This window comes from Xenopus laevis, chromosome 5L, assembly GCF_017654675.1.
Source record: "Xenopus laevis strain J_2021 chromosome 5L, Xenopus_laevis_v10.1, whole genome shotgun sequence".
NCBI lineage: Eukaryota > Metazoa > Chordata > Amphibia > Anura > Pipidae > Xenopus > Xenopus laevis.
Genome location: NC_054379.1, coordinates 16,955,087 through 17,099,265, shown reverse-complemented (window position 1 = coordinate 17,099,265; position 144,179 = coordinate 16,955,087). Strand labels below are relative to the sequence as shown.

Genomic DNA, 144,179 nt, shown 5'->3' with positions numbered 1-144,179 from the left:
CAATTTTAATTGCTTTCAAGCTTGGAATTCAAAAATGAGCACCTGCTTTGAGGACCCTGAGAGCAACATGTTGCTTACAAGCTACTGTTTGAGGATCACTGTACTAAGGCCATCCTCTTCTCTTCGGTAATCTTCTGAATGAGAGTGGTGTATCGGCGCATGCACAGTTGGAGCAATCTTCCTTTCACGAACTGCACATGCGCCAAAAGTCGTGGAAATTGTCAAAGTGAAGGAAGAAGACCCGAAAATGAGTGAAGTCCCAGAAGATGGTGCCTGTGAACTCCGATGCCCTGGATCTGCACCGAGGGGTAAGTAAAGAGTTAGGGGCATTTACTGGGGGTAGCAGCTAGGCTGGGGAGCAGGGAGAGGGATCTATGTAGGGTAGGGGGAAGGGTTTTTTTCATTAAGGTTTTAGTTCTCCTTTAAATATCTATATCCAGCTAATCTCTACACAGCACAGGCATCAAAACAGCCTTTGACCATATATAGGGAATAATGTGCGTAGAAGCTTCTGGACCAAAGAGACACAGATTTTAGGTTCTACTTCTGAGCGCAGAAGAGGATCGTTCTTTTTCCTGCACCTCGGCCAATGGCCGGCAGAACAACTGGCTCCTGGGATGTAATCCCCATGGGGGGGGGTAGATATTAAGACAAAATAAAAATGTATAGGTTTTGATTCTCAAACCTCTATTGCCACTTCTGTGAATTTGCCTTTTAAACAGTTAATGGCTTGTTCATGGCAATTTTAGCCTTGCAGTTCATAGTTTGCTGATTAGTGGGTGGTGTGCTATGAAAAGGTGATTGTGTAATTGGAGTGTTTGATCCATATAAGTCAGAAATCTCCCTAGAATGATACATGTTCAGTATTCGCAATGGGGCTTTCCACTTCCCTTGTATATTTCATTGTATAATGAAGAATATGTTACATTGTTATAGAAGTAGAATCACACAAACAAACCTGAATTTCTGCAGAATGAGGAGTGGGGAGATGGTGATTTCCATTCTATCAGACAATAATACAAGTGATGCACCTGCTGAACCGCAGATCAGTTGAGGGAGTAGAGGGCTGGCACCCCTGTTTGGATCCCCCTAGTTTTATAGAAGAGACTTCACTTTTGCAGTGGACTGAGGCCCCAGATGTGAAGGACCTTTTTTCATCTTATAGTGCCAGTAACACCTTCCCTTACACCCACTCCCCATTTAGATAACATACACCAGTATCCGCAGTCAGGTTTGTATTTGCTTTCCTGGATCTGGTGGGTCCCAACACACCTGGGCCACTACCCAGCAAGGGTCTGTGGGGCGAGGGGTTTGTCCACTGGCAGATGTTTGCAACACTTGAGGTATGTGGTGGGGATTAGGAAGGTACAGGGGAGAGGAGCCTTGTTGTAAGGTTTCGAGTGGGCCCCAAATACCCCAGTCCAACACTTTCTTCAGCTGCATTGTGATTTGTATCAATGGACAGATAAGAGGTTTCACAACTTTTCTGTGGGGCCATTAGGTGTATCTGCCATGCCCTGGGCCCTGTTTAAATGACAACTAAAGCCTAACAAAAGAAGTAGTTAGAAAGGTTGTACATTATGTTTTGGGCTTCTGTACCAGCCCAAGGCAACCACAACCCTTTAGCAGTAAAGATCTGTGTATCCAAAGATGCCCCAGTAGCTCCCCATCTTCTTTTCTGCTGATTCACTGCACATGCTCTGTGCTGCTGTCACTTACTGAGCTTAGGGACTCACTCACAATATACAGTACACATAGAATAGAAATGTCACAATATAAGGCTGATTAGTAATTAATATAGATAATTACTACATGGCAGCACAGAAACCAGTGCAATTAGCATCAGAATTGAATAATCAGCAAACCTGTAGCATCAGTTTTATATTACAGACCAACCTCATTTTCTGCTGGATAATTAGTGACGAGCCCTAAGCTTAGCTTCTCAACAGCTGCTCAGAGCCCACTGAGCATGTGAGTGTCACAGACACTTTCCAAGATGGTGACCCCCTGTGACAAGTTTGAAGTCCTGGATCACTGCAAGTTTAGGCTGATGCAATAAGTTCAGTATATAAAATATTTTAGCCACATTCATTTTTAGGGTTTAGTTCTCCTTTAACCCCAGCAGGACTGTTCCTTTCCTCCACATACAGTCCTTTGTGCCGGGTGATTTAAAGTGATAAAGAGGAACATCTCTGTTGCTTTGAACAGAATTGTTCTTGCTCCTTCCAGTACTTGGAGTTATGAGCCACCCAGGGGTGTAACTACAGATGAAGCAGACCCTGTGGTTGCAGGAATTTTAATATATCTTGGTCGGCTAAGCCAATTTATCAATATTTTGGGGCCCTAAATAAAATTTGCTGTGAGGCCCAGTAACATCTAGTTACACCATTGGAGGCACCATATTCCTCTGTGCATCCAATGCTGATCCACATCGCTTTCCCATTGACTTCAGTTTAAACAAGAAGTCAGGCTAGAGAGGAAGGGGACGATCATGCAGAGCTCAACAAAGGCAAATGTTCCCTATCGTCCTATTTTAGGTAGAAGACACCGATTAAATGCTAACAATGCTGGCCTTTTATTGGAGGAACTCAGTCTGCATTTTATATACTTCTAGTGTTACGGTTTCTTTAATTCATCTCTGGGGCCCCCATAGCTTCTTATTAAGCCCCCCGTCCTGTCTGTCATCTCAGGGCAACAAATCCAATACAGAATAACAACAAATGGACACTTGCATAGATATTTATTCAATCATCGGGTATCCACTCTAATGCCAAACAGCCCCCTTACATCATGCATGGATTGCCTTCATATAAATGGAGAATATTCCATATGAAAGGGGAAATGGGGGCTCTTTAAAGGCTAAACACAATTATCACTTAAAATGTCCATAACCAGTTAAAATTGCATATTTCTAAAATATTCCTTGAAGAAAGCCTTTTATATGTATAGAACATTGCTGCTTTGTGCATTTGCCTTTATACAAGTGGAGGCCGCCATATTGTTAGGTATGGGCGGGGCTTTCTTCTTAGACCGCTCCCTGTAGGGGTGTATAATAGACTGTGCCATCACACTGTACTGCATCAATATGACAATGTTCTGTGCATATAATAAGCTAAATCCACACTTTGTACTGCCTATGGCAGCTCCTACCTACAGTTTAATTAATTATACTTAAAGGGCATGTAAATGCAAAAAAATAAAATCCCATTTTTACTTTCTTTAATGAAAAAAAAACCTATCTCCAATATACTTTAATAAAAAAATGTGTACCGTTTTTATAAGAAACCTGACTGTATGCAGTGAAATTCTCCCTTCATTTACTGCTGTGGATAGGAATTGTCAGACGGTCCCTAACTGCTGAGCAGGGAAACAATCAGACTTATGAACAGCAGGGGGAGCCCCCGTCTTACTTCCCAGCCATGCAGAACTCAAGCAGCTTTGTTTATGACGATCCCTAAGCAGCCCAGACCACACTGAGCATGTGCACAGTCTTAGTCTTGCAAAGTTACAAGATGGTGACCCCCTGTGGCCAACTTTGAAAGCATAAATTATTTGTTTGATTAGGCTTGTGGTGCAGTAAGTTCATGTTTATTTTTAGTATACAAAATACAGCATTTCTAGCCTTATTCTATTTTAGACTGTACATGCCCTTTAACACAAGATCTCGTCTCACCCGCAGTCCCACCAGGTTAGTGATTCACAGGGCATCGTTTATCATTCACCTCTGTACGATAGATAAAGGCAAAATCTTCCCCCGTGGATCTAAAAATCATCCCTCTTTATATTAAATGCATTTATATATTTCCTGAATAAAAATATCTATAGGGAACCGTGGTCCAAAAGCTCATTTCATTGTGTGTATTTACATTCCCTGAATAAGAATATCCAACCATTTGTCCAACAGTCACAAGCTCAAGGCATTCTGGGTAAAGTCCATTCATGGATCTCACAGTTTACTATATAAGCACCTGTAACTAGGACTCCCTGCAATTCACTGCCGAGGATGCTGGGAAATGACAGCCAGAAACCCATATATCTTACATATTTTGTACAGGAGAACTGCCAGTGATTAACTGCAAAACACTAGGGTCCTGGCTTGTCTGCTAAAGCTCTTCCCCCTATTTTACAAGGATATTAGAAGTCACTTAAGAGTTTGATGACTATATAAAGGCTCACAGTTGAGAATTACAGATCTGGGAACTTATAAGGATTAATAAAATCCCCTACTGTAAATGATAAGGATATTAGTTCTGTGACCATACAAAAGCACCAAGCCAAGTTATACAGGGGACTCTGAGTATCACTCATGTATTATAAGCGATAATGTACCCCCTACTGTAAAAGATAAGGATATTAGAAGTCACTGAGGGGTTCTGTGACCATATAAAGGCACAAGGCTGCAGGCTGAGTTATACAGGGAACTCTGAGTATCACTCATGTATTATAAGGGATAATGTACCCCTACTGTAATTTATAAGGATATTAGAAGTCACTGAGGGGTTCTGTGACCATATAAAGGCACAAGGCTGCAGGCTGAGTTATACAGGGAACTCTGAGTATCACTCATGTATTATAAGGGATAATGTACCCCCTGCTGTAAATTATAAGGATATTAGAAGTCACTGAGGGGTTCTGTGACCATATAAAGGCACAAGGCTGAGTTATACAGGGAACTCTGAGTATCGCTCGTGTATTATAAAGGATAATGTACATTGTACCCCCTACTGTATATTAAAAGGATATTAGAAGTCAGTTATGAAATGGTTTCATTGTGCTTCTATTTTAAAATAGGGGTTATCTTGCTTGTTACACTACAGAAGTTTATATGGCTTAAGTGACATGGAGAAGCACTGATGACTATTAAGCACCTTAGATCAGGATCTATATCAATCTGCGTTTTAATGGCTTCTGAATATTATAGTAGAAGAATCTCTTTATGGAAACTTAATAGGATGTCTCTGGTCCCCAAATGATAAAGGGGCATTTTTTTTGTTTTTTATTTTTTTCAGATAAGGCACCAGATTCCCAATAATAAGATATTTCAGAAATGTTCATCATCAGTCGGGGTAATTCCTTGGTGGACAGTAGTTCTCTGCCTCCTCGGTGTGATGACGGTATCTCAGATCACAGTCAGGGAAAGCCACTGAGAAAGAAAAATAAATCATTTCATTAAAGGGATCATTGCATTAAAGGGATAATCTCTTGTCCAACTCTGGTTTATTCAGCAATACACATGGTCAGAGTTAGACCACAGATTACGTTTTAAATGTCTTGTTCACCTTTGAGTTCACTTTTAGAGGGATATTCTGAGACAATTTGCAATTGGTTTTCATTTTGATTTTTTATTATTTGTGGTTTTGAGTTATTTTGCTTTTTATTCAGCAGCTCTTCAGTTCCAATCTACTCTAGCAACCATACGCTAATTTGAATAAGGGACTGGGATATGAACAGGAGAGGCCTGAATAGAAAGAGGAGTAATCAATACTAACATTTACAATACATTTGTCGATTTAAAGGTAATTTGTTTTTTATATGGGGTCAGTGACCCCCATTCAAAAGCTGGAAAGTGTCAGAAGAAGAAGGCAAATAATGCAAAAACTATAAAAATCAATAATGAAGACCAATTGAAAAGTTGCTTAGAATTACGGGTGCACCGAATCCAGGATTTGGTTCGATATTGGCCAGGATTCAGCCTTTTTCAGAAGGATTTGGCCGAAACCTAACCGAATCCAAATTTGCATATGCAAAACAAAACAAGGAAGTAAATTTTTTTTACCACTTTTTCCTTTCACGCCCCTAATTTGCATATGCAAAGTAGGATTCTCAAATAGTGGATTTGACACACCCCTACCTAGAACTGACTAGGGATGCACCGAATCCAGGATTCGGTTCGGGATTCGGCCAGGATTCGGCTTTTTTCAGCAGGATTCGGATTCGGCCGAATCCTTCTGCCCAGCCGAACCAAATCCTAATTTGCATATGCAGATTAGGGGTGGGGAGGGAAATCGCATGACTTTTTGTCACAAAATAAGGAAGTAAAAAATGTTTTTCCCTTCCCACCCCTAATTTGCAAGTGACTTGAGGGGGGGGGGCACATGGATCATAACTGTTGCTTTTGAATCTGAGCTGAATGCTGAGGATCAATTGCAAACTCACTGAACAGTTATGTCCCATGTGCCCCCCCTCAAGTCTCTGATTGGTTACTGCCTGGTAACCAATCAGTGGAAACCAAGAGAGCTGAAAAAATCAGGAAGTAGAGTTCTGGCTATTATGTTACACATCCAGTCACTCCAGCCTTTATATTTTTGGCTAACTAATTATATTAGAAACTATTTTAGACTTTTGTCATAGCCCGAAGAATTCAGTCCCATGCATTATATTTAGGAGACCGGAGTGCCCTACAGACAGTACTCACAGTGTCCATCTTGAGCGGCACGACTCCAGTCTTCTCCGTGTCCAGCTTATTGAAGATCTCTGCAGAAAGATAAAAATGACTGAATAAGTTAAGTGGGCAGGTAATTATGAGAGTATGCAAGTGCTCCCTCCTCTTGTCTTGTCAAAAGTCTCCTCTTGGTGCCCACCCAAGACTATCTGTTGGTCCCTATCTGTTAGTCTGGACTGGGACACAGAGGCCCAATCAGCTCCCCACCAGCCCACTAAATAGTGACTTTCTATGGCATCTTATGGCAGCCCCTCTGGCATTGTCTGGTCCTGGTCCCCAGGACTGATGTCCTAGAACCCGATGCTTAAACCATGTGTTGTCTGAGCACAGAAGGGCTTAACATATTCTCTTTTAGAAATACAACCATTGCCCATTTTCCCTTTAACAGTAGGTACACCACTTGCAATTAGCAATGTGTCTTGTTTTTCACTACTATATGAGAGATAAAGCACAACCCTAGTGTTTGATGATAATACTGCTTCGAGTGGATCCAGGGCTACTCACTGAACATGGTCTCCAGGCGCAGGAGGCATCTCACAAAGTTATCAAAGTCAATGTTTTGGTCTTCATCTGCGAAGCGAGCCACCAGCAGCTCAATAATCTTGGCGTTCACCTTAAACCCTGAGGATGGAAGTAGAATGCTCAAAGGGGTGGTTCGCCTTTAAGTGAACTTTTATTATGTTATGAAATGGCTAATACTAAGCAACTTTTCAGTTGGTTGTCATGCCTTGTTCCTCTCACTGTCATACTTTCAAATGGGGTCACTGACCCCATCTTAAAAAAAAACACTCTCTGTAAGGCTACACATTTATTTCTAATTCTACTTTTTATTACTCATCTTTCTATATAGTTCCTCTCCTAGTCATATTCCAATCTCCTAGTCAAATCAATGGATGGTTGCTAGGGTAATTAGGACCCTAGCAACCAGACTGCTGAAACTGCAAATTGGAGAGCAGCTGAATAAAAAGCTAAATAACTCAAAAACCACAAATAATAAAAAATTAAAACCAATTACAAATTGTCTCAGAATATCACTCTCTACATTGTACTAAAAGGTAAACAGACATCAAACATTCAGTATAACCACTGAACTAATAATGTCAGTGCTATAAGTTAAACGCTATAAGTTCCTCCATGCAAACAGAACAGGAGAATCTAAGGTAATAGAGAGGGCACTTCATCTCGGGCAGTGATCCCCAATCAGTGGCTCATGAACAACATGTTGCTCATCAACCATTGGATGTTACTCCCAGTGGTCTCAAAGCAGGTGCTTATTTTTGAATTCCAGGCTTGGAGGCAAGTTTTGGCAGGGGTGCTTCACCAATGAGGCAAGTTGAGGCTGTCGCCTCAGGCGGCAGCACCCCACTAGGTGCCAGGGGCAGCAAAAATGCTGCTCCTGGTACTTTAAGAGCAAATTTCCAGGGGAGGGGGGGCAGCAGCAACTGCTGCTGCTTCACGCGCTGGAGGGGCCAGGATCGCCCCTGAGTTTTGGTTGTATAAAAACCAGATGTACTGCCAAACAGAACCTCCTGTAGTCTGTAAGTCTGTAGTCTGTAAAGTCTACACAGAGGCTACCAAATGTCCAATCACAGTACTTTTTTTGCACCACCGAGGAACATCTTTCAACGAAAAAAAAAAAAAAGATTGGGGACCCCACGATCTAGGGTGTCCAGCTGTTGTTGAACCACCCAAGAATAATGGGCAAAAGAATAGAAACAGGAAGCTTCTGATTGGTTGCCATAGGTTACTAGACCTGGAACAGCGGTTCCCTCTTTCATCTAAGTATCCTGTTTCTGCACTCTTGCTTCCTTGTCTGTTCTGCTAAATGACAATGCTGAAAACACTCTTGTAGCACTAGTTAGTGCAAATGCCCCCTATAGGCAGGCAAGCTAACCCTGTAACACAAGGAGCAAGCCAATTGTGATGTGTGGGCTAACCCAATATCCGCGGGTCGGTCTGGTTCGGGCTAACCTCCACCCCCATTAGCGGGTGGGTCCAGGTCTAGCTCTTCTTCCTGCTCTCCCCGGCCGCCATCTTACACTGCGGGCTTCTGACTTACGGTTTTATAGCCACCCGCCTGCTCGCCCCGCCTATTTTGTGACCCAAATCCCACTCATTTTCTGTTAAACGTTAACATTTATAAATCACGCAAAGCAGCAAATGTCTGCGAATGTAGTCTGACCTGCGCCTTCCAGGGCTCCCCGCATCTCATATGAATTAATGGTACCCGAACGGTCCTTATCCACGCTACTGTATATTTTCTGAAAGAGAGAGACAGACAGTATATGAGGACTTTATTTATGTATATAGCACTGACATCATTCATCAGTTCTTTACATCATCATTCAGTCCCTGCCCAGTGGAGCTTACAGGCTAACTATAAAATTCACTATGGTCAGGAGCCAGTTAACCTTATTGTATGCTTTCGAGAGGAAACCCACGCAGACAAGAGAACATGGAAACTCCTTGCAGATAAGAGCCCTGGCTGGAATCAAACTCAGGACTGGGTTCCTAGGTTCAATTCCAGTCAGGGCATGTTGTATGTTTTCTGTGTGCTGTGTTCTGTGAGCCTACAATAAATCTATACCCCCTTACTATGTAAGGAAAACAAGATATGTATAATATGCTATATGAACAATAAGTAACTCCTCGTTTGTTATATTGTCTATTCAAGGGCTACGAATCACAGACAAGATTTTTTTTTATAAATGCTACATTGACAGAATGTTTTGTTTGGGCAATTGGTCTGATAACTCACTCTGTGCAATGATACTGAATGCAGGACCTACCTGGTACTTGAGTATTTTTGTCCAGAGGATATTGAACTCCTTGAGGCCAAGTTTCCCTGAACCATCAGACTGGGGAAGAGTAAAAGGAAATACACAAACAGCCAATGTAACAGCAACATCACTGTTACTTGTCCCTGCAGAAAATTCTTTTTTATGACCCCCCACATGAGAACTTAAAGAAGACAAGTTATTTTGCATACATATGTTAAAATGACATATGAGATTGGGGCCCTTAATCAGCCAAGACATGCGTTCCCATCCTCCCATGGCCCTAAATGTAAATACAGAATATTATATTGGCTACTTCATAGCCAAAACCAATGTCAGCTTCACAATTTTTCAAGCTAAAACCTCAGACTTTATTAAGTGCAGCTGCTGCCTCAGGTCTGAAGGTGGCCATCCATACCAGCTGAGATATGGTGGGGCAATATGGCTGATTGCAGTCTTAATGCCATGGTGCACTTTGGCTCTGGTTAAAAGAAATTTAAAGGCACGGTCCTGGGCCCATTCAATCATGGTCCCAAAGAAGCTATTCTGCCAACGTCTCTTTGAAGAGCTCCTATAATAAACATAAGACGGACTCCAGGTAAAGTCCCCTATACCCCTCTGCAAGTTATATAAGCTGCCACCAATCAGACATTGGCGTTGCCCTGTGGCAGCCTAATAGGAAACAGGCTGAAACTGTAATTAACATTTTTTATCTGCAGCCAGTCCAGACATTTCCAGGCAGCAGTGCAGTAAATGTAAAAGAGTCTTTCAGACGATGGCTAGTTGATGTGGAGTGACAGTTTATATCTAAAATCCCTGCCGTAAAGCAACACAGGACTGCTATATTACACCAGAACGGAAGTAGAAGGGATAGACAGTGCACACTGCCATTTAATTTCCCCAAAAGAACAGTGTTCGACTATTCAGCAGCACAAGGATACATCCAGCAGGTCAACAATGGTCCTACAGGTCTCCATGCTGAACCCATCGGACTTTATGTCTTCTCCTGAAAGGACACAACAGACAGTAGGTCATTACATGGACAGATTAAGCGCATTAAGACAGGGGAAACACGGGCAACCCACCAGTCTGACCTTGGGAACAAGGGTTGCTGCTTGTTATTCCCTTATTTGTTATTTGACCAACCTGAGATCCCATAGAGTAACTGGCAGTTAATACTTACAACAAAATGCCAGTTCAGACTAATGAGGAGACACTTACGTTTTGATATGACTTTCTGTAGGATGTTAAAGAGTTCATGCGGAGAGATCTCTTTGTCCTAGGGGGGCAGAGAAACACAGATCAGGAAACAATATGGCACCTCCTACCCATATGTATCAAATGAAATATACAAAGGACCAGCGTCAGACTGGAGGGTCTGAGGCTGGGGGAGATCAGGGGGCAGCTCAGGGTCTCAAGGGGTGTGGGTCGGTGGGGCCCACTGGGTTTTCACCAGTGTCAATCTGGCCCAATCCGACCCTGCAAAGGACTGTTCTGGGAAAACAATATGGCAGCACCTACCCATATGTAAAATGAAAACAGAGAATGTGGAGAGCAAAAAGAGTTGCACAATTGTAAGGAGACAAATCATTACCATATATACAGCATATAGGCTACATTTCTAGCATGCTTTAAAATATTTAAGAGAGCATATTTGACATCCTGGGGAGAGATGTTATCGTTCTGAGCAGTGACTGGAAGCCCCATTTGTTCAGTCCCTGGCGTGTGTCTAAGAATAACTCACAGAGCCTGTAACTTCCCAAGGGATTTAGAAATAAAATAAAGTGAGTAGTAGTTACAGGGCACAAGGAAACAGCAGCAGTGCAATATGTACTTACCTGGCCAGATACATCTAAATAGGCACATTTCTTTTACTATGCTGCAGTGAGTAATAATCTGAAATTATTTGGTTCTCTGTTTTCCCCAGGCAACCAGAACTGATCCTTGGGTTTCTGTCATGTTTTTTATGATGTTGTTTTTATTTCTAAATTTCACTGTTTCCGCTGCAAATAATTCACTCTACAATATAATATAAATGTAATTCCTGAACCAACAAGTGTATTTTTTAGTTGTAATATTGGTGTGTAGGTGCATCTCAGGTCATTTTGCCTGGTCATGTGATTTCAGAAATAGCCAGCACTTTAGGATAGAACTGCTTTCTGGCAGGCTGTTGTTTCTCCTACTGTACAGTAACTGAATGTGTCACAGTGGGACTTGGATTTTACTATTGAGTGTTGCTCTTATATCTACCAGGGAGCTGTAATCTGGTTACCTTCCCATTGTTCTGTTAGGCTGCTGGGTGGGAAGAGAGGGGTGATATTACTCTAACTTGCAGTGCAGCAGTAAAAAGTGACTGAAGTTTATCAGAGCACAAGTCACATGATTGGGGGAACCTGGGAATCTGACAACAGTCTAGCCCCATATCAGATTTCACAATTAAATATAAAAAAATCTGTTTGCTCTTTTGGAAAATGGAATACAGCGAAGAAGTCTGCTGGAGCAGCATTATTAGCTAATGCTTTTTGTTGAAAAAAAAAGTTTTCCCATGACATTATCCCTTGAAAATAATGATGTGTACCATAAGTGCTTAATGGGTCGGCTGAATAGAGCATTTTCAGCATCCTACTCATTTATTTAAACAGCAACAATCACTTTTAATGATTCCCAGAATCGTATCTATGTAACTAGGGATCTGACTCCCATAGAGCTGCAGCACATGCTCAACGGGTAAATGCAGCGACTTTAAGCCTCGATACACACAAGTCTTACTTGCTTTTTTTTTCCAAGTCGCCCGTGTGTATGGAGTCAGATGCTTTTATATGCCAAGCAAATAAATTAAATGCCATGGGGTCACCCTGCCTCCATTGCCGCTGGTGTGAAATAATATATAGCAGTGCATATACATTCCCATTGTTATGTTATTAATTAAGGCATATGGCGCATGGGGCTCATTGCAGTCCTCAGAGAAGCGCTCAGTCTTGGATGCTTGGCTTTCATTTTAATAGAATCCGCTGCCCATACAACATGGCAGGACTTTTATGAGCACCGCCGAGACTGGAACGGAGGCTTTGCGAGAGGAGCAACGGGGATTCAGAACTCTAGGACAGGGACAGCGTAAAGAGAACGAGGAAGCAGTAAAAGAATGAAATGCCACACACGATATCAATGTCAAACCAAGAGATGCGTCCTACCTCCAGCGAATGTGCGTCATTAAATGAAATGGGAAAAACGGAGGCTGATTAGTAACGACCGCAATTTTACACAAATGGAAAAAGAACTGACCGCAATCTCTGCAAATGAGAAATTCTCCCCCAAAATGCTTTTTGATTTTGGGGCTGAGCAGGGAACAACATGCTGAACATCTACTAAGTGTAGTGTGTATAAGAACTCATTGGGTTCATACTAAGGCTTGAAAATGGCCAATAGATTCCTATGTTAATACTGAAAATATTTAGCTTGTGCTTTTAAAGGAAAGGTAAACGCTTAAAAAAAGTTTAATTGCTCAGATGGCTCTCTCTGCTAAACACCTTTTCAATTTGCATTATTTGTTTTAGTTTAGTTTTTATGATATTAGATATTTGTAATATACAGGTTAGGGATGCACCGAATCCTCTATTTTGGATTCGGCCGAACCCCCAAATCCTTCACGAAAGAACCAAACCGAATCCTAATTTGCATATGCAAATTTGGGGTGGGAAAACCTTTTTTACTTCCTTGTTATGTGACAAAAAGTCACAGGATTTCCCTTCCCCGCCCCTAATTTGTTTATGCAAATTTGGATTGGGATTCGGTTCGGCCGGGCAGAAGGATTCGTCCCAATCTGAATCCTGCAGAAAAACGCTGAATCCCGAACTGAATCTTGGATTCGGTGCATCCCTAATACAGGTATGCTTGGGACCTGGGGCTTTCTGGATAAAGGATCTTTCTGTAATTTGGATCATCATACCTTAAGTCTGCTAGAAAATCATGTTAAAATTAAATAAACCCAATGGGCCTATTTTTTGTGTCCAATAAAGATTAATTATATTTTAGTTGGGTTCAAGTACAAGCTACTGTTCTATTATTACAGAGAAAAGGGAAATACATTTTAAAAACTTTGATTATTTGGATAAAATGAAGTCTATGGGAGAAGGCCTTTCTGTAATTAGGAGCTTTCCAGATAACGGGTTTATGGATAACGGATCCCAAACCTGTAATACATTTCCAAAACCAGTGTCACTGTTCATTTTGGCCAATTGGACACAGTAAGCAAAAATTGAAGTTAGTGAAAAAATAAAGTCCCGTGATGATGCCCTGTGTAAAACTGACCAGATAAACAGACCAATCTCTGCTCACTAACTTCATTTTCTAATCACAAGACTGACCAGATGCCTAAAATGACCAGCAGGTGGCACTGTATCTTTAGAACTAGGAAAAAAATAATTGATAAAAATGGCAAAAGTGCCCAGAAGAGTGTTCCGAGCAATTTTACATTCATTTATTTCAAGGGTTTACATTACCTTTAATTGCCATAATCCATAGTTTACATTATAATGCAACAATGAATCATTTTTGAGTTTTAACCTTATAATCTCCCACTCTTGCCTTTTTTATTTAAAAAAAAAAAAAAAGAGACAATTAGCTATGTATAATCAAGCCCTTTCCCTAATTGCTTCCTGTGTCTCAAACTTACAGATAAGGTGGAGTTCAGTAAGCACACACTGTAACTTAGAATAATCACTGGACTAGCTAGTAAGCAGTGAGTAAAAACAACAAGTCATATGAATATTTAGGCATGTGTTAAGCACAAAGCCTAGTGAGGGAGTGAGTGAGTAGCTTGAAGACGGCCGTTAGTGAATATGATATGGTTAGTGAGTGTTGGTGAGTCACTAGATAAAGTCTTATTACAGGCTACTGAGTCTAGTGACTAGTTAGTGATTATAAAAATAGGTACAAATAAGTTCAATGAACTCACATCTCCTGCCAACGCCAGGAACATTCTTTTGAAGGTGGGATCGATGGCATTCTCATTAACCTCCTGGAAAAGACATAAAGAATGTGAGAGGGGTATTAGCAGGGTAATAAATGCAGCAGGGACACAAGGATGGAAACCAGACCTATTGGGGGGCTATTCTATAAGGATTTCTTTGATCCCCACTTCAAGCAGAGGCATTTAATATGGCCACTGTTTCCATAGATAGTTTTCTACTGAGGTTAAAAGAAGGAGGTTATTATCGCCTGTAGCACCAATAAGAACACACCATCTGATATAGCACTGTAAAGGTGGCCATAGACACACAGGTCCTATGGTACGAATCAAGGATTCGTACGATTTTCGGATCGTGTGTGGCGTGTGCCGACATCTTTCGTCCGGCGGAGATTGGTCGATCGGTCAGGTTTGATTTTGACCCAACCGATCCCGCCGGAGCCCATGGCACATCGTAATCGGAACGTTCGGCCATATGGCGATGTTGCCAAACGAGCGGATCTTTGCGTCTATGGCCACCTTAAGACTTGAGCCCTCTGGCATCTATTTGTGAGCCCAGGTACTAGGCTCGGGGAAATTCGGGAGGGCGGGTGTGGCTGGAGTAAAGGCTGAAATGTGAATATCGTGCTCACATGCTCAAATCGATGCTGAGGAATCAGGGTCCATATTTAAAAAAAATTTCCATTTATCCTGTCTGACTCCAAGATGGAAAATTAAATCTCTGGAATAACTTTGTACTATCTAATGTATCTGCCAGTACAACCATTGCAGGGAGAGAATCCCACAACGTCCCAACCTAAACAAGTCCTTTTGTTATTTGAGATGGAACCTCCTTTCTCCGAATTTCATTTTCAGACCAGCTCATAATTGAAGGACAAAGAAAGTAACAAACACGCTGTCTCATCTGAAATCACTAACTATAAGATGTTAGTAAGTGCTCCTCAATTACATTAAACCTTATTGATTTTCATGCAGCAGAAGCTTCTTTCCATAAAAAATAGCGCTGACTCATGAATTCTCAAATACACATTCAGCAGTGGTCCCAGCAGACCAAGGCCCCAATTCTGCACAGTCTTTTCTAGCAGGGAAGTGGAGCATGTGCTGAATCACCCATCTAGAGGGAGCTTTCCATTCTACGTCTAATTATTGACCTTCCGATTGCCCAAAAGCAAATTAGCCAATCACCAGGGCCGGATTTCACACTGAAACACCCCTAGGCCGTTCGCACAACCCATTTCAAGAAGAAAATTAAGTGATCCCGCAGCGATGGAGATGTGGGTTAGCGGGGTGGGTAATTGTGGAGCATGTCCAATAACAACCCATCAGAGATATTAATGACAAGAAAACATGGCGTTTAGTACAGGAGCATCAAACGAGTGAAGGAGGGAGAGTAAATCAGTGACGGAGTACAGCCAAGGGGTATGTGTATTATGGGGCAACTATGAAATAAAGGATTTCCTTGTCCTTTAATGAAATGATTAAACACAGACACATTCTGAGAACATTGCACGTTGTGACAAATGACATCACCTCATCGATGTCAGCCTTGATTTCATCATCAGGAACTCTGAAAACAGCAAACAAATCAATCAGATAAAAAGCAGAATAAAATGGGCAGTGATATAAAAACACGTAATAATAACATAAATAAGCAAAAGTTAATACCATGTCATGGTTTTGTGACAAAGATGGACGCCTTATATCTCTATATGACTGATAAACTGCCCTTCTTTAACAAGTGTTATTTTAAACTAGTCAACGAAGCAACAACCACCAATCTGAGAATTGCTGATATTATGCCAACTGCATCACATGATCTAAACAAGACTGTTTACTGCGGAGTTGCCATGTGACAAGCATACCAGCTGTAGAAAAGCAGCCTTTTGCTCATTACAATTATTATATATTAGAAAAAATCAGATTTAGAAAAGGCGATGCGTTCCTGTCCTAGTACTTACTTTGTCTCAGCATTCTTTTCAGAGAACACCCGCAGACAAAAGTCGCCTACTTTGTGGGGATCGAACGTGGACGGCACAATGACATACTCCCCTGCGGGCAGCCGAAATCTGTTCAGAACCTCACGCAGGTTTATGTAGGTCTCTGATTTTTCCCGAATCTTGTTCCTTAGAATGTAATCTCGGCTCAGGCGAACGTCTTTCTGGCCAGTAAGCTGAAATGCAAAACAACAAAAGCCTTTATCTAAAAACCTGAATAATGCTCATAACTCCTGTCATTAACATCAATAGTAACCTCTTATCGCTGCTCATGACAGGTGGTTTTTTGGGCTGACAGTGGCCGACATTTATGGAGAGGGTACACTGGTTGTATGGCCTGCTTCTCTCCCCTGTTTTGTAGACAGGTGGAGAGAAGCAGATCCACTCCTATATGCTTCATGACCCAAATATTTATGCATGCCCCCCCTTAGGGGCCTGTCACTTGGGGCACTTTATTGCCCCGTGGAAAATCTTCTCTACCATGAGCAATAAAGCATCGGACAATACCAGCCCCTTTGCATTAGTTGAAATCATCCCTTGTATAACACGTCACATGCAGTGATCCTGGGTAATCACCCGAAAATGTGGAAGGAGGCATTTATAAGCGATTACCCGGGATCACCGCATACATGGGGTGATTCCAACTAATTCAAAGGGACAAGTGTTGTCAGGAGCTTCATTGCCTACAGGAGAGGATATTTTTGCCAGGAGATGAAGCTTCTTGTGTGTCCCAAAGCTTCCCTTGTGATGACATGAGGTTTCCATTCTTGTCAATGATAGGCTTCAAAAAGGCCAGAAATACACCAGAAAAGAAATGATTATGTGCCATTACCCTTAAGAATTAAGAATATTAGAATGTTGACAGGGTTAGAACCATCCACCAAGAAAGAATCGAATTGGAATGTTGAGAGAGCTGGTACCTGTATAAACAATTAAGACTTAGGACTTTCCCATTTCCAGTTATTGCAGTAGCAGTGGTTGTTACCCTGTGCCGGAGAATCACTTCTATCATCTTCCAGATTCTCCCTACTCCCAAAGCCATCCTGTTTGTCTTTCATGTGCCATAATCCTCTCATCTTCTCCCCATAAACACTTGGGATATGGTATGTCCTTTCTAATCTTACATTTGGTCTCTGGCATAATCAACTCCAGTTGTTCCAAAACTGTGGGCTGGGGGCTTGGAGCAGGCCAGTTGGGGTGAGATTTGGGAAGAATGGCCATTTTCTCTCCTTGATACACCTGAAAGCTCACCTTGAAGGTCATTAAGGGTTAGCTTTGGGATGAATATGTACTTGCTGACCTAGATATTAATGAAACTGATACTATCCTACATATAAACTAAGGGGGCCCTGACCCAAAGCCTGGACCTTCAAGGGGGACTTTGGACAAAAGTTGGCCCTTTAAGTGGAGCTTGAACTGAAAATGTTTGACCACTGCTCTAATCTAAAGAACTCTTTAATGCAAACCTATTATCCTTAAAATGAGAATGGATCAATATTGTGAGCTTGGAAATTCTTGCACAATTCACATACCTGTGGCGGCACCTGGTGAAAAAAAAAAACGAAGAGTGGAAATCCATATAAAAACAAGTTACAGAATATAGTGGGAGCATTATCATTTTGTAAAGTATTCAAAACTGCATATGATAAAACTTCCAAACCAGTACTGCAAATCTGCTGAGCAAGTGGAAAGATTGACCAATTTGTTTTTAATTCCAACACAACTTGCTTTTCAACTTGTTTATTAATGACCTGGAGGTGGGCATTGAAAGTACTGTTTCTATTTTTGCAGATGATACTAAATTGTGCAGAACTATAGGTTCCATGCAGGATGCTGCCACTTTGCAAAGTGATCTGTCTAAACTGGAAAACTGGGCAGCAAACTGGAAAATGAGGTTCAATGTTGATAAATGCAGGTTATGCACTTTGGCAAAAATAATATAAATGCAAGTTATACACTAAATGGCAGTGTGTTGGGAGTTTCCTTAAATGAGAAGGATCTAAGGGTCTTTGTGGATAACACGTTGTCTAATTCTGGGCAGTGTCATTCTGTGACTACTAAAGCAAATAAAGTTCTGTCTTGTATAAAAAAGGGCATTAACTCAAGGGATGAAAACATAATTATGCCTCTTTATAGGTCCCTGGTAAGGCGTCATCTGGAGTATGCAGTGCAGTGTTGGACTCCAGTCCTTAAGAGGGATATAAATGAGCTGGAGAGAGTGCAGAGACTAAGTGAAACTAAATTGGTTAGTGGGATGGAAGACTTAAATTATGAGGGGAGACTGTCAAGGTTGGGGTTGTTTTCTCTGGAAAAAAGGCGCCTGTGAGGGGACATGATTACACTTTAAAAGTACATTAGAGGACATTATAGACAAATGGCAGGGGACCTTTTTACCCATAAAGTGGATCACCGTACCAGAGGCCTCCCCTTTAGACTAGAAGAAAAGAACTTTCATTTGAAGCAACGTAGGGGGTTCTTCACAGTCAGGACAGTGAGGTTGGGGAATGCACTGCCGGGTGATGTTGTGATGCTGATTCAGTTAATGACTATAAGAGGGACTTGGATGATTTTTTGGACAGACATAATATCAAAGGCTATTGTGATACTAAGCTCTATAGTTAGTATAGGTATGGGTATATAGAATTTAATTAAAAGTAGAGAGGGGTGTATGTATGGATGCTGGGTTTTCATTTGGAGGGGTTGAACTTGATGGACTTTGTCTTTTTTCAACCCAATTTAACTATGTAACTATGTAACAACTGGTTAGCCGTGGCACCCATTACTGCTTGTAGGGGTATCACTGGAAAACCTGGTGTCACTCTTTATAATCACATAGGTTTTTACCAAGAGCAACCAATCAGTTACTTCCATTATTGCAAAGCTGGGCATCTCGTTTGGCAAAAACACCCAATGAATAGACTTTTGTTTGGTGGGCCGTATCAGGTTGATCCAATCGCAAGGCTTCTGGGCCAATGAAAAACAGGACTATGCAGATCTTTCAAGAGAGGACTGTGTCAAAGGGCTGATATGCTCCATACCTAACAGGATTGACTGGCCAATTTTTGGCCAGATATTGGTCAGGTAGGTTGTGAAGCTCCCCTACCTCGTACATGGCAAAGCCAATGGTGTGCATGTCTTCTCCCATCTTTCTCTGATTCCTGCGGTTCTTTTGTATCAGACCAACAATGAAGGTGCAGCCTTCCTCATTATCATCGGGATCATCATCTGCCTCATCCAGCTTAATCATGTACTGGGGGTTCATCCAGAAGGTTTCTGTAAGCCAACACAACACATTCATGGCCAGTTATGTATCAGTGCGTGTGGGGTTCATGCAGAACAGAGACAGGTCATTACATTTCTATAGACAACATACTCCACTAGCCTCTATGAAGGACACACAATTATCCAGAACCTACCTGTTCACCAGTTGGCTGATAGAATGACTTTCAACGTGAATGTATTATTTGCGTAATTTTTTTTTTTTTTAAATGAAGACACTTAACCTGAGACATTAGCCTCAGGTTAAGTGGAAATCTGCACTCTTTTGGTCACTACCAAATGGACTAGTGTAACCAAGTTTAAAATCTTGTTTCTTGTCAATGAGTCCAATTTTAGCTAATTCAATGGACTCTAGAGTGAAAGCAAAATCTCGCCTGGGCTACAGTGTTGAAGAGAACACAGAGAACATTAATAAAGGTAGCTTGGAACTTAAAAACCTAAGGTAACACAAGAAACACAAGTTCCTTTTCATCTCTGAGCTCAGCCCCACCTGGGAAATTCCTGCATCCACCGGCTGTAGAGCCTCGCCTCCATGAGCCGTCCATCTTGGTCAGGCTCCATTTACTGTATTTGTCAGAGGCCAGAGTGTCCGGGGTCAGATTGCAGATCTCCAGTCTTGAATAGTTTCTCAAGAAGTCATTAAAGGACATCCTATAAAGTCAAAACAGATTGATTTTAGCTTACCTTTAGTTGCTGCCATATCATACTATAGCAATCAATTAGTGGCTTAATGAAACCCCCACAGGCACAACAATTAATGGATGTCTATGGCATCTTAGAGTGGCCCTTCTGGCATTTGCCAGAATCTACAGATTTTCATTCTGGGCCTGTTAGTCTTTGAGGAACTTCAGCCTGCAAATAGTGCCTGGTGTCTCTATAGAATTCCCAGTTCCATATAGTTCATATTGGTTTGCACAGGGGCAACTTCTTTACCAAAACTCTCCATCGTCACATCTCTTGATCAGCTTGTCTCGCACCTCCGGATCCACAGAATTCCACTCACTGGAACTAGAAAAGTACACAAACAGCATAAATGCCTTGAGATGATCCAGAGAGCATGCACCAACAATGATTTCTCTTTTTAAAAGTGGTTCTGATACTAGTGATCAGACCTGAAAAATGGCAATGGCTCGTAGGTTCCCATTACTTACTTGTCACTCCAGGCTCCAGTCCATTCCACCTCCCCCCAAGGATTTCTGATTCGGATCAGCTTTTCCAGGCTCCCTCGATATTGCACCTTGGAAAGGACATTTACTTATAGTCAACTGCATCTTTAGGTTAAATATATCTACTATCTCGGTGGGTCAGTTACAGCTGAATGATAAGTTATTTGACCGAAACATGCAAACTGGGCTGGACATACATTTATTTCAATATCTGAAAGTTATAATGGAAATTAAATTGGTCTATTGATAACAAAAAATATTTTATCAACAGGAACAAAGTTTAAATCATCTCCAAAGTACTTAGAAGATGGGGGATTGAGAAGATGGGGGATTAAGAAGTGGGTTAAGCCCAACCCAATAGCTAGGGTTGTCACCTGGCCAGTATTTTACCGGCCTGGCCGGTAAAAATGATGGCTGATCCCAAGGTTTTTAATAGGGAAAAAAGATAAATATATAGGAAGGCGGTATTTTTTTCCCGAAAAGGTGGCAACTCTACCAATAGCTAGTCACCATGACAGATATTAAGGCCACAAACAACAATGACCATGTGACTGTTGGTCAATGCCAATGGAATGCTATCGCTATACATACCCTCCATAAAATACTAAGTTTTGGGTGGGTAAAGCCTATGTACACAGCAACTACCTAAATGTACTCATAGTTTATGGCGGGCCATCTGAATACCAACCTCTTCTGCAGCGGTCACAGAGTAGGCGTGACCCTTCACAAGCTTCTGGAAAGTGATGGCCTCTGTCTCGGCTGCACTGGTGATCTAAAAAAAAGGTGGATTTGTAATAAAACATTTTTTTTCAACATTTGTAAATTTTCATAATGAATTGGAATTCTCTGGGTATTTCTATAACTTTTGGGGGGAATCTTGCTATTAAATCTATCTTTGAGGGAGTAGTAAATATGGACTCCAAGTCACTCCTATGCTGAGCATCAGTTACAAACAGTAAGAGGAGAGGCTGATAGCAGGCCTTTCAGAGTAACCACATGGAAATATGGTGACAGTAAAACGTTATCGTTTCGGTTGTCCAGCTGAATGACTAGGGACCCAAGAGGCTTTACAGATTTTTAGGCAGTCATCTTTTGGTACATTACTGTCAAACCACAAACCACAAAGAGTGAGACCTGTGACACATACATCTATAGAGCAGCCCAGGAGAGATCCAGATTTCAGAGCTTTCTGGATAATCTTGAACAGATTAGACGGGGCCTTCTTCAGTTCATACCACTCTGCAAGTCCACCTGTGAAATCTTCAAATCCTTCAGTGGTGGTCCCACCTGAGAGAGCTTCATAGGATCCGTTCAGTCTGTGACAGCAAATACAAGATGAATGACTGTAGCTGGTTGACTTGCCCACTGCATCCCACAATATCCACACAAATATTTACTTTCATTACTGTAATTGCTCTAGAAAAGTTCATGCTCATTTATAATTGCTTGTTATACACTACTGCAGTTTAAGCCATTCTAGATCTAAACCTACTAAAACATATTCATCTATAGGAAAGAACTGCTGTATTGGCTGTTCAGTTGTTGTTGAAAGCATATCTATATCTACATCAAATTTTATCATCACTTAAAGGGATACTGTCATGGGAATATATTTTTTTCAAAATGAATCAGTTAATAGTGCTGCTCCAGCAGAATTCTGCACTGAAATCCATTTCTCAAAAGAGCAAACAGATTTCTTTATATTAAATTTTGAAATCTGACATGGGGCTAGACATATTGTCAATTTCCCAGCTGCCCCAAGTCATGTGACTTGTGCTCTGATGAACTTCAATCACTCTTTACTGCTGTACTGCAAGTTGGAGTGATATCACCCCCTCCCTTTCCCCCCCAGCAGTCAAACAAAAGAACAATGGGAAGGTAACCAGATAGCAGCTCCCTAACACAAGATAACAGCTGCCTGGTAGATCTAAGAACAACACTCAATAGTAAAAACCCATGTCCCACTGAGGCACATTCATTTACATTGAGAAGGAAAAACAGCAGCCTGCCAGAAAGCATTTCTCTCCTAAAGTGCAGGCACAAGTCACATGACATGGGGCAGCTGGGAAATTGACAAAATGTCTAGCCCCATGTCAGATTTCAAAATTGAATATAAAAAAATCTATTTGCTCTTTTGAGAAATGGATTTCAGTGCAGAATTCTGCTGGAGTAGCACTATTAACTGATGTAATTTGAAAAAAACATGTTTTCTGATGACAGGATCCCTTTAAAGCGGACCTGTCACACAGACGTAAAAAGTTGTATAATAAAAGTTATTTTCTTCTTTTATTAAAAAATCTCAGCTGTCAATCAAATATTGCCTGCCCCTCCAGGGCAGGCAGTTACTGTCACTTTCCATTCAGCACTTACTAGATATCACTGCTCTCCCCACATTCCCCAGTTCTCATTTAATTGTGTAACCAGGGCATGGGGATGGACATCAGGTCCCCCCATTCTGGTGCACAAACAAGATTCTGAGATGATACAAGGCTTGTCTTAATAACAATGTCCACAAAATGGCTCCTGCCTGCTTGTTATAATTATGAATTCCCAGACTGAAGGAAACAAGATTCAAATAATTTATATAGTGTAATTAAAGTTTATTTTGCTTGACTAACTTGATAAAATAGGATTTGGAATATTTTTGTTGGGCGACATGTCCCCATTAACTTCAGGCTGGACTTCCAGGAGAACCTTAGAAAGCAAAAGTCCTTCTTCTAAAATATCACCCTAACTATTCCCCCAGCCAATGAATGGATGAATGGAATGGCATGCAGTTTGCCCATGTTTCTGCATATCCCATGTCTGTATTGTTCTTACTTGGCATAAGCCTTCTCCATGAGCGCGCTCCAGAATTCAGTCCCCTCGGCTGAGTGTACAAAAAGCAGCTTCCCATCTTTGGTTGGCAAACGGTCATCAATGACAACGTCCACCCACTCGCCATATTGCCAGAACTGCAAATAAATGAAGTGTAATGATATTTAGTATAGGGAACTACAATGTTCCAGGAGGGCATACAGTGTTATTTTACCCCCATGTCTGTGTCTCAATAATCTCAATAAAGAATTTGTTTTTAGCATATGTATTCATCCAATCCTGGGCTTCCTTTCTGCTAGAGCTGCTATTGTTTCATAGTGTTTATTATTGGCTTCAGGACTCACTGTATTGGTTGAATAGCAACCAATCAAGTATTTTCTTTAATTTTATTAAGATGGACACACACGAACCTATGAGTTTTGGTATGAGTATTAGGGATGCATTAAATCCACTATTTTGGATTCGGCCGAACCCCCGAATCGTTCGTAAAAGATTCGGCTAAATACCGAGCCGAATCCTAATTTGAATATGCAAATTAGGGATGGGAAGGGGAAAACATTTTTACTTCCTTGTTTTGTGATAAAAAGTAACGCGATTTCCCTCCTGGCCTGGCCGGTAAAAATGATGGTTGATCCCAATGTTATTAATAGGGAAAAAGCTAAATATATAGGCAGGCCAGTATTTTTTTCGAGAAAAGGGGGTAACCCTACTTTCTGCTGATCCAGTCATTCACCCAGAAGAATGGAGCAATCAAAGGTGGCTAGATCACGCATACCCCCTTGTAGGTTATCTGTCTATTGGGCCTGATTCCTGACTGGCCAGACACTGTATAGAATTGTCAAGTTAACTTGCAGTCATACATTGTTCAAAACCTGACCCTCTCGGCAGCTACTTGGTCCGTGTATGGGGCTTATGCGACCAATTTTTGCTTAATATCGGCCAGATATGAATAGGATAGCTTTGAAAATTTCATTGGGCAAGAACCATATGGACACATTGATGTGATCCTTATCTTAAAGGTTTGGTCCCATGTATGATACAATTGTTGACCCTACAGCCAACAATCTGCCAACTTTTCATAAAATTTCCACCGGCGAGAGGTGGTGGCAGGAACAAAAAGGGGTGGACTGTGACGTAAAAGGGGCAGGCCATTATGTAAAAGGGTGTGGAGCTTTGGCATGCTATGGCCAGACGGCTGAGAAAAGGTATATTTTGAGAGGATTGGGGGCGGGCCAAGGGCTTTTGCAAATTTACTGGCAGCTACATTGCCAGTAAATTTGTAGTACCGGCCTTTTACCGGCTAGACCGGGTGGCAACCCTATCTGTATGAGACTGGCCAAATTGGGAGCAAATGCACTTGTCGGGCAACCTTGAGGTGGCAGTGTATGGTCTGCAATTTAGTACCTAGAATGACCAGTTATGGGTAAAAAAAAAACCAAAAAAAACCCTGTTCAGTGAGGCTTTCCCTGCTGTGTGCACAAAACAAGTCTAAGAGGTGATTTATTATAGAAAACCCACTATCCCTTTATTTTAATGACAATCTATTCACAAACAAGCACATGACAATGGAGACCTAAAAGTGAGTGCAGTCGCCCTATTGTTCTGATCACCCCACACACCCTGCACAGCCTGCACCTCTTTGCATTAAACAACAATAAACTGATTTCCCTGCAGAATTTCCATTGCAAATAATTGGGTGCAGCGGGCAGAACCCACACAGATATGGGTCTTAAAGGCAGAACAATTACCTGGAAGTGGAATATTCCTGCATATTTCTCCTGAAAGCTCTGGTCCATTGGAACGACCCGGGAAAGAATCTGTTCATTGAGGGTGAGGGAGGCGATGGCTGCAAGAAGCCAGCAGTCACCTACAAGCAAAGGGGGAGTAAGTGTCTATAGGGCTGTTTGTGTACTTATTCCGCTTGGTAAGAGACTCAGCAATGGGTTGGGAGGTATGGCATCATAATATTTTCTTGTATACAGTTACAACATGAAGAAATACTCTCAGGTAGTTTCCCATAAAGCAAATCTTAAGTCTGAATAATTTTCTATGATGTTGGGTGATGCAAATGTTTTTGTTCTGCAATATTGTGGAAATAAACAATTATACAGGCAACTCAAATAAAGTTTTAGCTCTTACAGTGCATTTCTGCCATAGGGCAACTATACACAAAATGATTCACAGCAGTCTTGTGATAAGCCCAAATCTGCAGCTACACAGTGAAACAACGTCTGACTGTATTTATTCAGATGCAGCATTTTTATTTATTCAACAGCAGCACCCTGTTGCACCCAGAACTGGAACATAGGGCTTAAGTGCTCAAAGTGAATCGTTGCGGCTTCTGATTGAAGGAGGAAAGTATTACAGCACTAGTACTGACACTGGTGCTGTCAAGCAAGGAGGCAGGGGTAGATTTCAGCAGGTTGAAGAGCACCCAATGGTAGAGAGGTCGCCCACCTTGATCTGACTGAGCCTGAAGTCTATTGCTGATACCAAGAAGAAGCAATGGGGTTATTAATGTAATCCCAGCAGTCACATTCAGGTCAAACCACTATCTAGTCACTAGGGTAAGTAGAACCCTGCTTTAGGCACCAGTAATGAGCAAAGCTCTATAGTTCCATTATCTCCTTTTCTGGCTAAGGCAAACAAGCCGTCGATTATTAAAGGCATACTGTCATGGGAAAAATTTTTTTTTTTCAAAATGATTCAGTTAATAGTGCTGCTCCAGCAGAATTCTGCACTGAAATCCATTTCTCAAAATAGCAAACAGATTTTTTTATATTCAATTTTGAAATCTGACATGGGGCTAGACATATTGTCAATTTCCCAGCTGCCCCAAGTCATGTGATTTGTGCTCTGATAAACTTCAGTCACTCTTTACTGCTGTACTGCAAGTTCGAGTGATATGACCCCCTCCCTTTTCCCCCCAAGCAGCCAAACAAAAGAACAATGGGAAGGTAACAAGATAACACTCAATAGTAAAAACCCATGTCTCACTGAGACACATTCAGTTACATTGAGATGGAAAAACAGCAGCCTGCCAGAAAGCATTTCTCTCCTAAAGTGCAGGCACAAGTCACATGACCAGGGGCAGCTGGGAAATTGACGAAATGTCTAGCCCCATGTCAGATTTCAAAATTGAATATAAAAAAATCTGTTTGCTCTTTTGAGAAATGGATTTCAGTGCAGAATTCTGCTGGAGTAGCACTATTAACTGGTTCATTTTGAAAAATTTTTTTTTTCCCAAGACAGTATCCCTTTAAGGAGTAACAGCTTTATGCTATTACTTGTATTCAATTATGCTCATTGGCCCAGAATGCTTTATACTAGGGATTCGGTACGGGATTCGGCCAGTGTTCAGCCTTTTTCAGCAGGATACGAATTCGGCCTGGCCAAACCGAATAAGAATTTGCATATGCAAATTAGGGCGGGATGGAAATCCCATGAGTTTTTGTCACAAAACAAGGAAGTAAAAAATGTTTTCCCCTTCCCACCCCTAATTTGCATTTGCAAATTAGGATTCGCTTCGGTATTCGGCCGAATCTATCGCGAAGGATTCGGGGGTTCGGACGAATCCAAAATAGAGGATTCAGTGCATCCCTACTTTATACACACTGGGGGGGGGCTGCATTGATGGAACCAGGTAAGTAAGTTTGGTTCACCTGGGAGGGGAGGCTCTAAATTAAAGGGCACAACAACCTACCCCCTGAGAATTTGTGCAATTTTTAGTTACAGCATTGAAGAAGCCTCGGGACACTGCTCTGCCCCAGAACAGTAAAATGGGTTGGTGTCATCCTCTGGAGTAATTAACCCCTGAAATCCTTCAGTGTATCCTCAGAAGCTGCAGAGAAAAAGTCTTGAAACTGTGATGCATTTTGGCCAGCTGAACGCGCCAGATACTGCATTCTACAGCTGCTATTCAGGTGATGCCTGAAACTTTCAGACTAGAAGTGTTTTATTTCTCTCTCACTTGTGTACAAACATACACACGGTTTGTTCCCATCCAAAGCCGACTCACCTACCTGTGGTTTTTGGAGTGGGAAAAGAAACCAGAGCCCCCAAGGGACGGGATAAACTGTAACTGAATACTTTAACTAAAGAGGACTACAGAGGAGTGACTTGGGGCCTACAATTACCAGGTTGCTTCACATTACATGTATAATAATGACATTATTGCCCTGCACTAAAGTAACAAAGGCCAATTATACCTCCTGCATTGCTCCCTTTTAAAGGATCAATAGACTGCGGGAATGTTTAGCCGTCAACATGGATTTATGCAGCTGTTACCCTTGAGTACGAGGTAACCTCTTATTCTGACAGAGAAAAGGAAATTGGTCATAAATAGAGACAGGTTGTTTGTTTGAGTAATGTAGAATCTATGGACTGGCACAATGGTACTAGTTGGTGCTGAAGATTCTACTGCAGGTGGCACGCAAAGGGTTAAACAGAACATTATACGTAAAGGCGCTGCTGTATTTTGGATAAGAGATTTCCAAATCATATATCCTATATCTGTAGTACAAAGGAAATGTCAAAATAATGTATATTCAAAACGAGTCCAATAAATACATACATTGTGATTGACTCAGTCAGTCTGTCTGTCTCTTATTATTATTATTACACAGTAAACATAGAGCATGGCAGCAAAATCATTTCTGGGGCCCAGGAAACTAAAATCATAACCTATGACTAAGGGATAACTCCCGAAACGCGTTAGGTTTTTCCAGCAGGAACTCCAATAAACCCCATTTTCAGAAGTGCCGTCTGCCTTTCGAGTTTTGTTGTGTTTACAGTGGGGACACTGTCTGACTGAGCACCTGGCTTGAGGGGAGAGCGGTGAGCAGTTTGCGGTCCTTTTTTGCTCTTTTATCTATAAAATCATATATTGTTCCCTAGCGGCTCAATGGGCAATAAAAGCTTATAGCCTATATATATATTTGTTCAACATGACCTTATTAGACGTATAGAACTTGTCTTGTGTTCTATTATCAAGCACTGATGGACATTTGTCATCATTTGATATCTGCCTCCCCCTCTAACTAGGCTACTACATTTAAATAAAGATAATGTGCTCTGTATAAACAAACCCCTTCCTATTCTAAACTGCAGTCTGTCTTCGATTTTGCGATAAGGAGGGGTTCATTATACAGAGGGATTACCTATGAATTGATTATTTAATTAACTGCCTTCTCCTACTCTTAAAAGGATTCTGTCGTGATTTTATGGTGTCGTTTTTATTTCTAAATTACACTGTTTAGAGTGTAAATAATTCACTCTACAATATAACATTTCATTCCTATTTTTTTTAGTTGTAATATTGGTTTGTAGGCAGCCATCTTAGTTCATTTTGCCTGGTCATGTACTTTCAGAAAGAGCCAGCACTTTAGGATAGAACTGCTTTCTGGCAGGCTGTTGTTTCTCCTACTCAATGTAACTGAATGTGTCTCAGTGAGACCTAGCTTTTACTATTGAGTGCTGTTCTTAGATCTACCAGGCAGCTGTTATCTGGTTACCTTCCCATTGTTCTGCTCATGGGCTTTTGGGGGGAAAGGGAGGGGGTGATATCACTCTAACTTGCAGTATAGCAGTAAAGAGTGACTGACGTTTATCAAAGTACAAGTCACATGACTAGGGGCACCTGGAAAACTGACAATATGTCTAGCTCCATGTCAGATTTCAAAAAAAATCTGTTTGCTCTTTAGAAAAACGGATTTCAGTGCAGAAGACTGTGGAGCAGCACTATTAACGGATGTGTTTTGAAAAAAACAGGTTTTCCCGTGACAGTATCACTTTAAGAACCATGTAAGTTAAAAATTAAAACTGTTTTCAGTTTCAGTCTTTGTCCTGCATAGTGCTTGAAATAACACAAACCAAATATATGTTTTACATAAAAACAACAGGCAGAATAGGGGGGAGGGGGTGTTTCTCCTTTAAAGGGGTGGTTCACCTTTAAGGTAACTTTTATTATGTTATAGAACGGCCAATTCTAAGCAACTTTTCATTTTTTATAGTTTTATAGTTATTTGCCTTCTTCTTCTGACTCTTTGCATCTCTCAAATGGGCGTCTCTGATTCCCTTCTAAAAAACAAATGCCGTGTAAAGGTGGCCATAGACGCAAAGATCTGCTCATTTGGGACATCGCCAAACGAGCCAATCTTTCCCCGATATGCCACTAACTGGCATGGCTATATCGGGGGTAATCTGAACGTCCGGCCCTATGGCCGAACGATCAGATTGCGATGAGAGCACAATGGGCTCTGGCGGGACGGTCGGGACAAAATCAAACCTGTCCGATCGGCCAAACGACCGATGTCCGCCGGACGAAAAATGTCGGGAATCTCCACACACGGTCTGAAAATCGTACGAATCCTCGATTCGTACGATAGGATCTTTGCGTCTATGGCCACCTTAAGGCTAGAAATGTATTGTTATTGTTACTTTTTATTACTGATCCTTCTATTCAGGCCTCTCCTATTCATATTCCAGTCTCTTATTCAAATCAGTGCATGGTTGCTAGGGGAATTTGGACCCAAGTTACCAGTTTGCTTAAGATGCAAACTGGAGAGCTGCTGAATAAAAAGCTCAATAACTCAAAAACCTTCAATAATAAAAAATGAAAATAAATTGCAAATTGTTTTAGAATTTCGCTCTCTACATCATACTAAAAGTTATCTCAACCCCTTTAAACACCACATCACTACCAGTCTCCATGTTCTTCATGTAACAAGGGTTAACCCCATACAATGCAACAATGAACATAAGGATATTTTGCTTGTGTCTTCAGCTATTCTACTTCCATACAGAAATCCACAGTGTTCTTTAATCTGTGTCTCTGTGAATAAGAAATGATCAGGGTTGCGCTACCATCCATCATTATATAATTACACTAATTGGTACGAGGGAGACACATTGCAAAGTTTCCTCTTGGTGTCCTGCCAAAGTCAGCTGATTGGCACCGGACTACTAAACGGCGCAGCACTGGGAAAGGGGAAGTAGTAACCTCAGAGGAATGTGAATGAAAACAAAACAGGCGCTGATGTATTGTGATGGTGCAACACTAAGGGGCAAATTCACTAAACGCCGAAGCGCCTAATGCCAGCGTGAATGCGCCAGAGTAGCGCATTTTCGTTAATTCGCCGATTCACTAACGGGCACTGGAGTAAATTCGCGAGTGTTACTTCGCACCCTTACGCCTGGCGAATTTGCAAAACGGACGTAACTACGCAAATTCACTGACGCGCGAATTATTCTGAACGCTACCTTTTACGCCAGACTTCCTTTGCCACCTCAGACCAGGCGAAGTGCAATAGAGTAGATAGGGATTGCTTCAAAAAAAGTTAAACATTTTTCTAAGTCACAAAAACGCTGGCGTCTTTTAATTTTTTATGGATGATAGGCTGAAAAAGATCGAAAATTTTTTTGGGGCTCCCCTCCTTCCCCCCTACATTTCCTAACTCATGGCAACTTAACTATACAGTGGGCACATGTGTAGGGCAAAATAAACATTTTATTTGCTGTTTTGAAGGTTTCCCAGGCTTGTGTGCTGCTCCTACTTATACCTCCATTGTAACTTCAATTTGTCGCCATATGCAAATTAACCATCGCTAGCGTAACTTTGCTTGGCAAATTAACGCTAGCGCAACTTCGCAACCGTACGCAACAACGATTCTTAGTGAATTTCCCACTAAGACTCCCACAGAGAAGGTAAGAATGAAGACTGCAATTTAGGAACACTGATGGGTGTGATGTACAAGTAGTTGTCATGGAATCTTCTATTTATACACTCAGCAGAGCATGGAGCGTTGGCTGCCATAATCCAGACGGTGCAAGTGGTCATTTCTCCTTCTGCGGAATTGTAGGCAACCCTGGAGATTCATTACTTGAACCAAAGCCATGAATCAATGCGCAGAAACAGGATTGATCTTTCTGCCAAGTTACCTGTATATACAGACATCCAGAGAATATACAGTGACATCCAGAGAAGAGCTCTGTATTGGTTTATCCTGCCTCAATGAAAGGGAAACTGAAGTCCAACAACAATTATGCTATAAATGCTGCATTTTATATCCTGAATGTACTGTACCAGCCCAGAGGTACAGCAATGATCCAGCCCTTCAAAGTTGTCCCCAGCAGATAGAGTTGCCACCTTCCTGGTATTTTACCGACCGGGCCATAAACATGATGGTTGATCCCAATGTTATTAATAGGGAAAAAAGAAAAGGTGGCAACCCTACCAGCAGCTCCCCATCTTCTGATCTTGATAGGCCATCTTTTGTGTGTCAGTGGCACTGCACATGCTCAGTGAGCTCTGGGCTGCTGAGGAGAAGCTAAGCTTAGGGGTCAGGGGAAATCATCAAGCTGAAAGTGTGGTCTCATCTGTCATAGAAGCTGATGCTGCAGGGCGAATCTATGCACTGGGTTATACGGTGCCATGTAATTTGAATCTGAATAATTAATCAGCCTTGTATTGTGACTATTATATTGTATATTGTGAGTGGGTCCCTAAGCTCAGTAAGTGACAGCAGCACAGAGCATGTGCAGTGAATCAGCAGAAAAGAAGACGGGGAGCTACTGGGGCATCTTTGGAGACACAGATCTTTACTGCTAAAGGGCTGTGGTACAGAAACCCAAAACATATTATGCAACATGATTATTTCATTTTTATTTTAGAAAACAGGAAATTTAGTTCTCCTTTAAATCTGACCCCCTAGAAAACCAAATACAGACTGATGTGGTTACTGCGTTGCCATAGAGAACAGCACACTCTTTGCTTTCAGCTTCCTACTTGATCTACTCTCGTCCTACTGAACTACATCGCCAGGGGACGTTTGTGGTCTGGACAAAGAGCAGCGCATGGTTCCATTATTGTAGAATATTTGGCCCTTGCTGCTCTCTGTGTCCAACCCACTAATGAGTTAGTGCTCCTCTAGGTCTGTTATGTGTTGTCTGGTACAGAAGTGATTGCTATCACTGATGCTCATATTTCTACTCTCACACCAAGATTCTATAAGCCCCCAAATGATAAGACTGCTCCCATCTAACACGCAGTAACATAGTTACCCTGGTCCATTGCTCTCATTCTTACCCAGGGCTCCCTGGCAGATATCAGTCCGAGTTGCTCCACCTGCGATGAACTGAGGGCTTGAGCACAGGTCCTGCAATAAAAAAACAGAAAAATTCCATTAGGTTCTCAGCAAGGTGATAGTTTGCATCTGGGTAACATACAAAGTAACTGGGATCATATGAAGCACATTGAGTGACTGAGAAATGAATGAGTAGCTTAGGGGGTTCCAGTAGCAACATTTTCATGGAGTAACTTATAGACCAGTTTCTTAACCTTAGATTGACTACAATTCCCAGAATGCTCTAACTTTTAATAATATTTTAAAGAATGACCATCAACTACAGGGGACGTTCCGACGGGTCATATCAGGCCACAAATTGGCCAGGTATCGATCAGGCAGGTTTGATTTTTCCTGGTGACCGCATCACCTAGTTGATGTGGTCCTCGTCCTGTCGACGTCATTTCCTTTGTTGTAATCCGATTGTTTGGCCCTAGGGCCGAACCATCAGATTAACGCAATATTGCCTTGCCTTTGGTGGGCATATCGGGTTAAGATCCACTCGTTTTATGACCTTGACAAAGCAGTGGATCTTATTGTGTATGACCTTAAAGGGATACTGTCATGGGAAAAAACATTTTTTTCAAAATGAATCAGTTAAAGGAAAACTATACCCCCAAAATGAATACTTAAGCAACAGATAGTTTATATCAAATTGAATGACATATTAAAGAATCTTACCAAACTGGAATATATATTTACATAAATATTGCCCTTTTACATCTCTTGCCTTGAACCACCATTTCGTGACTCTATCTGTGCTGCCTCAGAGATCACCTGACCAGAAATACTACAACACTAACTGTAACAGGAAGAAGTGAGGAAGCAAAAGGCAGAACTCTGTCTGTTAATTGGCTCATGTGACCTTACATGTGGTCTGTATGTGTACACAGTGAATCCTACGATCTCAGGGGGAGGCCCTTATTTTTTAAAATGGCAATTTTCTATTTATGATTACCCAATGGCACATACTACTAAAAAAGTATATTATTATGATAATGGTTCCTTTACATGAAGCAGGGTTTTACACATGAGCTGTTTTACTCAGTATCTTTTAATAGAGACCTACATTGTTTGGGGGGTATAGTTTTCCTTTAATAGTGCTGCTCCAGCAGAATTCTGCACTGAAATACTTTTCTCAAAAGAGCAAACATATTTTTTTATATTCAATTTTGAAATCTGACATGGGGCTAGACATATTGGCAACTTCCCAGCTGCCCCAAGTCATGTGACTTGTGCTCTGATAAACTTCAATCACTCTTTACTGCTGTACTGCAAGTTGGAGTGAGATCACCCCCTCCTTTTCCCCCCCCAGCAGCCAAAACAAAGGAACAATGGGAAGGTAACCAGATAGCAGCTCCCTAACACAAGATAACAGCTTCCTGGTAGATCTAAGAACAGCAATCAATAGTAAAATCCAGGTCCCACTGAGACACATTCAGTTACATTGAGAAGGAAAAACAGCAGCTTGCCAGAAAGCATTTCTCTCCTAAAGTGCAGGCACAAGTCACATGACTGGGGGCAGCTGGGAAATTGACAAAATGTCTAGCCCCATGTCAGATTTCAAAATTGAATATAAAAAATCTGTTTGCTCTTTTGAGAAATGGATTTCAGTGCAGAATTCTGCTGGAGTAGCACTTTTAACTGATGCGTTTTGAAAAAAACATGTTTTCTGATGACAGGATCCCTTTAAGTTGGAGAATGAGGAGCTAAGGTTGTAGGGAACAGACAGAGGAGTTAAGGTTGTTGGAAAGGTACAGAATAGCTGAGGTTGTAGGGAAGGGACAGAGTAGCTCAGACTGTAAGTAGCAGATTGAGTAGCTAAGGCTGTAGGGAGGAGAGTAGTAGAAGAGGTTGGGTGAGAGACAGTCTGAGGTACAAAGGTTATGAGTAACATAATACAAAAAAGCACCATTATATCTAATCAATCCACAGCCATAAAATCTATTGACTGTACTGTTCTCATTTATTATTGCATCTGATATCTACACAATGGCTTTGCTACCGGATATGACACAAACTGGACCCTCTTGCTGAAAGCTATTTAAAGGGAAAGTTCACCTTAAAATAAACTTTATGAATATCTCATAGATTAACCTATTCTAAGCAACTTTTTTAATTATCATGAAATATGGGGAACATGAAAAAAAAATAACCATTTAGACACGAGACGTAAAACATATCTGGTTTATTGCGGTTTGTGGGAGCAATGGAATGAGCCCCTGGGAAGCAGTGGGCACAGAAGCCTCAGGACAGAGGTAAGACCTATCAGCTTGGGGCAGGGGGAGTTATATACGGTATATAGTACAAAGGCACAGTAGCAACAGTAAAACTGAAGAAGTATAAAATAAGGAATTTAATGCAGTTTGCCTCATTATATTTGCAGTCAGAAGAAATCATTTAATTAGAGTTTAATTTCCTTGGTAATTGGCTAATTATACCGCTGGGAATAGGGAATAACATTACTGGGCTCATTAGCTGAGCAATAGACAGGGTTCCCTATAAACTTCCATCAGTGTCGAGTTTTACTGCTCCCAATTTGGCCCCAGGTGCAAAATCTATCACGACACTTATTTATATCAGGAGGATCCCAGTGATGTCACAATTACACATAACCTATGGGGCAGTGTTGCATTATGTGAATGTATATATCATTTGCTGTATTTGGTTTACTGTGTGCGGGTGCATGGGCCGTCATCTTAGGAAACTTCATGCACCTATAACATAATATCATTTACATGCATTTTTTGGTTTGATTTAACCCCAACCCGACGTTGGCTCTCTCAGCATTGCACCAATGTTTTATAGAGACGAGGATTTCTGCTCCAGTACAAGAGCATCTGCCATAACCTCCCCTGGGATTAGCAGGAATAAACCTATTATCACTAAGTAGTTTAGTAACTCAATTAACCAGTATTCTGTATTGGCAGCGCTAGTCATTTACATTTACTGTAACACCACAAATCAGGAGAGCTGGACGGGGCAATATCATTAGTGGACAGGTATTAACATGTGGGTAAATATAAACAAAGTGCTGCAAACTTCACCTTATTATTATTCTAAGGTGAAGTTTGCAGCACTTTGTTTACGTTTATGTAACATGGTCAGCAAAACCCCTACTTCTATATCACCATAGTAGCCAAAGTGAGTTTATCGAGGTTGACAGATTAAAAAGGTAAACCTGCTAATATCAGTTAAGTAAATAATTGTGATGTTTCAGTCCACTCCCAAAATCTGCCCCAACCTCTACTCATTATTGGGTAAGCTCAACCCTTTGAGAAGTCTTGCCTAAACCATAATAAATGAAAAGAATGAAAAAATGGGAGAAGCAGAAAAGCCTGTTCCACAAAGTAGGAAGAACGGAATTAGCAGGGGAAAATTTATTTCTCGAAATGTAAAAAAAAAAAAAAAAAATTCCCATATGGGAATCCGTGGGCTACCCCTTTAAAGCTGCTGCTCTAGGCACAGGCCCTCGAGTGCCTATATGGTAATTTTTAACAGCCTCTCGCAAAAAAAAAAAAAAAATCTTTTGACAGCAACCATGGCCTGCTGGTGTTTTGCATGCCTGCTGCCGCTAGTTTGCTACAGGTGGTGAAGTTTGAGGTTGGAGAGGGGGACCTACTATACAGCAGACCCCAAGGTCTAGGCCCCCATGTCTCCCCATGACGGAGGGTCTACTGTATTATTATTATTTCTCCTCTACTTTACATTTTCAGGTTATGTTCTCCTGCTACCTGCCAAACCCAGACGTTTCATTCAGATTGTCAGATGGCAAAATGACATTTATTTCTCTAGAACAGGGGTCCCCGACTTTTTAACCACATTCAAAAGTAAAAAGAAGGGGGAGCAATTTCAGTATGTAAAAAGTTCCTGGGAGTGCCAAATAATCGCTGTGATTGTGTATTTGGTAGCCTCTATGTGGACTGGCAGAAAGCTCTTTTTGGCCATAACCCTGTTTTTTATGCACTTAAAACTTGCCTGGAATCCAAAAATAAGCACCTGCTTTGAGGCCACTGGGAGCAATATCTAAGGAGTTGGCGTTGGGGAGCGACATGTTGATCGTGAGCCACTGGTTGGAGACCACTGTTCTACAAAATGCATTTCCTTGTTTCCAGAGGCCAATAGCAGTGCCTTAAATCAGTGCCGGCAAGCTTAGCATGCCCAACCAACTGCCCCGTGATCGCCCTGCCCAACAGTAAAGTGATTCTGCACTGTAATGCTGCTCCGTCTGTAAGCCAAACTATGGGAACATAGGCAGGAAGAATAGCTATGTGCCTTGCACCCCCTTTCTGTTGTGCCATAAGCACGTGACTCTTTTGCCTACCCCTAGTTCCTTCCTTGCTTTATACTAATCCAGCCAACCCCTGGCATTGCCCATGGTGATGTTATGCTTGCTAGCCTTTGATCCCCCATAAAAGGCCCACATTCCCTACAAATAGTTCCTATGCTGACATTGCTCAGCAGTGACATTGGGCTCAGCAGAGAGTGTTCCATCCAGGACATGGCAATTGAATTGGACAGTCTCAATACATTTGGTCATATACATATTGATATAGGCGAGTGGGAGACACACATGAAGCCAAGCCTGCTGTGCTAAAGTCGCCCGAGGGGAGTAACGTGATAGGATTCCCAGCTGAGGGTGGTGCTGAGGAGTGAGTCACGGGTTAAGCTCTGATAACTGGTCGGATGATTTTCTAACAAGGAAAAAACAACATTTTGCCTTTCTCTGACGTGTGAGGTTAAGCCAACAGCTTCCAGCCATACAAAATAATCTGCAGCTTTAAACATCTGAATTTGTCGCATAAACACTGTATAAATATTTCGAAAAAAAAGCCATAAGCGTGAGATGCTCATATTCCTATCAGAAAAGAATAAAGGCACAACGTTATATAAAGAACAATATTAATACTGATGTTTGCACCCAGAATGAGTTATCCAAATACAATAAGGCACGAAAAGCCCAAATCTCCACCCAAAAAGAAAACCATCAAAAGACCAGGGAAGCAGAATAGGGTGTGTTTCACTAAAGGAACTGCACAGAGTTGATACATTAAATAAAGGGCAAATATAATAACAATACAACATGGGAGGGGAGTAGAGGGAAATCCTTTCGGTTATGGCTTAGAGTCTTTTCTCAGCCTTTATGTACATAGAAGTTTGGGTTGGTCATTATGTTCCAGTGTTCTACGGGGTTTTGCCCAATTATGGGATAAGAAAACAAAACCGGTTGAGCAAGACTTTTTGTCAACGGATCAATAAAGACATTTTTGTCTTCAAAATGCACTTTTTTCAGCAACACTGGCTAACAACTCACCTGAACCTGCAACTCCAGCCTCTTGTCAGCTGATCTGGGCCAGCGCCTGTGCAATCGGACTACTGGTCCCCGGGCCAGGTAATAGCTTCAGTTAGGGTTGCCACCTTTTCTGGAAAAAAATACTGGCCTTCCTATATATTTATATTTTATTCCTATTAATAACATTGGGATCAACCATCATTTTTACCGGCCAGGCCAGTAAAATACCAGCCAGGTGGCAACCCTAGGTTCAATCCAATCAGGGCAAGTAATTGGGTATCTTATCCATTTAAAGCAACACCTTACAATATCTGAGAATTAAAATTTTCACCCCCACTCCCAGTCTGCCCCTTCCTTATTTCCAGACCACCCACTTCCTTGTGGCCCTTTATAAATGCTTGTTAGTATTAAGAATAACAATTTAGATTGTTGTTGGAAGGTTGGGAGTTAAAGGGATGGTTATTAGTATTTATTTAGTATGTTATAGAATGGCTTATTCTAAGCAACTTTTCAATTGGACTTCGCTTTTTCTTTTTTTTTTTATTATTTTTGAATTATTTGTCTTCTTCTTCTGACTCTTTCCAGGTTTCAAATGGGGGTCACTGACCCCATCTAGAAAATGAATGCTCTGTAAAGCTAAACATTTATTGGTATTGCTACTTTTTATTACTCATCTTTCTATACAGGTCTACCCTATTCATATTCCCATCTCTTAGTCTTATCAGTGCATGGTTGCTAGGGTAATCTGGTTTCAGCAACCAGACTGCTGAAACTGCACACTAGAGAGGCACTGAATAAAAAGCTAAATAACTCAAAAACCACAAATAATAAAAAATTAAAACCAATTACAAATTGTCTCAGAATATCACTCTCTACATGATACTAACAGTTAATTTAAAGGTGGACAACCCCATTAAACTGCAGGAGCCTGGGAGTATTGACTGTGGTGTGATCCTGTTGTATTAGTTAAATGAGAATGGCGGGCTGGATGTGTAGATAAAATGGTCATATAAACTAAATCCTTCGTGTCAATATTGGGGTGTGGCCTGTGCTCTTGTAGACAAATATCTATATCACTTGCCTCAAACTTCTTCCAACCCATAGGCCAGCACTGTGGCAGGATTAACCCACTGCAGACTGCAATAAAAGCAAACACAGGCCAAGAAATCCCAGACATGCATCGATTGGCTGCAGCATTGTGAGTTCAAGGCGACCAACTGCACTTCAGGCTTTTGGAATAATAAGGCCGAGGTCACACATGGCGTTTTTACGGTTCGTTTTTAAAAACGTGCGTTCGAGCATAATAACGCCAAAGAAACCACACACGCATGCCTGCAGTTTTCTTTTCCCAGCATGCATTTCTGTTTTTCCTCATTCCCCACAAGTCCACTCGGAAGAGTTTTAGTAAACTTTAGTGAAAATAAAGCCAAACTGAAAACCAATTTACATGCAAAATGTAGCCGGGCTGATTGTCAATACCGCAGATACGTATATACAATCCACCTCGAGAGAGTTAAGCCGCCATATTGAAAATAGGGGGCGTATTTCAGTAGGGTATTTACGCTCGGCTCCACGTTTTAAAAAACACACTTAGGGCCCTTACACACGGGCGTTTTTTTGCTGCACTCCCCTGCGCTCTGCTTGCTTCCGTTCAGCCACAGGGGAGCGCAGGAGTAAACGCACTCAATTATTGTGAAGGGGGCTGTACTCACACAGACGCATGTAAGCGCCAAACTAGGGATGCACCGAATCCACTATTTCGGATTCGGCCAAATCCTTGAATCCTTGGTGAAAGATTCGGCCAAGTACCGAACCAAATCCTAATCCTAATTTGCATTTGCAAATTAGGGGCAGGAAAGGAAAAAGTGGAAAAAATTCTTCTTTTGTGACGAAAAGTCACGTGATTTCCCTACCCGCCCCTAATTTACATATGCAAATTCAGATTCGGTTCGGCCAGGCACAAGGATTCGGCCGAATCCTGCTGAAAAAGCCCGAATCCTGGACGAATCCCAGATTCGGTGAATCCCTACGCCAAACGCAGGTGGGACGAAGCATGAATGCAGGGGAGCGCAGCAAAAAACGATGTGTGTAAGAGCCCTTAGAGTAAGGGACCATAGCCTCACCTCGTGAGCCTCTCTGGCATTTGCCAGAATCCACAGATTGCCAGTCCAGGTGTGGTTTTCACTTCACAAGAACCTTTCTATTGTTGCGTCTGTTTGGGCCAACATCTTAATTGCACACAGCCAGCTTTAGTTTCATCAAATACTAACGGGGGAATGTAATAAAAATCGCAAACGGAAAAACTATTCGCAATGCGAAAAGTTATGCCTTTGCGCGAACAAATTTTGCTTTGTGCGAATTTAATATAGCTTTTACAAGCCCGGAAACTGTTTAGCGACCACTTCCGACAGTGAAAGACTGTTTGCGAATTTTATAGTTTGCGCCAATGCGCAGTCAATGTAATAAAACTCCTTACTGAAAAAGTCGTTATGTTTGCTCCAAAAGATTACGACACCTTCAAGCACTTCTTATGAGTGCGCAATTAAAATTCGCAATGCGCAATTAAAATTCGCAATGCAATAACAGTTTAAGGAACAATATTACATTGTGAGATGTGGATTTTTAGTCTTATTGGTGCGAATTGTTTTGCTCTTTGCGACTTTTATTACATTCCCCTGTAAGTGTTTTCTCATTATTGCACAGAAGACAGAAATCTGGCAAACGTTGCTTGTTTAAATGGGACACTATGGGAAATAACAATGCTATGAGGCTTGCTGCATGAAAGGTTTACGCATGACAGATCCAATACCTGGATTTCTGTTTTTATAGAAGGTCTATCAGGTTTCCTAGGGCTAAACAGTTTTACAGTATGCGTAAATAATACACACGTGCTACAATTTACATGCGATACATATGGAGAAGATTTGGTGCAAGGAGACTATCTACTATTATATATATATATATATATATATATATACATATATACATATATATACACACTGTGTATTTCTGCTACAAAGCTCACAACTGTCAATTGAATACCTGTGGCCCTGCTGCTTTGCTTACCCTATACTTGCTCTAATACAGCACTGTCCAACTGGAGGCCTGCAGGTCTCACCCAATCCCCGACCCCCGCTTGTGTGGCCCCCACATGAAAGTCTGGCTGCTGTGATTAACTGGTCCCTGCATTGTTCACACCTGAAATTCAGACTGTAAAATCCTGCATTGTTCACACCTGTAAGACCTGTACTGTTCACACCTGTAAGACCTGTACTGTTCACACCTGTAAGACCTGTACTGTTCACACCTTATACCTAGACTGTTCACACCTCATAAAAACTGTCGGTAGAGCTCCGGCATTGTGTCTATGTATGTAGTACAGTATGAACTGTTCAAATTGTTCATCTTAAGGTGGCCATACACGGGCAGATGAAAGTTGCCGACAGACCAAGTCAGCAGCTTATTGGCCAGGGTATTGGGGACCTCCGACAAGCTTCCCCAACCGATATATGGTCAAAAATCTGGCGATCAGGCAGTTTAAAAAATCTGTTTGTTGATACAATCCTTGCGCTGACCGACTGCATTCCTCTCGTTGTGATCGGATTGTCGGGCCCTAGGCCCTGCAACAGGATCCGCAACAATATTGCCCACCTCAAGGTGGATCTGCACATGTATGGCCAACTTTAGAGTGGTCCTGATAGGTTTCCCTGTCTCCTGCCCTATTGTGCCTGTGTGGTATATTCTGTCTGCTCTATGCTCCCAGTGTGTGTCATACTCAGCCTACAAATGAGTGCCCTGCTCTGTCTATAGGAGATGAGCCTGGTATGGATTTGTTTTGTGGGTCTGTTTGGAAATTTTTGTTAGGGGGCCATAAGGTGTTTAATAATGTGCTGATGGTTGCTGTGTTATCCACAGGTGGGCGACATGGATGTCTTAATATGACTTAATTTACTTTAATCACATATGAGTGATGAGTGAGATCCCTGCAGTAATAACCAACCATTGGCTTTAGTGTGCTGCTACCACCATTAATGTACATATGATCTTAAACGTTATTGGGGAACATGGGTGTGGGTTAAAAAAGGGAGTGGTCAACACTGGCTTCATTATCATCCCTTGACCACATAGGCCAGGAAAATTCTGGCCCTCGGTACCGCGGAGCTTGGACAGCAACTGTTGGTATTAAATTAGTGGTGCGTGGTACTATAAGGCTCATATAAAGTATAAATATAAATACTCTAGTGTAATATACAGTACAGAAGTGATACAGTGAGTGTATATAGGAAAGCAGTGGAACTATACTATAGTGTAATATACAGTACAGCAGTGATACAGTGAGTGTATATAGGAAAGCGGTGGGACTATACTATAGTGTAATATACAGTACAGCAGTGATACAGTGAGTGTATATAGGAAAGCAGTGGGACTATACTATAGTGTAATATACAGTACAGCAGTGATACAGTGAGTGTATATAGGAAAGCAGTGGGACTATAATAGTGTAATATACAGTACAGCAGTGATACAGTGAGTGTATATAGGAAAGCAGTGGGACTATAATAGTGTAATATACAGTACAGCAGTAATACAGTGAGCGTATACAGTATAGGAAAGCGGTGGGACTATACTATAGTGTAATATACAGTACAGCAGTGATACAGTGAGTGTAAATAGGAAAGCAGTGGGACTATTCTATAGTGTAATATACAGTACAGCAGTGATACAGTGAGTGTATATAGGAAAGCGGTGGGACTATACTATAGTGTAATATACAGTACAGCAGTGATACAGTGAGTGTAAATAGGAAAGCAGTGGGACTATACTATAGTGTAATATACAGTACAGCAGTGATACAGTGAGTGTATATAGGAAAGCGGTGGGACTATACTATAGTGTAATATACAGTACAGCAGTGATACAGTGAGTGTATATAGGAAAGTGTTGGGACTATACTATAGTGTAATATACAGTACAGCAGTGATACAGTGAGTGTATATAGGAAAGTGTTGGGACTATACTATAGTGTAATATACAGTACAGCAGTGATACAGTGAGTGTATATAGGAAAGTGGTGGGACTGTCAGATTCCAGTACAGCAGAGAAGCAGTGACAGTAGACAGTGAAACAATGATAAGAGCAACTTTAGTGAGTGATACAGAGATGATAGACAGGCACAGCTGCACTTACCGTGGGTCTTTTCCACACCACCCCTTGGGTTTTGCTTGAGTACTGACCCAGCTCTTTGAATCCCAAGGAGGAGTGGATGGCGGGGAAGCTGGGGTCCTTAAACAGGGAGCCGGACTGGAGACACTCATTGCGCAGAGCCTCGAAGTCCTGGTTGAGGTAGGGCAGAGCCTTTTCATTGGTACCAAAGCCACTGGCCCTTGCCCGCTCCTTAGCAAGTCTGTCGGCGACCCCGCTCATGTCGGTGCAGGGCAAGGACACAGAGGAGGCTCTTGTACAGCTGCAGACTCACTCAGTCTCAATCACAATGCCCTGGCACAGACTGCAGAGTAGTAGTAGTAGTAGTAGCAGTAGTAGTAGTAGTAGTAGCAGTAGTAGTAATAGCAGCAGCAGCAGCAGGACTCAGAGGCTGAGGGAGCAGCAGGGAGGGGCCAGAGGAAGAGCAGCAGATACTTCAGACTCCTCCTCCTCACAGGCACCTCGGCTTTACATCACCTCCAGGGTGTGTCTGCCTCCTGCTGCTGCACAAATATATGTGTCACACACCCACTCTCTCCGACCCCTCTTCCCCCGGCACTCTGCATGAGCCACACGCACCTACAGCTCCCGATGCCCTCCCTGTCCTTACTCACAGCACAAACTCTCCAAAAGCCCAATAATGTGTATCATGTGACACGAGGAAATAGAGAGGTTGTTCACCTTTAAATTAACCTTTAGTATGACGTAGAGAGTGATATTCGGAGACAATTTGTAATTGGTTTTCATTTTTTATTATTTTTGGTTTTTGAGTTATTTAGCTTTTTTTTCGTCAGCTCTCCAGTTTGAAGTTTCAGCAATCTGGTTGCTAGGCTCCACATTACCCTAGCAACCATGCATTGATTTGAATAAGAGACTGGAATATAAATAGGAGAGGCCTGAATAGAAAGAGGAGTAATAAAAAGTAACAATAATAATACATTTGTAGCCTTACAGAGCACTTGTTTTTAGATGGGCTCAGTGCAGGGCTAGAACTAGGCACAGAAGGCATGTGCCTCGGGCGCAAAGCGGCGGGTTTGGGGGGCACCAGGCAGGTACCTTTTCTGTCGCCTACCCCCAGTCCGTTCCTCTCTCTCCCCCTGACTCTGTGTTATTTCTCCCTCTTTTTGAGCTTCTGCGCACGTGTGCAATGATTCGCTTGCGTAAGCGCCAATTTGTGTATGCGCACGCTCATCCAGTGCCGCGAATGGCAAGGCTGCCTAGGGACCGGCCCTGCTCTGGGTCAGTGACCCCCATTTGAAAGATGGAAATAGTCAGCAGAAGACAAATAATTGAAACAACTTAAAAAAATTAATAAATAAGGACAACCAATTGAAAAGTTGTATAATGTTCAGAGGGGGTAACAGGGGGTACATCTGCCACTACAGTTTATCTTTTCTGGGTGTGACTGGTGATTCTAAATGACCTATGTGCTTTTAGCCCAATGTATATACATAAGAACCTGGATATGTGTTTAAGGGTTATTTCACCTTTATTTGATATACACCTCCTGACAGGTACAGAATCTTTGTCTAAAACTGGAACCCTAACGGCACCCTAAAAATAAGACTTTATGTGAGTATATAAATAATGTAGCGCATAGACATTATTATATATATCCAGAGCCCAATCACAGGCTGCTGTTATTTCCTGGTGTGAGAGAGGAATACATTAGAGCCCTCGGCCTTTAGTAACTTGCAGAACGGGTTTGGTTTATTTTCACTGGTATTTGTGAGGCTTTAGATCCGACCATTAGAATCCATCATTAAAGATCCACTCAGCTCACATTAAACCACATTTATTCATTACAGCTTTCAGACGTCAGCTTGAGGATATTCATCCAATTTACTGTCACTTCCCCTTGTTATGAGATTGCAGTTAATTGGCCTCCATATAAGCTTCCCTTTTGGGAATTTTCCGCTCCTGCTTTGTGTCCCTTCAGTTTCTATTAAAGGGATGGTTCACCTTTTAAGTTAACTGTTTGTATGTTATAGAATGGCTAATTCTAGACAACTTTTCAGTTGGTCTTCATTGTTTTTTTTTTTTAATAGTTTTTCAATTATTTGCCTTCCTCTCAATCTTTCAAACTTTACAGACCCCATCTAAAAAACAAATACTCTGTAAGGCTTCAAATGTATTGTTACTGCTACTTTTTATGACTCCTCTTTCTATTCAGGCCCCTCCTATTCATATTTCAGTCTCTTATTCAAATCAATGCATGGTTGCTAGGGGAATTTGGAGAATAGCGACCAGATTGCTGAAATTGCAAACTGGAGAGCTGCTGAATAAAAAGTTAAATAACCAGGGCTGGATTTACATAGCGGGCGCCCCAAGACCCACTGCCGTTCGTCGCCCCTGTCCCCTCTTTATTTATGCAAATTTTCATCATTGGGACAGGAGCAATGGGGATTGGCGCACGGGAAATTTAAAAAAAACGATTGTATCTCCTGCACATTCCTAGTGTTCTTGAACAAATGTGGGTGTAGTTGGGCAGCACGCCGCCCCCTAAAATCCTGCCGCCCTAGGCCCGGGCCTTGGTGGCATTTCCACAAATCTGGGCCTGTAAATAATTGAAAAAACAACAATAATAAAAAATAATAACCAATTGCAAATTGTTTCAGAATATCACTTTCTAAATCATAATAAAGGTTAACTTAAAGATGAAAACAAGCTCTGAAAGGTATTTCCGGCTCAGCGTCCAGCTTCAGCCTCACCTTGCCATACATTTCTTAATTTTCTCTTCCCAAGGGCAAAAGTGCTATTCCCCACTTCTGCCCCAAAAGAAGGGACCACTGTAGTCAATGGGGCAGCTGTAGGTCTTAATGGAGCACACAGACCCGGCACAATTCAGGAACTCAGGAAGGTTGAGTGCAAAGTGCAGAAAAATGGTCAATTGCAGATTTTGACATAAACCCCTAAAAAGAAAACAGAAGGAGCATGACCTAGTGCTGAAGTGGACATGGATGGTATGATGTCTCTAGGGCGTGGCCAATGGGAATCAGACAACAAAGTATGATATAGAATTGGAATAAAGCATGCCTCCAAGATGTGTCAAAGCATATAATGTTCTGAGATACTACAGAATTGTAGATATTCTCCAGTACTATGTACAATTCAGCAGGAAGAGTCTCTAGGTTTGCTTGTAGCCTGTACAGAGAGATACCATAAAACTATGGCAGCATAGGTATTCCCCTGTACTAAGCACAATTCAGCAGGAACAGCCCCCTAAATTTGCTCATAGTCTGTACAGAGAGATCCCATAAAACTATGGCAGCATAGGTATTCCCTGTACAAAGCACAATTCAGCAGGAACAGTCCCTAAGTTTGCTCATAGCCTGTACAGAGAGATACCATAAAACTATGACAGCATAGGTATTCTCCTGTACTAAGCATAATTCAGCAGTAACAGTCCCTTAGTTGCTTGTAGTCTGTACAGAGAGATACCATAAAATGATGGCAGCATACAGGGACGGACTGGAGCATTGGGGGCCCACCGGAGCTGCAAGCGAAGGGCCGTCCTGGCAGTCCCCGGTGGCCCAATCCCGACCTTCAATTCCTCGGCCCTCAGCGCACGTATGCGCACACAGAGTGGCGCTAGTTAATTTTTTTATGGGCAAGGGGAGCAGGTCTGGGCCAGTGGGGGCCCACCAAGTTTTTTCCTGGTAGTCTTTGTGTCTATGCTCCCAGTCCGAAACTGGCAGCATAGGTATTCCCCTGTACTAAGCACAATTCAGCAGGAACAGACCCTAAGTTTGATCATAGTCTGTACAAAGAGATGCCATAAAACTATGGCAGCATAGGTATTCCCCTGTACTAAGCACAATTCAGCAGGAACAGCCTCCAAAGCTGGCCATAGACACAAAGATATAGACGTACAAAACAAAGATTTGAACGATTTTTGGAGCGTGTGGATTGACATTTTTCGTGCCATGATGATTGGTTGTTCAGTTGATCAGACAAGTTAAAAGATTTAACGACAAGGCTAGCAACAAGTTCTCTGCATTTATTGCTGTCAATCAATTAAGGCCAGAGCATCATGTGATTTGTTCTCTTTACTACTTTATTTTAATCTGAATGGTTAGTTGCAAGATTGGAACGTACGTTCGTTCATCTGATATAACCTAATAATCTGCACGTCTATGGCCAGTTTAAGTGTGTTCATAGCCTGTACAAAGAGATACCCTAAAGTTATGGCAGCATGGCTATGCCTTGTACCAAACCTAATTCCATCCACCAAGTTATCTCTTAGCCTGTACAGAGAGATACCATACATCTATTTGCTAAATTAGTATACAGTGGCGTAACTACCGGGGGAGCAGGGGCTGCGATTGGGCCAGGGCCAGCACCCCCTAAGAGTCCCCCGGCAGCTCGCATGCCACTGACTTTGGGTGATTCTGGCGGATATCAGGCATACGGAGGGGGACGGGGGGCCCGGCTGCACGCCCCCCGCCCCCCTCTAGTTACGTTCCTGTTAGTATCCCTCCTATACCAAGTATGATCCTGCTGGATACTGTACATAGAGGCACTTTAGCTAAACCAGAGGTGTAACTATAGAGGAAGCAGACTGCCCAGGAGGAATAGGGGCCCCATTAGTCCTAATTCATATACATTTTGGGGGCCTGAAAAATAATTTGCTGTGGGACCCATTAATATCTAGTTATGCCACTGAGCTGCACAGTAAGGGTTGGGGCACACGGGCAGATTCAGGGAGATTAGTCACCTGGTGACAAATCTCCTCTTCTTCGGGGCGACTAATCTCCCCGATCTGCCTTTCCCTGCCTTCTGCCGGCTAAAATGAAAATCGCCTGGAGGCAGGCACTCGGAACGCTTCGTTTTCCAAAGTTGCCTGAAGTTTCCTCGTGAGACAATTACCGGCGACTTCGGAAAACAAAGCGATCCGAGTGCCTCGGGAGATTAGTCGCCCCGAAGAAGAGGAGATTTGTTGTCTGCTGAGTAATCTCCCCGGAACTGCCCATGTGCCCCGACCCTAATGTAGCAAATACTGACAAACTAGAAAGAAATTGGGACTGTTACAGCTTTTTTTTTTGCTGACTAAATGTTACCAGACAAACCCTTTACACACACCTCCCCAGGCAAATTTTGTGAAGACGCCATGCCAAACCCTTGCACAGCCTTGAGGCCATTTGCATGGGAGACGGAGATGTAATTGCAGCTTTATTTTTCCAAATCTACACAACCCTTTCACACCAATCCTAAACAATAATGCACCTCCGCCTCCCTGGGATTCTCTGGAAACTCATAGAAATGTATCAGGTCAGAATAATGTCAGTGACGTTGATATAATCATCTAGTGACTTGTCATGCCCAAGCTGTGGCCAGGGGTACCCCATTAAATCAATGTACCCACAGTTGTGCATGGGCTTTAGCAGAGCCTCAGTTATAAACAAGGCACAGAATCTGCCACAATTCTTCTCTCTTCTAATTTTCATTATTTTGTGCCAACACCTTTTATTCCCTCCAGCCTTTTTTATTGGAAAAATAAAGGTGTGGCTTTGTCCATTCTCCTTCGTTGTGTATTTTGTGTGCAGTGGGTTCTTGTGCAAATAGTGAGTGTGTAAATGTCATGGGTGTTTCTGTGCAGTGTTAGTGGCAGGTTACTAAACAGGGCTCCCAGTGCAGCATTTACACTACAGACGTGTCCTGACACTAGTGGAATGTGGTCAGACCCCTCTAGGCTCCATTCCTCAGCTGCTCTGTACAGTTTGCCTCTGGCTCTGGTGGTTATTCATTATTTGTCTTTGTACTGACTGAGCTCAGGCTGCATCTGACACTCCTGCAAACTATTGTGCCAAATCTGCACCTGAGCAGGCCGAGGCCAAGCAATACATCCCATGGGTGTGGGAAAGAGGAGCAGAAGTTGACTGATTCGGGCACTTTTTTCTGGGGTTAACTCATTATATTGTTCACCTTTCAGTTCACTCAGTGGCTTAACTAGATATTACTGGGCCCCACAGCAAATTATTTTTCAGGCCCCCAAAATGTTTAGAGGTTGACTTGTTTCTCCAATATTTATTGAAATTGTATATGAATTAGGGGATCATGGGGCCCCTATACCTCCTGAGCCCCCCTGCAGCCGCAGGGTCTGCTTCCTCTATAGTTACGCCCCTGAGTTCACTTTTTTAGTATGTTATTGAATGGCTAAGCAACTTTTTAATTGGTCTTCATTTTTCCATTTTTTTTATAGTTTTTCAATTATTTGCCTTCTTCTATTGACTTTTTCCAGCTTTCAAATGGGGTCACTGACCCAATCTAAAAAAACAAATGCTCTGTAAGGCTACACATGTATTGTTATTGCTACTTTTTTATTACTCATCTTTTTATTCAGACCCTCTCATATTAATATTCCAGTCTCTTATTCAAATCAGTGCTTGGTTGTAAGGGTAATTTGGACTGTAGCAACCAGATTGCAATTTGGACCGTAGCAATCAGCTAACTGCTGAATAAAAAACTAAATAATTAAAAAAAAACACAAATAATAAAAAATGAAAACCATTGGCAATGTCAATCGCTACATCTGTGATCCTCACCCAGTGGCTTGTGAGCAACCCCATTGGATGTGGCTCTCAGTGGCCCCAAAGCAGGTGCTTATTTTTGAATTCCATGCTTGGAGGCCATTTTTTAATACATAAAAACCAGGTGCACTGCCAAAAACAAAGCCATCTGTAGGCTGCCAGTTCATAAAGTGTCTACCAAATTCCTAATCACAGTCCTTATTTGGAATCCCCAGGGACTTGTGTTGCTCCCCAACTCTTTTTACATTTGAATGTGGGTCACGTGTAAAAAAGATTGGGGACTCCTGCTCTACATTATACTAAAAATTATCTCAGAAGCAAGCAACCCCTTTAAAGGTGAGAATAACAAGGCTTTTCTGCTCATTCAGCCCCTCAGTCTAATGATATTTTATATTATTTAGTAACTCTCCCTTATATTACCGTAATGGCCTGCTCCCCAAATTATGTGTGCCAAGGGTTTGGAGCTTACAAGCTTATGGGTGTTGCAGATAAGGGCCACCCCCATTTACCCCTGAAAGTTTATGCAGTATTATTAGCAATTGACAACACAAATTCATCATTAGCTACAAGGTAACACAGAGGCCAGACCTGTCACTCTGGGTATTTTAGGGGGAAGGTTTGGGGATCCTCTGTTATTTAGTGCCTTTTTCCTCAACGTGATTTACAGCTGATAAAGCTAATAACCGGAAATACAAGAAGCTTAGTGTTAATGGCGCATTCCAGTTCTGCTTTACATTCATTTTTGGCTTCCCAGAGACAAGTAGAACAGTCATTATGTCTCTTCCTTTTATTACAAATCACTTGAACTACTGTATATCCTCTAATTAGCGACGAGCCAAAGTTTTCGACTGAAAGTTTTGCCCCAAAGATGAAAAAAAAAATTGTGCTATAGATTTCACTGTGCTCAAGACTTATACTGTGCATACTTTCTATACAGCTTGTGGTCTTAGAGTTGCTTACTGTTGTGTAATGGCTGCATGAGTCTGCTAATAAAGCAATGTAATAAAAGTACCTGTGCGGCAGGGTCGCCCGGCGCACCATCGGCGGGGACGCCTGCCGCATGGTCCTTAAGCGTCGGCGCCATGTTTGTTCTAGGGCGTGCGCGGCGCGCCAGCGCGCCTCTTAAAGGCGCAGGCGCGCTGGCGTGTTTGAGCCAGCACGTTTTGGAGCGAATTTTGAACGCCATTTATGAGCCATTAATTGTACAGCCCTTTGCCCATGATAGAACTTTGTTCTGTGGTTCCTGTGCCTTGTGCCATTTCCAGTTATTCTGATTCTGATCCTGATTCTACGTGTTTGACCCAGCCTGTTCCTGATTACTCTCCAATCTGTATCCTGACCCTTGCCTGCCTACGACAACTCTTCTAGCTTAACCCCTTGATTGACAACCCGGTTTTTGACCCTTGCCTGCCTGACGATTCTGATATCCGCCTGCCTCGACCCAGCCTGTCTGACCATCCTCCTGCCTAATCCTTTTGTACCGTGACCTTCGGCCCAAAAGACTCTGCTAACAGCCGTGCCCCTTTGCCAGCCAGAACATCTCGCCTTGCACCCCTCGTTAAGTCCAGGTGGCACCCAAGTAAGCTGAGGGCTCCTCCTGAAGCCCAAAGGTGGTCACACTACTGGTGAAGCCGAGACCAGGGTACTTGGCACTTGTTCTGGTATTGGGTGCCGGTCGTGACAGTTATACTCTACTCATCCTCGGCTACCAAAACATAACAAAATTGTCAAGCAACAAAAAAAGTTCACACCTATACACTTCCATGCATTTTGGTGAAATTTCAACGTTTTGCTACTTTTTGGTGAAACAAAATGGCCCAGAGTTGCGCATCACTAACTCTAATAGCATTGGCCTGTGTGGCGGGGTATTCCTAAATACCACATATCAGTCTAAAGGCAACTCTCCCACCTTTAATTACCACTCACCCCTTTCATGCCTCCATTCCATGCCACACTCCTCTCTGGTACCTACCCGAGAACACTGCCTATACACAGCCATTGTGCAGTGAACAACTACTTTATGCCAAATGCAAAAATGTGAATTTATTGATAGTTTCCTGTGTAGTGGTTTCCTATGCAGGGCCGCCATTAGAAATCACAGGGCCCCATACACCAAAATGTTCTGGGCCCCTTGGGCCCTGACCGTCCAAGCCCCAGATCCCGCCCACCCCACAACTCAGTAAAAAGGCCACACAGTCATCAGCAGCATTTTGCGGCTTTGAGTCTTTTCACGGCTTCCGGACTTCAACTTCGGCTCCTTTCGTGGCTATGGCTCTTTTCGCAGCTTCATGACCTCAACCTTGGATCTTATAGACGATTCAGCTCAGTTCGCTGCTTTGGGGCTTCAGCACTTCACTCTTGGGCTATTCAGGACTTCAGCGGTTCGGCATGACTTTGGCGATATCAAGGGACCGGGCCCAGTAGAACTGAACCACCTGTGCCCCCCTGATAGTGGCCCTTTTCCTATATGATGTGCCCCTGCTGTAGTATTACACAGTATGAACTCCACCCTTGGTGTCCCCCCAGTAATGCAGAGAGACCATTTTTATAATGACTTTTATTATGATTCGGCTCTCAGATTTATCGTTTAGTGCAGCTCACACTAAGCAAAATAGTGGTGAGGCTGCAGGACAAAGTTGGTAAAATTAAAGAGATATTGTTGCCTTTTTTTTAAACTCCTACATAAATGCACCTTATTTCACCAGTTTAAGAACCAGAGCCATTTCCGTGTTCTTGTTCTGGTTGAATTTCAGTCCCCACGTGTAGCTGAACAGCAGCTGGATGGAATTAATTTTTCTGCCAGTGATAGAGAAGTAACAGTCAGTACCTGTGAATATTATTGCAGTTGAGATTATGTAGCAGAAGCCAACTAACAGACCTGTGAAGAAGCATGCAAGGCTTGCTGGGAATTGGGAGTCTTACTTGGAGGAGAGTTTCTTATCCATTGTTCCCTTCCCTGGTAACATCAACACCATCACCATAATCTTTAAGGGCTGGTTCACCTTTAAATTTTAACTATTAACCAATTCTAAGCAACTTTGCAATTGGTCTTCATTATATATATATTTTTTTTAAATAGTTTTTTAATTATTTGCCTTCTTACTCTTTCCAGCAGTGGCATAACTATATGTTACTGGGCCCCACAGCAAATTCAAGTTTGGGCCCCAAAACTTTGTTAAGTTGACCAATTCTACCCAAATATATTTAAGTTGCCGCTTAATTATGGTCTTTCTGGGCCCCCTACACTCCTACCCCCCCACAACTGCAGGGTCTGCTTCCTCTGTAGTTAAGCCCCTGCTTTCTAGCTTTCAGATGGGGGTCACTGACCCCATCTACAAACAAATACTCTGTAAGGCTACATATTTATTGTTATTGCTACTTTTTATTACATGTCTTTCTGTTCAGGCCTCCCCTATTCATATTCCAGTCTATTATTTAAATCAATGCATGGTTGATAGAGTCATTTCAACCCTAGCGAACAGATTGCAGAAATTGCAAACTGGAGAGCTGCTGAATAAAAAGCGAAATAACTTAAAAAAAAACACAAATAATAAAAAAATGAAAACCAATTGCAAATTGACTCTGAATATCACTCTTACATCATCCTAATAGTTAACTGAAAGGTGAACCACTGCTTTCCAGTATTTCCAAGAATTTCCATGTGAATAAATTGCTGGACTCATCCTTTCCCACTGAGACTCCTGCCACCTGCTACTGACCGGCCCCCAGGCTCCTACCCATGCCTCTTCATTCTACACTACATTGTGCTTCTATTCTCACCTAAGAGAGTATCAGCCTTCCCTCTGCAGCACCTCACTGAACCTCATCACTAATGACTTCATAGCAGAGCAGCCCTGGCCTGGTCCCACTCCCACGCTCACTACTGCCTGTTGTTCTTTCCCCTTGCATTCCATGCCTGAATTCCTACATTAAGGGCCCTCCTAAACCTTCTTCAAGAATAACTCCAAGCAAATTCTCCATCATAGAGCTGAGGCCTAGCTTACTGGGCTCCATAGCAAAATCATTTTAGAACCATTACAAACTTTGGCAATAACATACTTTTAAGTGTAGGACTACACAGGCGTTTTCTGTGCGATGCGCAAAAATGCAGGCGTAAAGTCAGATGCGACGGAAGTAAGGTAAGATATACAAATGTCGGATGGTGTCGCAGTGTTGATCCGACGCAACACGACTGTCGGATGCAGAGACAGTCGTGTCGGATCAACGCATCGGATTGCACAGAAAACGCAGATGTAGTTCTATCCTTATTAACATGTAACATGGTGCCCAATAACTTTTACTAATCATTGTCCTATTTAACCCCGTCGGGTACGCAACAATACTGCATTTATTAGGGTAGGACTACACGGGCATTTTCTGCGTGATCCGACACACTGCGCAAAAACACAGGCGTCAAGTCGGAAATAAGGTAAGATATACAAATGTCGGATGAAGTCGCAGCATTGATCCGACGTGACACGACTGTCGGATGCAGAAGCAGCGCGCAGAGTCTGCGTCCAACAGTCGTGTCGGATCAACACTGCAACACCATCCAACAATGCTATTACTTACCTTATTTCCATCGCATCCAACTTGACGCCTGTGTTTTTGCGCAGCGCGTCGGATCGCGCAGAAACACCTGTGTAGTCCTACCCTAAATGAGCCTCTATAGATCTGTTAAAGGGGTGGGTCACCTTTGAGTTGACTTTTTGTATGTTATAGAATGGCCAATTCTAAGTAACTTTCCAATTAGTTTTCACTTTTTCTTTTTTTTTTATAGTTTTTGAATTATTTGCTTTCCTCTTCTGACTCTTTCCAGCTTTCAAATGGTGGTCACTGACCCCATCTAAAAACAGATACTCTGTAAGGCTACACATTAATTGTTATTGCTTCTTTTTATTACTCATTTTTCTTTTCAGGCCTCTCCTATTGAAATTCCAGTTTCTTTTTCAAATCAAGGCATGGTTGCTAGGGCAATTTGGACCCTAACAACCAGAATTCTGAGATTGCAAACTGGAGAGCAGCTTAATACAAAGAAAAATAATTCAAAAACCACAAATAATACAAAATGAAAGGCAATTGCCAATTGTTTTAGAATACTACTATACTTAAAGTTAATTTAAAGGTGAACAACCACTTTAAAGAGAAAATATTAATTAAGAGACCACAGCGACACCTGCTGGTAGATAGGGATACTGCTTTTATTTTGAAGGCACAGAGAGTTTGGTACAGATTTTTCCTGAAACATCTTAAAATGATGCAATCTTGCATGCTTATTCTCCACAATCTTCTATTTTTACATATATAAATTTTATATGAAATATGTATTAACTTTGTACCGCTGCAAATAGTTGTGCCAGTCAATACGAGCAAACTGTGTGCCATCAATTCCATTCTGCTTTAAATAAGCTACAGACTTTATGAGTGTCACTGGGGAGATTAATTGGCTCCTGATAAAACAGACCCTAGTGTGTGTGACTGTGATAGGGACCTTAGATTGTAAGCTCCACTGGGGCAGTGACTGATATAAAATGAAATCTCTGTAAGGGCAGAGACACACGCTCAGATTTGGGGAGATTTGGGCAATAAATCACCTCTTCTTCGAGGCGACTAATCTCCCCGAACTGCCTCCCCCCATCTAGAATGTAAATCACCAGCGGGATGGCACTCGGAGAGCTTCGTTTTCTGAAGTCGCTCCGAGTAAGCCAACTTCGGCGACTTTGGAAAACGAAACGCTCCCAGTGCCATCCCGCTGTCGATTTACATTCCGGCCGGCGGGAAGCAGTTCGGGGAGATTAGTCGCCCCGAAGAAGAGGCGAATCTGAGCGTGTCTCTGCCCTGAATGGCTGTGCAATTTGTCAGTGCTGTATAAAGGATAATAATAGGTGGTCTCCCATTTCATTTGTGGGTAAGACATAGTTACAAATTGTAGTTCACATAGAGAATTTGCCTGAAGCAGATAATGATGCACAAACCCCATTCGTACATGATACTACAACCTGGACACCAGTGCTGAAGATTTAATGAACCAATTATGGCTTAAGGTATATTAGGTAAAGGAAATAGTATAATGTCAGTGATTAGTCCTCAAATATCTTAATCCCCATGAGCAGGATATTTCCTATACAGAATTCTGTCTGGCAGTTACTGGATCAGAGCCGCATACAGGCAGTTTATTAGGACGACTGAGATTTCAGCTTTTTAGCAATTAAATCCCATTAAGAATGCAAAGATAGGATAAGGATAAGAGGGGAATCCAGAAACAGGATTGGGGATTAAAGGGGAAACACCCTGATACACCAACAGCTTTAAGCTTGAAAGCATTTAGTCATTATATCATTTTCCTTTCTATAATCCTGTTTTATTGGTTACACAGGCGGAAGTGGGGAGGAGCAGTTTTCTGTTGCATAAAACATTATAATATAATGTACTTCCATTTACTTTACCTGAACCTTAGTTTTATCTGACAATTTCAGCTTGTCTTTCAACATTTTAAATTTTAAACTCGCATTGAAATTTTCATCTACCTTCTATCATCCTCCTCTATATTTAGGGTGAACAGGCAGTGTCACTCTGCTCATGCACTTTGCGAGAGACATAATCTATGGGAAAAGGGCAAACATGAACAAAGAAGGGCAACTGTAGTTTAGGGTTTACTTGCCCTTTACCCAAATGACATCTTTGTCCCTCTGCCATAGATTCTTCACTCTACAAATAATCATTTCAGATATACAATGTCTACTGCCTTTAGTCCATGGCCCTTGAATTCTGAGTAACAACTTGAGTAGGTCTTAGGTCATTCAAGCTCCAAGAGGGGCAACATTTTGTCTGGGCCGCCATGTGTGATAACACTATCAAACATATATATATATATATAATCAATATATCTGTCATTCAGCCCCAGTTCCACTAATAACAAATAATTACATGTAACCCTTTCTTTGCCCAAAACTGAATTTGGCTGCTCTTAAAGAGAACTAAACCCTAAAAATGAATATGGTTTAAAATACCATATTTTATATAGTGAACTTATTGCACGAGGCTAAAGTTTCAGCTTGTCAATAGCAGCAATGATCCAGGACTTCAAACTTGTCACAGGGGGTCACCATCTTGGAAAGTGTCTGTGACACTCACATGCTCAGTGGGCTCTGATTGGCTGTTGAGAAGCTAAGCTTAGGGCTCGTCACTAATTATCCAGCAGAAAATGAGCTTCCCCTGTAATATAAGCTGATGCTACAGGTTTGCTGATTATTAAATTCTGATGCTAATTGCACTGGTTTCTGTGCTGCTATGTAGTGATTATCTGTATTAATTACTAATCAGCCTTATATTGTGACATTTCTATTCTATGTGTACTGTATATTGTGAGTGGGTCCCTAAGCTCAGTAAGTGACAGTAGCACAGAGCATGTGCAGTGAATCAGCAGAAAAGAAGATGGGGAGCTACTGGGGCATCTTTGGAGACGAAGATCTTTACTGCTAAATGGTGGTTGCCTTGGGCTGGTACTGAAACAAAGTAAAACATTTCTAGCTACTTCTTGAGTTAGGCTTTAGTTCTCCTTTAATATAGAGTGTGGTTATATTACGACCTTCTCGCTCAGCTGGTCCCAGCTGTAGGGGGAGGGAAAGGTCTCGTTGAACTACAGTTGTTGCAAAAAAAAGGTGTTATGGATGCCAGGGGTTCTTAACCATAAACACAGGTTTTATTTGACATCATAATGGAAGCACAATGTAGTAACAGAGGTAGAACTGATGCAATGATGTTTATTAGCTGAGCATATACACTGGTGCTGCCGTGGAGATGGCTGTGGGCAATTTAGGTTCATCTTGTGGAAATACAATTTATGAACCACATTCCCTGCAGTGGAAACTTCAGGGAGTTCCTTTCCCCCCTGGAGTCCCATTACTTTCAGACAATATGTTACCCGGGAGAGATACTCCAATCTGTCAATCCCACATTGGAGCTCATTGACACATGTATGGGGCCCGCTGACGACCCAATAATCAACCAGATATCATTCAGGCAGGTTCGAATTTACTGTCATGGGGTCCTCTCCAAACGGCACGACTCCGTTATGATTCCATCATTGACCTGAGAGCCAAATAACTGGACCAGCCCAGTATTTCTAACTTCAAGGTGGCCATATTGGGGAAAGAATTGCTTGTCTACACCAAACAAGCAGATCTTCAGGCTTATTGCCAGTTTTCCTCCATACTGTGATCTCCATCCATGCCTCTGGGCCCACAGCTTAAGAACCACTGATCTAAGGCTTTATACTTTGCAAAGCTTTTGTGTAGCACAGGAAACAAACATTTCCAGAGAATAATCTATGTCCCTATAGAAACTCAGTCCCTATAGAAACTCAGTCCCCACACAATGCACTCAGACACCTGTATTCATATGTAGAGCAAACACAAGCCTACTGTATATATGGCCCCATGTGTTTCAACAAAGTACAAAATGGGATGACTATTTCTGGACGGTGCTTTATGCCCAGTGACAAATCAATTCTTCTTGGGGCAACTAATCTCCCCGAACTGCTATATAAATTCTAGCGGGATGGCACTTGGAACGCTTCGTTTTCCAAAGTTGCCCGAAGTTGCCTCACAAGGAAACTTTGGGCGTCTTTGGAAAGCAATCCGAGTTCCATCCTGCCGGCAATTTACATTCTAGCCAGCAGGAAGGCAGTTCGGGGAAATTAGTCGCCCGAAGAAGAAGCGATTTGTCGCTGGGTGACTAATCTCCTGAAATTGCAGCACGTGTCTCTGCCCTTAAGGTATTGTAAATCAAAACACAATTTTTGGCTGCAAGTTATGCTATTGTTGTTGGGAAATATCTTTATTTGGAAGTGAAACTGCAACTGACAGAAGGATTCTGAACCTCCATGATCATTCGCAGAATAGGGGGAATGGGCTACTCTCAGGCCCAGACTGGCAATCAGTGGGTTCTGGCAAATGTTAGAGGGGCTGCTGTAAGAAGCCATAGACAGACACTATTTAGTGGGCTGGTAAGGAGCTGTTTGGGCCTCTATGTACTTGAAATGCCAGGGTCTATTTTGATTCCAAGTCCAGACTTGGCTACTCTACAACATGCACACTCTTATAACAAGTTCTTCTTAAATTGAGTCATTCCTAATCTCCATCCAGAAGGAGAAAACACCAACCCCCACCAAATGAACTGTCCAACAGATCTCAAGGCATAAGCTACATTAATGACGACTATTTGTTTCATATACAGGCATGGGACCTGTTATCCAGAATTCTCGGGATCTGTTTAAGGAGTCTTTCCGTAATTTGGATCTTCATACTCTCTGTGCTAAAAACCATTTAACCATTAAATAAACCGAATAGGATTGTTTTTACAATAATAAGGATTAATTATATCTTAGTTGGGATCAAGTACAAGCTACTGTTTTTTATTGCAGAGAAAAACAAAATATTTTTAAAATTCAGAATTATTTGATTAAAATTGAGTTTATGGAAGATGACCTTCCCGTAATTCAGAGCTTTCTGGATAACAGGTTTCTGGATAACGGATCCTATACCTGTATTATAATTCTATATTCCATGTTGTGCTACAAAAAAGTATACCCCAGGCTTCCTTCACACAATAATGGGTTCCAGGGGTTATTATCAGCATGGACATGGACAGTACAGGGGCCACAGTAGAATTAAATAACCCACACAGTTACACTGAAGCATTACACTTCCAGCCAAAATGTAACAGAGCCCTTACAGGAACAGTAACACCAAAAAAATTCAAGCGTTAAAGAAATTGTTAAAGAAAATAATACTAAAGAAAATAATACTATGGCTACATGGCAGCTTGTTTATGTAAACTATAGTAGTATTTCTGAAGCAAACACACCAGTGCAGAGCAACAGTACATTATATTTTAATTACTTTGGAACACTTTTTGTGTAGATTCACTAAAGGGCGAATTGTTGGCAGCGATCGCTTTGCCATACCTTGCACAACTTCGCCAGGCGTAAATGCGCTACGAATACGGCAATTTACTAATATGTGAAGTCCCGGTCGTCGAATGCTGTCTACTAGCGTTTCTTTGGCTGTGTGAGCAATTCATAGTGAAGATGCGCTAGTGTTCATTTGTGCCTAGTGAAAATTCTCTAGTGATCTTGCGCTTAGGTCAATTTGCATATGGCTGGTAATTTAAAGTTGTGTGAAGGTCTTTATTATAAATGGTGCAAATGCTTGAAGTTACCGGTTTTTCAAATACACGTCTGGGGATGTGAGAGTTAATATAATGCCCTACACATGAGCCCATTGTAAAATCACATAATAAACATGCAGGGCTTGATCCTTCATGCATATTCTCTGTTGTATCAATATTGTACTTTCTAATAGTATTGGGAGGGTGCTGGTCCTCCTTATTCAGCACAGAAGTGGAAGAGGCAAGGGGTGTTCTGGGGATTCATTCCTTATTGCAGCCAATGAAAAGTGTAAAGGTGGCCAAACGAGTGGATCGTAACTTGATATGCCCACCAAAGGCAGGGCAATATCGGGTTAATCCAATTGTTTGGCCATATGATTGCATCACAATTAAGGAAATGGGTGCCAATGGGACGAGGACTGCATCAACTAGCCGATGTGGTCCTCGATGACCAAAAAAAATAAAACCTGTCTGATCAATATCTGCCCGATTTTTGGCCTGATATTGAGCGGGGAGACCTGTCGGAACGCCCCATGCTGAATTGGTCTTGACTGATATTGGCAACTTTAATCTGACCGTGTATGCAGGGCCGGATTTACATATTGGGCGCCCCTAGGCCCACTGCCTTTCATCGCCCCTGTCCCCTCCCCTTTATTTATGTCAATTTTCATCATCTGGACTGGAGCAATGGGAATTGCTCACAGGAAATTTAAAAAATGATTGTATCTCCAGCGCATATCCAGTATTTTTGAATCAATGTGGGTGTGGTTGGGGGGCGGCATGCTGCCCGGGCCTAGGTGGCCTTTCCACAAATCCGGGCCTGCGTGTATGGCTATCCTAAGTCATTACTATGAAGCAAATATCTCTGTTTTCCATTTCCAGCTAATTTCTAGCCACTCTCACTAGTATTTCCTGTTCCTTGTTATTTTACCAGAACCTGAGGAGCAGGATTTAAATGTTGCTTGTTACACAAATATGAACTCAGAGAGATATCCGCATGGCACAGCTTATCAATAGGGTAATATCTGGTCTGAGGGTTATTACAATACATCCTGTGTGTCGTAATTATGATGTAATTGGTATCACTGAGACCTGGTGGGATGAAACATGTGACATATCATTGGTGTATGCTATAAACTACCTCGTATAAGTGTCGAGTATGAAGCCCAGCTACTCTTGCAGATACAAGCGGCTTCACAGCTGAGTCAAGTTGTTGCTATGGGTGACTTCAATTATCCAGACATTGACTGGGGTAATGGGGTTGCTAAAACAGAAAAAGCTAGTAGGTTTGTAAATATGCTGAATGACAACTTTTTATTCCAGCTCGTTCAAGAACCTACTAGGAATAACTCTCTTTTGGACCTTGTAATAACTAATAATACTGAACTCATGTCTAACATTTGTGTGGGTGAGGGGCATTTAGGGAATAGTGATCATAACATGGTCTCCTTTGAGATTCTTTTGCAGAAGCAATTCTATAAGGGAGTAACTAAAACACTAAATTTCAGACGTGCAAACTTTGACAGTATAAGGGCATCTCTGCAACATATTAAGCGGGAAATGCTTTTCACAGGGTTAAACACAGAACAAAAATGGGAAGTCTTTAAAATGCTGCTTAATAAATATATTTGTCAGTATATTCCACTTGTAAGCAAGGAACATCGTTGCAAAGCAAAACCTTTTTGGTTCAATAGAAGCGTTGGTGTTGAGGTGGGTAAGAAATGACGTGCTTTTAAGGCTTTCAAGTTAGCTGGTACAGCCGAAACATTTATAAGGTACAAGGAGGCCAATAAATCATGCAAAGAAGCTATAAGGCAAGCTAAAATTGCTATAGAAAAGGATAATGCAGCAAGCAGTAAAAAAAATCCAAAATTATTTTTTAAATATGTTAATAGTAAAAAAATGAAGCAGGAAGGGGTGGGACCCTTACTATCAGAGGGGGGTCAGCTGGTTGATGAAAACAAAATAAAAGCGCAGATTCTGAACCCATATTTTTCATCTGTCTACACAAATGAGGAACCAGTAAGTGAAGTTTTCCTTCTTAACAGTCCCAATTCTAGTAAAACAACTAATGATGCATGGTTCACACATGAAGAAATTCAAAAGAGACTAGAACATGTTAAGATTAACAAAGGTCCGGGGCCAGATGGTATTCATCCCAGGGTAATTAGCGAGCTTAGCTCTGTGATTGCCAAACCTCTTTACTTAATTTTTCAGGATTCATTGGGTCTGGCATAGTGCCGAGAGACTGGAGAATTGCTAATGTGGTGCCTCTATTCAAAAAAGGATCCCGTTCTCAGCCTCAAAACTATAGGCCGGTTAGTCTGACGTCAGTGGTAGGAAAGCTTTTTGAAGGGTTAATAAAGGATAAGATACTGGACTTCAAAGCAAATCATAATACTATGAGTTTGTGCCAGCATGGTTTTATGCGTAATAGATCTTGCCAGACTAACTTAAAGGGGACCCGTCACCCAAAAAAATTATTAAAAATCCTATTTTATCACATTAGTCAAGCAAAATTAACTTAAATTACACTATATAAATTATCTGAATCTTGTTTCCTTCAGTCTGGGAATTCAAAATGATAGCAAACAGGCAGCAGCCATTTTGTGCACACTGTTATTAAGGCAAGCCTTGCATCATCTCAGAATCTTGTTTGTGCACCAGAAAGAGGGACCAGATGTCCATTCCCATGCACTGGCTACACAATTAAATGGTAAAGAGAACGGGGGAATGTGTGGGGAGCAGTGACATCTAGGAAGTGCTGAATGGAAAGTGAAAGTAATTGTCTGCCCCGCCTCTATGCCCGTGGCATAGAGGAGGGGCAGACAATATTTTATTGACAGCTGAGATTTTTAAATGAGTTTACAACAGCTATGAATTCTTTAATAAAAAATAGAAATTGGATTTCATGTTTAATTTGAAAAGGACTTTTATTATACAGATTTTTGTGTCTGGGTGACAGGTCCACTTTAATTTCTTTTTATGAGAAGGTAAGCAGAGACCTCGATTCTGGGATGGCAGTGGATGTGATTTACTTAGACTTTGCTAAAGCATTTGATACAGTGCCACACAAAAGGTTACTGGTTAAATTAAGGAATGTTGGCCTGGAACATAGTATTTGTACCTGGATAGAGAACTGGCTAAAAGATAGACTACAAAGAGTGGTGGTAAATGGAACATTTTTTAATTGGACCAGTGTTGTTAGTGGAGTACCGCAGGGCTCTGTACTAGGTCTTGAAAAAGGGTTTCACCCAAAACATGTAGTGTGTTGCACTGCTAATAAAACACATGCAGTTTGAAAATACTGCTTTGAAGCTGTTTATTCCAATAATTTGACTTTATCTCTGTACTAGGTCCCTTGCTTTTTAACTTGTTTATTAATGACCTGGAGGTGGGCATTGAAAGTACTGTTTCTATTTCTGCAGATGATACTAAATTGTGCAGAACTATAGGTTCCATGCAGGATGCTGCCACTTTGCAGAGTAATTTGTCTAAATTGGAAAACTGGGCAGCAAACTGGAAAATGAGGTTCAATGTTGATAAATGCAGATTATGCACTTTGGCAAAAATAATATAAATGCAAGTTATACACTAAATGGCAGTGTGTTGGGAGTTTCCTTAAATGAGAAGGATCTAGGGGTCTTGTAGATCACACGTTGTCTAATTCTGGGCAGTGTCATTCTGTGGCTACTAAAGCAAATAAAGTTCTGTCTTGCATAAAAAAGGGCATTAACTCAAGGGATGAAAACATAATTATGTCTCTTTATAGGTCCCTGGTAAGGCCTCATCTGGAGTATGGGGGCAGTTTTGGACTCCAGTCCTTAAGAGGGATATAAATGAGCTGGAGAGAGTGCAGAGACTAAGTGCAACTAAACTGGTTAGAGGGAGGGAAGAGTTAAATTATGAGGGGAGACTGTCAAGGTTGGGGTTGTTTTCTCTGGAAAAAAGGCGCTTGTGAGGGGACATGATTACACTTTACAAGTACATTAGAGGACATTATAGACAAATAGCAGGGGACCTTTTTACCCATAAAGTGGATCACCGTACCAGAGGCCTCCCCTTTAGACTAGAAGAAAAGAACTTTCATTTGAAGCAACGTAGGGAGTTCTTCACAGTCAGGACAGTGAGGTTGTGGAATGCACTGCCTGGTGATGTTGTGATGCTGATTCAGTTAATGACTATAAGAATCACTTGGATGATTTTATGGACAGACATAATATCAAAGGCTATTGTGATACTAAACTCTATAGTTAGTATAGGTATGGGTATATAGAATTTAATTAAAAGTAGGGAGGGGTGTGTGTATGGATGCTGGGTTTTCATTTGGAGGGGTTGAACTTGATGGACTTTGTCTTTTTTCAACCCAATTTAACTATGTAACTATGTTAGTATAAGAGCAAATAAATAATTTCTAATTGGGTTTATTTTCACTTTATTTTCCCATAACAGTAAATATCAGTTTAGGATTATTCTGCTCTGTAGAACCACGTGGATCTACACATTGAAGTTAATGTCTCTTTAGGTACGTCTATGAAATGAGCATTGTGCGTTGATAAGGATTTTGCATAGGAACCGTATTCATGCAAAGCAATCACCTGAGTCAGACAGAGGGTTTGTTCTCTCTGTGCATCATTTCAGCACATTTTTTTTTACCAAAAAGCATGACAGCAAGCTCAGTAGGCAGGATATGACAATATGGCTCTCACGGGTCACAGACATTCCGCTGACTGAGGTGCAACATTTTCTCTGCATCTAGTAACCCATAGCAACCAATCAGTTGGCAGCTGTCCCCGTGTGCTGTTGGAAAGCAGAAACCTGATTGGGTTACTAAAATTGCCCCTGATTACAGTGTTTGATAAGCAGGTTTGAAATCTAACACCTCTGAGCCCTTTGATCGTATTGGCCAATGACCCTGGTTGTCTTGAGGAGCAACGTGTAACTCCTGATATGGACACAGGTGAAAGGTCAAAGTATCAGCCAATTCACTGAAGTTAAATTCCGCTCCAAGGCAAGGGTAGCAGTGTCTACATATACAGGGGGCTGCTGATCCGAAAACCAGGTATTGACAGTCATAGGGCACAATGTAATAAAAGTGGAAAGATGCTCTAGGCCTAGCAAACAGCCAACTGGTTGCTATGGGCTTCTACACCTGGACAGACTTTGCACCTTCTATTATTTTCCCCCTGGTAGCATCTCAGAACCACTAAAAATAGAGAATGAATATATACTGCATAAGTGCTCAGAGGAGCATCAGAGTAAAGGTGGCCATACATGTGGCTTGGATGATTTCTTGGACAGACATAATATCAAAGGCTATTGTGATACTAAACTCCATAGTTAGTATAGATATGGGTATATATAATGTATGTGAAAGTATGGAGGGGTGTGTGTATGGATGCTGGGTTTCATTTGGAGGGGTTGAACAGAACAATGGGAAGGTAACCAGATAGCAGCTCCCTAACACAAGATAACAGCTGCCTGGTAGATCTGAGAACAACACTCAATGTAAAATCCAGGTCCCACTGAGACACATTCAGTTACATTGAGTAGGAGAAACAACAGCCTGCCAGAAAGCAGTTCCATCCTAAAGTGCTGGCTCTTTCTGAAATCACATGACCAGGCAAAATGACCTGAGATGCACCTACACACCAATATTACAACTAAAAAAAATACACTTGCTGGTTCAGGAATGAAATTTTATATTGTAGAGTGAATTATTTGCAGTGTAAACAGCGTAATTTAGAAATAAACACGACATCATAAAAATCACGACAGAATCCCTTTAAGTTGACATTAGTTTAGGTTTAGATCCCCTTGTACTCAGGATAAGCATAGCTATCCTGGAGTAACCTTGTATCTAACATCAAAAATAATAGTGTAGTGATTTGTTAAAAAAACACAACAAATTTTTAGACACTACTGATGGTGTTTTTATTTGCTTGTTGTGCCAGTAAGAGCAAAGTAGGTTGGAAAAAAGAAAAGTATGTGACGTGTCTGTATTTCTCTGAGGGATCAGGTGAGTGTGCATTTGTGTAAAGCCCTGATACACTCAGCCCTTTGGTGTGTAAATTGATAGCAGGGAACTGGTTAGGCCTCCCATCTGACTCCCCCTTGTAGAGTTCATTGTCTACTGTACATATTTACTTTAAATGGTTAAAGTGACAGATTCAGTGTCCCCTCCCCTTGAAACTCCCAACCTCCTCATCTGCACTTGTATATTTAAACCTCTCACCTTTCCCTGTGCATCTAATCTGACTCTGCAAAGTCTGGGACACCAAAAGGCCCATCATGTCGAGAAGTGCTGCTGTGATAGCCAAGGACAGGACATTGGCTGATGGTGGTGGAACGAAGAGGAACCCAGAAAAATATTTGGATCAAGACTTTGAGAAGCTGAGGGCACAATGCTTGGCATCTGGTACTCTGTATAAAGATGAAGAATTCCCAGCATGCCCATCTGCACTGGGTTACAATGAACTAAGACCCGGCTCATACAAAACCAGTGGGGTCATATGGAAGAGACCTACGGTAAGAAAATATAGCACCAAACTCTGCATAATGAACAACTGATTTATTTGGGTGTCTAAGCAGAGGTGGAATAAGCATATATTAGCTGTATGTAGGAATTGCATGGAGAAACGTAGTCACATGGAGAGATGGTGTCTATAGTAGCAGTGGGATAATAGTCTCTGGGAAGGGAGTGTGGCTGTGGGATAGCAGGTATAGTAGGGAGAGATGGTGCCTATAGTAACAGTGGGATAATAGTCTCTGGGAAGGAGTGTGACTGTGGGATAGCAGGTATAGTAGGGAGAGATGGTGCCTATAGTAACAGTGGGATAATAGTCTCTGGAAAGGGAGTGTGACTGTGGGATAGCAGGTATAGTAGGGAGAGATGGTGCCTATAGTAACAGTGGGATAATAGTCTCTGGGAAATGACTGTGACTGTGGGATAGCAGGTGTAGTAGGGAGCAGGTCTGGACTGGGAATCAAAATAGGCCCTGGCGTTTTAGGTACACAGAGGCCCAAGCAGCCTGGGAAGGGAGTGTGACTGTGGGATAGCAGGTATAGTAGGGAGAGATGGTGCCTATAGTAACAGTGGGATAATAGTCTCTGGGAAGGGAGTGTGACTGTGGGATAGCAGGTATAGTAGGGAGAGATGGTGCCTATAGTAACAGTGGATAATAGTCTCTGGGAAGGGAATGTGACTGTGGGATAGCAGGTATAGTAGGGAGAGATGGTGACTATAGAAACAGTGGGATAATAGTCTCTGGGAAGGGAATGTGACTGTGGGATAGCAGGTATAGTAGGGAGAGATGGTGTCTAAAGTAACAGTGGATAATAGTCTCTGGGAAGGGAGTGTGACTGTGGGATAGCAGGTATAGTAGGGAGAGATGGTGTCTATAGTAACAGTGGATAATAGTCTCTGGGAAGTGGCTGTGGGTTAACAGGTATAGTAGGGGGAGATGGTGCCTATAGTAACAGTGGGGATAATAGTCTCTGGGTAGGAACTGTGACTGTGGGATTGAAGTTATAGTATATGGCAAAATGTTGCTCACCAAGCCATGGGGGGATGATGGTCCCAGTGGCCTCAAATTGGGTGCTTATTACTCTATTCCTAACTAGAAGGCAAGTTTAATTGCTTAAAAAATATGTGTACTGGCAAAATGTCCTGTAGGCTGCTAGTCCACATAAAAGCAACCAATAGCCAATCACAGCCCATATTTGGCACCCCCAGGAACCTTTTGCACCCTTATGTTGCTCTCCAACCTTTTTTTACATTTGAATGTGGCTCAAGGGGAAAAATATCTAAATTCACAACTGAACATAGTGAAGCAGAGAGAGCAATTAGCAAGTAAACTAATTTAAAACAATATTAGGGGTCTTGCTTTTTTCTTTCAGTAAACTGTCTTATAGTATGTTAATCTCATCCTCACAAAGTAGGCACTGCCCAGTAACTAATGTTATAAGCTCAGCTAATGTGAAACAGGACATGAGCAAATAGACTGCTACATACAATTTATCTCCAAGTTGTGTCATTGTCTGTGTGTTTGGCTGCTAATGAGTATTAGTGATTAAATCTCGGGTGCACCAATACTGTCTGACCAAAACAAGGATGCTAGCTACATATAAAAATGATATTTGTGATTAGGGGGCTGATTAGTAATCATGCTACAAACTGCATTGGTTTCTACACTGTCATGCCCCATTCCCAACCAAAATGCAGCAAGTGGAGCTCAGAAGTGACAGGTATTAAGTGGATGATGTGGCGCATTCACTCAGCCGTAATTACCTAGGCGGCACCTCTCCACAGGGATCTGATGAATCTCCCTCATGTCCTGAAGGGTCATGGCACACGCTCAGATTCAGGGAGATTAGTCGCCAAGCTACAAATCTCCTCATTTTCGGGCGACTCATCTCCCCGAACTGACTCCCCTGCCTGCCCGCCCGGCAATTTACATTCTAGGCGGTGGGAAGGCGGGGGAGTCAGTTCGGGGAGACTTGGCAGGATTCATTTTTCGAAGTCGCGGAAGAAAAAAGCAGAGCTACTTTAATCAGCATTGCCCTGTAGATGTGCTGATAATAATCACAGCGGAGAGCAGTGGAGCCAACTCTACATGTGATCAAGTCCTCAGGTGTTACTGGCTCCCAGGGTCACAGACAGAGACAACAGGCAGGATTCGGGTCAGGGGCCCAGTCCAAATGGACTGATGTGATTGGAGAAGTGTATGTCAGGCAGGGGCTGGGGCCCTTGATTCATAGTGGCAACCCTGGGCACCTGACATATGTACCCTGAATGAAGCACATATTACAGCTGTTCCAGGACTGCTAGGTGATGCCATTCATTAACTGCTGCAGGAAGAAGCAAAGAGCTTTCTACCTCTCCCCCCGGCTGTAAATGAGCCCATATTTGTGTGCATCCAAATTCTTTGTTGTGCACTCCACAATTGTTGGGGGCATTGGTGCTGTATCCTGTATGTGTGCAACCATGGATATATCTAAGAGAAAACACTGGCTGCAGACTCATCTTACACATTTTACTCTGCAATTATAAGAGAATGAAGGGAAAGTACAATTTTGTTCCTGTAACCTGGATACAGTTTACCTTTAAGCAGCAGTTTGTGTCCTAGTGCGCACAAAGGTAAGGCCTGTCCTGCAACCTATCTCTCATCTGAAGCCCAAATACACGAGGTTGCATTTTCCATAAAGGGCACGTAAAGGCAAAAAAAAAAAAATCCCATTTTTATTTTCATTAATGAAAAATAAAACGTATCTCCAATATACTTTAATTAAAAAATGTGTACCGTTTTTATAAGAAACCTGACTGTATGCAGTGAAATTCTCCCTTCATTTACTGCTGTGGATAGGAATTGTCAGACGGTCCCTAACTGCTGAGCAGGGAAACAATCATACTTATGAACAGCAAGGGAGCCCCCCCTTTCTTCCCAGCCATGCAGGACTCAAGCAGCTTTGTTTGTTTCCCTGTAGAGCAGTCAGCGACTGTGTAGAGATTTGTATTGGATTTTGTTTTTGCCTTTACATCCCCTTTACTGTTTCCAACTCCAGCTGCAGGGACAAAGATCAGGATTATTTTGCTGCAGCCACTGGTTCTGCAGAGTTGGAGAAAGTTTGTATTAAACAATACAAAAACTATAAAATCCACATTAGATTACATGACAACACAGGACCCAGGGGAGTCTGTATATTCTGATTATTAATCAGTCTTGCTGTATCGGCTTCTGGCAGATATTATTTGACTTGTGCCGTTTTGTGATTTATAACGATCCGTAAGCAGCCCAGACCACACTGAGCATGTGCACAGTCTTGGTCTTGCAAAGATGTTTAACAAAGTTACAAGATGGTGACCCCCTGTGGCCAACTTTGAAAGCATAAATCATTTGTTTGATTAGGCTTGTGGTGCAGTAAGTTCATGTTTATGTTGAGTATACAAAATACAGCATTTCTAGCCTTATTCTATTTTAGAATTTAACCAAATGCCTAGAAAACCCCTGCTTTCTTTTAGCACAGCTTGATAAATAGGCCCCTATGTGAATAGCACAAAGTAAGTAAATCCCTTCTGTTGTAGGAAACCTTCTACTGTATTTAATGTGAAGTAGGGTAGTTTCAGCTCCTTTTAGCACCCCCCCCCACCATGACTTTGTTACTTCTTCCATTAAAAAGGAACAAGATGATTAGTCCAGTGAAAGAAAAGGGGTAACATAAATGCAGCACCAAAATTCTTGTGTTTACGGCATCACTTTTTACGAGCCACCAGTAAATTGGAACCCAATCTATCCACAGAGAAGGCACAGGGGCCACAACTAATATGGCAGCATTGTTCTTCGCATTGGATACCATCATCAGGGTTGCTTTTAGGGTAGGGCAGTAAGGGCATGTACCCAAAGTCAGAGTATTATACCCAGACCCCAATATGTCTGTAGCAGCTCTTCCCTTATTCCAGTTGATCTGTTGGGGAGCTCATCTATATATTAATCATACAAAGTAGAACAGAGACCTTTGCCTGAAGCAGCCTTCCTGTAGGGCCAGCACAGATCTATTCCAGAAATCTAATTCTCCAGTTCATGGTAATAATAGAGTAACAATATCATACCAACTTCATATATGAAACAGCAGTGCAGCCAGTAATAGAAGAGCCCAATGCCAATTGCTTATGATCAGTACAATAGCTGAGCAAATGTATAAAAAACAATAACGGCACAGGGTGTGTAAAACTCTAATCAGTGAATGGATTTGCCTTTCTTTTCTGATTCCCTTGTATAGTTCATTGCCTACTGTACATATTTGCTTTAGAATAAATAAGCTGACAGATTTGGTGTCCCCTCCCATAGGCACAATACACTCACAACCTCCCCACCTGCACATGTGTTTCCTTATTTAAACCTCCCCATCTTCCTGCACAACTGACTCTCCCTCTGCTGTGGGATTCAGGTATCATGGCTGGTGTCGCTGCTCGGTTGGTCAAGAACAGGGCTGTAGCTGATGGTCTCGGTACCAATAAGAACCCAGTGAAATATTTAAATCAAGACTTTGAGCAGCTGAGGGCACAATGCTTGGCATCTGGCACTCTGTTTAAAGATGAAGAATTCCCAGCATGCCCATCTGCACTGGGTTACAATGAACTGGGACCCAGCTCCCCTAAAACCCAAGGAGTTATGTGGAAGAGACCTTCGGTAAGAAAATACCCCTATAGGTAATAGAGCTGACTGGGAGTTTAATTCAACACATGCTGGGGAGATGGATTTACCATATGTATTGAAAGGGTGTTCACCTATAAGTTAACTTTTAGTTAGAACAGCCAGTTATAAACAGCTTTTTAACTGGCCTTCCTTATTTATTTTTTATATCTTTTGAATTATTTGCTGTCTTCTTCTGACACTTTCCGGCTCTCAAATAGGTGTCACTGACCCCATCTAAAAACATTTATTCTTATTGCTACTTTTTATTACTCATCTCTCTAGTCAGGCCTCTCCTATTCAAATTCCAGTCTCCAAATCAACGCATGGTTGCTAGGGTAATCTGGACTCTAGCAACAGGATTTCTGAAACTGGAGAGCTGCTCACTAAAAAGCTAAATAACTCAAAAGCCACAAATAATCAAAAATGAAACCCAATTGCAAATTGTTTGTTTATCACTTTCCACATCATACTTGGGGGCCGATTCACTAACTTCGAGTGAAGGATTCGAAGTAAAAAAACTTCGAATTTCGAAGTGTTTTTTGGGCCACTTCGACCATCGAATGGGCTACTACGACCTTCGACTACGACTTCGAATCGAACTATTCGAACTAAAAATCGTTCGACTATTCGACCATTCGATAGTCGAAGTACTGTCTATTTAAGAAAAAACTTTGACCCCCTAGTTCGCCATCTAAAAGATACCGAACTCAATGTTAGCCTATGGGGAAGGTCCCCATAGGCTTGCCTAAGTTTTTTTGATCGAATGATATTCCTTCGATTGTTGGATTAAAATCCTTCAAAGCGTTTGTTTAGAAGGATTTTATCATTCGATCGAAGAAATAATCCTTCGATCGTTCGATCGCACTATTTGCGCTAAAATCCTACGACTTCGATATTCGAAGTCGAAGGATTTTAATTCCCAGTCGAATATCGAGGGTTAATTAACCCTTGATATTCGACCCTTTGTGAATCGGCCCCTTAATGTTAGTTTAAAGCTGAAAAGCTGCTTTGATGTAGATATATATATAGTGAATAAAGTACCCCCTCTTGTAAATTATAAGGATATCATAAGTTAATATCCTCATATTTTGCAACAGGGGGTACTTTATTCACTATATATATATCTACATCAAAGCAGCTTTTCACACGGCAAAGCGGTTTCCATAGTCGATTGAAGTTGCCTCCGTGAGGCAACTTTGGGCGACTATGGAAAACGCTTAGCCGCGTGTGCATTAGCGCAGGCGACTTTTCATTATAGCCTATGGGAAAACACGCTGAGGCAGTTTGGGGAGATTGTCACTCAGAAGACGTGGCGATTAGTCGCCAGGCGACAAAATCTCCCCGAATCTCCTCGTGTGAACTAAGCCTAATAGTGCAATAAATGAATAGTGCAAACTTGCTTAGAACACTTTTTTAGTGGCTAGAATCCCCTTAGCGTGGCATATTCAAGGAGACAGGTCTCTGACCTATAGAGCTTACAGTCATATTGGATTGCACATATGTTTGTATATATGCTGCTATATGTATGTATGTAGACAGTTTATATAAAGTATATACCGTATGTGTGTATATTATATGGGTATATGCAATGTGAAATATAGATAAGAGCACAGCTGATAAGGTTGGTGTTTCTTTATGGGGGTTATACAATTAATTTAATGAGTGTAACCAGGTAATTATGTACTGTAAGCTGTTTCCCCTTGTTGCCTCCGAGCTACTTACTTTGTTCTTGTAATAAAAGTGCTAATCTAGTCCTGGTGTAGACAGAGACAACCCCTGTACCTTTATCAATAAAGAGACAGTCTGGCTTTATCCTAGTGTTTTGTTCTCTGTTATACAAATGTGTTTATAGTTCCTGTTATACAAATACACACGGCCCCGGGCCTTAATTGGTGGCAGACACTTACACAGGTACAGTAGATAATGGAAGGGAGGGTTGGGGAACTATTTGCATAGCAAATAAAATAGGCCCTGGGGAAAGGCCTCATTGTTGGGCCCCTTACCTGATATTGTTTAGGCACATGTAGGATGTACTCATTATACACCCCCAGCAAAAGCTTTAGTAGGGGGGCTGTTCACACTTTTTTCACTTTCGTGGTTTGAGATAGTCCCCCAGAAAAAAATACTTTTTCCAGTTACTTTCTATGTGTGACCATTTTTCTTATATTGAAATGTAAAATTTCCACTTTCTTTTGTCTTTCTAAAGAAGGATGGGGAGGGGGGGGGGGGTCACTGTAAACTGTTTTGAATTGGTACATTTATTTGATACATTTCTTATCTTTGTCCCTGCTGAGCAGAATCTCTGGGTTTCATTACAGGCAGCTGTTAGAATTGATACAATAGTTGCTAATACTCCAGAGATGCTGCTGAGAAATGGATCAACTAAATGTTGCAAAATTGTAACAGTTCAGAATCTGAACCTGAATTACTGAGCTGCCAGGCTTAAAGGGGTTGTTCACCTTCCAAACACTTTTTACACTTCAGTTGTTTTCAGATTGTTCCCCAGAAATAAAGACTTTTTTCAATTACTTTATCTATTGTATCAATTCTAACAGCTGCCTGTAATGAAACTCAGGGATTCTGCTCAGCAGGGACAAAGAAAAGAAATGTATTAACTAAATGTATCAATTTAGAACAGTTTACAGGGTCGACGACCCCCCTCTCCCAGAGCTGCTTTAGCCTAAGGGCACACGCTAAGATTCGGGGAGATTTAGTCGCCCAGTGACAAATCACCTCTTCTTTGGGCGACTAATCTCCCCGAAATCGCCGGCGGGATGATACTCGGAGCACTTGCCTCACAATGAAACTTTGGGCAATTTTGGAAAACAAAGTGCTCCGAGTGCCATCCCGCCGGCGATTTAGATTGTAGCTGACGGGAAGGCTTTTCGGGTAGATTAGTCGCCGGGCGACTAAATCTCACGAATCTTAGCATGTACCCTTACCCCTAGAAGGTGAAAAATTACATTTTACACTTCAATATTAGAAAAATGGTCACACATAGAAAATAGAAAGTAATTGGAAAAAGTTATTATTTCTGGTGATATATCTGAAAACAACTAGTTCTTTGAAGGTGAACAACCCCATAGATGATATTGTTTGAAACAAAATTTTGTACGGTATTCAGTGTGTTAAGCCTAGAATGCACTCTGCTTTTCTCATGCTAACTGACCCACTCTTTGGATTTTAAAAAGTATAATAAGACAAGTAGTGGAACAGTAGAGGAACAGTAACTTCAAAAAATGAAAGTGTTTCAAAGTTATTCAAATATAATGTACTGTTGCCCTGAACTGGGAAAACTGTTGTGTTTGCTTCAGAAGCACTCTTATAGTTGTACAGTATACCTCCCAACATTTTAAAAATAGAAAGAGGGACAAAAAGATCTGTTGCGAGGACATTTCTGACCATGACCATTTTGTTCATTTGGGTATATATTTACAAACTCACTTTTCATTTTTGCTTTCAGGAAATTTGTCCCAACCCCCAGTTCATTGTGGATGGAGCAACACGCGGAGACATCCGTCAAGGGGCCCTCGGTAAGTACAAACAATGGATCTCTAGGCAATGCAGAACCAGCAAGAACAGTTAATAAAGCATGGAAATCCCTGCAACAGGAATGGCAGTTTTATTTTTACATTAACCAGACTTGGCCAGCAAAGGAACACATCCCCCACTTGGCACAGTCTGTGCCATACAGCATTTACCTGCTTTCCCACCTTGGGACCATCTTTCCATTCCCAGGGATCCCTTGCATAGGCTTGTGTGTGGGCAGTAACTAAAATTTTCCTATTCTGGTATACGGTGCAGGTGCATATTAAAGCCATTGCTTGCAAAGAAAAATATTTTTGGATATCTTGTTGTCCACAGGAAAGTACAATTTCCCACGGGCAACAAGTTACCTTGTGTGTCATTACCTTTAAGTGCAAGATATAGCAGATCTCGGCCACTGTAGAAACGCAGGCAGATATTACGTATCTGCTAATCAATGTGCCTGCACCTGTATACTTTGCCAGTTCGGGTGCACAGGGCCAGATTTACATAACGGGCTTTAAGCTGGCCATAGACGCAAAGATCCGATCGTACGAATCGTGGATTCGTACGATTTTCGGGCCGTGTGTGGAGTCCCGACATTTTTCGTCCGTTGGAGATCGGTCGTTTGGTCGAACGGACAGGTTAGAAAATTTCTGTCGCCTGCCGATAATATCTCTGCGTGTATTGCCGATCGTACGATTTTCAGTGGGAGACTGTCACTAGTGTTGTCAGACATAAGTATCGTATGATTGCTGTCAGGGGCAGAACATTGGGTGATCTGTTCTTATTTGATCGGAATGGTAAAGACTTTGATCTGAATGGTTAGTGGAAGGTCGGGAGATGGGAAAGTCCGATCGTACGTTGATTCGTACGATCGGATCTTTGCGTCTATGGCCAGCTTTAGAGCCAGGCCTAGCTGGCCAGTTTGCCTAGGACACCTCGCTCCCTCCCTTGTGTGTGCTCCTTAGTGCACCAACATTGTGTTTGCACCCGCTCCATTGCACGCTGATGTCAGGAGGGATGCAGAGAGCGCACATAGAGTGTGGAAGAGTTCCCAGACGAGGGGTAAGCGTTTGGAAGAGGTATGTCCCCGGCACCCCCTTCAACTTTGCGTCCTAGGCACGTGCCTCTTTTACAATATAAAGAATAAACTCTGGAGAACCAATTGCTGATTAGTGATTCATTCATTCAAAACCAGTGCACGACATGTTTCGGGCCCAGTGGCCCTTCCTCAGGTGCTAGGAAGGGCCACTGGGCCCGAAACATGTCGTGCACTGGTTTTGAATAAATGAATCACTAATCAGCAATTGGTTCTCCAGAGTTTATTTTTTATATTGTGAAAGTCACTAGGTCTGGCGGTGCCTAACTCTGAAGTTGGACCAAACTAAACAACGAAAGGACTACATCATCCAACAATTCATATCTTTGCACGTGCCTCTTTTGCCTACCCCTAGTTCCGGCCCTGATGGCTCCCCGAGGCCAGCCAGCTGTCATGCATCTCCCCACCCCTCTCCTTCATTTATGCACTTTAGGCAAATTTTCATCATTTGGTCCGGAGCATCGGGGATTGCCACGCGTGAAAATATAACATATCATATCACCTATGTGTCCCTAGTGCTTCGGAACAAATGTGGATGCACCTGGGTGGCTCTTAAAATCCTGCTGCCCAGGACTTTGCAGCTTTTCTACAAATCCAGGCCTGGAGGTGCAGGAGCTGAAATGCAAACTCCCGCTATATCCGGCACTAGCCTTAACAGCTAAGTTACCTTGCTCATCAAGATGCAATTATCCCAAATCCCCTTCTCCAATATTGTTTCTTTCAGTAGAACCTGCTTTTTTATCTCTGCTCTGGTGAGCTCCCAGCAGAACCAGGACTGCATTGTGCGGTTCTACTATATGAGAATAGGCAGTAAACCATTTCTTCTCTTTTATTTCTCCACAAGAAGCTTTTCTTTGGAGAACAAAGCATTTCCCCTTATTAGGCCTGTGAGTAAATAAAGGCAATGTTAGCTCAGTGGAAAAGCAGCCAGTAATGTGTTCAGTGTTCAGAGTTTTTAGGAAAGGGAAAAGCTTTAAGTTTCCTTTCCTCTTTGTCTCAATTCAGTTGTACTTCTTGAGACTTTATATGCACAAAAGACATACAAATGCCATATTTACATCCATTATTTTTAAATGTACTATCAATAAAACATGTTGGCACAGCTTATTTTACTTCTTTACGGGCATATTTGGGTTTAGTCTTATTGGTGGGAACAACAGGGAGCCCCATCCAAAAACTTCAATAAAACACTGCCTCCTAGTGGCCAAATCATCAGGAAAGATGCTTGTTGAGCACCTTTATTCACATATCGGGTGTTCTCCCCAGGCTGTTTTGGTCAAGCGCATCAAAAAACAGTTATTTTAATGTAGGTGGGGTTAGGGAGCAAAACTTTATTTCTATATTTCCGCTCACCTGACCCAATTTTTTTCTGCCCGGCATTATTTTTCCTGGGAAGACCACCGACATATTGTTTGCTTAATTCCTAAGTGGTCATAAACATTGCAAGGGGCAAGTTGGTGACACAAGTCCACAACCATGTGCCAGCCATTGGCTACCAGGGCTAGAATACCTGAGTGACCAGGTGAGGCTGCCATTCAAATTTAAGGGAAGTGCCAATGAAATGCTGTGCCATAGGCGTTAAACTTGTGTAAGTAATAAAACATTATTTTTATGTGACAAGGATAAAGTCCATTTAAACATAAGAAGAAATGAGTAGGAATTCCTGAGATGTCACAGAGCAAATGCAACGTCCTCTTCAAGGAAGCTGGAAAAACATAGTTGCTGGGCACCTTACCATTGGCAGGGAGACAGGCTATTGTGTAGCTTTATAGCTGCTGAGCTATACTGCAGGCTCTCTATGGTTAAAAACACATTCATAACACTTTTTTACCTCCAGGGTTTTCTCAGTGTTTTAATGCAAAGCATAACTCTTCTCAAATGTGGCCCCATACTCTGCTTACTGATGCACCAAAGTGAAGCAGCTTTGGCTTCAAGCTTCTGTGCTTGGGTAAAACTGTCGGTCTCAATGGTCCGTTCTTGGCTAATACTATAGACCAATTTTGTCTTTTTTCACCACTCTCCAGTCTGCATAACATGACCGTATCCTGATTTCTCTCTTACCCACTGCTCTTTCAATGATTTTTTGCTGAAACCAGTTTCTTGGGTTGTGCCTTGTCCCCTTTGACTCCCAAAGCTCCCCAGTGTCTGTCTGTGCCCCCTTTTCTGATCCATACAATGCCACAAATGAATGCCGCCAGTGGGCAACTCATAATGGAAAAGGTCAGAATAATGTAATTTCACAATAATTATATTAAAGGATAAGTAAACCTTTAAAATAAGTGAATGTAAAATTGATGAGAGTACTAATCTAAGCATCTATGTAATTTACATTCACTGTTTATTTTGCTTTCATTCCAAGATATTAAGTGATACATGTACTGTTAATATGAATGAATTTTGATACAACAGCGCCACCTGCTGGTCAGTTTCCGACCATTCAGACCACCAAGTAGTCAAGGAAGTTGTCAGGGGAAAGAAAGAGGCTGCTCTGATGTTCTTCTGCTTAGGAAAGATTTCAGAGAGGTTTCTAATTTTTTTCCTAAGCAGAAGAACATCAGAGCAGCCTCTTTCTTTCTCCTGACAACTTCCTTGACTACTTGGTGGTCTGAATGGTCGGAAACTGACCAGCAGGTGGCGCTGTTGTAACGAAATTCATTCGCATTAACAGTACATGTATCCCTTAATATCTTGGAATTAAAACAAAATAAATAATGAATGTACATTACAAAAGTTCTTAGAATATCCCCCTCATCAATTTTACATTCACTTATTTTAAAGGTTTACTTATCCTTTAATGTCTTTCCTTGCTACGCCAATCACACAACTGTCATGTTACTGACTGGTTAGCACAGCTGCAGGGGACAGATTCTGAACCCACAGCATAGTGGTGGGGTGTTCGAAAGATTGTCCTTTTACAGATGAGTTTTTTTATTTAGACTTATATATTCCATCCTGATGGGAGGTGATATAGAATTTGGGACAATGAGTGTGCTCTAATCACAAACCAGACGCTGAGATTGGAGTCATTCTTGTTGAATAAAGGTGTAACTTTAGGCAGAGGTTCAGTGTATTGTGTGACTCTATCATAGAGATTAGGTGACTGGAAGGAGATCTTGTGCATGCACTCAGCAGAACAAACAGCACAAAAAAATTAAATAAAGTCATTTTCTAATACATGATATGATTCTATTCTGATTTTATGCATTTGGGAATTGTCATTGCACCTGTTCCAAAAGCAAAACTCGTGCCATTAGCTGATTGTTGGACAGTATTCCATTGTAATTTAGGGCTAGTATGTGTATTGCCAAATGATCACATCCAAGATGGGTGTGCAGGGCTGACACATGGTGCCAAAACAAACAGTCACTGAAAATTCCTTGGCCTGCTTTAGATTTACCAAAATTACCAACACCAAGAATTACATAATGAGCACAAGCGATAGCCTTTTCATTCCCCACCTCCAGCCTGCCTATTACAGGGGTCCCCAACTGTTTTCTACCCACGAGCCACATTGAAATGTAAAAGAAGTTGTGGAGCAACACAAGCATCAAAAATACTCCTGGGGTTCCAAATAAGGGTTGTGATTGGCCCCTGTGTGGACTAGCAGCCAACAGAAGACAGTATACCTGGTTTTTATGCAGCAATACATGTCCCCAAACTGGGAATTCAAAAATAAGCTCCTGTTTTGAGGCCACTGTGAGCAACATCCAAGGGGTTGGTGAGCAATATGTTGCTGCAACTGGTTGGGGGACAACTGGTCTATTACATGCACGGTGTCAGCACTGGTATAGGAATTAGCCCATCTTAGTAGGTTTTTTAATAGACTGTGACTAAACAAATCTTAATTCCTAAGAAACATTACTTAATAAAGATATTTAAATATACTGATATTTGTTGTCACTCCTGCCTGGGATCATGGATTTGCTTGTGTGCTGAGCACTCACATCAAGCAGTCTCTGTGTTGCCTTCCTTTGGGTACTTATTTCTCCCTCCCTAACTTCATATACAAACACAGTACAGTACTGGGAAATATTTCCCCTTAGGGTTGGGGCAGACGAGCAGATTTGGGGAGATTTAGTCGACTGGCGACTGGCCTCTTCTGCGTGGCGACAATCTGCCCGAACTGCCTTCCGTCTGCCTTCCATCTGCTTGAATGAAGAATCGCCTGCGCTTATACACTCGTGGCGCTTTGGTTTCTGAAGTCGCCCGAAGTTTCCAGATTGAAGGTAGTTCCGGGAGATTGTCGCCACGCAGAAGAGGCGATTAGTCACCAGGCGACTAAATCTCCCTGAATCTGCTCGTCTGTCCCAACCCTTATATAAAAAAATTATCTCTAAGCAGATTTTTAAATGGCCTTCCAAAAATCCTCTCTGCAGATATTGGCATAAGTGATTAGCTGCTTTTGATCCAGGCTGTAGCAGCCAGTGGCCCTAAGGCTAAAAATCAGCCCCTACCGCAAGCAGTATCCTCCTTCTTCATTTGCCCCCAGAACCCTTGCTTTGGCTCTGGCGCAAACACACAAGGCGGATTAAGGTGAAGAAACGAGTAACTTTGCATTTTGTGCCCTATATTCATTGAGTGCGTTTGTGCTGGAGCCAACGAAAATATTCTGGACGTGAATGAATAAGGGGAATACTGCTCGCATTAGGGGCTGAAATGGCCTGTGGATTTCTGCAGGCTGATTTCAGCCCTGCCTGGCCCTAGCGTACGCTTATCTAGGATTTCAGCATTTCATTATTGCTGCTCTTATGTTAAACAAAAATGCCTTCCACTATACTGATATCTTCAGAGCCGGCAGGGGGCACATTGCCAGCAAGTAGTGTGTATCACATTCTCAGGGTGCCACACACTTAACTCAGCTCCTACTTCATGTAACAGGCCAATGGAACATGACAGCTCCTTCCCCTCTCCCCAACATGCTAACTATGTACACCTTAGCTTCCAGCTAATTGGCAACCACTGGAAAAGACTGGTGACATTAATCATAAAGGAGTTACATGCATTGGTTTATAACTCTTGGCATCATTTCTTGGCAAATTTAGTTACAGGTTTCCAAACCGCAGACATTAGGGCAACATACTAGAGCTGATGTTTGTCTGCTAGTGAAATTACAGATTTGCAGTGCTCTTGAAACGATGCCAGCCAACTTCCCTGCAACTGTATCCGATTTGCGACAATTTGTGCACACAGTTGCAGTAATTTTGTAGAATCTGGTGCAATTGTAGTAGGTTCAGGGCAACTGTGCCAAATGACTTGTACCCTTGCTATGTCGCTGGAATTTTGGGAAAAAAACATGGCAATTGCGCATGAATTTGCACTTTGCTCACTGCACCTGCAGCCTTTCTTGTGCCCCACTGAGTATTGCAGTGTTGCATTTTCTTAGCACTACACTGACACCAGCAGGCAGACAACAGCACTGCATTATGCGAAAGCAACAGATGTTTTGACAACAATGTCTATTTTTTTTCTTTTAATCAAATGTCCTTATAACTGTGACTGACAGGTTTAGATTTGGTCTGACTATGAATGTGACTATGAATGAATAGAGATGTCGCGAACTGTTCGCCGGCGAACTTGTTCGCGCGAACATCGGGTGTTCGCGCTCGCCGGAAGTTCGCGAACGTCGCGCGACGTTCGCCATTTTGGGTTCGCCATTGTTGGCGCTTTTTTTTGCCCTCTCACCCCAGACCAGCAGGTACATGGCAGCCAATCAGGAAGCTCTCCCCTGGACCACTCCCCTTCCCTATAAAAACCGAAGCCCTGCAGCGTTTTTTCACTCTGCCTGTGTGTGCTGAAGAGATAGTGTAGGGAGAGAGCTGCTGCCTGTTAGTGATTTCAGGGACAGTTGAAAGTTTGCTGGCTAGTAATCGTTTTGATACTGCTCTGTTATTGGAGGGACAGAAGTCTGCAGGGGTTTGAGGGACATTTAAGCTTAGGTAGCTTTGCTGGCTAGTAATCTACCTTCTACTGCAGTGCTCTGTATGTAGCTGCAGTGGGCAGCTGTCCTGCTTCTGATCTCATCTGCTGACTGCTGCAATAACAGTAGTCCTTGTAAGGACTGCTTTTATTTATTTTTTTGTTGTTTTACTACTACTACTACTACTACTACTATAAGAGCCCAGTGCTATTAGTCTAGCAGTGTTGGGGAGTGGGACTGGTGTGCTAATCTGCTGCTCCTAGTAGTTCAGCAGCACCAACTTTAATTTTTTTTTTTAATATTCATTTTTTTTTTATTTTACTTTTTTTATTTTACTACCGCTGTAGTAGTGTATAAGTTGACCTTTTAGGCATTATTTGCCCTGTAGGCATTATTTGCACACTGTTTTCTTCAACCCGCCATCGAGCTGTGTGACCTTGTTCACATTCTGTCTAAATATCCATAATATTACCGTCTCCAGAAAAAACACCGGAGTCACTTTTTTCAAGCAGCCATAATATATTTTACGTAATCCGTATCCACCGCTGTAGTAGTGTATACGTTGGCCTTGTAGGCATTATTTGCACACTGTTTTCTTCAACCCGCCATCGAGCTGTGTGACCTTGTTCCCATTCTGTCTAAATATCCATAATATTACCGTCTCCAGAAAAAACACCGGAGTCACTTTTTTCAAGCAGCATTCATATATTTTACGTAATCCGTATCCACCGCTGTAGTAGTGTATACGTTGGCCTTGTAGGCATTATTTGCACACTGTTTTCTTCAACCCGCCATCGAGCTGTGTGACCTTGTTCCCATTCTGTCTAAATATCCATAATATTACCGTCTCCAGAAAAACACCGGAGTCACTTTTTTCAAGCAGCATTCATATATTTTACGTAATCCGTATCCACCGCTGTAGTAGTGTATACGTTGGCCTTGTAGGCATTATTTGCACACTGTTTTCTTCAACCCGCCATCGAGCTGTGTGACCTTGTTCCCATTCTGTCTAAATATCCATAATATTACCGTCTCCAGAAAAACACCGGAGTCACTTTTTTCAAGCAGCATTCATATATTTTACGTAATCCGTATCCACCGCTGTAGTAGTGTATACGTTGGCCTTGTAGGCATTATTTGCACAGTGTTTTCTTCAACCCGCCATCGAGCTGTGTGAGCTTGTTCACATTTTGTCTAAATATTGATAATATTATCGTCTCTAGAAAAACCACTTGAGTTACTTTTTTTCAAGCAGCATTCATATATTTTACGTAATCCGTATCCACCGCTGTAGGTAGTGTATACGTTGACCTTGTAGGCATTATTTGCACACTGTTTTCTTCAACCCGCCATCGAGCTGTGTGAGCTTGTTCACATTTTGTCTAAATATTGATAATATTATCGTCTCTAGAAAAACCACTTGAGTTACTTTTTTTCAAGCAGCATTCATATATTTTACGTAATCCGTATCCACCGCTGTAGTAGTGTATACGTTGACCTTGTAGGCATTATTTGCACACTGTTTTCTTCAACCCGCCATCGAGCTGTGTGAGCTTGTTCACATTTTGTCTAAATATTGATAATATTATCGTCTCTAGAAAAACCACTTGAGTTACTTTTTTTCAAGCAGCATTCATATATTTTACGTAATCCGTATCCACCGCTGTAGTAGTGTATACGTTGACCTTGTAGGCATTATTTGCACACTGTTTTCTTCAACCCGCCATCGAGCTGTGTGAGCTTGTTCACATTTTGTCTAAATATTGATAATATTATCGTCTCTAGAAAAACCACTTGAGTTACTTTTTTTCAAGCAGCATTCATATATTTACGTAATCCGTATCCACCGCTGTAGTAGTGTATACGTTGACCTTGTAGGCATTATTTGCACAGTGTTTTCTTCAACCCGCCATCGAGCTGTGTGAGCTTGTTCACATTTTGTCTAAATATTGATAATATTATCGTCTCTAGAAAAACCACTTGAGTTACTTTTTTTCAAGCAGCATTCATATATTTTACGTAATCCGTATCCACCGCTGTAGTAGTGTATACGTTGACCTTGTAGGCATTATTTACACACTGTTTTCTTCAACCCGCCATCGAGCTGTGTGAGCTTGTTCACATTTTGTCTAAATATTGATAATATTATCGTCTCTAGAAAAACCACTTGAGTTACTTTTTTCAAGCAGCATTCATATATTTTACGTAATCCGTATCCACCGCTGTAGTAGTGTATACGTTGACCTTGTAGGCATTATTTGCACACTGTTTTCTTCAACCCGCCATCGAGCTGTGTGACCTTGTTCACATTTTGTCTAAATATTGATAATATTATCGTCTCTAGAAAAACCACTTGAGTTACTTTTTTTCAAGCAGCATTCATATATTTTACGTAATCCGTATCCACCGCTGTAGTAGTGTATACGTTGACTTTGTAGGCATTATTTGCACAGTGTTTTCTTCAACCCGCCATCTAGCTGTGTGTATTATCGTTTCCAGAAAAACCAACTGAGTTTTTGTTGTTGTTGTTGTTTTTTTAAAAATAATGCCAGGCAAAGGCAGGCCGCCACGCAGAGGCCGTGCTAGGGGCCGTGCTGCTATGCAATCCTGTGGCCCTAGCAAATTTCCCAGTTTTAAAAAGCCAATGACCCTGAACTCCCAAAATGCTGAAGAGGTAGTTGACTGGCTTACACAGCACACCCATCCTCTACCGTTTCTAACTTTACCACAACATCCTCCTCATCCTCCACTGCTATGGCCACCCCACGTAACACTTCCTCCACCACCGGTGCCCCTTCTTCACTGGGTCAGAGGAGTTATTTTCCAATGAGTTTCTTGAACTGAGTAATGCGCAACCATTATTGCCAGAAGAAGATGAAGGAGATGAGGACCTTACACCAGATTTAATTCTGGCAGAGAACACGATAGAGATGGACATAATGAGTGATGAGGAGGAGGTCCCCGCTGCTGCTTCCTTCTGTGATGTGTCAGAAGAAATTGATGCATCTGAGGAGAATGATGATGAGGAGATTGATGTTTTGTGGGTGCCTAGTAGAAGAGAGCAAGAGGAGGGTAGTTCAGATGGAGAGACGGAGAGTCAGAGAGGCAGTAGGAGAATAAGACTTAGAAGAAGCAGGGAGGACAGCCCGCAGGGATCAGCAGGGCAACAACATGTATCGGCACCTGTGTTCAGCCGGCCAACGCACCCGCCATTGCCGCCAATACCGCCAACTCCGCCAACTTCTACTGTTACCGCCAGATCGCACACTTCCAAAAAGTCAGCAGTGTGGGATTTTTTAATGTGTGTGCCTCTGACAAAAGCATTGTAATTTGCAATGAGTGCAGTCAGAAACTGAGCCTTGGTAAGCCCAACAGCCACATAGGTACAACTTCTATGCGAAGGCACATGAGCGGCAAGCACAAAGCACTTTGGGAGCAACACCTCAAAGGCAACAGGCAAACTAAAAGCCACACTCCTTCTGGTCCAGCATCTTACTGCTCTACCTCTGCTCTCCTTGACCCGTCTGAACCACCCTCCACTCCGCCTTCCACCTTGACCACCTGTTCCCATTCCCAGTCATCTGCCACCAGCCAAGTTTCTGTGAAGGCCATGTTTGAGCGTAAGAAGCCAATGTCTGACTGTCACCCCCTTGCCCGGCGTCTGACAGCTGGCTTGTCTGCACTCTTAGCCCGCCAGCTTTTACCATACCAGCTGGTGGACTCTGAGGCCTTCCGCAAATTTGTAGCAATTGGGACACCGCAGTGGAAGGTACCCAGCCGCAATTTTTTTTCTAAAAAGGGAATACCACACCTGTACCAACATGTGCAGAGCCAAGTTACCGCATCTCTGTCACTTAGTGTTGGGCCAAAGGTCCATATGACTACTGACGCATGGTCTCCAAGCATGGTCAGGGCAGGTATGTCACCTACACTGCCCACTGGGTGAACTTGGTAATGGCTGGGAAGCAGGGAATGGGTAGCTCAACAACAACAGTGGAGTTGGTGTCACCGCCACGGATTGCACGCGGTTCTGCCACCACCTCTACTCCTCCATCGCTCTCTACCTCGTCTTCTTCTTCTTCTTACTCTGCTGCTGGGTCCTCCTTCTCCTCCTCCACACCTGTGCACCCCAGCTCCCCCTAGGCTATTCGACGTGCCAGGTACGCCGTTGTCACGCTGTCTTGGGGATGACGTGCCTGGAAAGCAAAAACCATACCGGATCTGTACTCCTGTCATCTCTGCAGTCACAGGCCGATCGGTGGCTGACCCACACCAACTGCAGATCGGAAAAGTGGTGTGTGACAATGGAAGCAATCTGTTGGCAGCGTTGAGACTAGGCAATTTAACACATGTGCCCTGCATGGCACATGTGTTAAATTTAATAGTCCAACGTTTTGTCTCCAAGTACCCAGGATTCCAGGACGTTCTCACCCAGTCCAGAAAGGTGTCGGCCCATTTCAGACGTTCCTACACAGCCATGGCACGCCTTGCTGACATTCAGCAGCGCTACAACATGCCAGTCAGGCGTTTGATTTCTGACAGCCAGACTCGCTGGAATTCAACGCTCCTTATGTTGGAACGTCTGCTGCAACAACAAAGGGCCGTCAACGAGTACCTTTTTGAACTGGGTGGTAGGACTGGATCTGCACAGCTGGGGATTTTTTTCCCCCGTTACTGGGTGCTTATGCGCGATGCCTGCAGGCTCATGCGACCTTTTGAAGAGGTGACAAATATGGTCAGTCGCACCGAAGGCACCATCAGCGACCTAATACCCTTCGCTTTCTTCCTGGAGCGTGCCGTGCGACGAGTGACAGATGAGGCTGTAGACCAGCGTGACGAGGAGCTGGAAGCGCACGATTTCTGGTCGGAATCACCAGAACGAACCCAGGCACCTGCTGCAACGCAGGGAGAGGTGCCAGAAGTGGAGTCAGAGGAGGAAGGTGGCTTTGTGGAGGAGGAGGAGGAGGACCAACAGGAGCAGGCTTCCCAGGGGGCTAGTGGTGACCTTTTGGGACCCCTGGTCTTGTACGTGGCTGGGGGGAGGAGACCGTGGATGATGCAGTCCTTGATAATGAGGAAGCGGAGATGGATAGCTCTGCATCCAACCTTGTGAGAATGGGGTCTTTCATGCTGTCATGCCTGTTGAAGGACCCGTATCAAGAGGCTTAAGGAGAAGGACCTGTACTGGGTCGCAACGCTACTAGACCCTCGGTACAAGCATAAAGTGTCAGAAATGTTACCAACATACCACAAGTCCGAAAAGATGCGGCATTTACAAACCAGCCTGCAAAACATGTTGTACAATGCTTTTAAGGGTGATGTCACTTCAGGAACTCATCAACATTCCAGGGGCAGAGGTGCCAGTAATCCTGCCACGAGCACACCTGCAAGGACAAAGCCCTTTGGCCAGTCTGTAACGTCAGACATGCAAATGTTTTTCTGTCCAAGGCAGCGCCACAACCCTTCTGGATCCACCCTCAAAGAACGCCTCGACCGGCAGGTAGCGGACTACCTGGCATTAACTGCAGATATCGACACTCTGAGGAGCGATGAACCCCTGGACTACTGGGTGCGCAGGCTTGATCTGTGGCCAGAGCTGTCACAATTTGCCATGAACCTCTTGTCTTGCCCAGCCTCAAGTGTGCTCTCAGAAAGGACCTTCAGTGCAGCAGGAGGGATTGTAACTGAGAAGAGAACTCGCCTAGGTCACAAAAGTGTCGATTACCTGACCTTTATTAAAATGAATGAGGGGTGGATCTCGGAGGGTTACTGCACGCCGGAAGACTTGTTCTGACTTCTATGCAGCTGTCCTTCTCTTCAAGCCTCATGACTCCACACAGCTGTCCTTTAGCGTCCTCCTCCTCCCTCCGCCACCGTTACAAACTAGGGTGCAAACCCTACTGGTTTAATTTTTTCTGGCCTCTGTGCTTCAGTGGCTGCAACCAAAAAAACTGGGCAAACAATGTCTACAAGGTCAACGTATGGCAAAAAATGACTATTTTCAGCATTTATATGGCATATTTTTTCTGGCAACTGTGCTTCAGTGGCTGCGTCCAAAAAAATGCATATTTTCTGCATTTATATGGCATAATTTTTCTGGCAACTGTGCTTCAGTGGCTGCGACCAAAAAAATGCATATTTTCTGCATTTATATGGCATAATTTTTCTGGCCTCTGTGCTTCAGTGGCTGCAACCAAAAAAATTTATATTTTCAGCATTTATATGGCATAATTTTTCTGGCCTCTGTGCTTCAGTGGCTGCAACCAAAAAAATTTATATTTTCAGCATTTATATGGCATAATTTTTCTGGCAACTGTGCTTCAGTGGCTGCGACCAAAAAAATTACTATTTTCAGCATTTATATGGCATATTTTTTCTGGCCTCTGTGCTTCAGTGGCTGCGGCCAAAAAAACTGGGCAAACAATGCCTACAAGGTCAACGACGTTGACCTTGTAGGCATTGTTTGCCCAGTTTTTTTGGCCGCAGCCACTGAAGCACAGAGGCCAGAAAAAATATGCCATATAAATGCTGAAAATAGTAATTTTTTGCCATACGTTGACTCAACGTATATGGCAAAAAATGACTATTTTCAGCATTTATATGGCATATTTTTTCTGGCAACTGTGCTTCAGTGGCTGCGACCAAAAAAATGCATATTTTCTGCATTTATATGGCATAATTTTTCTGGCCTCTGTGCTTCAGTGGCTGCAACCAAAAAAATTTATATTTTCAGCATTTATATGGCATAATTATTCTGGCAACTGTGCTTCAGTGGCTGCGACCAAAAAAATGCATATTTTCTGCATTTATATGGCATAATTTTTCTGGCCTCTGTGCTTCAGTGGCTGCAACCAAAAAAATTTATATTTTCAGCATTTATATGGCATAATTTTTCTGGCAACTGTGCTTCAGTGGCTGCGTCCAAAAAACTGGGCAAACAATGTCTACAAGGTCAACGTATGGCGAAAAATTACTATTTTCAGCATTTATATGGCATATTTTTTCTGGCAACTGTGCTTCAGTGGCTGCGTCCAAAAAAACTGGGCAAACAATGCCTACAAGGTCAACGTATGGCAGTTGTTTAAAGAGAACAGTAGATTACTAGCCAGCAAAGCTACCTAAGCTAAAATGTCCCTCAAATCCCTGCAGACTTCTGTCCTCCAATACAGAGCAGTATCAAGCAGATTACTAGCCAGCAAGCTTACTATCATCTGTCCCTGAAATCACTAACAGCTCTCCCCCTACACTATCTCTTCCAAGCACACACAGGCAGATTTTTCAGATACATTTTTGCCCTTGATCCCCTCTGGCATGCCACTGTCCAGGTCGTTGCACCCTTTAAACAACTTTAAAATCATTTTTCTGGCCAGAAATGTCTTTTCTAGATGTTAAAGTTCGCCTTCCCATTGAAGTCTATGGGGTTCGCGAACCGTTCGCGAACCGCTCGCATTTTTGCGCAAGTTCGCGAATATGTTCGCGAACTTTTTTTCCGACGTTCGCTACATCCCTATGAATGAATGGTGACCTGGTGTTCAAGGGGCAGGTTGTGGGTGGGATGTAGGTGTGGACACCGCTTATCTGTGTATAGTCACAAGGTGGTCACACAAGTCCCTAGGGAAAGTGCTAAGTACAGGATTCCACTGAGCACAAGTTGCTTTCTGTTATTGCTTCTCTGGATGAAATATAAACTGGAATCTGGTCCTTAGGGTGCCAAAGGTCCAAAAATAAACCATATAGACAGTGTGCCACTTAAACAAGCTCATATACAGAGATAAATGTCCTCAGCACCATCAAAGTGTCTTTTATTATAATTAATTTTTTTATGTGCAGGGGATTGCTGGCTTCTGGCTGCCATCGCATCTCTTACACTGGAGCCGGATCTTGTAGCTCAGGTGGTTCCAGAGAATCAAAGTTTCCAGAAAGACTACGCTGGAATCTTCCACTTCCGGGTAAAGGAATGACCCTGGTCCTTCGATAATATTATATAAGGAAGGGAACATTGCACGTCTTAGATATTATAGGAAAATATTTTGGGTTTGACAGAAAAGGCAACTGGCTTTGTTTCTCAGCATCACAGGGGCCACGTGCATATTTCCCAACATCTGAATATAAAAAAGCAACCAAATTTATGCCACACTCTCAATAATAATACCCCACTCTCAATAATAATACCCCAGGAGCACAAATCAATTGAGCTTCCTTCAGTATTGAGGTCTGAAACTGTATATTCTGTTTCCCCCAGTTCTGGCAGTATGGAGAGTGGGTGGATGTGGTGGTGGATGACCGGCTGCCGACAAAGAATGGGAAACTGGTTTTTGTCCACTCAGCAGAAGGGGATGAGTTCTGGAGTGCTCTGCTCGAAAAGGCCTACGCAAAGTAAGTACCACCATCCAGATCCAACTGGAATCCCACTAAGGGAGAACCCTACAGTTTATACAAAACAAAGAATGGGGTATATTTGATTTTCTGTCTTGCCTACTCCCTTGAATCACTTTCTATTAAGTATGCATACAGCTTTAATCAACCTCAGGACAGTAAACAGTATCTCTTCTCAATCTCAACCACTATGTTCTTCTGCATCCAGGTTACTTCCTTTCCATCTCATAGTAACAGCTTCATAGAGGACGGGCAGTAACTAAAAGGGACAAAAATGAGTTGATTATGTGCTGTGTGAAAGAAGTGACATATATTTTGTTGATACGTTAAAGGGTCTGTCATGGGAAAACATGTTTTTCCCCAAAACTCATTAGTTAATAATGCTGCTCCAGTAAAATTCTGCACTGAAATCCAAGAACAAACAGATTTGGTTATATTTAATTTTGAAATTTGGCATGGGGCTAGACACATTGTCAGTTTCCCAAGTGCCCTCAGGTCATGTGATTTAGCTTTGATAAACTTCAGTCACTCTTTAGGGCAGAGACACATGGAAAGATTCGGGGAGATTTTATCGCCCATTGACTAATCACCTCTTCTGCGACGACTAATCCTCCTGAAAAGCCTTCCCACCGGCTAGAATCTAAATCTGAAGTGACGAGGAAATTTCGGGAGACTTCGGAAAACAAAGCTCTCAGAGTGCAATACCGCCGGCTTTTCGGGGGGATTAGTCGTCCGGAAGAAGAGGCGATTAGTCACCGGGCAACTAAATCTCCCCGAATCTTCCAGTGTGTCTCTGCCCTTGCTACACTGCAAGTTGAGTGATATCACCCACCTCCTTTCCCTCCCCTCTGCTGAAGGATTTGTTTGCTTCTCCCCTTCCCATTGTATCATACCACAACCTAGGTCGTTGGAGCATTGCTAAAAGTGTTTCCTAGCCCCACCTAGTGGTAGACATGAGAATAGCACAAAAGCAGGGAACACTTTTAGCAATGCTCCCTTGACCCAGGTTGTGGTATAATACAATTGTAAGGGGAGAAGCAATAGCTGTCTCAAAGCAGTTCCATCCTGAAGTGCTGGCTCCTTCTCAGAGCTCAGAATCGGGCACAATGCACTGAGATGGCTCCTCTATACCAACATTACACTTGTTGGTGCAAGAATACAATTTTAAATGGCAGAGTGAATTATTTGCAATGTAAACAGTGTAATTAAGAAATAAAAATTAAACCATAAAAATCATGACAGAATCCCTTTAAAGTCTAAATTGCAGAGCGGACTTGAAGCTGATCATTGCCATTGTCCCATTCATGTCTTTCCATTATACACAGGGTATGGTTTGGCTTTTATTTGTGTCCATTCTGATGTACAGGTTGAACGGCTCCTACGAGGCTCTGACTGGCGGTTCTACCATAGAGGGATTTGAAGACTTTACCGGAGGTATCGCTGAGGTGTATGAACTGAACCAGGCTCCACCTAATTTATTCCAGATCATCCAGAAAGCCCTTAAGGCTGAATCACTGCTTGGCTGCTCTATTGATGTGAGTTGGTCTTAACTATGGTCACTGGTCAGTAGGCCTCAAGTATTTTATTGTGCGGGGATAATTATACATGGATGAAGCTGTCAGGAAGGCTCCTCATGGCAGAGGTTTCCAAGATATTGAAGTTCAAACTCCATTTTGTGACCCAATGTGAGTCCAGCACTCCCTCGGCAAAAATCAGTGTTAAAACTGTAGAAGCTCGGATGAGCAGTTAAATGTCTTCAATAATTACTCGGCAAGCCCAACTGCTCTAGTTTTACTTCTATTAGAAATATTATGACATGGCCATGACCTGGATGAATGAAAACGTTCATAGACATCAAGGTAAAAAATCATGCAGAATATGAAGAACCCTGCCCTTGTGTGTTTGATTGAATTGTAGGTTGCAGATCTGTTATATGGCAGTTGCACGCAAGTCACATTGGTCTGTGATTATTCTGCGATCAGAATGTGATTTTATATCATTTCTTGCCATTGGGTGGGTTTTTAAAAAGAAAAGTGCACCCGGCTGCATTGCACAATTCACAGCACACTCCAAACCCAAGTATACATAAAAGTGCTTAATGTTAAGACAAGCTACCTTTTAAACTCTCTCACTGTCCTTCCATGAGCTTTCCTGCTTTTCTTTACGCTACTTTCTCCTGTTTATCATGTAGATTACAAACGCCTATGATACTGAAGCCATCACAAGCAGAAAGCTGGTTAAAGGGCACGCCTATTCTGTCACTGGTGCTGAGGAGGTAAGCTCAATGGGTAACATTGTCCTTTCATCAGATGGCTGGTTCTTATTGGTCAGAATGCTAAAAAACCCAAATGTCATTGGCTCACAGGTGTTGTACAGAGGTCGCCAGGAGAAGTTGATCCGAGTGAGAAATCCCTGGGGTGAGGTAGAATGGACTGGACCTTGGAGTGATGAGTGAGTATAGCACAGTGGTCTGGACAGAGGTTCCATGGTGATGCCTCATTTTGGTGCATATTTTGCCACTGGGGAAGGTGGAAGTGACAGGGGCTACACCTTTCTCCTGCGTCTGTTTTGATTCCCTCATCCCATCTATTGGTCAGGAGAGTGAATCTGTGCAACTGGCTATTAAAGTGCATGGCCAACTCATATAATACAGTTCAGTAGGATATCCCGAAATTTGTCTTGTTTCAGCTGCCATATAACCATCATTGTCATATGTATCAGTTGCTTCCAATCCTTGACTTTATTCACAGGGCTCCAGAATGGAATTATGTTGATCCAAAAGTAAAAGCTGTTCTGGATAAAAAATCTGAGGATGGGGAATTTTGGTAAGTACAGGCAACAACCTCCTATATAGTAATGGTGTTATCTTTTGTGACGTCACTCAGAGGTAGTGTTGGTGCCAAGTCCCGTTGCTCTGAATACTCTGTCTTTGTGCGCAGGATGGCGTTTTCAGACTTTCTCAGAGAGTATTCCCGTCTGGAGATCTGTAACCTGTCTCCTGACACCCTCACCAGCAACGACCAACATAAATGGAACATAACATTGTACACCGGGAGCTGGGCACGGGGGTCTACTGCCGGAGGCTGCCAAAATTACCCAGGTAATTCGATGCACGGCAATTACTCTTATTGGTTAAATACTAACAACCCTCATCTGGAACGATGATTCTAGCTAGAATTCACCATTTTAGATGTTTCAAAAATTCATACAGAGGTAATGAGGCATGATCGACCTTTGGTTGCTGCTGATGAAACCGAGGTGCAACAGATGCAGCAGATACTATTTCAAGTGTGAACTGTGCTACAGGTCATCAGGTTTGGAGACAGAAGTAATTTCCATAATAGAGGAAATGAACAACATTAATGTTCCTTGACTTAGCTCCTACAACATCAACTACCTCACAGGGCAAGAATTTCCATGGCTGAGGAAAAGTGGTCTCCAGCTGATGATGACTTTCCCATACATTCCATGATCAAAAATGGGGCAATGTTTAGGCAGGTTTCCATCTGACATGAGATCAGATATCTTGTTTACAGTTGCACAAGTGCACTCGCAGGTTGGTTACTGACCTGGACATGTCGCAGTGGGGAAAACTGGTCAAACCGTCTTTTTTTAAAGGTTTTTATTTTGCGTTTTGAAACAAACAACATATTAATTACAGACAATGTAGGCATTGAAGATGAAAAGTGCAGTTGGTCACGCAGGACCACAACATATCAGATTAAGACATTCAGGTTCACATTTGGAGCATAGGGTCTGCTAAGTAGTAGGCTGATGAGAGTAGTACCTGTTACTTCTAATTTTCACAGGATTTGAGCGTGCTTATAAAGGATTTAAATGACTGAAAAAGCAATAGTTATAGTACATATATATTCTTGCATTTATTGAGATTCTGGGTCTACTTCGGGACAGAGCTCTAACCAGGGTTCCCAGATTTTCCCAAACTTTTCCGGGCACTGTCTGGCTATGTATGTTAGTTTTATCATCGGGAGCCTGTTATTGACCAGTTTGACCCATTGCTTTACTGTGGGGGGTTGTGGGCTCATCCATGTCATGGCAATCTGCTTTTTGGCGTAAAATAGAAGGGTTTTTAGTAAATACCTTGTTTTATTCAGAGGTGCCAATTCTTCCACCAGTCCCAGTAGGCACACCTCTGGTGTTAGTGCTCCAGGAAGCAGAATTTCATTAGTCAGGTAGGCTATTACCTTGGCCCAAAATCTTTGTAGCAGGGGGCACGACCAAAGCAAGTGAAAAAAATCAGCGTCCGGGTGCTGGCATTTGGGACAGTTTCCATTGGGACTTTTGCCCATGGCTTTGAGCCTGATTGGAGTAATATACGTACAATGTATGATACGGAATTGTACCATCCTATCTTTTGTAGAGATTAAAAAGTTGTATAGTTCCCCCATTGCATCTTCCCACATATCATCATCTAGAGCAGGAATAAGGTCATTCCACTTGGTTTTTGCTTTGTTAAATGGACTATTGATGGTGGATATCAGTGTAAACCGTCTTTTTTAATGTTGTTCAAGTTGTTAATGTTAAAGTACTAATATAGTTGGAGCTGAAACCAGACCAGAGGTTCTTGTTTCTCATCTGTAGCATCTTACAATGAAAGCCTCTCTGTTCTTCTACATACACAGCAACATTTTGGACCAACCCGCAATTTCGCATTAAACTGGACGAGCCAGATGATGATCATCAGGGGACGAACAATGAGCCGTGCTGTACCGTCATTGTGGGATTGATGCAGAAGAACCGCAGAAGAAAGAAGAAGATGGGGGAGGACTTGCTCAGCATTGGCTACTCACTCTTTAAGGTTAGTACTTTTTTATTTTAATGCTCAGCATTTGTATTATATATATATTAGGGATGCACCGAATCCAGGTTTCGGTCCGGGATTCGGACAGAATTTGTCCGAATCCTTGTGCCTGGCTGAACCGAATCCTAATTTGCATATGTAAATTAGGGGCTGGTAGGGAAATCATGTGACTTTTCGTTGCAAAAGAAGATTTTTTTCCACTTTCTCCTTCTCTGCCCCTAATTTGCATATGCAAATTAGTATTCAGATTCGGTTCGGTATTTGGCCGAATCTTTCATCTAGGATTCGGGGATTTGGCCGATTTGGCTGCATCCCTAATATATATATACAGTATATATATATGCAGCATAAGCAACGCATCATCTAGTCAGAATCTGCTTGTTTCTCTGGAGTAGTGGGGTTTGGCTGATTCTGTTAATTGTTGATGTTTTTCTGTTTTTCAGATCCCTGATCAGGTACTGCCTTCTTGATGTCACATGGGAAGAACACACCATTCACTGTCATTTAAGGAGACATATAGCATAAATGAAAAAACACAAATTTTGTATACAATAATGAGTAATATATGGTGTTGCTTTTACATGGTGTTAAAAAAATTAATATTATTTAAAAGTAGCCCCTTTATTAGAGCTCCATATAGATATTCTCTGGTCCCTATCTATGTTTCAAATGAGGGGTGGGCATATCCTAATGGTCCCTGCCAGAATCACAGTAGGAGGGGGACAGCCAATCACAGCCCTGCAGTCACACAAGCACAGACAGGCTTCAGTTCCCTATCAGGTCCTGCTAGCTGCTGATTGGTTCCTGTCCTACAGTGCAGTGAGCTGCTGGTTCCCCTGCACAGCCTGGGAATTGAGGAAACAGGAAGTGGAAGAGAAGTGAGGGAATATTAGGGTGTTTTGCAGAAATATTCAATAAATCAGCCTGAAACACTACTTTTTTAAGCACAATTCTTCTATATCTAAATGAGTATAACGCTGTACATTCTTTTTTTATACAAATTGTCTCCTTTAAAAGTTCATATTTACATAGACCTTGGCCAAGCAAAGGATTTTTTAATACCTGCATTTCACATTATTTAAAGTAACATCAAATATTAATCCATAAGAAACCATTCCTTGAGTTAAAATGTTATTTTTGTATAAGTTTTTATACTCTTCACATGCCTTTGTTTGTGTTTTATATCAATACAGCTTCAGGACCATACAGATGCCCACCTCGGCAGGGACTTCTTGCAAAAGACTCCAACGGCCGCTCGATCTGACACCTATATCAACGTACGGGAGGTGTCCAACCGCTTACACCTACCGGTCGGGGATTATCTGATTGTGCCATCCACCTTTGAGCCCTTTAAAAATGGCGACTTCTGCCTTCGTGTCTTCTCAGAAAAGGAGGCCAAATCGCTGTAAGTATCAGAAATGAGTGCTCCCTAAAAGAGATAAAGATTGATAAATGAAAGTGAATTACATGCAGTAATTATACTTTACAGAATAGATTTAGGAAAAAGGACTGGAACTGTACTCCTTTAACTTTCGCACAGACAATAACGCTATTACAATGTGAAGTCAGCCTTAAAGGGTTTGTTCACCTTTCAGATAACTTTAAGTATGATGTAGAGAATGATATTCTGAGATAATTTGCAATTGTTTTTTTTTTTTATTGAAGGTTTTTGAGTTATTAAGCTTTTTATTCAACAGCTCTTCAATTTGCATTTTAAGCAGTCTGGTAACTAGGGCCCAAATTACCCTAGCAACCATGCATTGATTTGAATAAGAGACCCAAATATGAATATGAGAGAGTATAAATAGAATGATCAGTAATAAAAAGTAGCAATATCAATACATTTGTAGCTTTACAGAGCATTTGTATTTTTAGAAGGGGACGGCAACGCCCGTTTGAAAGCTGCAAAGAATCAGAAGAAAGACAAATAACTATAAAACTATAAAAAATAAGTAATGAAAACCCAATTAAAAAGTTGCTTAGAATTGGTCGTTCTATAACATACTAAAAGTTAATTTAAAAGTGAACCACCCCTTTAAGGCTATGTCACATGCTCTATGTTAATCTCTACTAACTAATAAAAACACAGCTACTGCCCGGTATTTGCTTTAATGCAAATCTTTAAGGTTTGCTTGACACATGTGAATAGCGTTAACCGACACTAATTGCTGGTGCTAGTAACCCCACCCACCTGGTGAGAATTGATCAATGTAAATGATACTTTATAAGCTGATATTTAAGTTGGCATAATATAATAATATAAATGTATTCCTTTTTTTTTCTTTCCAGAGAAGTTGGTGATGTAGTGATTGCAAAACCATATGAAGTAAGTCTTGAGTATCTGCATCTTAGCTCAGGTTAAAAAAATGCAAAATGATGAAAAAATTGTAATTATTACGAATTGCCTACATTTGCATGGAATAATAGGCTCAGAGTGCAGATAGTTTAGATAAATATAATACCCAGCGTCGGACTGAGAGGCTTGAGGCCCACAGGGGCTGCCGCCTCAGGGCCCCCTCCCTGCGCCGTCCGTGTGCATGTACTCTGTGTGCACACCTGCACACGCTCTGTTCTTCGGGCCTGAGGCCCAGCACGGCTACTGCCTCAGGGCCCCTCTCCGCCCCCCTGCTCTATCCGTGAGCGCGTGCTTCCAAACGCAAGCCTGCGCATGATGTGTTCTTCGGGTCCTTCTTCGGGCAGGAGTCAGCCGTCCAGGAGCGTAGGGGTGTGGATTTGGGCCGGCAAGGCCCACAAGAACGGGGCCCCCCGGGTTTTTTCCTGGTGTTCCGCCTGCCCAGTCCGACCATGATAATACCAATTCCATGTATAAAACCCCCAGAAATCATGACAGGATAAATACAGTGCCAATTCCATGTATTATATCCCCAAACTTATGGCAGGACAAATACAGTACCAATGCCATGCATAAAAACCACAGTAAACATGACAGGATAAATACAGTGCCAATTCCATGTATTATATCCCCAGACTCAGGGCAGGATAAATACAGTGTCATGTATAATTGCTATGTATAAAATTCCCCAGAACACATGGCAGGATAAATCTAGTTAATCCAATGCCAAACCCCAGAACATATGGCAGATTAATACAGTGCAAATCTCATGTATAATACCCCAGAACACGTCAGGATAAATACAGTGCCAATTCTTTTTTTTAAATATGTTTATTTATAAAAGTTTCACAAATAAAAGCATTACAATAAGCATAACGTTTGGTTGTATTAACACGCATGTAGCAGTATTACAATGTAGTTAAGAGGTGGATACACTTATAGTAAACCATTGTATGATTAACAGAGTTGAAGCCTAGAAGGGCATCTCTATCTACCCAATAAACAGTTCCTTACGGGGTGAATCCCGATTGTATTGGTACAATAACGTGAAGTTAACCGGAAATAGACTGCTGCTATTAAGTTGCAAATTACTTGTGGTACATTATGCCCATGTAGAGTGAAAAAAAACGTCACATATGAGAAAGAGAACGCTAAACAATGTGTATAACCTGAGAGGAAAGAATCAATAAAACAAGAAAAAGGAGAGAACAGGGAGACCTTTAAGTTTACATTATGCATCATAGGATACTTGACTACGAAGGGGTATCTAAACCATATGGAAATACAGTGCCATTTCTATGTATTTAACCCCAGAATAAATTCAGTGTCACGTATAATGGCCATGTATAAAATTCCCTAGAACACATGGCAGAATAAATCAAGTTAATCCAATGCCATGTATAATACCCCAGAACATATGGCAGATAAATAAAGTGCAAATTCCATGTATAATACCCCAGAACACATGGCAGGATAAATATAGTGCCAATTCCATGTAAAATACCCCCAAATGCATGGCAGGATAAATATAGTTCCAATGTCATGCATAGACCCCCAGAAACATGACAGGATAAATACAGTTCCAATTCCAAGTACTATACCCCCAAACTCATAGCAGGATAAATACAGTGCCAATGCCATGTATAAAATCCCCGGAACACATGGCAGGATAAATACAGTGCCAATTCCATGTGTCATCTGCTGATTGGCAGTGCAACCACTATTACTGTTTTTAATGGAAAAAACCTACAATATCCTGAAGAAATGACTAGACATGTGGAAAATTATGCTTCCAGCTGTAACAAATAGGGATGTAGCGAACGGCGGAAAAAATGTTCGCGAACATATTCGCGAACGTGCGTCCAAAAATGCGAACGGTTCGCGAACGTCGTGAACCCCATAGACTTCAATGGGAAGGCGAATTTTAAAAGCTAGAAAAGACATTTCTGGCCAGAAAAATGATTTTAAAGTTGTTTAAAGGGTGCAACGACCTGGACAGTGGCATGCCAGAGGGGGATCAAGGGCAAAAATGTATCTGAAAAATACATTGTTGACACAGTGCTGCGTTTTGTGCTGTAAAGGGCAGAAATCACACTACGTCACTCAGGTGATGTTTCTGGACACGGAATGTGAAAAAGCTCACACAGCTAGGTGGCACTTGGTTAAAGACTGGGCAAACAATGCCTGCAAAGGCAACGTATACAGTAGTGGATACGGAATATATTATTGCTGCTGTAAAAACATCACTCACTATTATTGTTATTTAGACAGAATGTGAAAAAGCTCACACAGCTAGGTGGCACTTGCATACCTCCCAACTGTCCCTCTTTTGACCACTCAACCCCCTGTCCCTCTTTTGTACTGGAAAGTCCTTCTTTTCTCTGCACTGAACAGCCAGAAAAAAACCAGTTTCTAACTTAATTGGCTTTTGGCAGAGAGCTCAGAACAGCTAACAGGTGCAAATAAGATACTTTGTAACAATTTTGACTCTGGTTGGTGCTGGTAGTGGTGAACTACTAGGAGGAGCAGCACACCAGACCCTCTTTTCTCTGCACTGAACAGCCAGAAAAAAAAACAGTTTCTAACTTAATTAGCTTTTGGCAGAGAGCTCAGAACAGCTAACAGGTGCAAATAAGATACTTTGTAACAATTTTGACTCTGGTTGGTGCTGGTGGTGGTGAACTACTAGGAGGAGCAGCACCCCAGTCCCTCTTTTCTCTGAACTGAACAGCCAGAAAAAAAACAGTTTCTAACTTAATTAGCTTTTGGCAGAGAGCTCAGAACAGCTAACAGGTGCAAATAAGATACTTTGTAACAATTTTGACTCTGGTTGGTGCTGGTAGTGGTGAACTACTAGGAGGAGCAGCACACCAGTCCCACTCCCCAACACAGCTAGACTAATAGCACTGGGCTCTTACAGTAGCAAAGTAAAAAAACAAAAAAGAAAATAAAAGCAGTCCTTACAAGGACTATTGGGTTACAGGCAGCAGTCAGCAGATGAGATCAGAAGCAGGACAGCTGCCCACAGCAGCTACATACAGAGCACTGCAGTAGAAGGTAGATTACTAGTCAACAAAGCTAACTAACCTAAACTCACTGTCCCTCAAATCCCTGCAGAGTTCTGTCCCTACAATACAGAGCAGTATCAAGTAGATTACTAGCCAGCAAAGTTACTATCAACTGTCCCTCAAATCACTAAACAGCTCTCTCCCTACACTAGCTCTTCCAAGCACACACAGGCAGAATGAAAAAACGCTGCAGGGCTTCAGTTTATATATGGAAGGGGAGTGGTCCAGGGGGTGTGGGGGTGGTCCAGGAGGGAGAGCTTCCTGATTGGCTGCCATGTATCTGCTGGTCTTGGGTGAGAGGTCAAAAATAAGCGCCAGCTAATGCGAACCCAAATTGGCGAACGTCGCGCGACGTTCGCGAACATTCGGCGGACGCGAACGGCCGATGTTCGCGCGAATTAGTTCGCGGGCGAACAGTCCGCGACATCCCTAGTAACAAATGTGCTTTGTTTATTTGCAAGGCTAAGCCTCCAAAATTGGTACTATAGTCTTTAGATGAAATTGTATTCATTTTATTTTTTGAATGAAATTGTAATATTCTCTGTGCAAATATTACTTGTGCTAGAATGTCCTTCTCTGAATACTTTGTGGCCTTATTTTATTCTGTCCCATTCTTGCTCCTTAGCCTCAGATTTCTAACAAGGATGTCCCTGATGATTTCAAGAATATTTTTGACAAGCTGGCGGGAGATGTAAGACCATAAGATATTGTCTTCTCTTTATTTTCCCTTAAGCAGAGGATCATCACCATCATCATCATCATCATCATTTTTTCTCTTGCAGAAAGAAGAAGTTGATGCAAGAGAACTTCAAACCATTCTAAATAAACTCATTTCAAAGAGTAAGTTTCACAAAAGCTCCCATAACAAGGTTACAAACACTGCCGCCCAATTATGGTTCCATGAATAAAGAGGAAAGCAAATAAGTGGTCACCAAAAATGTCACCCTAGTTGACCTTTAGCCTGGCCTTCCAATGAATCTAGGAGAACAAATAGCTCCTCAAAGCACCTGGAAATGTTCCATGTATGAAAGCTGGTTTCTTTATTTCTGCTCATTCACTGACAAGTTTTTCTATTGCCCAGGGCCGGACTTGAGATCCAATGGATTTACTCTTAACACGTGCAGAGAGATGATCAGTTTACAAGATGTATCCTTTATAGAACAATGAGACCTTTGTGTTCTCCAGACAGCTTGAAAACATTTAGGGACTATATTTACTAGATTTGGGCAAACGTTTTAAGGTGGTAAGTGGTTACCAAAGTTAGCCCGAGGCAAAGTAATGGAACTCTGGATGTTAATGTTTTATATTTGTACAGGCATGGGATCTGTTATAAAGAAATCCATTATCCAGAAAGCTCTGAATTACAGAAAGGCAATCTCCCATAGATTTCATTTAAATCAACTAATTCAAATAATTGCCGGAACTAGGGGTAGGCAGAGTAGGCACGTGCCTAAGGCGCAAAGCACGGGGGGTGCCAGGCGTTTTTTCAAGCATGCATGCGTTGTTGGACGCTACGACTGGCCAGGCTGTCTAGGGCGCCTGGCCGGGTTGGCCCGGTGCTGATTCAAATGTTTAAAAATGATTTCCCTTTTCTTTGTATTAATAAAACGGTACTTGAACCAAACTAAGATAATTAATCATTATTTGCAGGCAAAACAATCCTATTGTGTTTAATTATTGTTTAAACTATTTTTTAGTAGACAAAGTATGGAGATTCAAATTACGTAAAAAACTGGAATCAATAGGCAGTGAGGATCATTTAAAAACTGTGGAGCAGAGTGCAATAAATAGGAGTAAACCACCATGGGTTTGTACCTTGCACTCTCCAACCACGGTGAGCATCTACAGATACAGTTTGCTCTTCAGATTGTGGACTTATGCCACCCTGATGAATACAGGGTTTCCTGTCTGCCCTGAATTCATGGGGGAAGCCCATGTTTTTAATGTGTGTTTTATATGTGTGCTATTGCCTGGGCAGGGTTCAAAATGTGAAAACAAGTACCATTATGTAGCACTGAGCTGGAAATACAGTTTTTGGATCTGTAGATAGTAGCAGACTGGGATTCCAGGGGCCCACCAGAAAACATTATGCTGAGGGCCCTCTTTCCAAACTATTATACCTCCTCTCCTGACTCAACCTCTTTATTCTTCTAGTCTCTTTTTTCTACATACTATACTCTGTTCTTCCATTATTAAGCCTCTCTGTTCCCATAAAGGAATAGGGAATGACCCTGGAATAGGGAAACGGTTAGAAGCAAGAGGCGCACTGACCCCTGGGCCCACCAGAAGTTTTCCTGGTATCCCGTTGGGCCAGTCCGACTATCTGTAGAACTCCTTTTATAAATGGACGCTACAAATAATCTACCAAAGAAAGAAATAGAATATCAGAACAGGATCTGTAGGATTTGTAACTGTGACCATAAAACTGACCTTGACTCACACAAGATGGATGGAACCGCAACACTGAGCCTTCTGGAGTTCCGTATTCTGTGGATGAAGATACAGAAATATTTGGTAATTATATTACATGCAGCTGCACCTAATTTCATTCCAAAAGATTTCTTCCCCATATTTATAGTGATGTAATGATCGCCCATTGGTTAAAATCACTCCATCGATGGTGTCCTAAATTCGATTCCAGTCAGGGCACCTTCTACATGAAGATTGCATGTGCACCTCTGGTAGCTTGTTATTTCAAAGGAGGACACAATTAATAATGACCGCTATCCCCTAGCCAAGTAAAGGTAGCAGTGAGTGGTGCTTCAATAGAAAATAAAAAGCAAGATCTGACTTGTAGAATGTAGTTCCAGGGAGTGAATGTGGCCCTACTGGTGGTAATGTACCTAGGTGGACAGGTCATCAGGGCTTTTGTCATGGTTTGGCTTCTCTTGATTGGCTGCTTGTAACGAATCTTGAAACTAGAGTAGCAATTCCATGTCAGCAAGGTAGGGAGAGCCATCATCATTTTATTCCCAGAAACAGGTGAGTGTTGCCAGTAATAAGTAGTAGGTTGTAGGAAGTAGTAGTTTGATTCTCATCCGATGATGTCTGAGGGATCTTAATTTAAAGGTGCTGTAGACATTTCAGCTCATACTCACTCTGCCTAATGAAACCCCTGGTTACCAAGAATGCTCCCTACCTGTAAGCTACTATTATCTATTTTAGTTAGTACAGAGATAATATATATCTATTCCTTATTGTCTCTATCAGGCAATCTATTTAAAGGCAGACTCGGATCGTTCTGGAACCATGGACTCTCATGAGCTGAGAACAGCTTTGCAAGAAGCAGGTGAGGCTTTCAGGTGGAGAGCACAACCAAACTCTAGACAAAAGTACTCTTTGATTGAGCTCTAGGGGGCAGGACTTGCACTTCTTTATTATCTGTTAGTTACATGTATTTTATTCACTGTAGAACTGATTCATTAGATTGTGATTGCTATTGATTATTCCAAGTAAGTTTTTATTTGGGATTGTTAACATTCAAAAATGGGCACATGGGTTGCCCCTGGAACACTCCTAGTTTGGAACTCATTGTGCAAGTTTGGTAGCACTTGGGGCTTCAAGGTGCTGGGGAGCCCAATCAGATTGCACCACCAATGCCACTGTTTGTCCACAAACAAATGCCTCATGGGTCAGAAATGGAAAATAGAATCCCATAAAAAATATAAATTCCCATCCTGATGGTGCAGACTGTAACTTTAATTGCCTTAATTTTATTAGGTTTTACTCTGAATAATAAGATCCATGAATCAATTGTGCAGCGCTACGCATCCAATGACCTGGCTCTTAACTTTGATGGCTTTATCGCTTGTATGATGCGCCTGGAGACCTTGTTCAGTAAGTAGTTCTTATAATGCCCAGTTCTCATGATGCAAGTTCATTGGGGCTAAGCACAAAAGGTCAGTAGAATGGTGGTGCCACTAACGGTTAGTAGTGGTGCCATTAAGGGTCAGTAGATTGGTGAGTGTCACTGAAGGTCAGTAGAATGGTGGGTGCTTCTAAGGGTCAGTAGAATAGTGGTGCCACTAAAGGTTAGGTGATTGGTGGGAGTCAATGAAGGTCAGTAGAATGGTGGTGCCACTAAAGGTTAGTAGATTGGTGGGTGTCACTGAAGGTCAGAAGAATGGTGGGTGCTTCTAAGGGTCAGAAGAATAGTGGTGCCACTAAAGGTTAGGTGATTGGTGGGTATCACTGAAGGGTAGAAGAATGGTGGTACCACTAAAGGTTAGTAGATTGGTGGGTGCCACTAAAGGAAATGTTTGTGGCTGAGCAATAACAAAGAGTGGTTTAGTGTGGCTAGACAAGGGATCCCCCTTGCTTTCGGAAAGTCAACAGGGTAAAATAGTGGGCTCTTTTGCCCAAATAAAACTTACACAGTGCCTGCTCCTGACTGGGGAATATTCTTATCTTGGCAATGCATACTGTACATTACTAGCCCTGTATATAAGGCTGAATGTGTTGTTTTTTGCAGAAATGTTTCAGATGTTGGACAAGAGTAAGAGAGGGGTCGTTGAGCTGAGTTTACAAGAGGTATGATGTTACCCATAGGAAAATAAGAGCTAATATACTTTTCTATATTTGTGATAACAATATTTACTAGTCATGTACTGAATCTATAATCTGCCTAACCCTAATGTGCAGATTACATTTTGTGCAAAATCGATGAGAAATTGCCTTAAAATGGTGCCCAAAAAGTGTTGCCTTCAGTTGTCCACTGCTGGTTCAAGCACTCGGCGTTCCGCCCAGTCAGAATCCTGAAATAATGAACATAAATAAATTCAGCTAAATCTGAAACCCAATCCTGTATCTGGTCTAACAGTTTTCAGATGAATGTATAGAAGTAATCTTTCCTGGTTTCAAAGGGGGATTATTATTATCCCTTTCTGTGTGCTGCTATTAATCACTCCCAAATCTTTTTTTCTGATTCCTGTGCAAAATCTTTTTATATTTTCTGCTTCAGTCGTATCTTCTGTGGCCTAAACAATGTCCTTCAATTTGTCTCCCCAGTGGCTCTGCGCAACATTGGTCTGAACCTTTACTGCCGTCGCTGTGCAATTCTGTCTCCGTCTGGAAGTGCATTGCACTTGATGTAAAAACAGATACACACACACATGTAAATGAGAGAATATTTGTAAAATAGAATATTATTTCTTGGAAAGTTTGTTATGCACAGATAATGACATGTATGTGCACTCGTTTGAAGGGATGGTTCACCTTTAAGTTAACTTGTTATAGAATGCCCTATTCATAGCAATTTTTCAATTGGTCTTCATTATTTATTTTGTATAGGATTTTAATTATTTGCCCCATCTCCTGACTCTTCCCGGCTTTCAAATGGGGGTCACTGACCCCATTTAAAACAGATGCTTTGTAAGGCTATAGATTTAGTGGGTTATTAAATATCAAATTGTGAAATCTCAAAAAATTCACTAGAAAAAAAAACGTTTTTTCAAGATTTATTATACCTTCATGCTGCAAAAAAAAAAAAAAATCCCCTATCTCAGACCTGTTGAAGTTCTGTATAAGTGAATGGGAGAGGCACCTATTTTAATTTGAAGTTGTTGTCTTCTGTGCTGGGTTTATCCCGAAAATTCAACTTTTTGAGGGTTTTCGGGCAAAAACTCGAAAAATTGGAGCGATTAGAAAAAAAGCCAGAGAAATTTAAGCGATTTGAGTTTTCACTTGATTATATTGAGTTTTTCAGTGATCCGATTAAATCAAGTTTTTTTTAAAATGAATAAATAAGCTAAAATTGGGCATGGAAATTTGGTTGCGTTTTTTTTAAAATAAAATATGAGATACAGTAAATTCAGATTACAGTAAATAACACCCTTATTGTTATTGCCATTTTTAATTACTCATCTTTCTATCCAGGCCTCTACTATTCATATTCTTGTCTCTCATTCAAATCAATGCATGATTGCTAGGGAATTTTGGACCCTAGCAACCAAACTGCTGAAATTGCAAACTGGAGAGCTGCGGAATAAAAAGCTAAATAACTCAAAAACCACAAATAATAAAGAATGAAGACTAATTGCAAATTGTCTCAGAATATCATTCTCTACATTATACTTAAAGTTAGTTTAAAGGTGAACAAACCCTTTAATTAAAGTGATAATTATAGAAACCTTGAAATAATGGCAGGACTCAATCATTATCCAGTTATTAGTCTATTGGGTTCTTTGACATAACAGATGTGTGTTCAAACAGTAAATGCTCTCTGTTGATTGGTTGCAATGGGTTATAAGACAGGTAACAAACTTTATACTGTTTATTACATTCATTTTCAACCAAACAAATCACTCATACATTATTTAATTCAGCAAAACCTTTGATTGTTCTTCGAATACACAACAGCCCAGTGCAATGTCTTATTACAGAGGCAGGTCTTCTTACTTATTTGTGGATGCTAAATGGAGGTTTTATTGTTTAATAAATATTATTGTGCTGTGTTTTACAATTTTCTTTGTCACTGCTGATGTTATTTTGGGCAATTTCTTCTCTCAGGAGCTGTGAGAGAGTTACTGACCTTATTCTAGAATAGAACATCTTTTCTATGAAAGGGGCTCTTGATTAAAACTGTGTCGAAACAGAGCAGGAGATAATTAGTGATGGCCGAATTTGGGGCGTTTCGCCAAAAAATTTTGCGGGAAATTATGCCGTTGAATTTTCGCGAATTTATTTGCCGGCGGCGAATCGCGGGAATTCGCAGCAAATTTGTCCATCACTAGAGATAATGACAAGAGTTAAGGGCAGTGCTGTCCAGCTGTTTCCATATACAGTACAAGGTCAGTTATTCCCTATACAACATGTTGGGTGTCATTAAAGGGGTCAGTAGAGCTCTTGGGCATTCTGTGGGAGCCTCTTCAGATCCAACCCATTTGGGGACAAGTTGTAAGTGATGATATGCGGGAGAGACTTTTACATTAGTTTCTAGTGTAGTATACCATAGCTTCAAGCTGGACTCGAGCACCTATGGGTGCACATTTAGAGCCACATACTTAAAGGACAACTAAACCCTACAGGCCAGGATTTCTACTCCCTAGGCCAGAGGGTCCCCCACGAGTGTGCCCTTCCTCATGAGTACCCGTAGCACTGGTGATTAGGTGTGCAGCAGCATGTCCCCCATTGCTTCTGATAATATTGCATTGCGGCTGGGTGGCATGCCTCCCCTAAAATATTGTTGCCCTAGGCCTTGGACTTTGAGGCCTTATCATCCGGGCCTGAACCCCTAAAAATGAATAAGGCTAAAAATGATATATTTTATATACTGAACTTATTGCATGAGGCTAAAGTTTCAGTCAATAGCAGCAATGATCCAGGACTTCAAACTTGTCACAGGGGGTCACCATCTTGGAAAGTGTCTGTGACACTCACATGCTCAGTGGGCTCTGAGCAGCTGTTGAGAAGCTAAGCTTAGGGGTTGTCACTAATTATCAGCAGAAAATTAAGTTTGCCTGTAATATACTGTAAGCTGATGCTACAGGGCTGATTATTAAATTCTGTTGCTAATTGCACTGGTTTCTGTGCTGCCATATAGTAATTATCTGGCAATTTAAAAATTGGAGCAGTCATAGTACTAATAAATAAGATACAATGCTTATTGCTAGATAACCACCAATAAATAATTATAAAATAATTATATGGCTATAAATTTCACTGGATGCACCTGGGCTTTTGTATTGTTTATTAAGAAATGTGTTTACTACCACACACACACACACACACACACACACACACACACACACACACACACACACACACACACACACACACACACACACACACACAAGAATATATATATATATCCAGGAATTTATGCTAGAAGCAAACTCGTTTAAAATAGAATTTCTTCTATTTTTAAGATGTTTACCAAAGGGACACCGCTCACACCCAGAGGGGCCAACATTATTACTTTCCATACACATCCCAATATGCAGCTGGGTGGGGTAGGGATCTTCCTATATGGCAACTCTATATTGATGACATATTTCTATAGATAATAAGCAGTAAAGTATTTAATCCTAATCTTCATTATTACATACACAGTAATTATACATCCATCAACTTTTGAGCCCTATAGGCTATGTACAAAATTGACAGAATTCAGTGTAAATGGATGCAAAGAATGACATTATTCCAATGAGTAATTACTGTCCTCAGTCAATACAAAATATAGCTTTTGGCCGAATGGGCAGAACCAGAATTACTGGATCAGCAAATGAATGTTGTGACTTAACTATATAGAGGAAGAGGTTACACAAGCAAGGTGCTTGGTGATTCATTATTAAAGACCAGGAAAGATGTATTAAACAATAAACCAAAGAAGAACAAGAAATGATATTTCAACAACTTACAACACCCCCCCCCCTCCAGCTAAGGAAGTCAGTGCTATAATTAAGAGACATTGTGAAACAATGAGGAGAGTAGAAAGGTTTCTACCCTCGGGTACTACAAATGATGTAGGAAATGATATAGAATGGCAATCTATGGGGAAGACTAACAGATTACTGGAAATATTGTCGTTGTATAGTTTGTCTCAATTAAGAGTTTCAATGCCATGTGCAACAGAACAGCAAATGTAAGAAGTAGGTTGAAAATGTTATAAACTGCAACCTGATATTATAATCTTAGCTGGGAGTATTAATGTTAAAGGACAAGTTAAGCCTTATCTACAGATGTCAACTTAGTCAATACATCATTAGCATGGCTTGGTCATGTTCCCTCTAGAAGAAGGTATGCAGGATGTTCCCTGTATGATTGTACCAACAAAGTTCCTTCAGTAAACTACAGTAGCTTGAAAGAACAAACTACAATCAAACGGTTGAAATAAGCATGTTGGAACACATATAAACACATGGAATGGAACCATTAGACTAGAAGGAAAGTGTCAACATTTGGGTTGTTTAATCTGGAGAAGAGTTGCTTGTGAGGGGAGATGATACAAATACTTTTGAGAAAACTATAGATGGGGGAGATCATTTTATATATTGAAAGGAGCAAATTACTATAGGTTGTTATTTTAGGTAAGGAAACTGCATTGTCACCTGAAGCAATAGCAATGACTTAATACTGTGTGGGCAGTGAAGCAGTGGAATGTCTTGTCGGCAGAAGTTCAATTTAATTTGCATTTAGGGGCATTTCCTGGGAGCAGTATAATTTATATTATGGTGTAATTCTACTTCTGTAATAAGATATAGAACTCTAAATACATGTCTGTTTGGATTTCCTCCCATGCTCCAAACACATACAGGCAGTTTAATTGGCTCCGGATAAAGCTGACCCTAGTGTGTGTGACTGTCATAGGGATCTTAGATTGTAAGCTCCACTGGGGCAGAGACTGTTGGAAAATAATGTTGTAACGTGCTGAGTAGTGATAAGAGAATTTTTTCGGCAGCCATGGATTTGCGGCGTAATTCCGCATTTGCCATGTGCGAATTTTTCAAAAATGTTGACACGGAAAAATTAGACAAGAAAAAATGCCCATAAGCCCATTGACTTTAATGCATTTGGACTAAAGAGTCTTCATACGAAAAAAACACCCATTGACTTTAATGCATTATGACAAAAAAAGTCCCATAATAAAAAACACCCATTGCTTTGCATTAGGATAAAAAGGTCACTATAAGAAAAAACGCCCATTGATGCATTTGCGTTTATTCAGCAAAGCAAATTGGGATAGTTACGTCCATCACTAATGCTGAGGAATATGCCAGTGCTATAGAAATAAATAAATTATATCTTCTAGATAAAATATAATCTAAAAAATACAAAAAATTAAGAGACACATCTGAAACATTTTGTATATGTTCAAAAATACAATAGATTTGGAAAGTCCCCTGTCTCCTGAACACTCCACTCTCAAATATATATTGTGTTACAAAGATTCCTGACTTGTTTGTAAAATATCTTCAACATGAACTCTGGCAGTTTTGTAGACCCTACGGTATCACGCTGGTACTGGTCTACATTATCATGTAAATTAGTAAGTAGTGATGGGCGAATTTGCGCCGTTTCACTTCGCCGAAAAAATTCGCGAATTTCGCTAAACGGCGAAAAATTCGCGAAACGGCGCCGGCGTCCCGTTTTTGAATTTTTACCGCGAATTTTCGCGGGCGTTTTGCGAATTTATTCGCTGGGCGCGAATCGCGCAAATTCGCCGCAAATTTGCGCCTGGCGAATAAATTCGCCCATCACTATTAGTAAGTAGCAAAAAGGGCATATAGGGAAAGGTTGTAGGTTCACCTTTTAAACTTTACACAAGGTAAGCATGCAGAATTCAGTGGGGGGGATGTATAGATGGATTGCCGGCCAGATAGGGCCCAAGGGCTGACAGTTCAAGTCCCATCAGTGTTGGCTTTTCTTACTCTCACTAGTATTTCTTGTTCCTTCAGAACCAGATCAACAGGATTGATACACACACATATATATTTATATAGAACACAAACATACTCAGTTTGTTGTGTCAAAGGTGTATATCACTGGAAGTACAAGTCATATTGAGCAATACATGTCAGTATGTCATACTGCAACGATTCCCATTCACTTTGAATGGGGGGTACTTCTCATAATTTGTACCATTCCAGAGTGAGAAAACGGTGGGCAACAAAATGCTAAAAATCACCCAGTCTGACATTACCCATAAACGAGTATCAGAATATTGGATGCAAAGTTTTGTCTAGCAACCCAGAGCAACCAATCTGCAGGCAGTCTTTATTGGTCGGCTGTTTGAACCAGAAATTGGATTGGTTGCTTTGGAGAAAATGTTAATCTTTTTGCCACATTGCTTCCAACTGTGCTGAAAAGTCATAGATAATGTTTTTTTTGTACAGGTATGGGATCTCTTATCCAGAATGTTTGGGACCTGGAGTTTTCCAGATAACAGATGTTTCTGTAATTTGGATCTTCACATCTTGTGTACTAGAAAATCATGTAAACATTAAACAAACCCAATAGGCTGGTTTTGCTTCCAATAAGGATTAATTATATCTTAGTTGGGATCGATTACTGTTTTATTTGGATAAAATGGAGCTTATCGGACACAGCCTTTCCGAAATTCAGAGCTTTCTGGATAACTGGTTTCCTGATAACAAATCCCATACCAGTATTTTAAGTTTAATGGACCCAGTATAAAATGACATTTATTTTGAACCTTTGCCTACATTTCCTCATTGATACTTGTGCCACTACTAAACTAGTATTTGTTAGTTGGGTCTTTTTTGTGCATTATGCAAAACACAAAATATGTACAAGGGGCAAAAGGAGTCCTATATATGTGAACTAACCAGGGCTCCCATTGTGCGTTGCACCTACAAACACTTTGACTTGTGCCACTTGAACCCCATGCAAATCTTTGCACCTTTGATATCGCCCTAAATTTTGTGACCAATTGGTCTGGGCACCGTTATTTTTAAATTCCGTAAAGGAATGATGCATTGCGGTTAAATAGGTGAATTGCACCAATTTGTTTTGTACAGGTATGGGACCTGTTATCCAGAATGCTCGGGACCTGGGGTTTTCCGGATAACGGATCTTTCTGTAATTTGGGTCTTCATGCCTTAAGTCTACTAGAAATTAATTTAAACATCAAATAAACCCAATAGGCTGGTTTCCTTCCAATAAGGATTAATTATATCTTAGTTGGGATCAAGTACAAGCTACTGTTTTATTATTACAGAGAAAAAGGAGATCATTTTTAAAAATTTGGATTATTTGGATAAAATGGAGTCTATGGGAGACAGCCATTCTGTAATTTGGAGCTTTCTTGATATCGGGGTTCCGGATAAGGTATCCTATACCTGTACATTACACTACTTTACTAAATGAGTCCTTTGACCTTACAACTATGTGGTTAAAGATCAAAGGGCTCATCTACTAAAGAAGCGTAATGTACACACACAAAGATGGTGCAATTCACCAATTACTGTGTTGCTGCCTTGGCTTCTGGCCCTGGATGTTCTTGAAGAGCAACTTTTATACTTGATATGGACACAGAAAACAGCCAGCAACAGACAATGGCCTGAAGTGAAATTCCATTTAATGTGGACAAGTATAGCAGTGCCCATACTTGTTACCCTAGTGTCACCGACAACAGAGTTGCTTAGTCTAAAGCCTGCTATTAGCAATCATATTATCCGTAATGCAATCGATGTAATAATTTTGATTTAGGCCAAGTCATTTATGGCAACCAATCAGCAGAGAGTAATTGGTCAGGTCCCTTGATTAGTTAGTGACAGGTTACTGAACCTGGACACATTTTGTCCCCCATTAAAACCATTAATCTCAGAAACTACAGATAATAGAGAATAAATGTAAACTTTAAACTTAGATTCATTATCCATTTGGAGCTATACCCCATCTAAGTCTGAAGGAGTGGTCAGCAGGTGACATCTAGAATCTCTAAGAGGAAACTGGTCAGACCTCAGTTGTGACTCCCCTTGTACAGTTTATTGTCTACTTTACATTTGAGTGATTGTGGAAACAGGTTTTGTATCCCCTCCCCTTAGAACTACCAGCCTCTATGTTGCTCCTTATTTAAACCTCTAACCATTGACTTTGCATCTAATCTGATTCTGCACAGTCTGGGACACATCAAAAAGAGACATCATGTCGAGAAGTGCTGCCATGATAGCCAAGGACAGGACGGCTGCTGATGGTGGTGGAACGAAGAGGAACCCAATAAAATATTTGAATCAAGACTTTGAGAAGCTAAGGGCACAATGCTTGGCAACCGGTACTCTCTTTAGTGATGAAGAATTCCCAGCATGCCCATCTTCCCTGGGTTATAGTGAACTGGGACCTGGCTCATCCAAAACCTATGGAATTGTATGGAAGAGACCCAAGGTAAGAAAATATGGCACCAAATTCTGCTTGATTAATAACCTTTAGTGATGGGCGAATTTGCGCCATTTCGCTTCGCGGGAAAATTCGCAAATTTCGCGTGAAATTCGCGAAACGGCGAAAAATTTGCGAAATCGCGCGTTTTTCCGACGCCGGCGCCCGTTTTTGACACCGGCGAATTTTTGCCGCGAATTTTCGCTGGCAAAATGGTGCCTATAGTAACAATGGATAATAGTCTCTGGGAAGGGAGTGTGACTGTGGGACAACAGGTATAGTAGGGAGAGATGGTGCCTATAGTAACAGTGGATAATAGTCTCTGGGAAGGGAGTGTGACTGTGGTATAGCAGGTATAGTAGGGAGAGATGGTGTCTATAGTAACAGTGGGATAATAGTCTCTGGGAAGGGAGTGTGACTGTGGGATAGCAGGTATAGTAGGGAGAGATGGTGCCTATAGTAACAGTGGATAATAGTCTCTGGGAAGGGAGTGTGACTGTGGGATAGCAGGTATAGTAGGGAGAGATGGTGCCTATAGTAACAGTGGATAATAGTCTCTGGGAAGGGAGTGTAACTGTGGGATAGCAGGTATAGTAGGGAGAGATGGTGCCCTATAGTAACAGTGGATAATAGTCTCTGGGAAGGGAGTGTGACTGTGGGATAGCAGGTATAGTAGGGAGAGATGGTGTCTATAGTAACAGTGGGATAATAGTCTCTGGGAAGGGAGTGTGACTGTGGGATAACAGGTATAGTAGGGAGAGATGGTGACTATAGTAACAGTGGGATAATAGTCTCTGGGAAGGGAGTGTGACTGTGGGATAGCAGGTATAGTAGGGAGAGATGGTGCCTATAGTAACAGTGGATAATAGTCTCTGGGAAGGGAGTGTGACTGTGGGATAGCAGGTATAGTAGGGAGAGATGGTGACTATAGTAACAGTGGATAATAGTCTCTGGGAAGGGAGTGTGACTGTGGGATAGCAGGTATAGTAGGGAGAGATGGTGCCTATAGTAACAGTGGATAATAGTCTCTGGGAAGGGAGTGTGACTGTGGGATAATAGGTATAGTAGGGAGAGATGGTGTCTATAGTAACAGTGGATAATAGTCTCTGGGAAGGGAGTGTGACTGTGGGATAGCAGGTATAGTAGGGAGAGATGGTGCCTATAGTAACAGTGGATAATAGTCTCTGGGAAGGGAGTGTGACTGTGGGATAGCAGGTATAGTAGGGAGAGATGGTGCCTATAGTAACAGTGGATAATAGTCTCTGGGAAGGGAGTGTGACTGTGGGATAGCAGGTATAGTAGGGAGAGATGGTGCCTATAGTAACAGTGGATAATAGTCTCTGGGAAGGGAGTGTGACTGTGGGATAGCAGGTATAGTAGGGAGAGATGGTGACTATAGTAACAGTGGATAATAGTCTCTGGGAAGGGAGTGTGACTGTGGGATAACAGGTATAGTAGGGAGAGATGGTGCCTATAGTAACAGTGGATAATAGTCTCTGGGAAGGGACTGTGACTGTGGGATAGCAGGTATAGTAGGGAGAGATGGTGCCTATAGTAACAGTGGATAATAGTCTCTGGGAAGGGAGTGTGACTGTGGGATAACAGGTATAGTAGGGAGAGATGGTGCCTATAGTAACAGTGGATAATAGTCTCTGGGAAGGGAGTGTGACTGTGGGATAGCAGGTATAGTAGGGAGAGATGGTGCCTATAGTAACAGTGGATAATAGTCTCTGGGAAGGGAGTGTGACTGTGGGATAGCAGGTATAGTAGGGAGAGATGGTGCCTATAGTAACAGTGGATAATAGTCTCTGGGAAAAACAAATTACCATTATTATAAATTGGAAACATTTTGCTTTCTGTATAATCTCACACATAATAGCTTATACCTGTGTGTGTTGGCAGTGACATGAATGGCATCAATCTGTCACTTCTGACATGGGAAGGACAGGCAGCTGGAAAACATGTCAAAATCTCTACACACGGGGCTGGCAGAAAACACTGTGCCTGAACCTGACTTGCAACCTGAATGTGATATTGTACTTTCAAAAACCTACCGTATATGTTATTGTGCATGTATTATGAATAGATTAAACATATAGTAATTGTAATTGGGTAAATGTCTTTATTCTCAGGAGATTTCCCATAACAACCCCCAGTTCATTGTGGCTGGAGCAACCCGTGAAGACATCTGTCAAGGGATTCTTGGTAAGTGCAATCAATGGATTTCTAGGTAAAGCAGAATCTGCAGGAACATTTAGGGGTCCTTTATAAAAGCATGAGAAACCCATAAAACAGCAATATCAGTGGCATAGCTAGATATTAATGGGTCCCACATCAGACTATTTTTCAGGCCCACAAAACGTCTAGAGATTGACTTGTTTTACCAATATTTAATGACATTGTATAAATGACATTGTATATGAGTTAGAGCCTCCGGGCCCCCCTGCAGCCACAGGGTCTGCTTCCTCTGTAATTACCTACCTGTTTAGTGTAATTGTCATTAGACAGACGGTTGGGAAAGGATAACTACCAATGGCTCCTCACAGTCCTTGCAAGACAGGATTTTCCAGCCATGCCAATAGATATCTGGCTAGAATGGCCATTTTCTCTTCTAGTTAGACCTGAAAACCCAGCTTGAAGACAGTTAGTGTGAGACTGGGTGTAAATATATATTTGCTGCCCCATATAGTGGGTTCCTTGGCCAACGTTTGGAACAGCTTGGATTAAAAACGCTTGACAACTAGTGCTGTAGATTGCCAGAAGACAGATTGGTAGATGAAAAATGGTTAGACAGATGGACAAAATCCCATTATTACACAACTGAACAACTTTACTCATCAAAGTGCAAACATCCCTGATCTCCCACATATTTCTCTACCTTTGCTCCAGTAAGCTCCTAGTTAAACCAGTGGTACATTGTGCAGCTGAGTAGGCTCCTTACTTGGGTTCATGAGCTTTAGCACCATCTGAATAACTCAGATGAAGAATATGCCCCATCATATTATGAGCCTATGGCATAGGGGTGGTCCAGTGGCGTAACTAGATGTTGCTGAGCCCCACAGTAAATACATTTTAGGGCCCCCAACATATCCAGTGTTTGTCCTGTTTTACCAATATATGTTCAAATTGCTCATCAATGAGAGCCTCATGGGGCCCCCTGTACCTCCTGGGCCCCCCTGCAGCCGCAGGGTCTGCTTCCTCTGTAGTTACGCCCCTGGGGTGGTCAATACACCCTCCTGCTTGTCGCAGCCTGTCGACCGTACCATGTCTAAAGCACAAAAACTAAATATACATATATTATGGTATGGTGACAAAAAGGTCCCCAGAAAAGTGATTGATGGCATGTACATTGGGCCACGGATTCTCAGGCATTTTTACTGAGATCAGACCAGTAGTGTTGTTAAGGGAAAAAAACATTTTGGGGGGGGGGAATTCACAAAAGTTGAGAGAGTCCATTTTTGGAATAAAATTGGTGGTAAACTGGTGTAAAATACTTTCTCCATATTCACAAACAGAAATCCACCTAAATTCCGACTCAATCGGCACTTTTCATATTTTAGTGTAACAAAGACAGTTTACGTTTATGAATTTGTCACATAAAAATGGTGCAAAAACTGCATTTTAAACGACATTTTCTCCCGACCTTTAAAAAATGTATAACTATAATTTCCCCATTAGTGATGGGCGAATTTGCGCCGCTTCGCTTCGCCGAAAAATTGGCGAATTTCGTGCGAAATTTGCGAAATGCTGAAAAATTCGCGAAACAGAGCCGGCGAATTTTTGCCGCGAATTTTCTTGGGCGTTTTGTGAATGTATTCGCTGGCGGTGAATCGAGCAAATTCGCCGCGAATTCACGCCTGCCGAATAAATTCGCCCATCACTATTCCCCATGTGTCAGATCAATTCCAAAATAAATTGCTTTGCTTTGGTTCACCCAAACTTCATTTTACACCTCTTTTAGGTGCTCCATTGGGGAGTTGAGCATATTAATAGGGATCAGCATCTTATAGTCAGGGCACAAGTTTGTGTCTAACCCTATAGGTGTAAAAGCCTCATTAACAAAACAACAAAAAAAGTATTTTGTACAATTTTATATGTAAAATGTTTGTTTTTTTATAATAATTTTTATTTCGTTTTGCAATAACATACCGAAAGGAAAAGAATGCAAAGACATAATGGCAATAAGGATAATGACATCTTGCAGTGGTAAAATATATATACGTTACGATGTGCTGTACTGTAATAAACGTGTTAATTTACATCTCTTTCGTATTAAAAAAAAGGTTTTTAATTCACACTTGCATTATTTTACTTGCTTTGGCCTAATGAATGAGTCAATATTAGCAATCTCAGTGAATATTTTATCTAAAGGAAAAGTAAAGTCTCCCAGGCAATTGTTAGTTTACTTGACCTAATAATAATATTATGCAAAATAGCATTTCTTGTAGTTAGACCCTTATATCTTGTTACAGAAGTGGAATTACACAAACATGTAGGCAGATTTAGAAAGCCCAGGTTATTCTGAAAAAAAAATGATGTATAATTTTCCTAGGTAAAATAAACTCCCTCCCCCCGGAAATTCCAATTTGTTGGCTGACTGACAGGTTTTCAGGATGCCCTAGGCCTATTTTAGTAGACCTGACACTGAGCAACGGGTGTGTGTGAGAGAGACAGACTGCTGCAATGCTCAGTGTCAGTGAAGGAAAGAAAAGCATTGATTTTTAGTGATGGGCGAATTTATTTGGCAGGCGCGAATTTGCGCGATTCGCCGTCGGCGAATAAATTTGCAAAAACAACCGCGAAATGTGGCCAGCGTAAAAAAAAACGGACACCGGCGTCAAAAACGAGACGCCGGCACCGTTTCGCAAATTTTTCGTCGCAAATTCACCCATCACTATTGATTTTGTGTTAGCCAGGAGGCTGGAGTTTTCTGTTAATTATATATATCTATATATATATATATATATATATATATATATATATATATATATATATATATATATATAGATATAATACACAAAAGCCATGAATTTTCTGTAAATTATATCCTATAAACGGTGCTTAGTGATGTCATCGGTTATAATCGGAGCTTAGTGATGTCATTTCAGTCCCACGACTCACTGAAACTTGTGTATTATAATAAATAAAGTACCCGCTGTTGCAAAATATGAGGATATTAGAAGTCACCTCGGAGTTCCATGACCTGTATATGTATATGGTAATGGAACTTAAAATATCCTTATACTTTACAAGAGGGGGTACTTTATTCACTATATATAATTGAATTAACTATCTGTTGTGGGTAGTTTCAAATAAAAATCCACCAGTGGCATAGACCCTAAGGCAGAAGGGCCCAACTTTACTAATGTGAGGTCTACTTTTGGGGGCCGATTCACTAAGGGTCGAATTTCGAAGTAAAAAATACTTCGAAATTCGACCCTCGAATTGAAATCCTTCGACTTCGAATATCGAAGTCGAAGGATTTAGCGCTAAACGTTCGTTCGATCGATCGAAGGATTTTTCGTTCGATCGAATGATTAAATCCTTCGAATCGAACGATTCGAAGGATTTGAATCCAACGATCGAAGGAAAATCCTTCGATCAAAAAAAGTTTAGCAAGCCTATGGGGACCTTCCCCATAGGCTAACATTGACTTCGGTAGGTTTTATCTGCCGAAGTAGGGGTTCGAAGTTTTTTTTAAAGGGAAAGTACTTCAACTATCGAATGGTCGAATAGTCGAACGATTTTTCGTTCGAATCGTTCGAATCGAAGTCGAAGGTCGTAGTCGAAGGTCGTAGTCGAAGGTCGAAGTAGCCCATTCGATGGTCGAAGTACCCAAAAAATACTTCGAAATTCGAAGTATTTTTCATTCGAATCCTTCACTCGAGCTTAGTGAATCGGCCCCTTAGTGTTGTTGTCCCATTATGATCTACAAAGAGAAGGTTTTCGTACAGCACCGGTAGATTAAAATGCCTTTATTAATACATTACATGGTAAACAGCCTGGTCTGTCACTTGCGGACCAGGCTGTTTGCCATGTAATGTATTAATAAAGGCATTTTAATCTACTGGTGCTGTATGAAAACCTTCTTTTTGGACTAATGGTGGAGGATGGACCACTGATGGTACGTGCACCCATTACTACATTTATATTGGGGGATCTCAGCAGACTCAAGCAAACAACCATTATGATCTACATCCATAACAGCATTGTTAGCATTTTGTTCCATGGAAAATATTACTTAAATATTATATTGATTTATGGGAAAAGTTATATTGTTATATTTAAAAATGTAATTATTTATTTTATTTAAGAAACAACTATTTCTTATATAACCATAACACAATAAATATCCAAATATGAATAAAAGAGAAGGGTGATTTAGACAAGCTGTTTCTTTACTGATCACCAGCTAAAGGTCTACAGGTAGATCCTGATCTACCTGTTGGCCACCCCTGCACTAAGGGGTATATTTATCAAACAGTGAAGTTAGAGGTCGCCTCAGTCCTTTAGAGTGAAATTCCGCCACTCTCCATTCATTTCTATGGGATTTTTAAAAGAGTATTTATCAATGGGTAAAAGTGAAAGTTCATCCTTTGATAAATACGCCTTTTAAAATCCCATAGAAATGAACGGAGAGTGGCGGACTTTCACTCTAGCCGGCTGTGGTGATCTTTAACTTCACTCTTTGATAAATATACCCTTAACCTGTGTAACAAATGAGCCATCTTTATAAAAAACTAATTTGTGTGACAACAAAGTCAACGTCAACATAAGAAGTTATCAGGTATACGAGTGATATCACAGAGGAAGCAGTTTAGTTGCTAGGCAGGTGAGACATAGTAACAGGCTGCTGTGTAGGAAGTGACTTGAATTATTTGCAATTTTAGCTATGTATATGTGACTTTCAAGAGAATAGAATCCCAAATTTGATAGTCTTCTGCATAGTTTAGTTGCATATCTCTACACTCTGTCCAGCATATTAATGTCCTGCCCATGGACTGGGCACAAAAACTGCGCTGCATTCTCAAGGGGAGGCCTTGCTGTTTTATTTGTAGTTACTGTTTCCTCTCTCTGGAGTGAACCAACTACAACTTACATAATGGCACACAATGTCTTTGTATTTAACAAAGAAACTATTACCATGAGCACCATTAAACCATGCACTGAGACTTTCCTTATTTTCCTATTGTGTGCAGGGGATTGTTGGCTCCTCGCTGCCATCTCATCTCTTACATTGGATCCGGAACTTGTAGCCCAGGTGGTTCCAGAGAATCAAAGTTTCCAGAAGGGCTATGCTGGAATCTTCCACTTCCGGGTAATGGGATGATCCTGTCCTTAAAGGGCCAATAGAACATTTTCTTTATATATATGGAAGGGAATATTGCACAGATATTACCAGGGTTGATTTTAGGGTAGGGCTACAAGGTGCTGATTGTTTACAGTGTACCATGTAGCACAAAAGGCATATTGTGTGGTTGCAAGATTATTTTTGGTGTCACCAGATACATTCTATGGTCAAAAATTAATATAATAATAACATGCAAGGTGTTCCTTGCTTGCAGCAGTTCTGTGTGCCTTTGCATTTTTTCAATACATTGGATTTGAGGTTGCTGAACCTCTACCATTGTGTACCAGACATCTTTGAGTTAAGAAGAAGGCAAGGGTGTGCAAGAACCAGTTTTGTTCCTGGTTAAAAAATTAATATTGCCACAAAAATAACATTTGTCATCACAAAATGTATTTTGTTGCACAAAAATAGTTGTGAGCTCATAATTACTTTACAAATATAAATAAACCCGTTTTGTAGGAAACAAATAATGGGCCTTCAAAATGTATGTAAACCAAACAAAGCAAAGCTCTAGTACTAGAGCCCAAAACGTCACAGGTGGTGTGCAACACTGTCTCAATTAGAATGAACAGGAAAATGTTTGTAGGAAAGAAAGAAGTCCCATCACAGAGGGATAGAAAAAAATCCACCTCCCCACCAATTAAATCAGTTTGTCACAGGGACAGAACACAACGTTTACTTCTTCTCCTAAAAAACAACATAGTTTAAAAACTCATTACCCTGGGTAGAATAAATGTATCAGCAGGTGAGTGGTGACTAGGGTTGCCATCTGGCCGTATTTTACCGGCCTGGCCAGTAAAAAATGATGCTTGAAGCCAATGTTATTAATAGGAAAAAACGGCAAGAATATAGGAAGGCCAGTATTTTTTTCCAGAAAAGGTGGCAACCCTAGTGGTGACTGACACTCTTTGTAGTACACTGTTAGTAAACAGTAACACCTAAAAATAAAAGTGTTCTAAAGTAATAAAAATATAATGTACTGTTGCCCTGCACTGGTAAGGGTAAGGGCACACGCTGCTATTTCGGGAGATTAGTCGCCCAGCGGCAAATCGGTTCTTCTTTGGGCAACTAATCTCCCCAAACTGTCTTCTTGTCGGCTACACTGTAAAATGCTGACGGGATGTCGTCCGAAGTTGCCTCACGAGCTGGGCGACTAATCTCCTGCAATAGCAGCGTGTGTCTCTGCCCTAAAACTGGTGTGTTTGCTTCAGAAACACTACTATAGTTTATATAAACAAACCACTGTGTAGCCATGGGGGCAGCCATTCAAGGCTCAGGTTACCTAGCTGATAACAGATGCACTCTGTAGAATTCCATTGTATTCTATTAAAGAGCTTATCCAGGCCCGGATTTGTGGCAAGGCCACAAAGGCCTAGGACGGCAGAATTGGAGGGACGGCATGCCGCCCAGCCGCATCAGGATTAGCTACTAATACTGGAGACGCACGTCAGTCTCCAATGCTGTTCCTGACTATTAAGACTTGCGCGTGCATGCACACACGCACAGGGAGGAGGAAGAGGAAGGGAACTTTGTCGAGCAGGGGAAAGGGGAGGGGACAGCGCTGGGCAGCAGCAGGGGGAAGTGGAGGGGACGGCACCGACAGGGGCCTGAGCTTATCTGTTATCTGCTAACTGGCCGGTGCCTTTTCTCCTTTTTCAGCTTTGAATGGTGCCCCCATGGCTACACAGCAGCTTGTTTTTATGAACTATAGTAATCTTTCTAAAGCAAACACATAACTGTTATCAATGGCAAGGGCAACAGTACATTATATTATAATTACTTTAAAATGCTTTGCTTTTTTGGTGATGCCTCTGTATCCATTAATTCTGCCAACAAAAATGAGGCAGATCACACACAGAAAAATGCTCAAACTACACAATCATATGCTAGGCTAACCAAAACATACTATGCTCCAACTGCACCCAGGAGAACAATTTTTGCCACAATCCTGACCCACCTTGGTCATTATTCCTAGACATTGCCCCACATCAACCCAGTCACTTCCAGTAAGCTCTTTGCTTTTTTTTGGGGTAAGCGATCTGACACTGTCCTTCTCAGGCTTGAAATGTATTCTGTATCCTCTAGTTCTGGCAGTATGGAGAATGGGTCGATGTGGTGGTGGATGACAGGCTGCCTATGAAGGATGGAAAACTAGTGTTTGTATGCTCAAAAGATGGGGATGAGTTCTGGAGTGCTCTACTAGAAAAGGCCTATGCAAAGTAAGTACCACCATCCAGATACAACTGGAATCCCACTAGAGTAAACCTACAGTCCAAACAAGATAAAGAAAGGGATATACTATATTTTGTGCTATAAGGACTTAAATGTCTTTTCCTCCTTAGCTAATTCCTTTAGTCACTGACTATTCTATCTATCTATCTATCTATCTATCTATCTATCTATCATCTATCTATCTATCTATCTATCTATCTATCTATCTATGATCTATTATTCCATCGTTCCATCATTTCATCATCATTCCATCATTCCATCCATCGGTCTGTCTGTTTCTATCTGCATCTTAGAACTGTGTGCAATTTCCATTTCCTATTAGCTGCATCATATTTAGAAGAATATTTATATACTTTACTTTTTGGTTGAGTCTGGAGACTCAACTAATACACTGTGTGGAAAGCAGAAGGATCGTCTGGTACTGGGTGATTGGTGATTGGTGTATTCATGCTGAATAGAAAACTGGAAGTGACTAAAGGTGGCAAAAAATAACTCAGAATGTGCTGTGTTAAAGAAAGAACATATATTTTGTCTATGCATTATAAGGCCGAAGCTACACAGTAGACTTGAAGTTGATCATCGTTTCTGTACATGTTGTTTGGATATTTATTTGTGCCCATGTTGATGTACAGGTTAAATGGATCCTACGAGGCTCTGATTGGCGGTGTGACCATAGAAGGATTTGAAGACTTTACCGGAGGTATCGCTGAGGTGTATGAACTGAACCAGGCTCCACCTAATTTATTCCAGATCATCCTGAAAGCCCTTAAGGCTGAATCACTCATTGGATGCTCTATTGAAGTGAGTTAGTCCTAACTTTGGTCAGTGAGCCCCAAGCCTTTTGTTTGCGAGGGAAATATTTCATATTAACTTTTCTCCCCACTACAGCAATACGAAAACACTTAGAAAAAGTACATTTCCTCAATGATAGTCATATGAGAACTGCCAGTTAGGCTTCATGCACATCTATGTCTTTGTAGCAATTTTTGCATCATGTCCTTTCAGCATTCACCTCTAGGTGGTCATCAGTTTTTATAGGTCAGATCCCAATTCAGTTCTATGGGTGCTGCATGTGATTCATAATTCTCTGGGATTATCCTGCGACCAGTCACATGTGATTTGACATCATGCCCTTAAAGGGGAAGGACACCTAGTTGGCGCAAAAAACCCTCCCCCCCTCCCGTGTGTTGCCCACCCTCCCTCCTCCCCCCTGGCCTACCCGTCCCGCTGGGCAAATGCCCCTAACTTGTTACTTACCCTCCTGCGCATGCGCAAGATCATACTGGCGAAATGCTCCTACTGCGCATGCGCCGGTCAAAGCAGGAAGAAGATGGCGTGGAAGAAGATGTCGTCTGTGAACTCCCTGGACTGGACCTGCGCAGAAGGGTAAGTAACAAGTTAGGGGCATTTGCCCAGTGGGACGGGTAGGCCAGGGGGGAGGAGGGAGGGTGGGCAACACACGGGAGGGGGGGAGGGTTTTTGCGCCAACTAGGTTTCCTTCCCCTTTAAAGTAGAAGATCTGGGTATTTTGCAGGTGGCATTTGCAGATGATTCCCTGTTGGCTCATTGCTACCTTTCCATGAATTTTCCTGTTTTTGTTAAATATACATTTTTTTTCTATTGTTCACATAGATTTCAAGTTCCAATGACGTTGAAGCCAAAACAAACAAAATGCTGGTTAAAGGGCACGCCTATTCAGTGACTGGAGCTGAGGAGGTAAACACAATTGACTGCAACGCTTTCCTCACAATGGGAAGACATATGGTTTGCTCTTATTGGTTTGACTGCTGAACAATAAGTATTGTTATTGGCTCACAGGTGTTATACCGAGGTCTCCAGGAGGAGCTGATACGAGTCAGAAATCCTTGGGGAAAAGTGGAATGGACTGGACCTTGGAGTGATGAGTGAGTCTGGCAAATTATGAAGGTTGATTTCTTAAAGTACCTATGGAGAATGTTTGTGTCCAATGTATTCTTGCACTCTTGTTTGGAAAACATAAATACTGTATTTATAAATCTATTCAGGACCTTTAACCATCACCCTGCAAGCCTCTTTTTGCTACTGATTGTTGGATGCATCCCAATAATCAGTTTCCTCCTCTAATAAACTATATTTACCCATCATATAAAATGATAAACTGCACTTTATGTGGTTATTCAACCTTAACAAAACTTAATGAAGCAACATGGACAGATCCTGTCTCATCCACAAATCTCTATGTAGACATATTGAATCCAAAACATTGAGGCTTTATCTATCGATATCAAATACATAACTGGAACTCTGAACTGGAAAAAAGAATCTACCAAACACGAGTTAAACTTCAAAGACACACAGAGAGTTTTTTTTTTTGCTCCTTCCATCGCGTAGATGTAAGATCCTATCCTGTTTCTAGTTGGCTGATGATCGCATGTACCACTGGTGGTCAGTCATTAACAACTAACTCTAACACTATGGTCACACCACAATCAAAATGCTCTACATTAGTGATCTGGTTGCCAAGCAGGTTTATTGATGATGATAATATTACTCTCAAGTAACATGTTGGGTGTTTCTGTTTCAATCACATTTCATTTTTAGTTTTAGTTGTATTAATTGCTTCCATGCCTTGACTTTCCTTACAGTGCACCAGAGTGGGATTATGTCCATCCAAAAGTAAAAGCTGCTTTGTTGAAACAGTCTGATGATGGAGAATTTTGGTAAGTACAAACAATAACCTCTGATAACATACAATTAATTGTTGGTTGCATTAGGAAGGCTTCTAATTGAGGCAGTGAATGCAACATTTGCCGACCTTAGGCTATTTGTGGTAGGGCTCTCATCTCATATATGATAGCATTGTACGAATTTTCAGTTCTGCTAGAGAGTAAAATATTTTGGAAATGCAATAAATGCAACTAAATCAGTCTGTTTCCACATGTAATACAAGGGGCAGAGTTGGATGTGATGACAAATCAATCAAACACAATAAAGGCATAGGTACTGATTTTTTGAGGTAACCCCCCATACATTTTTAGTTTGCTAAAATCAAGTGTAATTATAGATGAAGAAGGTTCTGCAACTGCTATGGGGCCCGTGAGGTATAGGAGAATCAGTGGGGCTCTGATTGATATGCAGTTTCATGATAAAATGTTTTATTCCTAAAGCTTAGGGGGGTCTTGAATGATTATTGAGCACACCTCCTTCAGATGTAAGGTTGCTGCCTCACCTATCCTCTATCTTTGTGTGCAGGATGGCATTTTCAGACTTTCTCAGAGAGTATTCCCGTCTGGAAATCTGTAACCTGACTCCTGACACACATACCAGCACCGAACAGCATAAATGGAACATAACACTATACAACGGCAGCTGGATACGGGGGTCTACTGCTGGTGGATGCCAAAAATACCCAGGTAAAGAAGCAGAAAGTCTTTCTTAAGCTCCATCAAGAAGACATAAAATCTGAGACTGGGCATTGCTGGTCTCATTGGGCAAGTGCCTGCAATGCTTCCCCACCTCCATCAGGCATGTAGCCTGGTCGGAATAACCCAAGTAGATATATGCTAAAAAATACAGAGGTGAATCAACTACCGAGGTACAACTGTCATTTTGGGTTAAGATGAAGCATTGGGGAACTGTGCACAATAGCTAGAAGTCTAGTCACTTAAGGCTAAGGCCACACTAGGCGATAGCGCCGCGATTTGACTCGCGGCGACTTTTCGCCGCGACTTTTAAGCCGCAATCGCTGGGGAAACTTTTGCGCTGGCGTCTATGGGGAATCGCGAAAAATCGCCAGCGTAAAAACACACGCGGCGATCTTTTTTCTATTGTCGCTCGAAATCGCCTAGCGAGGCAATTTCGAGCGACAGTAGAGAAAAGATCGCCGCGTGTGTTTTTACGCTGGCGATTTTTCGCGATTCCCCATAGACGCCAGCGCAAAAGTTTCCCCAGCGATTGCGGCTTAAAAGTCGCGGCGAAAAGTCGCCGCGAGTCAAATCGCGGCGCTATCGCCTAGTGTGGCCTTAGCCTAACTGTACTTTCTGAAACTCTACCCACACAGACACATTTTGGACAAACCCACAATTTCGCATTAAACTGGATAAGCCTGATAATGACTGGAAGGGGACAAACAACGAGCCGTGCTGTACAGTCATCGTGGGATTGATGCAGAAGAACCGCAGAAGAAACAGAAAGATGGGAGAGGACTTGCTCAGCATTGGTTTTTCAATCTTTAAGGTATTTGTTTATCTTTATTCTCACTGGTCTTCTTTAAGGGTGGTGACAGACAAGGCTACTGGGGGAGATTAGATGCCCAGTGACAAACCGCCTCTTCTACAGGCGACTAATCTCCCCTAAATGCCTTCCCAACGGCTAGAATGTAAATCAACGACAGGATGGCACTCAGATCGCTTCAGCATTCCGAAGTCACCCGAAGTTTCCTTGTAAGCGTTCCGAGTGCCATCCCGCCGGGGATTTACATTCTAGTCGGAACTAAAAACCCAAAATGCATTGCACTGTGATGCTCCTTTCCTTATTGAAATCACGTGTGCAGGGAATTGTGGGGTTTGGAGGATGCAGGCTGAGGACAAATGGCTGTTGATACAAAGTAACTGTAGTCAGTTAGTTCATCAAAGTAGTCAGACAGATCAGCAGGAGAGCAGGGGGCTAGGCTTAGTGAACTGTCAGAAACCATTAAAATAATGAAAAGTCTGCATATTTTTTAATTGAAGTATATTGCAAAGTTGCTTGAAATTATGTTTACTTTTAAATAAGGTTAAGTTATGTTTTTATGGAGCTCATTTTCTTCGGACAAATAACATAGGACAGATATCTGGTACTTGTGTTTCTCTGGTTGTTATTGAGCTGTGGGGTTTGGTCTTCTTTGACCTAATTGTGGTTCTTTTTGTCCTTTTCAGATCCCTGATCAGGTACCACCTTCTTGATGTCACGTGGGCAGGACATACCATTCACTGTCAGGCTCCTGAAATGCTAAAATGTTAAATATACAAAACACAATACAATATAAGCCAAGCAGCATTATATGTACTGTACATGCAGAACACTTGTGCACAACACAGGCCACACTCACAGCATGGACCTTAGTTGGTGCCACTATTTCATGGATAAGGATTTAACTTGCAAGCTTTACTTTAAAGACAATTACAAGGCAAATTTTATATTATTTATATATTATTTTATATTATGCATGAACAAAGCAATTTTTCATGGGTGACCATTCCTTGCCCATACCCATGAGCTAAAATTATATTTGTATGATTAAGTGCTTATACCATGTTTTCTTCAAGTTTTTTTGTTTTGTCTGTTTAATATATATTTTTAGCTTCGGGGTCTTACAGATGTCAACTTCAACAGGGAATTCTTCCAAACGTTTCCAAGGGTTGCTCAATCCGATAACTATATAGATTTACGTGAGGTCTCCAAACACTTCCATCTTCCAGTCGGGGATTATCTGATTGTCCCAACCACCTTTGAGCCCTTCCAAATTGGTGACTTCTGCCTTCGTATCTTCTCAGAAAAGGAGGCAAAATCTCTGTAGGTATCAAAAATTAGCAATCCATAGATGAGTGGTAAATTTCTAAACACGTGCTTGACATGCAACAATTTGTCTTGTGATTAGTGATGGGCAAATTTATTAAATAATAATAAAAAAAAAAAAAATTAACGCCAGCGTCTGTTTTTTTTGGACGCTCGCGAATTTTCCCGCCGTTTTGTGAATTTTGCGGGAAATCCGCGAATTTTTCGGCGAAGCGAAACGCCCCAAATTCGCCCATCACTACTTGTGATTCATACAGAATAGATACGGAATATGGGATGTTATTCCTTTAACTTTCATTTTGCAGAGCAACCCCTGTCTATGAATATGCCAAAATCAGCGCACTTCCCATAACCTCAAGTGTTGCCAAAAGTAAGGAATAGTGATGTGCGAATAAATTCGGCAGGCTAATTGTCATGCGTCTGAATAGTTGCGCAATAAAATTGTCCCACATCAAAATTATTTGGACGCCCGTTGATTTTACTGCATTTGGATAAAAAAGCCACGCGTATAATAATTGTCGCTCAAGTCAAAATTGACGCGCATCAAAATTATTTTGACGCCCATTGACTTAAATGCGTTTCTCTAATTTGTTCGCTGTTTCGGCAATTTTACGGTGAATGTGCAAATTTTTCGGTGAAGTGAAATGGCCCAGATTCACCCATAACTAGTAAGGAATATCTGACTGACTGCCCAATGGTACAGGCATGGGACCTGTTATCCAGAATGCTTCTTTTCTGGATAAGAGATCTTCCTGTAATTTGGATCACCATACTACTAAAAAATCATTTAAACATTAGGTAAACCCATTTGTTTTGCCTCCAATAAGGATTAATTATATCTTCGTTAGGATCAAGTACAAGCTACTGTTTTATTATTACATTAGCTAGTGACAGGTATTGTGAATAGTCGCATGTACTGATCAGTTACAGCTTGGTTCTAGCCCTAAGCATTTCAAAGTGGTGATGCCCAGACAAAAATCTTACACCTAAAGGATGTGCCTTAAAGGAACAGTAACATCAAAAAATGAAAGTGTTTTAAAGTAATAAAAATGTAATGCAATGTTGCCCTGCACTGGTAAAACTGGTGTGTTTGCTTCAGAAAAGTGCTGTGTAGCAATGGGGCAGCCAAAGGAGAACATAATGGTGTTATCTGTTATCCACTATTTAACCTGTACCATATAGACTTTTTTCAATTTCTGCCATTGCTACACAGCAGCGTGTTTATATGAACTATAGTAGTGTTTCTGAAGCAAACACATCAGTTTTACCAGTGCAGGGCAACAGAACTTTATGTTTCATTACTTTAAAACACTTTAACTTTAATTAACACAAGTAGTGTAAATGTATGTGCATTCCAACCATATTTTAATTTATTTCTGTTTTCTGCAGGGAAGTGGGCAATGTAGTGATAGCAAGTCCATACGAGGTAAGGCTCAAAACTGCATGATGTAGTTGCTGAATTACTCCTGTTATCACAGTAGCGAATTCAGTGAAGTTTATATTCTATTCTGTTGAGATCAAAAATAAGGGCAATAAGGTAAAAAAAAACAATGGCAAGTATTTCCCCTGCCACTGCTTTAAATAGACGTTCATTAGAATGCATACAGTAGTCAAGTCACTTATCGGAAAGGTTTGGGGCATTTCAGGGTAAGGTCACGCCTGGAGATTCGGGGAGATTTAGTCATCAGGCGACTATTCGCCTCTTCTTTGGGGCGACTAATCTCCCTGAACTGCTTCCCCTGTCTTCCGCCTGCTAGAATGAGAAATCGCCTGAGGCATGGCACTCACGGCGCTTTGTTTTCCGAAGTCGCCCGAAGTTTTCTCGTTAGGCAACTTCGGGCACCTTCGGAAAACAAATTGCGAGTTCCATGCCGCAGGCGATTCCTCATTCTAGCAGGCGGAAGACAGGGGAAGCAGTTCAGGGAGATTAGTCGCACCAAAGAAGAGGCGATTAGTCGCCGGGCGACTAAATCTCCCCAAATATCCAGGTGTGACCATACCCTTATATGAGATTGTTCTATTATCTGTGCAACTGTTAATTATCCAATGATACTCGCCACTCAAGGCTAGTGTTTCCAGAATATTTTGTCTTTGTGGCCAGCTTTGATTCCAACTCTTGTTTTACTCTGATCTGTTCTTCCCCTTTAAGCCTAAGATTTCTAAGAAGGTGGCTGATGAACTCAAAGATATGTTTGACGATTTTTGCGGAGAGGTAAGAACATCTGCCCTTTATTTTCCCTTAATCAGACGTTATTCTGCCCCCAGCACATTCCTTCTGTCTATATTTGTATTTATACAATTGGATAGAAGTGGCCATATGGTTTTCCCTATGACAGTATAGGGGGTATTGGTTAACATGTGCACAGAATATTTCTTTTTCACATATTCGCACTCTTATTTGACAGGTATCTATAATATTTTTGCATTGTGGATGGTAAGCCCAAAAAGTTTACACAGGGACCATCAACAACAGCAAATTCAACATATGGCGATGAGCTTGTACAGGGAAATACTATAATACTATTTCCACATAGGATTTCCCCTGCATGTGATAACATGAGAGTAACCACATATCTTGCTCTTGGAGATTCTTCTCATCATCGTCATCACATTCATTTTTCTCTTACAGAAGAGAGAACTTGACGCTACAGACCTTCAAAGCATTCTCAATGTGCTCCTTTCAATTCGTAAGTCTCACAACAATAGAAGTGTATTACATTCTAAATGCGCCATTGGGGGAACCTTAGAACAGAAATGTCTTCCCAAAACTAGGTTACAAACACTACCATCTCAGTAATTCATTCATAGGGGCAGAAAAGGCTAACGCTAGCGACTTTTCGGCAGAAATCACATCCGCGGGGACATCGCCAATTCACTAACAGGCGCAGATGACAATACGCTAGCGAAAGAGACCGTCGCTAGCGTTCTTTCGCTCTATCGCCAGGCGACTTTTCGATCAGGTGAATGGTCGTTGCTCCGCAAATTCACTAAAGTGTGGATTTTATTGAACGTTACCTCTTTCGCCAAAGTTGGCTTCGCCACCTCAAACCAGATGAACTTCCTCAATCTACCGTCACATACATCATATCCTGTCTGCCGAAAATGCATTAAAGTTGAATAACTCTGGTGACTTTTTTAAAGCGGGATTGCCTGCAAAAGTCCTAACAAACTTTTTTGGGTTAACATTTTTCCCCAGACATTTGAGGGCCATGGAATATTCATTTACAGTGGGCTCATGTCTATGGCATTATATGAGCTCTTTTGTCTTTATTAAGGTTCCTTGGACATTAGTAATAAAAAGTGGCCACTTCACGCATTTGCACCAACATCTCTAATAAAGACGTCCATACAACTTTAATGTACCAGCCCTATTCAAATTGACCTAAGTGTAAGATCACTAGCGACTTTTCTCTATCTCTAGGCTTAAACGAACGCTAGAGAACTTTTTCTATGAAATACTCGCACTGAAGAAGTATCACTAGTTGCCAGCGTTCAGCGCAAAGGACGCATTTTAGTGAATTAGCGTAGTGGTAACAAATTTGCGCCTGGTGAAGTAGTGCGAGGTATGTGAAGCGGTCGCTGGTGACAATTTGCCCCTTTAGTAAATCTGCCCCATAGTTCCAGGAATATTGAGGAAAGTAAATGAGTGGTCACCCCAATGTCATCCTTCATGGTCCTCAGCCTGGGCTTCCACATGAATCTAGAACACATAGGAATATGGATATAATTCAGCAATTACCAAACACCTAGGAATGTTCTCCATGTTAATCACTTTGTAGACTAGTTACTTTGCCAAACAAGTTCTTGCAGTGGTGGTTAGGCAAATAGTGAGGCAACCCATCCTTAACCCTTTATGTCTTTACCTCTACCCCCCATGCAATTATCTAGTAAGGTTCAAATGTCATTCTCAGAGTCCTGTAACTGCCACTCATCTTAGCTGACCTAATTTGATGCCCAATGCACATGGCCAACAATAAGCGGCACATCGGGAGGGACACTTCTTTCTTCAGCAATAAAAACAATTGTGAGCAACATCGATTTTACGATACATTGAACCCACCCCGTCAGCCATTGGGGCATAATTTTCAAAGTGAAATTCTGCCACTCTTCATTTCTATTGGATTTTTGAGGGGACAGTACTAAATGGGTGAAAGTGAAGGTGAGAGGTCACCCTTTGATAAATATGCTTTTAAAAATTCCATAAAAATACATACTCTGACAGACTGTGACGAGCTTTAATTTCGCTGTTTAATAAATATGCCCCAAAGTGTCCATGCTATTGGTTCCCCACAGCCAGGCTTGGAAAGCACAGAGTTCTTGTATCCATAAATAATCCAACTTAGTGAGCAGTCCCTAGACTGGAGACTCCTAAATGAATTGGGGCTTGAGGGAAAAATTAGTGGAAAACCTTCTTCAATGAGTTAGGAAATGTATTTATAACTTCAACTGACTTGTATTGGGGCAATGGTTTGAGTGTCTCAATTTTTAATTAAGACAAATTAGCCCCATCGGCTTTTTGGGAATCACTTGCATTTGCTTATAGGGTTCTAGTTGCCCAGAAACTTCACATGTAGCTGACAAGCATCTACACAAGAAATGGGGATGCTTTCAGGGACCACATTTTGAAGTACTCAAGCAACTACAAATATCCCTTGTGCCACAGACCTGAAAGCTGGATTCGGTAGCTCATTAGCTGGTATCATTTATACTATCTATGACCAATCTTTCTTGCCCAGGGTCGGACTTAAGATCGGAGAAATTTACACTGAGCACATGCAGGGAGATAATCAGCCTTCAGGATGTATCCTTTATAGTTTGATGGAATTTTCATGTTCTACAAACAGCTTTAAGGATATTAGGGTTGCTAGATTCTGGTAAGTGAGGTGTAAATTTCTATAGATGGCTAGACACAAAGTAATGGAACAGTAGTTGGAATGTTTTATATTATTTAGCATTAAGGGGCACATTTACTAAGCTCGAGTGAAGGATTCGAAGTAAAAAAACGTTGAATTTTTAAGTTTTGTTTTGGGTACTTCGACCATCGAATAGGCTACTACAACCTTTGACTACGACTTCGACTACAATTCAAACTAAATATCATTTGACTATTCAACCATTCGATAGTTGAAGTACTGTCTCTTTAAAAAAAACTTCGACTACATACTTCGTTAGTTTAAACCTACCGAGCTACAATGTTAGCCTATGGGGACCTTCCCCATTACTTTTCTAAGGGTTTTTTGATCGAAGGAAAATCGTTCAATCGATGGATTAAAATCGTTCGATTAGAAGGATTTAATCGTTCGATCGAAAGATTTTTCCTTCGATTGATCAATCGTAGTATTTGCGGTAAATCCTTCGACTTCGATATTCGAAGTCGAAGGATTTTACTTGGAGGGTCGAATTCAAGGGTTAATTAACTCTCGATATTCGACCCTTAGTAAATGTGCCCCTAATTTACTGAGCTTGAAAAAATATTATCTAAACAAAATTAAATCCAATAAACCCAATTTTTCAGTGGGGTCCTTGTAGGAAGCATAATTAATGTAGACAAAAACACATTGTTGGTATGGGATCTATTCTTTCTAAATGCTTGGGACTCCTGGCGAATTTCCACGTATCGCTGCCCCCGAAAACTGCATCGGAAATTCGCCGATGAAAAATCCACTGCAACAACAAAAAAATTGACGAGCGTCAACATTATTTGGACACCCATTGACTTTTATGCATTTGGACAAAATAGTCATGAGTATAAAAATTGTCGCGTATGTCAAAAATTCATGTGCGTCAGAATTATTTTGACACCCATTGACTTGATTTTCGCCATTTCGCTAATTTTTCCGCCGTTTCACGAATTATTCCACGAATTATTCCACGAAGCAAACTGGGACAGATTCGTCCATCATTATTTAGAAAGAATAGATACCATGCCTACAATGTATTTTTGTCTACTCTACATTAATTATGTGTCCTACAAGGCAGCACTTTTCCAAGGTAAACAATGACTGCCTATCAAATACCTATTTATGTAGAAGTACAATGGTTATTTATTTAACGAATCTGATCTGTAGAACTTGAGGATACAAATGTTCTAGCAAATAAATAGATATTTAGCATTTAGCATTAGCATATCAGATCCTGCCAAACTATCCTTGACTCACACAAGATGGATGGAACAGAAACACTAGACCTTCAGGAGTTCCGAGTTCTCTGGATGAAGATACAGAAATACATGGTAATTATATTACTTGCACCCCTCCCTTGACTTCTTTACTTACTAAAAGGTTTCTTTTACCCATGATTATATACTTGAGGGACAAAGAGCCACACAGTCCTTTTGGTTATCCACATACACAGACAGTTGTTAGACTAACAGCTCTTCCACCCTAGTTAAGGACAAGGAAAGGCAAAAAAATAAAATCCCATTTTTACTTTCTTTAATGAAAAAGAAACGTATCTCCAATATACTTTGATTAAAAAATAAGTACCGTTTTTATAAGAAACCTGACTGTATGCAGTGAAATTCTCCCTTCATTTACTGCTGTGGATAGGAATTGTCAGACGGTCCCTAACTGCTCTGCAGGGAAACAATCATACTTATGAACAGCAGGGGGAGCCCCCGCCTTACTTCCCAGCCATGCAGAACTCAAGTAGCTTTGTTTATGACAATCCCTAAGCAGCCCAGACCACACTGAGCATGTGCACAGTCTTAGTCTTGCAAAGATGTTTAACAAAGTTACAAGATGGTGACCCCTGTAGCCAACTTTGAAAGCATAAATTATTTGTTTGATTAGACTTGTGGTGCAGTAAGTTCATGTTTATATTTATATACAAAATACAGCATTTCTAGCCTTATTCTATTTTAGACTTTCCTTGTCCTTTAATAACCACAGATATCCCCTACCCAAATAAAATTGAATCCCCCAGTAACCAACAATATCTCATCTGTATCAGGCAATCTTTTCAAAAGTGGACTCAGATCGTTCTGGAACCATGGACGCTTATGAACTAAGAACAGCTTTGCAACAAGCAGGTGAGTCTGATACTCGTTTCAGGAACTGCTCATAACTGAAGCCATTTTCATGATTTATGCTCAGGCCCGGATTTTGGGCTGCGGCGCACCCCAAGGCCACTGGGTCCTAGTGCTGGCCCCCGCGCTTGTAACGCCCCTGCGCGCAACTGTGCACATGTGTCGGAGCACTAGGGGTGATGCTTACAGGAGTACACGTCCCCAGTGCTCCCTTGGATTGCAGCTGCCGCCGCTAAAATCGTGCTGCCTTAGGCCTCACCACAAATCCGGGCCTGTCTATGCCTCTTACGTGTGCTATTCCAGTGACTAGGGTTGCCACCTTTTTGAATGGTTTTACCAGCCGGTGGGGGGGGCGGGAACAAAAGGGGCGTAGCCACATACAGTGATGCAAAAAGGAGCGGAGCCACACCGCAAGACAGCCAGAAGGCCGAAATAAAGTTAAGTTGTGAGTGAACTACATTGCCGGTAAATTTGTAATATTGGCCCCGTCCTTGGCAGGTGTTTTACCGGCTAGGCCGGTAGAATTCCGGCCGGGTGGCAACCCTAGTTGCAACCCTTCCAGTGACCCACTTACCATGTGCAGATTAACACATTCATTATTTTCTCAGTAATACATATCTGCAAATTACCCTATTTTTGAGTAGCAAAAATGTTATCTGGCCACTTTTTTTTGTTTTGTCCGAGTCAAAACTGGACAGGTGGCAACCCTAGCTGTGATGGTAGGTTTTATTAATGCCTTTAAGAATGGCTTGGATGATTCCCCCTAGGTGAGAGACCTGGGGTACTTTAAGGGTCAGGGCACACAGGCAGAATCGGGGAGATTAGTAGCCTGGTGACAAATGTCCTCTTCTTCGTGGGCAACTAATCTCCCCGAACTGCCTCCTCTGCCTTCCCGCCAGCTAAAATGTAAATCACCGGCGGGATGGCACTAGGAGTGATTTGTTTTCCGAAGCCGCCCAAAGTTGCCTGATGAGGAAACTTCGGGCGACTTCAGAAAACGAATCGTTCTGAGTGCCATCCTGCCGGCGATTTACATTCTAGCTGGCGGGAAGAGAGGGGAAGGCAATTGTGGGAGATCAGTCACCCAGAAGAAGAGGAGATTTGTCCCCAGATCTGCCTGTGTGCCTCTTTAGGGCTCTTGCACTTATGCCTATAGGGTCCTAATTGAGTCACTACGGAGACAAGAGAGAATTTTCATGCACTGACACTCCTTATTCAACCCACAAACCATTGGGTGACATGAAAAATTGTATGGGTGTTATAAATGATTGGTTCTGCACTAATAGCAATTATAATGATAAAAAAACACTATCTACCACCTTAAAAACCCCTGTTTTTATGTACCTCAAAGCTGAGGGTCTAAACAGGAGGATGCAAAGTCCACATAATTCATTCGTTTAATTTAAGGTCATGACATATATTTCATGGTGACAAACATTTTACCAGCATAAAAGACAGTGCATGAATTGTGTTTTTATTAAATGCAGTTGATTTCACAAATATTTCTGTTCACAAACAAAACGACCCAGCTGTTTATTTCTTTGTGCAGCCTCTGTCTAAATGCCTTTGGTTCAGAAAGAGGAGACTGTATGCATTTATTTAAAAAAAAACACACACACAAATCCACATCTTAATTTACAGACTGTAATTTTAATTGTTTTTATTTTCAAAGGTTTTACCCTGAATAATAAGATCCAGCAATGCATTGTCCAACGTTACGCTTCTAATGACCTGGCTATTAACTTAGATGGTTTCATTGCTTGTATTATGCGCCTGGAGACCTTGTTCAGTAAGTATCTCTTAAGCTGGCCATAGATCAGATCGTACAAATCGAGGATTCATATGAATTTCGGAACGTGTGTGGAGAGTCACAACATTTTTCGTCCGGCGGAGATCGGTCGTTTGGTCGATCGGACAGGTTAGAAAATTTCTGTCGGCTGCCAATAATATCTCTGCGTGTATTGCCGATCGTACGATTTTCAGAGGGAGACTGTCACCAGCTTTGGTTGGACATAACTTTCGTACGATTGCTGTCAGGGGCAGAACATCGGCTGATCTGTTCTTTTGTACTTTATTTGATCTGAATGGTTAGTGGCAGGTTGGGAGATGGGGAAGTCCGATCGTATGATGATTCGTACGATCGGATCTTTGCGTCTGTGGCCAACTTAACAAAGCCCTATCCTTGTGAACTAAGGTCATAGGAGTTATCCAATAAAGAGGTATCAATACAGGTCAGTAGAATGCTGGTGCCACTAAAAGTCAGTAAAAGGGTGGGTACAACTAAAAGTCAGTAGAATTGTGGTACCACTAAAGGTCAGTAGAATGGTGGGTACCACTAAGGGTCAGTAGAATGGTGGGTACCACTTCAGGTCAGTTAAATGGTGGGTACCACTAAAGGCAAGTATAATGGTGGGTACTAATGCCAGTAGAATGGTGGCTACTATTAAAGATCAGTAGAATGGTGGGTACCACTTTAGGTCAGTTAAATGGTGGGTACCACTAAAGGTAAGTATAATGCCGGTGCCACTAAAAGTCAGTAAAGTGGTGAGTACCACTAAAAGTCAGTAGTATTGTAGTACCACTATTGGTCAGTAGAATGGTGGGTACCACTAAAGGTCAGTCAAATGTTGGAACCAGGGCCGAGCTTTCCCGTCAGAGCGCCCTAGGCTGCCGGCAGGATTCCGCTGCCCGTGTGCACGCACGTACGTGCGCTCAGAACTATTCGTGAAGGCACGTGTTTGGAAGTGTGCTCTAGCAACAGTGTGCATGCGCTAGAGTGCACACACAGCATATCAAGGCAAGTAACGAAGGGGAATGGCATGGGAGGGAGGAAATGCTAGAGGGGAGGAGAGGAGAGAGATGGGGGCGAGAGCAGCAGGGGAGGAAGGTGCCTGAACTAGCGGGTAGGCAGAAAATGTTTGAGAAGGTACCTGCCCAGCGCCCCCACATCTTTGCGCCCTAGGCAGGTGCCTCTTCTGCCTACCCCTAGTTCCGGCCCTGGGGGGTACCATTAAAGGTCAGTAGAATGGTGGTACCACTAAATGTCAGTAGAATGGTGGGTATCACTAAAGGTTAGTAGAATAGTGGTACCATTAAAGGTCAGTAGAATAGTGGGTACCACTAAAGGTCAGAAGAATGGTGCAGAGCCGGGCCAGGCGCCCTAGGCCACAAACACAAGTGCAAACCGATGCGCAAGTATGCAGTCCAGAGAGAAGACCGGACCAGAAATAGGAGCCAGAGAATGTATGTGCTTGGCGCCCCTCATCTTTGCGCCCTAGGCATGTGCCTACTCTGCCTACCCCTAGTTCAGCCCTGCAATGGTGGTACCACTAAAGGTCAGTAGAATGGTGGTGCCAATAAAAGTCAGTAAAATGGAGGGTGCCACTAAAGGTCAGTAGAATGTTGGCACCACTAAATATCAGTAGAACAGAGGGTACCACTAAAAGTCAGTAGAATTGTGGTACCACTAAAGATCAGTAGAACAGTGGGTACCACTAAAGATCAGTAGAATAGTGGGAACTAATAAAGGTCAGTAGAATGGTGGGTACCACTAAACGTCAGTAGAATGTTGGGTGCCACTAAAGATCAGTAGAATGGTCTGTGGCACTTAAGGTCAGTTGAAGGGCTAAAATGTTAAAGTTTGGGGCAGATCAGGTGTTACCACCTTGCTTTAATCTTTTCTGAAATGCAATAAAGTAATGCCAAAATAAAACTTTTAATATAGAGCCATTACACCGTGCCTGCCCCTGACTGGGTCACATTATGAGCTTGGCACTATACACTGTATATTAGCACTGTATTCTGTATATAAAACTGAATGGGGTATTTTTTTCTCTACAGAAATGTTCGAGATATTGGACAAGAGTCAAAGAGGGGTCGTTGAGCTGAATTTGCACGAGGTATGATGTTACCATAGGAATATTTTATTGACTTATAGGGGCAAATTCACTAAGGCGCGAAGCGCCGAACGCTAGCGTTAATTCGCTAGCGTTTGGCATTTTCGCTACTGCGCAAATTCACTAACGAACGCTGGCGTAGTTTCGCTAGTGTTACTTCGCAACCTTACGCCAGGCGAATCTTCGCTAGCGACGAAACTACGCAAATTCACTAACTTGCGCCGTGTACTGAACGCTACCTTTTACGCTAGACTTCCTTCGCCACCTCAGACCTGGCGAAGCGCAATAGAGTAGATAGGGATTGTTTAAAAAAAAGTAAATTTTTTTTCTAAGTCCCAAAAAACGCTGGCGTGTTTTCTACATTATGGGTGATAGGCTGAAAAAGATCGAGATTTTTTTGGGGCTCCCCTTCCTCCCCCTACATTTCCTGACTCATGGCAACTTACCTAGACAGTGGGCACATGTGTAGGGCAAAATAAAATTTTTATTTGCTGATTTGAAGGTTTTCTAGGCATTTGTAGTGCAGATACGTGTTCCTCCATTGAAATTTGAATTTCATGCCGTATGCAAATTAGCCTTCGCTAGCGCAACTTCGATTTATATAGCGAATCAACGCTAGCGCAACTTCGCAACCTTACGCTACCCCTGTGCGCAACTTCGGATTTTAGTGAATTTGCGGAGCCCTGGCGAAACTACGCCTGGCGAAGTGTGGCGAAGTGCGGCGAAGTTGCGCCTGGCGCAACTTCGCATCTTAGTGAATTTGCCCCATAGGCTTTTGTATATTTCTAATGACATTATTCACTAGGAATACACCAAGTTCACTAAAAAACATTTGGCTGATACTGAACTGAATAAGAACCCCTATCTTCCAAAATTTGTTGTCCCCTTTAGTTGGCTCATACTTTAAAGTCACATTACAATAAGGATTCAGATCCCTTCAAGTAGAAGTTTTGCCGAAAGTGCTATTGTCTGTTAAAGGGATACTGTCATGGGAAAAAACATTGTTTCAAAACGCATCAGTTAATAGTGCTGCTCCAGCAGAATTCTGCACTGAAATCCATTTCTCAAAAGAGCAAACAGATTTTTTTATATTCAATTTTGAAATCTGACATGGGGCTAGACATATTGTCAATTTCCCAGCTGCCCCAAGTCATGTGACTTGTGCTCTGATAAACTTCAATCACTCTTTACTGCTGTACTGCAAGTTGGAGTGATATTACCCCCTCCCTTCCCCCCCCCCAGCAGCCAAACAAAAGAACAATGGGAAGGTAACCAGATATCAGCTCCCTAACACAAGATAACAGCTGCCTGGTAGATCTAAGAACAACACTCAATAGTAAAAACCCATGTCCCACTGAGACACATTCAGTTACATTGAGAAGGAAAAACAGCAGCCTGCCAGAAAGCATTTCTCATTGTAGTAATAGACGGCACCAATCTTTGATTTGTTGTCTTAAAATGCCTTTATTGGGACATAGGCTCTGACCCCAAACACCCGGCAACGTTTCAGACCTTTCACGGTCTTTTCTCAAGTAAATTGTGAAACAGAAAGCATTTCTCTCCTAAAGTGCAGGCACAAGTCACATGACCTGGGGCAGCTGGGAAATTGACAATATGTCTAGCCCCATGTCAGATTTCAAAATTGAATATAAAAAAAATCTGATTGCTCTTTTGAGAAATGGATTTCAGTGCAGAATTCTGCTGGAGCAGCACTATTAACTGATGCGTTTTGAAAAAAACGTTTTCCGATGACAGGATCCCTTTAAGGTGGTAAGGCACATTCTTTCTTATCCCTCCCCATAGTCTTGCTGTTGTGTTGTAATTAGGGATGCGCTGAGTCCACTATTTTGGATTCGGCAGAAACCACGAATCCTTCGTACAAGATTCGGCCGAATACTGATCCGAATCCATATATGCATATGCAAATTAGGGATGGGAAGGGGAAACATTTTTTACTTACTTGTTTTGTGACAAAACGTTACGCAATTTCCTCCCCGCCCCTAATTTGCATATGCGAATTAGGATTTGGATTCGGTTCAGACAGGCAGAAGGATAAGCCCAAATCTGAATCCTGCTGAAGACTTGGGCCAATAAACCTGAAAGTGGTCATTAATGGAATACTAAAGGCATAACATTAATTAGCAGGGACAGCTACCTGAGTCCTATTTAAGTCCTTTTTAAGGCAATAAAGAAGATTTTCTAGATTTGTTTTAAAACATTTTCTCCCATTTTGTCTCCCTAGTGGCTCTGTGCAACATTGATCTGATCTGGAACATTATGCTGTCGTTTTACTGTTCATCTGGAGCCGTATCCCTTTTTTCAAATGTAAATGTAACTAAACAGTGGGTGCTTGTTGGCATTTAATGCCTGAGAACCCCCACCCGGGAGCAGGATCACTAGTAAAGAGAGGACAATTGCACTCACTTGCACTATAACAGCAACATTCTGCTATTAGAATTACCATGGACTGCTTTTTGCCCACTTTTGCCCAAATGAATCGGAGGCTGAAGTAATGATATTGGGTGCACCTCCACCCATTCACAAATGTCAGATAAGAATAGGCCCCTTGAACCATAGTCTTAAAGGGATCCTGTCATGGGAAAACATGTTTTTTTTCAAAACGCATCAGTTAATAGTGCTGCTCCAGCAGAATTCTGCACTGAAATCCATTTCTCAAAAGAGCAAAGAGATTTTTTTATATTCAATTTTGAAATCTGACATGGGGCTAGACATATTGTCAATTTCCCAGCTGCCCCTGGTCATGAGACTTGTGCCTGCACTTTATTAGGAGAGAAATGCTTTCTGGCAGGCTGCTGTGATTGAAGTTTATCAGAGCACAAGTCACATGACTTGGGGCAGCTGGGAAATTGACAATATGTCTAGCCCCATGTCAGATTTCAAAATTGAATATAAAAAAATTTGTTTGCTCTTTTGAGAAATGGATTTCAGTGCAGAATTCTGCTGGAGCAGCACTATTAACTGATTCATTTTGAAAAAAATGTTTCTCCCATGACAGTATCCCTTTAATATCGCTATGGTATTACATGTAATGATTAAACCAAGGATGAAATACTATTCTTATCCATTGTTATCAGAGTGCTAATGTTCCATCCATAGAACTGTGCTGTGTAACCCCTAGTTTTCTCAAGGCAGCCTGCCTTAACCTTCCATTGTATTAAATGCCGACATGCAGGTCCGGATTTGTGGAAAGGCCCGGGCCTAGGGGGGCAGGATTTTAGGGGGCGGCAAACTACCCAACCACACCCACATTGGTTAAAAAACTCTGGGTAAATGCAGGAGATACGATCATTTTTTAAATTTCCCGTGCGCCAATACTCATTGCTCCGGTCCCGATGATGAAAATTTGCATGAAAAAGGGGAGGTGACAGGGGCGACAAACGACAGTGGACCTAGGGGCTCCCGCTATGTAAATCTGGCCCTGCCGTCATGTACCAACTCTCCGTAGAAAATACACAAATGCATATGGCACATTGCAACTTTTTGATGTGCTGGCCATACTACTTGGTTTAAACTGTAAACCTGATGTTTGCTGCTATTATAATATAAATTTAATATGTTTAAAACGTCGGTTATACATACCATGTAACAATATAACACTATTTTCATGTCAAGACCCCTGGTGCTGTTTTTTGTTCTATTATATATATATCTATATCTATATATATATATATATATATATATATAGATAGATAGATAGATATATATATACTGCTTTGTCTCACTATATTTTCGTTTGTTAATTGTTGGTGTCCTGTGATTGGTGACTTTAATCTTAAGTCTGTTAATAAGTGCATCTGTTCACAAAACTCTTACCCCTATATGTAATAAAAGGCTTTCATTTGCCCAGGAGCAGTAACCCACAGCAACTAATAAGACGTTTGTCTTTCAACAGGTGACCAGTAAATTCTACCTGCTGACTGGTTGCTATGGGTTACTGCACTTGGACAAACGTGCCTTTTATTTCATGATCCCCTTAAATCTATTTTTGTGACTTGTGTGTTTTTGTAATAAAGCATACTTTCCTTTACATACACCTGTGTGTGGGATGTTTCTTTGGTATTCATAGTGGCAAGTGCACCACCAAGGCAGAAAGCTGAGGCACAACGGTTTCAATCGGTTCTTAATTAGAAATTGTAACCAATGGATGATAAATGTAATGCTGCACTGGCAGGATGATTCTGTTGGCAGAAAAGTGACATACAGATTCTCATTATCTTCCACCCCATCATGACAATAGGCCTAATGTCCCCTAATTTACTCAATGCACGATAGGCAACAAATCTCTAACATTTGAATTTAGTCACTTATTATATAGCATCACCCCAAAAATGCCTTATTGTTTCATGCTTATGCATTCTGTGCATTTTTCAGCCATTGGAGAAGCATCTGAACCTGCCACTGTCACAAGATTCTAGGACTATTTAATTGGCTGAAACCCTCCAGTGTACCATGAGTTTTAGGGCCAAAGCACAACATCCCCCAGCCCCTTCCTCAACAGTATACCCTACTTCCACCAAAGTGATGTGCCCAAACTTAGTGGCTACCAACCCTGCTGGACATGGTTCTGCAGAACATTGAGTTCAATGGGAGTAGCATGGTTAGAAACCAACTAACAGGTATATTATCCCTTCCCTAATTAGACTGCATGTGTGCCTCTTTAAAGTTATTCAGGAGGGACATGGACAGAAATTGGCAGCCTATGGCTGCTATGACTGCTTCACAGTTTCATTATGTTTGTAATCATGGAATAATCTCAAGACACAATATAAATACTACTGTAGGCAGACTGGGCCCGGGAGACATTGGGAAAAAAACCTGATCTCATGGGCCCCGGATCTCGTGGGCCCTGCCACCCCTGACCTGCTCCCTGTCCTTGCTGCTCTCGACCACCCTCTCTGGCCCTGGTCACGTCACAATAAGGTACGAGCCAGGCCCGGACTGGCAATCTGTGGGTTCTGGCAAATGCCAGAGGGGCTGCTATAAGGTATTTAGTGGGCTGGTGGGGGCTGTTAGGGCCTCTATGTGGGCTGTTTGGGCCTCTGTGTACCTGAAATGCCAGGGCCTATTTTAATTCTCAGTCTGGACCTGGTACAAGCATGCTCACGCGGGCTTAAGCGGGTTACGGCTGTAGCAGGGGTCTGGAGGGGCTTTGCGGCAGAGGCAGGGG

At 41.7% G+C, this 144,179-nt stretch overlaps 3 protein-coding genes across 6 annotated transcripts; 2 read left to right on the top strand and 1 right to left on the bottom strand.

Annotated features, from left to right (window-relative positions):
• Positions 1-3,572: 3,572 nt before the first annotated feature.
• On the bottom strand, positions 3,573-43,558 carry capn2.L (calpain 2 L homeolog). 2 transcript variants are annotated; one of them, NM_001090244.1, is given in 22 exon segments: positions 3,573-4,509; positions 4,640-5,143; positions 6,416-6,474; positions 6,947-7,063; positions 8,625-8,703; positions 9,232-9,300; positions 10,161-10,225; positions 10,441-10,498; positions 14,174-14,236; positions 15,716-15,752; positions 16,144-16,355; positions 17,712-17,723; positions 19,283-19,452; positions 19,949-20,109; positions 20,392-20,466; positions 20,610-20,695; positions 21,313-21,396; positions 21,772-21,940; positions 23,445-23,578; positions 25,190-25,308; positions 32,527-32,596; positions 43,044-43,335. In NM_001090244.1, coding segments are annotated over 21 exon segments (2,100 nt in total). In that variant the 5' UTR covers positions 43,281-43,335; the 3' UTR covers positions 3,573-4,509; positions 4,640-5,119.
• A 22,451-nt stretch (positions 43,559-66,009) lies between these two features.
• On the top strand, positions 66,010-106,576 carry capn8.1.L (calpain 8 gene 1 L homeolog). Of its 3 annotated transcripts, XM_018261720.2 has the most exons (22): positions 66,124-66,286; positions 70,706-70,947; positions 74,417-74,486; positions 89,328-89,446; positions 89,740-89,873; positions 91,240-91,408; positions 92,065-92,148; positions 92,239-92,324; positions 92,624-92,698; positions 92,813-92,973; positions 94,517-94,692; positions 95,139-95,150; positions 95,889-96,100; positions 96,985-97,021; positions 100,742-100,807; positions 100,899-100,956; positions 101,198-101,262; positions 102,562-102,630; positions 103,327-103,405; positions 103,837-103,953; positions 104,588-104,646; positions 105,124-106,576. In XM_018261720.2, exons 1-22 carry the CDS (start codon positions 66,271-66,273, stop codon positions 105,145-105,147), a joined length of 2,130 nt encoding a protein of 709 aa, XP_018117209.1. In that variant the 5' UTR covers positions 66,124-66,270; the 3' UTR covers positions 105,148-106,576.
• A 5,946-nt stretch (positions 106,577-112,522) lies between these two features.
• capn8.2.L (calpain 8 gene 2 L homeolog) lies at positions 112,523-141,661 on the top strand. Its single transcript, XM_018262643.2, has 21 exons — positions 112,523-112,959; positions 115,083-115,155; positions 120,150-120,268; positions 122,387-122,520; positions 123,166-123,334; positions 124,166-124,249; positions 124,352-124,437; positions 125,158-125,232; positions 125,765-125,925; positions 126,573-126,748; positions 127,429-127,440; positions 127,854-128,065; positions 129,458-129,494; positions 130,218-130,280; positions 130,698-130,755; positions 132,805-132,869; positions 134,232-134,300; positions 135,020-135,098; positions 136,768-136,884; positions 138,936-138,994; positions 141,234-141,661. The coding sequence occupies exons 1-21, from the start codon at positions 112,723-112,725 to the stop codon at positions 141,255-141,257; spliced, it is 2,109 nt and encodes a 702-aa protein (XP_018118132.1). The 5' UTR covers positions 112,523-112,722; the 3' UTR covers positions 141,258-141,661.
• Positions 141,662-144,179: the final 2,518 nt, after the last annotated feature.

Excerpts from the sequence above, each read along its gene's own strand:
- capn2.L (XM_041562125.1), bottom strand. The coding sequence starts at position 43,280 with ATGAGCGGGGTCGCCGACAGACTTGCTAAGGAGCGGGCAAGGGCCAGT. Across the intron at positions 9,301-10,160 it reads CCATTGTTGACCTGCTGGAT|TCTGATGGTTCAGGGAAACT; the intron begins GTATCCTTGTGC and ends ACTCTTCCCCAG. Across the intron at positions 7,064-8,624 it reads GGGAGCCCTGGAAGGCGCAG|GGTTTAAGGTGAACGCCAAG; the intron begins GTCAGACTACAT and ends TTCCATCCTCAG.
- capn8.1.L (XM_018261720.2), top strand. Across the intron at positions 89,447-89,739 it reads CTGGAATCTTCCACTTCCGG|TTCTGGCAGTATGGAGAGTG; the intron begins GTAAAGGAATGA and ends TGTTTCCCCCAG. Across the intron at positions 100,957-101,197 it reads AAATAAACTCATTTCAAAGA|GGCCGGACTTGAGATCCAAT; the intron begins GTAAGTTTCACA and ends TCTATTGCCCAG.
- capn8.2.L (XM_018262643.2), top strand. The coding sequence starts at position 112,723 with ATGTCGAGAAGTGCTGCCATGATAGCCAAGGACAGGACGGCTGCTGAT. Across the intron at positions 122,521-123,165 it reads CTAGAAAAGGCCTATGCAAA|GTTAAATGGATCCTACGAGG; the intron begins GTAAGTACCACC and ends GTTGATGTACAG. Across the intron at positions 135,099-136,767 it reads AACAGCTTTGCAACAAGCAG|GTTTTACCCTGAATAATAAG; the intron begins GTGAGTCTGATA and ends TTATTTTCAAAG.